General features: G+C 40.5%; 3 protein-coding genes across 4 annotated transcripts; 1 reads left to right on the top strand and 2 right to left on the bottom strand.

The window, feature by feature from the left end:
• Positions 1-41,754: 41,754 nt before the first annotated feature.
• HIVEP3 (HIVEP zinc finger 3) lies at positions 41,755-102,071 on the bottom strand. Of its 2 annotated transcripts, XM_053454440.1 has the most exons (8): positions 101,845-102,071; positions 86,241-86,303; positions 53,041-58,246; positions 50,161-50,294; positions 44,606-44,781; positions 44,316-44,414; positions 43,350-44,140; positions 41,755-42,581 (listed from the first exon to the last, which is right to left on the bottom strand). In XM_053454440.1, exons 3-8 carry the CDS (start codon positions 57,808-57,810, stop codon positions 42,120-42,122), a joined length of 6,432 nt encoding a protein of 2,143 aa, XP_053310415.1. In that variant the 5' UTR covers positions 57,811-58,246; positions 86,241-86,303; positions 101,845-102,071; the 3' UTR covers positions 41,755-42,119. The 2 variants fall into 2 exon arrangements, 1 of the variants encoding a protein (XP_053310415.1); XR_008346180.1 differs by lacking the exons at positions 41,755-42,581; positions 43,350-44,140; positions 44,316-44,414; ... (2 more) ...; positions 53,041-58,246; positions 86,241-86,303 and adding an exon at positions 100,788-100,846.
• Positions 102,072-103,092: 1,021 nt separating this feature from the next.
• SERINC2 (serine incorporator 2) lies at positions 103,093-121,445 on the bottom strand. Its single transcript, XM_053454439.1, has 10 exons — positions 121,329-121,445; positions 109,330-109,491; positions 108,896-109,074; positions 108,108-108,187; positions 107,583-107,720; positions 107,282-107,451; positions 107,048-107,138; positions 106,603-106,750; positions 104,709-104,915; positions 103,093-103,834 (listed from the first exon to the last, which is right to left on the bottom strand). The coding sequence occupies exons 1-10, from the start codon at positions 121,365-121,367 to the stop codon at positions 103,696-103,698; spliced, it is 1,353 nt and encodes a 450-aa protein (XP_053310414.1). The 5' UTR covers positions 121,368-121,445; the 3' UTR covers positions 103,093-103,695.
• A 7,656-nt stretch (positions 121,446-129,101) lies between these two features.
• LOC128474724 (cAMP-dependent protein kinase inhibitor beta-like) lies at positions 129,102-134,532 on the top strand. The gene is made up of 3 exons (XM_053457111.1): positions 129,102-129,207; positions 133,285-133,435; positions 134,102-134,532. Exons 2-3 carry the CDS (start codon positions 133,291-133,293, stop codon positions 134,182-134,184), a joined length of 228 nt encoding a protein of 75 aa, XP_053313086.1. The 5' UTR covers positions 129,102-129,207; positions 133,285-133,290; the 3' UTR covers positions 134,185-134,532.
• Positions 134,533-144,179: the final 9,647 nt, after the last annotated feature.

The raw sequence follows: 144,179 nt of genomic DNA, 5'->3' as shown, positions 1-144,179 counted from the left end.
TTAACTTGTGTTAATATTATCATCAAATTGTATCTTGTCAGTTGTAATGTTATTGTTAGCTTTCGCTGCATTTAAAATTATTAATTAATAATTGATTCATAATTATTAATTAATAATTATTTTACAATAAGGAGATTATTGTCATAACTCTAGAGAATCTGCTGGTGTTCTGTAAATCTAAATGTTTATCCTAAAATGTTTATAGAGTAAATGCTTACCCTGTCTATTTATGTTTTGTGTACCATAGAAAGTAGACGGAGAGATGATATGTGTGACTTAACTATACCGTATAATACTGTATACATAAGCTGCATCAGTCAGAATTAAAGTGCTGTGATGAATCACGTAAATAAGACTACTGAGAAAACAAAAAGAGCTATATTTGGAGTTGATATAATAGTACTGAGTGAGTAATAAAACAAGCAACCTGATCCCAATTTGCCAATACTAGAAGACATGCCTAGGATTAGCTCAGCTAGGCAAGGAATTGGAACGGCCCCTGCACTTTGCTGCACAAAAGGGATTACAGATCTGTTCTGCTGTAGCGTAGATCGATGTGATATGCTGCCTCCCACTACTGCACGTTGCAGAGTGCCAGATATTTTGTTATCTGAGTGTTCCACACTGTACAAACGCTAACATTTAATTATAATGTTTTAGCCACTTTTTTTTGCATTGTGTATGATTTTAAAAAGAGACTCTTAAAGAAAGGGTAAGCTGCCAAGTTTTAGTCTGTAGCAAAAAGAAATCTCCAAGGGCATCTTGTGTTGATGGAGTTTTAAAACAATTCAAAACTTCCTCTGGGTGGCGCTAAACAAACACATTTTCATTGATTTTATTTTTAACAAACTTTACATGTTTCGTAGGATTGTTTGCACAGATTACATGAAACTGCAGAAAACACATCAAAATGTCTTTAACTGCATCTATCGATTACAGAAATAACCCACATGCATATGTTTTTTTTTATGGGTTTTGGAAGTTACGGGGCATAAAAAAATGGAAGATCCTCATACCACTTTCCAAACTTGACTTTTTCAAATTTTCATAAGCTTTCTGAAGCTGAAACAAAACAGCTCCCACCTTGCTATGGATTCCAAAATGCAACCCCCTTCTTATACTTTAGGTTAAAGACAAAGGTATATATTTTTTGATAGAAGACAACCCAGGGTTTTTTACAAAGACCATTTGGACACTTATCATCTGTTGCTTTTTTCCATCAACCTTTCTATGTTTCTTAAGATTGTTTGCACAGATAACATGCAACTGCAGAGAAATACACCAAATGTATTCAACTGAATGTTTAGATTACAGAAATACCACACACATAGTTTTTTAATGGATATTATGTCTCATCAGCAGCAGTCACAATATAGGAATGGAAGTCTCGCCCTGTGTGATGGGACTGACCCATACCCCAACTTGGTACCCCCCGCCAGACGCTGCTTCCTTCTCCCCATAGTCACCAGGAATACAAGACTTCAATCAACAGGTGGAACTAGCGTGGAAGACAGCAGGAGCCTCGGTGGGACTGTAACATATTAATACAGTGCTTTACTGTCCTGACAAGGAGAGTACCGAGACTCACCACAATAACGAGACAAAACTCGTATTGAGGTAAAACAGGAAATTACTTTATTGGGAAAAGCACAGATACTTATGCACACAACATACAGTATTTGCTTGATTATAAGACGAGGTTTTTTTCAGAGCAAATGCTCTGAAAAATACCCCTCATCTTATAATTGAGGTCATCTTCTAATTAGACCTCAAATAGAGGTCTGACTATGAGACTAAGATCCAGATCACCCACAGCGCTGCAGGTGACCTGGATCCTCTTGTCTGGTAACCTCAGTTGCTGCCGGCAGTGCCGGCATACCTTCCCCGGCTGCCAGAGAGGAGAATTCCCTGCAGCGCTGCAGGGAATTCTCTTCTCTAGCAGCCGGAGAATGTCTGCTCAATGGATGCAGACAACCCCCGCTACTGCTGGCACTTCCGCCGGGGCTTCTATGATCGAGCACCAGCATCACATGACCTTCCGGTGCTCAGTCATGCCACTCTGCCTCCAGAAATGCCTTTTAACCCCCTATATGCCACTCTGCTTCAAGAAATGCCTTATACCCCCCTATATGCCACTCTGTCCGATGATATGCCTTTAACCCCCTTTATGCCACTCTGGCATTTCAGTGCATAACTGGGGGGCAGGTTGGCAAATAAAAGGAAATAAAAACAAAACAAATATTTTTCTCAATCATAGCTTTTATTAAATATGAAAAAATAGTTTACATGAATTCATATTTACTAGTAAAACCTTTTTCCTATAGGGTAGTCTTATATTCAGGCTTTCATTCCCAAATTAATATTCAGATTTTGGGGGGTCGTCTTATAATCAGGGTCATTTTATAATCAAGCAAATACGGTAATTAGATCAGGAGTATAATCCCATCAACTACCAGATAGCCCGGCACCTCCATACAGTTCTATGGCCAGCAATGCCCACCCGACAAAAAGTCACTATTTCAGGGTGATCCCGAGGGAGAGGCGTCGATCTCGAGTATCAGTGGAGAACTCAGCGACTTGATACGACACACGGCAGGGCACTGGACGCATGGCAAGGAGCCCTCTGGCAGGGCACGCGACTTGGAAGCCTTTTTGGCAGGGCACGCGACTTGGAAGCCCTTCTGGCAGGGCACGCGACTTGGAAGCCCTTCTGGCAGGGCACGCGACTTGCAAGCAGATGCGGGGCAGAGGCCAGCGACACTCTGCCCTGTTGTCAGCCAGCTCCACCTCCTGTTGGACCAGTGTGTCCAATTCACATACCCATTGCTTCTGGGGTTGCTGTCCCAGGAATGACATCCGTAGTTCCCGCTGGTCTCTAATCCTTTGGTCGTAGCTTGGAAGACACTGACCCCGGCGTATAACAGCCTCCTGGAGGGCCCTCTGCCATAGTGACCTTCCAACCAGTTGCCTCAGATTCTGGTATTGTTCTGTAGGCAGAGAAGTAGTGTAGCAGGAGAGGATGACCCGCAGCAGCCCCTGGAACTCTGATGTCACATCCATGTCCTCGTCAAGGCAACCAAAGTCTGCCGTCCTGCCGGTTAATCCTGGTAGAAAGGAAGTGTCCCTCAGACTAAGAAGCAATCCCACCGCTGCCACCAATGTCACGGAGCTGGATGGCCTGAACGACTACCTCTGCTGACTTGTGCTCCCTTAGCCTGGGACACACACACTTTTCCCGGTTCCCCAGTCGCTAGCCGAGACTCAGTGTAGAGTATAACCAAACGAAAACTGATTTATTTATCACACACAGGGCTGGATATATCCAACCAAACACACATTAACATAAAACAAGATATTGGGATACAAACCGCCCCCTTAATCTGCCTCCCAGAGACAACAGGGGCAGTAACGGGATTAACAATACAATAGGGATTAACAATACAATTCCAGGGATGGCCGGAGTAAATGTCTGTAGTACTGGAACTGGGGGGAAGGGAGGGGGGACAACATAATAATGCACCATGAGGTGGAGGGGTTTGATATAAAACTAAAACAATGGCAGTCACTCCCTGCTGGCAGATCCTGGCTGTCTGCTGGAGATAATCCCCTCAACCAGTGATGGGATGATATACTGCTGGGGGTAGCCACAGAAGTCTTTACAAACCCTGGGTTCATAGTCAATAGGGAGGAGGCTGGCAGTCAGGCCTCTCCAGTGGCCCCAGTGATGGAGGGGAATCCATAACAGCAGCCCTTTTGGCAGGGGACGCGACTTGGAAGCCCTTCTGGCAGGGCACGCAACTTGAAAGCCATTCTGGCAGGGCACGCGACTTGAAAGCCATTCTGGCAGGGCACGCGACTTGAAAGCCATTCTGGAAGGGCACGCGACTTGAAAGCCATTCTGGCAGGGCACGCGACTTGAAAGCCATTCTGGCAGGGCACGCGACTTGAAAGCCCTTCTGGCATGGCACACTACTTGGAAGCCACTCTATGTAGCTGAACTGGCAGGGGCCCGCTCTGTGTAGCTGGGCTCAGAAAAGCCAGATACAGTATGCAGGAGAGTGGTCAAAATCAAGCCGGGTCAGAAGCAGAATTCTGCTAAACAGCAATGCAAAGGCACCCAATGGAGGAGGAAGCAGCTATTTAAGAGGTAGGGTTACACCCAGGTAAGCAGAGGCAGCTGGTCAGCTCCTTAGTCTACATGGTGCTGTGTACAGACAAGTGGACTCTAGAGGCTGCCGTGGAAATGACACCTAGAAAATGAATACAGATTCCTGGCTGACAGGGTGGAATCTTGATACTGGGAATAGCCGCGTGTTAGCCAGACCAGAGTTCCATAGCCGCGGCTGGGTAAAGCCCAGTCCTTAAGATGGGTAATAAAACCAGGGTTCTCAAATGAGAGTTGGCCACCCTGGCACATACTGTATATGCAGGCACACTGACACAAATTACACACTTACTCATACTCACTAACACATACATTCACAATCACAAAATATACATGGATGGTATCATTGTACTTGGAGATGTTGCTGAACAGATATTGAGTTGTTTGACAGTGACATATACCAGGAGTGTTCATACCTGAAGTACAAACTTTGGCAACGGCTGGTGGTAAAATTTGTGCATGGAAATACCAGCATTTGAAATACCTTGGGGTGTCCAGTTTTCAAAAATATATGGTTTGATGGGGTAAATATAATTGGCTGGCTTCAAAGATGTCTCAAATAGCACATGGGGCAGAATGACCCGATTTGGAACAAATGGTTTTGAAATAGCAAAACGCTACTTGTACTTATTGCCCTATAACTTGCGGAATCTATTTAGCATGTTTGCAGCTAAACACAAGCACCACAAAAGTGTTAAAGCAGCCTTTGTCACAAAGGATACAAAAAGTGAACTGGGGGGGTAATAACTTTTACATGTAGTGCTAGGGCAATAGGATTTATTTTAAAAAAAATTGCAGTGTTATTAGTGCAATATAGATAAAGATCCTTTTAGGCATCTCGTACATATTATGTACGCAAGTGATATACAATTACATCACTGATTTCACTGTATTGTTTATTTACTTTTTATTTTACCGCCGACAAATGGGTATTGAAGATTTTCTGCAGAGGTCTACAATTGCCTCTCATAAGGTTTCCCTTCCTGAGAGCACATTACATAAATGACCCAGAGACTAACAACCCCTGGTTCAACAAATACTTTGGGGTTTCTTTGTGTCTAGAACTGTGGACATGGGCCTTAGACAATAACATAACCACAGTGAATGCTTATGTTCCAGACTAGTCAAACTATTTTTTTTAAAAAAGGAAAAAATATTAGCCCCTGCTGCCAATACATATACAATAATAAAGTATGGAAAACATAGCATTGTGGTGTAGATCAACAGAACACACAAGCCCAGCATTGCAGGTATAGAAATCACATGTAACCTCAGCACTGAGGGTATAGATCAAATAAACAAATGGAAACAGCACTGCAGGCATTGATCCACTGAATACGACAATACAAACCCTGTATTTGCAGTCTGATGGGAGTCTGGGTTTAGCAGATACCAGGGGAGCATTACGTTGAGAGCATTGTGCCAACTGTAAAGTTCGGAGGAGAAGGGATAATGGTATGTGGCAGTTTGTGAGGGATTATGCTTACAACTTTGTAGGAACAGCTTGGGAAAGGTCTTTTTGCATTCCAGCATTACTGTGACCAAGTGCACAAAGTAAGATCCATACAGACAGTGGCGTCTCTAGAAACAATATATAGGGGGGGCACACAAGATACCACAGTCAAACTGGGGGGGGCATTAATAATTTCCACCATGAAATCATACCACTGAAAAAACACACACACACACATATATATATATATATATATATATATATATTGCCAAAAGTAATGTGCTATGGAATGATACTTTTGTTATTGGACAATACAATACTTGATCATTCAACATGGGAAGCCTGAAGCCACAATTTAGTACGACTAATCCTTGAAATCCTTTAAACAACACAATACCTTAACTTTTGCACTAAATGATTTAAGGGACTAATATTAGATCCTGCTGCTGATATATAAATATATTAGCCCCTGCTGCCCAAATATATTAATATTAGCCCCAGTTGCCGATATATATATTAATATTAGTCCCTGCTGCCGATATATATATATAAATATTAGACCCTGCTGCCAATAGCAGGTATAGATCAACACATTAACACACAAACCCAGCTTTGCATGTATAGATCAATTGAAATTCACTTGTGATCTCAGCACTGAAGGTATATATCAAATAAACAGAATCAGACATACAAATCCTGTATTTGCAGGTATACAATAATAATATATGAAACGTAGCATCGCAGGTATAGATCAAATAAATACATGGAAACAGCATTGCAGGTATTAATCAACTGAACAAGACATACAAACCCTCTATTTGCAGGTATACATAAATAATGTATGGAAACATAGCATAGCAGATATGGATCTACAGAAGAACACACAAACCCAGCTTTGCAGGTATAGATCAATTGGAATTCACATAAAAACACGGCATTAATGGTATATTTAAAACCCCCTAAATTACAGGGATAGATCACAGGTTGCACACCCAGATAACACACATACGATTTGCCATCTTTGTCCCATATACACCCGGCTTGTGCCATCTTGGTCCCCAAGGCTCAAACATCCTGCTAGTGCCATCTTTGCCCTTCCACAATTATACATCTATGATACGCACAATCACATTAACTCATGCTCTCCCTCATTCAGACAATTCATCCACATATTAACTCATGCTCTCCCTCATTCAGACAATTCATCCATTTTAAGAAACTACACCCCTTGGAGCTTCAAATGAGGGGCTACATGTATTTCTAGGACAAAAGTTGAGTGCACAAATAATGATGGAATATGTCGCTTTGGCTATAAAATATGTTTTTTCTATCCATAGCGACATGTTCATTTGTGTCTTGCGCACTCCAGGTTTGTACTAGAAACACATGCAGCCCCTCATTTGATGCGCCAAGGGATGTCGTTTTTGCACATGTGTACTTTTTGTGCCATAATTTAACTTCCTACGTGAGCAGTAATGCCACGTCAAGGCTTCAACCCTAATTACTGACCATTCACACGCCTTTCATATCTCCATTCACTCGCAGAAGCACACACACCATACTTTAAATACATTCACTCACAGAAGCACACAACATTCTTTCCCCTTACAATCCCAAAGAAATGATGGTAAAGGGAGAAAAAAAAAATCACTTTTACAGCAAAAATAAGTTTTGCAGTAAAAATGCAAGGCGCTCCAGGGATGATATGGTTACTCACGTACCGCGCGGGCTAAATGGCTGATTTTAATAATATTTGCAGTTCATCAGGATTTCAAAAATTGCCTCCCTCTACCGTTGGCTAAATTTAACCCCATGATCACAGGGATCATAGGATTAAAAATTAGTATCGGCCATTTTTAAAAAGGGAATGTGACTTTTTATAGCTATATGATCGCTGTGGTAACATTGGCTACCACAGTGATCATTTAGCTAGAATACTTAAACTTTTTTTTTTTTTTAAAGTTAAACTACTTTGTTTAAATAATTTAATTTGGGGGTCTCTAGGCAATTTTGATCTTTTTTATCTGCCTTTAGAGACCCCCAAATTATTTTTTTTACATTTTTATTTTTTTAACTTAATATTTTTTATTATTTTTTTACAAGGTATATACCTGTAAGGCACCTACCTTAATCAGCTCCCGGCCGTCCTCTTCTCTCCCCCGGCAGAAACGCCGGCACCGCAGACTGGAACATGAAGCAGCCGCTCGCGCACGCGGCCGCTTCATGAATATTTATGAAGCTGACCGCCGGCTGGATTCCGCTGCGTCGCTATGGCGACGCAGGACGCGATCACGTCCCGGACGTCGGGGAACGCCCCCCCGGGCTATTTAAACCTCGAGCACAGTACACACAGTGCTCAGTTATACTGGTTCTGTCCGTATTACGTGAGCTCCCCCGTATCCTATATATATACATATATATTTACCTTGTTCCTGATCTCCCGGTATCCGACCCTGATCTACTAAACGGCTTCCTGTGTTTCTCTGGTTTCCTGACCCCGGCTCTCCCTGCTACTACGTTTACCTCTGGCATCCTGACCTTGGCTATCCTACCCGACTACGTGTACCTCTGGCATCCCGACCTTGGCTATCCAACCCGACTACGTGTACCTCTGACCACTCGTGCTTACAGCCACACCACCAAGTGCCCTGTTACCCTCACCAGGCCCCTTGCGTGTGTTCTGTTCTGAGCAAGTGTGTTCCAGTCCTGCATATCGGATTCCTTCTGGTAAGACCAATCTTACAGAATAACTGAGCCCCGACATGGAATCCGCAGGAATTTCGGATGCTCTTGCAGCAATCGCTGGACAGATTACTGCACTTACTCGCTCCTTCCAGGACCTCCAAGCCAGCCATGCGCATATGCAGCATCAGCTTCATGAACTTCAAACTAACCCTCCTGGCCCTGGGGAACCATCTCCTGCTCCCGCTCCACTTCCACCAATGGAGGGGGCCTTTGCTGCTGCTGCTACTCCGGAACCCAAGGCTATTCTTCCCGAGCGCTTCTCAGGAGACAGAGCTAGTTATCGTACCTTCATGACGTCCTGCCAAATCCTGTTCTCTCTCCAACCCAGAACCTACGCCTCCGATCATGTGAAGGTACGAACTGTGATTTCTCTACTATCAGGGGAACCACAGATCTGGGCTCACCATCTACTACGCACCAATAATCCAGTCCTGAACTCATGGGCCGAGTTCAGCCACGCTATGGACACTTTATTTGACGATCCTTTTCGCACTACCTCTGCTCATGCTGCCATACGTGCTTTACGTCAAGGGAAGAGGCCAGTAGAGGAATACGTGACGGAATTCCGAAGCTTGGCCATGGAAAGCAAGTGGAACGAACCAGCACTGTTAGATCAGTTCCGTCTGGGTTTGGCTGAGGGATTGAAGGATGAACTGGCTCGCGTGGGCATTCCTGATTCCTTAGAAGACCTCATACACCTGGTCATACAGCTTGACCGCAGATTTCGGGAACGACGCCTGGAACGCGCAGCTTCAGCCATTCCTACCCCGAGACGCCACTTCCCTCCTACGGTTCATACTGCTCCTACGGTTCCTACCGGTCCTCCTCTCCAGTTTCCAGCGATCATGCCCCCTCCAGAAGAACCTATGCAGATCGGAGTGGCACGTGGCCCACTATCAGAAGCCGAGAAGGCCCGTCGTCGGAGGAACAATCTGTGTCTATACTGTGGTGAACCAGGACATCTACCTGTCCACGACGCCCTCCCAGGGGTAAGCCTGCACATGATAAAGTTTGCCTTAGTTCCTTCCCTAAGGGCGGTTCTCCTCACCTGTACATCTCCTTGTTTTTACAGTGGATCAATAATTCTACCACCGTTTCTGCTATCATTGATTCTGGAGCCAGCAGTTGCTTCATGGACCAGGACTTTGCCAAGCAACTGCATATACCAACTTTAATTAAACCGGCTCCTATACATATACAAGTGGTCGACGGGTCTCCCCTGTCTACTGGACCCGTTACACACGAAACATCACCACTTCATGCTCTATTGGGGAATAATCATACGGAATACTTGAACTTTGACCTTATTCCGTCACCCATGTTTCCAGTAATTCTTGGCCTACCCTGGCTAAGACTCCATAATCCTACAATTGATTGGTCCAAGGGGACCCTCTCCTTCCAATCCCTGTTTTGCCGCAATCAATGCCGGACAGACCACCCTACACTCCTATTGCTTCCTGATTGTTCGCCTCCTCCTCCTGATCCACGTATTCCTAAACAATATGCAGAGTTCCGTGATGTTTTTGACAAGAAGGGAGCCGATACACTTCCTCCCCAAAGGACTTATGACTGTCCCATTGATCTCCTCCCTGGCGCTCCCATCCCATTCGGCAGGATATTCCCATTATCAGAACCTGAATTACAGCACCTTAAGGACTATATCCAAGAAAATATAGCTAAAGGGTTCATCCGACCGTCCACTTCTCCAGCAGGCGCAGGAATCTTTTTTGTAGAAAAAAAAGATGGGAGTCTGCGACCATGTGTAGACTATCGGGAACTAAATAAGATCACCATTAAAAACAGATATCCGTTACCTCTCATTCCTGAACTCCTGGATCGACTCAAAACTGCGCGGATCTTTTCCAAGATTGATCTCCGAGGGGCTTATAATTTGGTCCGCATACGTAAAGGAGACGAGTGGAAGACCGCCTTCCGAAGTCGATATGGACATTTCGAATATCTCGTCATGCCCTTTGGGCTCTGCAATGCCCCTGCTACCTTCCAACATTTTTTAAATGACGTCTTTCGGGATTATCTGGATGTTTTTATGGTGGTCTATCTGGACGATATCCTCATATTCTCGTCAAACCTGTCCGATCACCGCGACCAGGTCAAAATGGTTCTCGACCGTCTACGCACACATCACCTTTATGCGAAGCTGGAGAAATGCCAATTTGAAGCTGATCAGGTAGAATTCCTGGGATTCATCATTACACCTGGAAACCTACAGATGGATCCTAAAAAGGTGTCAGCTATTTTGGAGTGGCCAGTACCTTCTGATAAAAAAGGAGTTCAACGTTTTATTGGCTTTGCGAACTACTATCGCAAATTTATTAGAAACTTCTCTCATGTTATCGCACCCATCACCAAGTTGACTCGTCAATACTCCCGTTTTGCCTGGACACCGGAAGCGCAGAATGCGTTCGACGCTCTCAAACAACACTTCACCACTGCTCCCATCCTTATTCAACCCATGGTGGCGGAACCGTTCCATTTGGAGGTGGATGCTTCGGATCTTGCGGTAGGAGCAGTTCTGTCCCAACGACATGGGGAGAAACAAAATTTGCATCCTGTGGCCTACTACTCGCGTAAACTCACCCCGGCCGAGATGAACTATAGTGTGGGGGACAGAGAACTACTGGCCATCAAACAAGCTCTGGACACCTGGCGTCATCTGCTGGAAGGGACTCAACATCCAGTAACGGTATATACCGACCACCGGAACCTGGAGTATCTTCGCTCCGCACGGCGACTATGCCCCAGGCAGGCTCGGTGGGCTCTCTTCTTCACAAGATTCAACCTACATATTACGTATCGCCCTGGATCCCGCAATACCAAAGCAGACGCCTTGTCTCGGTTACCTACTGTATCGAGTTGTCCCGAGACTCAACCGGATACTATTCTTCCTTCCAGTCTCTTCCTCACACATCAACCATCTCTCATGGACTTTATTCGCTCCTTATCCCGCAGAACCGTAGTTCCGAGAACTAATCCTCCTGTTCGTCGTACCCGAAACGTATTATACTACCGTGATAAGATATTTGTACCGACCCCGGCCCGTTTAAAGGTTCTACAAGCATGCCACGATTCTCTCCTCTCCGGACATGGGGGCATTAAAAAGACTACAGACCTCGTTCGACGTCAATTCTGGTGGCCTTCGCTAGACCAAGATGTGACCTCGTTTGTCCGTTCATGTACCACCTGCGCTCGTACCAAGACCCTACGTAGAAAACCAACGGGCCTTCTCCGCCCATTACCTATTCCTTCGGTTCCCTGGTCTAAAATCTCTATGGACTTTATTGTCGATCTACCACCTTCCAAGAAACACGACACAATTATGGTGGTGATCGATAGATTCACCAAAATGGCACATTTTATTCCCACAATTGGCATTCCTTCCGCTTCCACCACAGCCACCTTGTTCCTGGATACAGTGTTCCGGCTTCATGGATTACCACGAACTATCACTTCAGACCGTGGAGTACAATTCACATCTCGTTTCTGGAAGGTGTTCTGCCGCAAGCTGCACATTCGTCCCACTCTGTCCACGGCCTTTCATCCACAAACCAACGGTCAGACCGAGCGTCTCAATCAAATATTAGAGCATTACTTAAGATGTTACACCACGCACCTTCAGAATGATTGGCTCCAATTTCTCCCTTCCGCAGAATTCACCTACAACAATCAAACACAGCGATCTATAAAGATGTCTCCATTCTTCGCAAACTATGGTTACCACCCTATTATGATTCCAGGTCTGCCAACCGAACCTACGATTTCCGGGACCTCGGATCGAGTCACCGTGCTAACAAGACAATTTCAAGTCCTGAAGCAAAACTTAATCAAGGCCAGAAAGGCCTACAAATTATATGCAGATCGCCATCGTTCCAGTCCCCCTACTTACCATTGTGGCGACAAAGTTTGGCTGTCCACCAGTCATTTGCGTTTACAGATCCCTTCCAAGAAACTGGGACCTAAGTTCATTGGCCCATACAGTATCACGAAAATCATCAACCCAGTGACAGTGCAATTGAAACTTCCCTCTACCTGTCGGATTCATCCGGTTTTCCACGTGTCGCTAGTCAAACCTTGGGTGGCCAATCCTTTTCCCGACCGGGTACCTCCTCCTCCTGCACCAGTGGTCATCGACGGGGTTGAAGAATACGTGGTACAAAAAGTGGTAGATTCCAGGATCCGTCGGGGGCACCTAGAATACCTTATACAATGGAAGGGATATAGCCCAGAAGAAAGGACCTGGGAACCGGCAAGTCAAGTTCATGCTCCATTATGTGTTCAGAAGTTTCATAAACTGCATCCTCTCAAGCCAGGCCATCCTCGCCCCCGGAGGTCGCGTCTTGCGGGGGGATCCTGTAAGGCACCTACCTTAATCAGCTCCCGGCCGTCCTCTTCTCTCCCCCGGCAGAAACGCCGGCACCGCAGACTGGAACATGAAGCAGCCGCTCGCGCACGCGGCCGCTTCATGAATATTTATGAAGCTGACCGCCGGCTGGATTCCGCTGCGTCGCTATGGCGACGCAGGACGCGATCACGTCCCGGACGTCGGGGAACGCCCCCCCGGGCTATTTAAACCTCGAGCACAGTACACACAGTGCTCAGTTATACTGGTTCTGTCCGTATTACGTGAGCTCCCCCGTATCCTATATATATACATATATATTTACCTTGTTCCTGATCTCCCGGTATCCGACCCTGATCTACTAAACGGCTTCCTGTGTTTCTCTGGTTTCCTGACCCCGGCTCTCCCTGCTACTACGTTTACCTCTGGCATCCTGACCTTGGCTATCCTACCCGACTACGTGTACCTCTGGCATCCCGACCTTGGCTATCCAACCCGACTACGTGTACCTCTGACCACTCGTGCTTACAGCCACACCACCAAGTGCCCTGTTACCCTCACCAGGCCCCTTGCGTGTGTTCTGTTCTGAGCAAGTGTGTTCCAGTCCTGCATATCGGATTCCTTCTGGTAAGACCAATCTTACAGAATAACTGAGCCCCGACATGGAATCCGCAGGAATTTCGGATGCTCTTGCAGCAATCGCTGGACAGATTACTGCACTTACTCGCTCCTTCCAGGACCTCCAAGCCAGCCATGCGCATATGCAGCATCAGCTTCATGAACTTCAAACTAACCCTCCTGGCCCTGGGGAACCATCTCCTGCTCCCGCTCCACTTCCACCAATGGAGGGGGCCTTTGCTGCTGCTGCTACTCCGGAACCCAAGGCTATTCTTCCCGAGCGCTTCTCAGGAGACAGAGCTAGTTATCGTACCTTCATGACGTCCTGCCAAATCCTGTTCTCTCTCCAACCCAGAACCTACGCCTCCGATCATGTGAAGGTACGAACTGTGATTTCTCTACTATCAGGGGAACCACAGATCTGGGCTCACCATCTACTACGCACCAATAATCCAGTCCTGAACTCATGGGCCGAGTTCAGCCACGCTATGGACACTTTATTTGACGATCCTTTTCGCACTACCTCTGCTCATGCTGCCATACGTGCTTTACGTCAAGGGAAGAGGCCAGTAGAGGAATACGTGACGGAATTCCGAAGCTTGGCCATGGAAAGCAAGTGGAACGAACCAGCACTGTTAGATCAGTTCCGTCTGGGTTTGGCTGAGGGATTGAAGGATGAACTGGCTCGCGTGGGCATTCCTGATTCCTTAGAAGACCTCATACACCTGGTCATACAGCTTGACCGCAGATTTCGGGAACGACGCCTGGAACGCGCAGCTTCAGCCATTCCTACCCCGAGACGCCACTTCCCTCCTACGGTTCATACTGCTCCTACGGTTCCTACCGGTCCTCCTCTCCAGTTTCCAGCGATCATGCCCCCTCCAGAAGAACCTATGCAGATCGGAGTGGCACGTGGCCCACTATCAGAAGCCGAGAAGGCCCGTCGTCGGAGGAACAATCTGTGTCTATACTGTGGTGAACCAGGACATCTGATATCTACCTGTCCACGACGCCCTCCCAGGGGTAAGCCTGCACATGATAAAGTTTGCCTTAGTTCCTTCCCTAAGGGCGGTTCTCCTCACCTGTACATCTCCTTGTTTTTACAGTGGATCAATAATTCTACCACCGTTTCTGCTATCATTGATTCTGGAGCCAGCAGTTGCTTCATGGACCAGGACTTTGCCAAGCAACTGCATATACCAACTTTAATTAAACCGGCTCCTATACATATACAAGTGGTCGACGGGTCTCCCCTGTCTACTGGACCCGTTACACACGAAACATCACCACTTCATGCTCTATTGGGGAATAATCATACGGAATACTTGAACTTTGACCTTATTCCGTCACCCATGTTTCCAGTAATTCTTGGCCTACCCTGGCTAAGACTCCATAATCCTACAATTGATTGGTCCAAGGGGACCCTCTCCTTCCAATCCCTGTTTTGCCGCAATCAATGCCGGACAGACCACCCTACACTCCTATTGCTTCCTGATTGTTCGCCTCCTCCTCCTGATCCACGTATTCCTAAACAATATGCAGAGTTCCGTGATGTTTTTGACAAGAAGGGAGCCGATACACTTCCTCCCCAAAGGACTTATGACTGTCCCATTGATCTCCTCCCTGGCGCTCCCATCCCATTCGGCAGGATATTCCCATTATCAGAACCTGAATTACAGCACCTTAAGGACTATATCCAAGAAAATATAGCTAAAGGGTTCATCCGACCGTCCACTTCTCCAGCAGGCGCAGGAATCTTTTTTGTAGAAAAAAAAGATGGGAGTCTGCGACCATGTGTAGACTATCGGGAACTAAATAAGATCACCATTAAAAACAGATATCCGTTACCTCTCATTCCTGAACTCCTGGATCGACTCAAAACTGCGCGGATCTTTTCCAAGATTGATCTCCGAGGGGCTTATAATTTGGTCCGCATACGTAAAGGAGACGAGTGGAAGACCGCCTTCCGAAGTCGATATGGACATTTCGAATATCTCGTCATGCCCTTTGGGCTCTGCAATGCCCCTGCTACCTTCCAACATTTTTTAAATGACGTCTTTCGGGATTATCTGGATGTTTTTATGGTGGTCTATCTGGACGATATCCTCATATTCTCGTCAAACCTGTCCGATCACCGCGACCAGGTCAAAATGGTTCTCGACCGTCTACGCACACATCACCTTTATGCGAAGCTGGAGAAATGCCAATTTGAAGCTGATCAGGTAGAATTCCTGGGATTCATCATTACACCTGGAAACCTACAGATGGATCCTAAAAAGGTGTCAGCTATTTTGGAGTGGCCAGTACCTTCTGATAAAAAAGGAGTTCAACGTTTTATTGGCTTTGCGAACTACTATCGCAAATTTATTAGAAACTTCTCTCATGTTATCGCACCCATCACCAAGTTGACTCGTCAATACTCCCGTTTTGCCTGGACACCGGAAGCGCAGAATGCGTTCGACGCTCTCAAACAACACTTCACCACTGCTCCCATCCTTATTCAACCCATGGTGGCGGAACCGTTCCATTTGGAGGTGGATGCTTCGGATCTTGCGGTAGGAGCAGTTCTGTCCCAACGACATGGGGAGAAACAAAATTTGCATCCTGTGGCCTACTACTCGCGTAAACTCACCCCGGCCGAGATGAACTATAGTGTGGGGGACAGAGAACTACTGGCCATCAAACAAGCTCTGGACACCTGGCGTCATCTGCTGGAAGGGACTCAACATCCAGTAACGGTATATACCGACCACCGGAACCTGGAGTATCTTCGCTCCGCACGGCGACTATGCCCCAGGCAGGCTCGGTGGGCTCTCTTCTTCACAAGATTCAACCTACATATTACGTATCGCCCTGGATCCCGCAATACCAAAGCAGACGCCTTGTCTCGGTTACCTACTGTATCGAGTTGTCCCGAGACTCAACCGGATACTATTCTTCCTTCCAGTCTCTTCCTCACACATCAACCATCTCTCATGGACTTTATTCGCTCCTTATCCCGCAGAACCGTAGTTCCGAGAACTAATCCTCCTGTTCGTCGTACCCGAAACGTATTATACTACCGTGATAAGATATTTGTACCGACCCCGGCCCGTTTAAAGGTTCTACAAGCATGCCACGATTCTCTCCTCTCCGGACATGGGGGCATTAAAAAGACTACAGACCTCGTTCGACGTCAATTCTGGTGGCCTTCGCTAGACCAAGATGTGACCTCGTTTGTCCGTTCATGTACCACCTGCGCTCGTACCAAGACCCTACGTAGAAAACCAACGGGCCTTCTCCGCCCATTACCTATTCCTTCGGTTCCCTGGTCTAAAATCTCTATGGACTTTATTGTCGATCTACCACCTTCCAAGAAACACGACACAATTATGGTGGTGATCGATAGATTCACCAAAATGGCACATTTTATTCCCACAATTGGCATTCCTTCCGCTTCCACCACAGCCACCTTGTTCCTGGATACAGTGTTCCGGCTTCATGGATTACCACGAACTATCACTTCAGACCGTGGAGTACAATTCACATCTCGTTTCTGGAAGGTGTTCTGCCGCAAGCTGCACATTCGTCCCACTCTGTCCACGGCCTTTCATCCACAAACCAACGGTCAGACCGAGCGTCTCAATCAAATATTAGAGCATTACTTAAGATGTTACACCACGCACCTTCAGAATGATTGGCTCCAATTTCTCCCTTCCGCAGAATTCACCTACAACAATCAAACACAGCGATCTATAAAGATGTCTCCATTCTTCGCAAACTATGGTTACCACCCTATTATGATTCCAGGTCTGCCAACCGAACCTACGATTTCCGGGACCTCGGATCGAGTCACCGTGCTAACAAGACAATTTCAAGTCCTGAAGCAAAACTTAATCAAGGCCAGAAAGGCCTACAAATTATATGCAGATCGCCATCGTTCCAGTCCCCCTACTTACCATTGTGGCGACAAAGTTTGGCTGTCCACCAGTCATTTGCGTTTACAGATCCCTTCCAAGAAACTGGGACCTAAGTTCATTGGCCCATACAGTATCACGAAAATCATCAACCCAGTGACAGTGCAATTGAAACTTCCCTCTACCTGTCGGATTCATCCGGTTTTCCACGTGTCGCTAGTCAAACCTTGGGTGGCCAATCCTTTTCCCGACCGGGTACCTCCTCCTCCTGCACCAGTGGTCATCGACGGGGTTGAAGAATACGTGGTACAAAAAGTGGTAGATTCCAGGATCCGTCGGGGGCACCTAGAATACCTTATACAATGGAAGGGATATAGCCCAGAAGAAAGGACCTGGGAACCGGCAAGTCAAGTTCATGCTCCATTATGTGTTCAGAAGTTTCATAAACTGCATCCTCTCAAGCCAGGCCATCCTCGCCCCCGGAGGTCGCGTCTTGCGGGGGGATCCTGTAAGGCACCTACCTTAATCAGCTCCCGGCCGTCCTCTTCTCTCCCCCGGCAGAAACGCCGGCACCGCAGACTGGAACATGAAGCAGCCGCTCGCGCACGCGGCCGCTTCATGAATATTTATGAAGCTGACCGCCGGCTGGATTCCGCTGCGTCGCTATGGCGACGCAGGACGCGATCACGTCCCGGACGTCGGGGAACGCCCCCCCGGGCTATTTAAACCTCGAGCACAGTACACACAGTGCTCAGTTATACTGGTTCTGTCCGTATTACGTGAGCTCCCCCGTATCCTATATATATACATATATATTTACCTTGTTCCTGATCTCCCGGTATCCGACCCTGATCTACTAAACGGCTTCCTGTGTTTCTCTGGTTTCCTGACCCCGGCTCTCCCTGCTACTACGTTTACCTCTGGCATCCTGACCTTGGCTATCCTACCCGACTACGTGTACCTCTGGCATCCCGACCTTGGCTATCCAACCCGACTACGTGTACCTCTGACCACTCGTGCTTACAGCCACACCACCAAGTGCCCTGTTACCCTCACCAGGCCCCTTGCGTGTGTTCTGTTCTGAGCAAGTGTGTTCCAGTCCTGCATATCGGATTCCTTCTGGTAAGACCAATCTTACAATACCCTTGGAAAGGCGAGGCGATTACCTTTCCAATGGTATATGTTGGGGGTATGTAGCTGCTTAGATGCCTGAGATACAGGCATCTAAGCAGCATGCCCCCATACCTCTTTAACTGACAATTGTCAGTTGTTAATAAAGTTGCGCGGTGACGTCATCGCGTCATTGCGCGAGACGTCACCGGGCAGATCGGGTGGCTCCGGTGATGCCCTTCAGTTTGAGGGGCAGATCGCCGGGGAAGTGGTGATGGAGGTCCACAGACCTCCATCAAGGTAAGGTAGTGCTAGTGACGGCATGGTGCCGTCGTTAGCACCTGACTGGGACTGCTAGCGACGGCACCATGCAGTCGTTAGCAGTCAAGGGGTTACAAATTCGGCGGGGGGGCAACAGGGGAGGCAAGGAATAACCAAGGGGGGGCAATTGCCCCCCCTTGCCCCCCTGTAGCGACGCCACTGCATACAGACATGGTTGGATGAGTTTAGTATGGAAGAACTTGACTGTCCCGCGCCTCAAACCCTTTGATATGAACTGGAACAGAGTTTTTGACCCAGGCCTTCCCGTCCAACATCAGTGACTGACCACACAAATGCTCTGCTGGATGAATGCACAGAAATCACCACAGAAACACTCCAAAATCTTGTGTAAGGCCATCCCAGAAGAGAAGAAGCTGGTGTAGCTGCAAAGGGGGGGCCAACTACAAATCAATGTCTATGTATTAAGAAAGTGATACCATAAACCTGTTGGTTTAATGGTCAAGTGTCCCAATACTCTTGTCCATATAGCAGGGCTCTCTCCACCTAATGTATCTGTTTGTCTTAGTCTGTCAATTCTCATCTTGTCATACACTGCGTAGGCCAGTAGGGGGAGCACAATATACAAAGATTCTGTTAAGGCATTGTTTTATAAATCAAGATAAAGAGTTGTGTCTTTCAAGACTCATCTCCCGGTGTTACATGTATGTCACATATTAAAAAAAATTAGTTGGAGAACTCAATAGTATATGTTACTGTACATCATGTTTCATGAATATGTTGGCCCTCAGAAAAAGGAGCACAATTGTTTGTGGTGCCAGTAAAGCGAAACCTATTTTTCTGTATAGTTGTGGGAATGAGAAAGAAAAAGTTTATTAAATACAATGTATTTGGATATGATTTTTGTTTTTAAAAATTGTAGCGTTTTTTAGATGTATTTTTAATGTCCCATTCTCTTATCAAAGCCATACAACTATTATTTGAAATAATAAATGACATCATATTTTTATCCCAAATATATGCTGTAGCGGTAGCCATAGACTTAATGGGGTGCTTAGTGTAGCTTTCTTACATTTTGAGATAAGATTCTATTTGTCTCATGATGTAACATACTCTGGTTTAGAACCAGATGTTTACTTAATTTTGGGAAATTTAAAGAAGCAAGCTAAAGACATGGGTGTTTGGTAACTCTCATTGGTGGAACAAACCTTCAGCAAGGCAAATAGCTGAATGTTAGGGAAGCAGAACAAAGATATATGTTTCAAGAATCAATCTATGCATTTGTATGCAAAAATGTAAAATATAAGATGACACTCGGGTTGTATGATGGTGGTATATTTAGCAATGTAACACTTTGATTTTGAGCTGTTGTTTTCCCTCTACACTGCAATGAATCCCCATCACCATCAATACACTATTTACTTCACCAAACTCTGTCTGTAACAAAGATCCTTCAGCTAGTCCTTCTGATGTGTTTATATAAAAAATCCCTTTTTATTCTTTATTGGCCCTGCAGATGGCGATATGTAACAACTTCTGTGTCACCTTTCTGAGGTCAAATGAGTACAGTGTCTCAAAGTAAGGTGAATAATATTCTAGAATTTCAGAATTGTAAACATGTGGTCCTAAATGTATATCCGCAGCATATAATCTCAGGTATTCACATATAAATATTTTAAACTTTCACAGTGGTGAAGATATGGACCACAGCTGATTTAATGGCACATCCATGTGATGGCCTATATACTGTACGTGTTTATTTGTGTGTATTAACTCCTTCTTTGTCTGAAGACTGTCGATGGCGTTTTTCTTTTAATTCCCAGACATCAAAGTTTCTTTTAAACCTGACTTCAAAATGAATGTTGCTAGCTCTAGGTTTGTGAATAAAACACCTACCCAACAGAAACTCTCACATGGAATAGACAAGGGCACATTCATATTCATACGAATTGCAAACTTAACGAAATTTACCAATTTAGTCAAATCATATGAATTTCTGAAAAGGATCCCATGAAATGGAAGAATTTTTTTTTTTAAAAAAAAAGCACCAAAGCTTTTTCACTCTTAGTCTCTCACACACTCTGAATGGAAGATAAAGTGGTTGGCAGAGAAGGTAGGTAGACATTCAAAGAGCATAAGACATGGGTGTCCAAGTTTTTTCTGCAGTGGGCCACTTCATCAGAATTGTATACGTGCGAGGGCCGCACACATTTTTCACTGTGAGAAAATATGGCCTTTAATAAGATATGCAGATTAAAATAAAGTAAATGACACAAAAACTTTACTTTTCCTCTCACTGATTTCTGGGCCTAGAATGTTTTGTGACTACAAATTCAGGATTCAGGATAATTAAAAATGAAATAGTTCTATTTATTCTAGGGATGCACCAAATTGAAAATTCTGCGCCAAAACCGAAAATTCAGGGTTCACTTAGCCGAAACCGAAAATGACCCCCCATCTTTAAAAATAATTTAAAAAACCCACACTTTTAATAAAAGTAAGTAACACACCACAATTGGACAAAAAAATCAGCAATATGACTTGGCATGATAGGAGTGTGATTGCTAACAGCAATCACACTCCTATCATACCCAGGCAACCAGTAAATGCTGAAACCTAGGCATGATGGGACTGTGATTGCTGTTAGCAATCACACTCCTATCATGCCAGGTCAGCCTGTACATGCTGGTACAGGGTGGCTGTAAGTGATGTGCAGACCCCATACTGCTGGCAGCATCAATACACAAGGGGGGCAGCTAGCCAGGTTTCAGTAAGTGAGAGTAAATGTGGGCATCAGGCCACAAAGTTTATTCCCAAAATTAAAACAGGCCAGATTTTTCTGAAAGGAATGAGCAAGAAACAGAATGCATTGTCCAAAAACGAACCAAAAAATTCCTGCCAGTGGTTAGCTGCTTCAAGCAGCCAAAACCGGTGTAAAATTCAGACAGAGGTGGGGGAATTCTGTTTGGAGCCAGAGTGTTTTCATGGGGTTGTTTGTTTTTTACAGGTAAGGAATGCATATAAAAGTAATAAATGTATGTATGTATGTATGGGGCATATCAATTGTTCGTGCACTAAAGATTATTGCACCAACACTAGTTCTTCAATATGTTTTGTGCCTACGCTTTTCTTTTCCAGGAAGCAGAGTAGCCAATGTCTCATGGGGTCCAAGCTATGCTGACTAAGCTAAGTCTAGCTACAACTGTGAAATAGTTTTTGAACCCATGTGTTTGTCTGGTGATGTCACCCTTGCAGCACATATGTTGTAGAGTGCTGAACCATTAGGCTAGCCTTTCTATCTGCAGAAGCCAACACCACAAATGCTTTGGAGGGAGCTGGAACATTATGGGGCAGCAGGAAGCTCATTAATGCCAGCCACCACCCTGACAGACAGTAGGATGAGAATTTCTGCATGAAGCACAGAGTTGCTGATGTGGAAAAAAGGAAACTGAAACCTGCTTTTAAAGATAATTAGCAAAAGCAGACTTCTTACTTAAAATATTTTGTTTAAACAATAAATCCAGATTTATCTTGACCATTTCCTCAGTAGAGGATCTCTTTTTGTGAAAATATCCCTTTAAAAGAAAAATCATCTGTATATGTTTTATTGAGAACAAGAAATCCTGTTTCCATGGAGATCTCTCACTGAATTTCACATGCACCAGGCCGTTTCCTTGCACGTGTCAGCAGCATGACAACAGCTCAGTTTCCCATACTTTTATTTCCTTCTCCATCTGTTATCTCCTCACCTACCATCTCAGCATCTGCTTTCTGTGTTCACCTTCTTACTTTGCCATGATTTTGTAACCCAGTGCTTTTAGTAATCTGTATGCATTGATACCTGGGAATAGATAGGTGGCGAGGGAGATATAGATATTGTGGAAAGAGGAAGAGAGGGCTAGCACTGGATGTGGGAACTGCAATGGATCTCCCTAACTGGCCCACAGTAGCAGGATTGTCCATCAAAAATAAGTCTGTTGGGAGGTAACGGTATGCAAAGCAAACAGCCACAGCTCTTAATTTTGGTTCTGGTTCTGCAGTCATGCACAGACGTCCCTATGTTTTTTACATATTGATAATTTGAAAAAGATATAATAGTAACGATTCTAAGTCTATACCTGCGTAGTCCCATATTTGTATGAGTGTAGATTTATAGCACAACTAAATATTTCCAACATAACCTGTGGGCTTGCAAATTGTTACAAAATGAGCTCACGTTATAATTTTAGAACTGCTGTCATTGGTTCACTTTGTACCCATGTGCAAAATGTCTTTACTATTATCTTACTTTACAAAGAGCAAAATCTTTATCTGCATCCACAGATGAAGACAAGTGGATATTTGACCCCCACCTCATGGAATTTGGCTCAATGAACGTGAAGTGAAATTAGAGGTTAACAGTCTGGATTCAACGGCAGTAACAAGATAACTGATGCTTTTCCCTCAGTTTATGAATATTGGCAAACACCTGTTTTTTTAAAAAATAGATTGAAATCTATGCAAGGATTGTAATTTTACCCAGCTCAATCATGGCAAATTACTATTAGGTGTATTATATAAAACATTTTAGGTGTAAAGGTGGCCCAGATGTACGGGGCCATGCCCGGTACTTAGGAGTGGGTTGGGCAGGGGGCTATTACCCACTGTGCTGGGCCTAATTCTCCTAAAGTCCACTTTGGGTTGGCCCAATTTGGAGGTGGGGCTCAATGGGTCAAATGGCAAGAATGTATATGACCCCATAGTAGTAGCAGTGCAGCAGCTTACACCGTGTGTTACAGGGACTTAGCTTTACATCTAACGTTTGTGCATAACGCCGTTATAGGAACTGTGAAAGCCTTTAGCATTTTAAGAGATATGAGCATGTGTGAAAGAGAGGGGGAAGTAAAATTTTGATGGGGAGGTGAGGAATCTACATCAGAAGATGAGAAGCAGCGTATTGGGGGGTGCAAGTGGATACTGCAGAAAAGGTGGTGTGATTTATTGGGGGTTGTGACAGTGAGGGGGCAAGTTTGTAATTTGCGATGTTGTTATCACTACTATCACTGTTGCGGCCTTTGTGGTTGCCTATGAAGTGGAGCGATACTTAGTATGTGATTGCCATATATTGCATGTTAGAGCTCTCTGCCATTTATGGGGTTAATATGATTGTAGGCCAGAACTGAGCAAATTGTAACATCGCTCGACTGATACCATTTTACCTTTCGCACCTGACCATTACACCAACAGTGACTTTTATCATATTCTAAACACATAGACGTTAATATGTACTTTGTTATTAGAATCTATAACACCTTTCACTCTTCTGGAATGGCTTTCTGCAAGATTTTGGATGTTTTCAGTGGGAATTTTTGTCCATTCATCCAGTAGAGCATTTGTCAGGCACTGATGTTGGACGAGAAGGCCTGGCTCGCAATCTCCGTTTCAGTTCATCCCAAACATGTTCGATTGAGTTGAGATCAAGGCTCTGTGCGGGTCAGTCAAGTTCTACCACACCAAACTCATTCAACCATGTCTTTATGTACCTAGCTTTGTGCACTGGGTCTCAGTAATGCTGGAATAAAAAAGCGCCTTCCTCAAACTGTTCACACAAAGTTGTAAGCATAGCATTGTCCAAAATGGCTTGGTATGCCCCCTTCAGCATGGGGACATAAAAGTCCCTGTTGGTGTACTGGTCAGGTGACCCAATACTTTTGTCCATATAGTGTATGGTAGATGTATCCACAAACCTCACATTGTGTAGCTGTTGCAGGACGGGCCCTTTTCCAGAACATGATTATTCTAAATGCTTGCATCTCATTTCCAGAACTGTACCAAGCGTAAAATAGACTAGTTCTGAAACTTGCATTAAAATCGTAAAATGTATGCATCTATGACACAAACAGTGGCCACACAAATGTCAACCTACCTGTTGAAAAAAACAGTTTTCTTTGCCCACGGTGACTATTCATCTTCATCTACTATTTTTTTCTTTTTTCATGATTTTGCTATGTCTTTCTTTCTTATTTAGTGTACGCAAACAAATTATATTTTCCGGGACAAGTAGGGCTTTTAAAAAAATTGTAAAAACATTGTTACGTACCTGCAAGTATCTTCTCTGTCCTCTTCTCACAGCTGCCGCAGCAGCAACCACCACAGAAAAGAGTGAGACCCCCCTCCACTCTGCGACCACCACAACAGCAACAGCCGTTCAGGAGAGGGAGACTTTGTTCCTCCTCCCTGCGGCAACTGGATTCTAGGGCGGCAGGGAAGGTTTCTGCTAGAGGTCTCTCTAGTGGCTGACTCCAGAACTGCAAGCCTTTATAATGGGAGATTACCCCAAAAACAAGTTGGCCACGGGTCCTGACAACCGGAAGTGACATTTCAGACTGGGTTTTGGCACCAAATCCGGTATCCTGACTTTGGCTTGTTATCTGCTGATCCCGATTCTTGATACCCTGACCTCGGCTTGTTTGACCACGATCTCATACCCTTGGGGTTCTACCCGACTTCAGTGTCTCCAACTTCGCTGTGTGTGAGACAGTATCAGGGGACCAGCATGAGACCTGCTTTGGTGGGGCAACAATGGTCATTCGAGGCTCGTCTTGATGAAATGGACCATCGCCTAGACCAATTTGCTCAAGCTCTCCAGCGTACAAATCCAGGTCAGCATACTTCTCCAAGGTTGCCACTTCCTGCTCCCATGGCTCGCGCTCCAACAAACCTACTGCCACCACCCTTTGCTCCACAGTTTATTCCTCCACCCACGGTTCCATCCATCCCTGTGGTACCCATGCAGTTGGGAGCCACCAGACTCACTAAGCATGAGAGGCCTAGAAGAAGAATGGAGAGACTATGCATGTACTGTGGAGAGGCTGGCCATTTAGTAAGATCCTGTCCCAAGAGACCGGGAAACGCTGTGACAACCGATAACTTACCTTCCACCCACCAGAACCATCCGCCATTACGAGGTCCCTTAACACCAGCAGCCCCCGTCAGGCTCCTCTGACACCGACCGCATGGTTTCTGGCTCTAACAGGCACGCGCACCCCGTATGGCCAATTTCGGCTGTATGGAATTGCGTTTTCTCCAGGACCTGTACAGACTCTTAAAGGAACATGAACCTATGCGTTCCAAGCCTCCATTTCGATCCAGGGCTGAAGATTCAATTGCATGGACTATTTAAACCTGGTTCTTATGCAGTATCAGTATCTGTGCATTTGGTTGCATATAATAAATTCTTATAGATTTTTCGGTTCTGACCCTGGCTTGTTTGATGTTCCTGTCTGTCTCCTGTATTTGATTATTCCGTCCTCGCTAATCCTTGATTAGTGTACCAACTACTCCTACTGAACATTTATGTGATCCAGTTTCGCCCAGCTTGTATTCCCACCTGTCGTATTCACCTGGTGTCCTATTCACCTATTCACTAGTTCCTGCACTGCTGGTCTTCAAGCCATGATAAACACCCGCACCTAGGCAGGCTCTGGGGACCTGCTATGGGTGTACTAGAATTGTCCCCTGATACCCTTGCCATTCACATGATTGTTCCAGTTCTTCTGACCTGGTCCACGGGGTCTGTTTATCACTGAAGCCTTCTTGGACCTATGGGTAATTTTATCGACCCCGCTTTCCGCAACCAGCATCTTATACCTAAAGAAAATCTCTCCATCCTGCTCAAGTTACCCTTAGTACAGCTCCACTAACGATGGCAGTGCCCTTTCAAAACCTCAACAAGTTCTCAAGAGGGTGTGGTACAGCATTCAACCATTCATGTCAATGGAGTTCAGATTACTAATCACAATGTTAAGAAAAAGCATTAGAAAAAAAAATAAAAAGAGTTAAGAAAAAATAAATAATAACGTGGAAACATGTAACAATTATTCCCCACTGATGTCACCATGAGGGGAACCTTTTTCCATCAAAAATGTAAAAAGAAGTCCACAAATATATATATATATATATATATATATATATATATATATATAATATAATTATATAATTATTTTCATGAGCAAGTCCTAAAAATAGCGCTATATCTTCACTGAAAATCCTTGCATGAAAAAGGTTTAGATACTGATATTGGAAATCCATTGGGTGTCAAGTTTTCAAAAATGTATCATTTGAGGGGGAAAATCTAAATGGCCGAGTTCAAATATGCCCCAAATAGGACATAGGTTCAGATTGACCCTATGTAAAAAAAAAAATGCACATCTCCCAAATAGGGCCTATTACCCCCCAAACAACCCAACAAATCCATGCATGGGTGGTATCACTGTTCTCAGCAGATGTTACTAAACACATATTGAGGTGTTTTTTTTGTCAGTGACATATATCTCTGCATATATGGAGCTGTAAATGCATACCTAAAGTATGTGTGTGTGAAAGATAAACACAAAAAACAATTATATAATTGTTATAATTATTATAATTAAGTATAACATACATACACTGGCCACTTTATTAGGTACACCTGTTCAATTGCTTGTTAACACAAATAGCTAATCAGCCAGTCACATAGCAGCAACTCAATGCATCTAGCCATGTAGACGCAGTCAAGACAACTTTGCTAAAGTTCAAACCGAGCATCAAAATGGGGAAGAAAATGGATTTAAGTGACTTTGAACAGGCTGGTCTGGTTATTTCAGAAACTGGTGAACTACTGGGATTTTCACACACAACCATCTCTAGAGTTTACAGAGAATGGTCCGAAAAAGAGAAAACGTCGGACTGGGCAGACTCGTTATAACCAAGATATGCAGAATACCATCTCTGAATGCACAACATGTTGAACCTTGCAGCAGAAGATCACACCGGGTGCCACTCCTGTTAGCTAAGAACAGGAAACTGAGGATACAATTCCCAAATGCTCACCAAAATTGGACAATCGAAGACTGGAAGAACGTTGCCTGGTCTGATGAGTCTCGATTCCAGCTGCAACATTCAGATGGCAGGGTCAGATTTTGGAGTAAACAACATGAAAGCATGGATCCATCCTGCCTTGTATCAACGGTTCAGGCGGTGGTGGTGGTGTAATGGTGTGGGGGACATTTTCTTGACACACTTTGGGCCCCTTAGTACAGCCTACTTGAGTATTGTTGCTGACCATATCCATCACTTTATGACCACAGTGTACCCATCTCCTGATGGCTACTTCCAGCAGGATAACGCACCATGTCACAAAGCTCACATCAAACAGGTTTCTTGAACAAGCAATGAGTTCACTGTACTCCAATGGCCTCTGCAGTCACCAGATCTCAATCCAATAGAGCACCTTTGGGATGTGGTGGAACAGGAGATCCGCATCATGGCTGTGCAGCCGACAAATCTCCAGCAACTACACGATGCCATCATGTCCATATGGACCAAAATCTCTCAGGAATGTTTCCAGCACCTTTTAGAAAGTATGCCATGATGAATGAAAGCAGTTCAGAAGGCAAAATGGGGTCCAACCCAGTACTAGCAAGGTGTACCTAATAAATTGGCCAGTAAGTGTATGTTTCTGCCAAAAAAGATCAACATTTTTAGATATTCAACGTTAAATGTCACATCATGTGATCTTGAAGTTTAAAAAAAATTCAAGAACTATTTTTAATGTTTTTCCGTAAAATCAAGGCTTGTATGATTTTTACTTTCGTTTTTTGAGCTTGTGAACAAAAATACCGTATTGGCTCGAATATAGGCCGCACTTTTTCCCCCCACTTTAAGTCTTTAAAGTGGGGGTGCGGCCTATATTCGGGGTCTAGCGTCAGACGCCCGGGACATGCAGTCCCGGGCGCCGGGCAGGCAGCGGGGTTAGGATACAGATCCCCCGCAGCGGTGCAGAGGACCTGTATCCTACTCTCGGATGTGCTCAGACAGCCTCCCCTGCCAGCACTTTCCATGGAGGGAGTGCCGGCACGAGAGATTGTCTAAGCGCATCGTCCGGACGGTCACCGGCTACGGCGATGGGGGTAAACAGCCTCCGGGTTGTTTACCTGCATCGCCGCAGCCGGTGACCGTCCGCACGATGCGTTTTACCTCTGCCCCAAGACTTACCGGAGCAGACTCCCGGGTGTCTTGCGGGGCCGGCGGGGGACATCTACGCAAATACTGGAAGTTGTATACACGTATTGCGTAGATGCCCCCGCCGGCCCCGCAAGGCACCCGGGAGTCTGCTCCGGTAAGTCGGGGGGGGCAGAGTGGCAGCATATCTCGGGGGGGGGACAGTGGCAGCATATCTCGGGGGGGGACAGTGGCAGCATATCTCGGGGGGAGGAGGACAGTGGCAGCATATCTCGGGGGGGGGGGCAGAGTGGCAGCATGTTTTTTTGGTGCTTTTTTAAAGAAAAAAACTTTTTCTTTAAAAAAGCACCAAACTTTTAGGGTGCGGCCTATATACGGGGGTGGCCTATATCCGAGCCAATACGGTATGTTTTTTTATTATACTGGCAACCCTGCTGTATGATATTGCGCATTACCGAGGTCCAAAATTTGGCATGTACACGCTACTTCACATACTCTAACCTCCTACCAAATTTCATGTATATCTGAAATGGTCAGGTTGGGAGCTGTGATGATTTGGCATTGACCCTCGTAACTAAAACATACACATGTAATAACCAGCAAACTCATTCCCTCTAACATACACTTAGGCATTCATAGACACAATGTCTACTCTCACTCACAGCAATAACCATAGGCTCACCTGACGCATAAGCCAACATCCTCCCACACATTAACACCAAACAGTAACAGACACATACATCTGTATTTTAATATTTTTAGGAAGGCTGCACTTAAGGCATCCTCTTCTATTCAATTGACAATATATCTCAGAATAATCACAGGTATACTTTGGTTATTGATTTCCAATACTTCCAATACCATTTCTTTTAGTTGTATTTGTTCCTTTTTTTTTTTTTTTTTTGTACAATTCTTTGCATAGGCTACCTTCCAATCAATTGGTATAGTTCAGTAATTTGGGTATATGCTCTGGTGTAGCCAATTATAGGTCATCAACTTGTTTTTATTGAAAACTAAAGCTTAATTACAGAATCAAGTTTGAACAGATTCCTACATGGTGACATCAGATCCACTACAGATTATGGGTTATCCTAATTCTTACAGCTCTTTACACACTAGCCCCTTCTCTTAAATGGGAATTGTCACCATCACAACCTTTTAGCAAATAAACAAATTAATTTACACCATCTATGCATGTTGTTTGGCAGTCACTTTGGAAGCTTTGATTTTTTTAAATATAGTTATATTACTTATTTTAATCTGTAAACAATATTGCATACGTATAAAAGTATGAAATGTAATAATGTAAGAATCTACATGCGGTGTGACATGTTTTAAATTGCTGGCTTGTCCTTAGATATTAAAATATAATGGCTTCTAACAGGAGCTGCACAGCTGTAAACAACCTCTAATGCTAGATGTTCATGTAAATCACGTCACATCAGTAGTATTCCAACGTGGTTGTTATTAAAAGGACATGGGAAATGAAGGAACCATTGCATGTAATGCCTTTGGTAGAGACACGAACAATGGCAGCAGGTAAAGTATGGCACCCTCTCTTTTAAGCAAATCCGTGTGGTCCTACATCCTCGTATGTGCATTTGTATGTAATTTTTGGAAACTAGTAATTGAACTTTGAACAATAAGTGTGTGTATGTGCAAACCTGTACAAACAAACAGATGTTTTTACACAACAAAGGGAAATAAATTACCACTGGACCTGTCATGCACGCTTGCATGAACGTCAGGGTTTATATCCTGCCTTGTAGTAAACACTGTCATTCATGCAATGGATGACAGGTCCAGTGACATGACAGGTCCAGTGTTAATTTATTGCAAAAACATCTGTTTATGTGTACATGTTTGCATATACCGTATTTGCTCGATTATAAGACGACCCTGATTATAAGATGACCCCCCCAAATCTTAATATTAATTTAGGAAAAAAAAGAAAAAGCCTGAATATAAGACGACCCTATAGGAAAAAAGTGTTACCAGTAAATGTTAATTCATTTAAACTATTTTTTTAATAAAAGCTATGATTGGGAAAAATATTTTGGTTTTATTTCCTTCTATTTTCCAATATGCCACTGTGGCCCATGATATGCCTTTTAACCCTCTAAATGCCCCTGTGCCCCATGATATGCCTTTTAACCCTATATGCCACTGTGCCCCATGATATGCCTTTTAACCCTATATGCCACTCTGGCACTTACAGGGTTAAAAGGCATATTATGGGGCAGAGTGGCATATAGGGAGGTTTAAGGCATTTCAGTTGGCAGAGTGGCGTATAGAGGGTTAAAAAGGCATTTCTGGAGACAGAGTGGCATTAAGGGGTTAAAAGGCATTTCACAGAGCACCCTGCCTCCAGAAATGCCTTATGCCCCCCATTTAACACTCCCCCCTCCCCACTTACCGGTACTTCTGAGTCTCCTGTCATGTAGCTGGGGCAGCGTGTAGACTCTGCGTGTCTGCGTGCATCAAGCAGACATTCCCCGGCTGTCAGAGATCGGAGTTCCCCGCGCCGGCACCGGTGCGGGGAACTCTGATCTTTGATAGCTGGGGAAGGTCTGCGCGATGCACGCAGACAACCCGCGCTGCTAGCCACACCTCCTTCCGGCTGCAGCGGAAGTTGTCTATGCGAATTGCGTAGACATCTACACGCTGCCCCAGCTGCACACCGGGGACTCTGAAGTCCCGGTAAGTGGGGCGGGGGGGTTGAGACAGGAGGATCCAGATCTCCTACAGCTGCGGGGGATCTGGATCTTAGCCGTCTCATAGTCAGACTTTGAGGTCTGATTATAAGACGGCCCCGATTATAAGATGAGGGGTATTTTTCAGAGCATTTGCTCTGAAAAAAACCTCGTCTTATAATCGAGCAAGTACGGTAATATGTACATGTCGTGTTTTGATGTGCATGTCTTTGTACAAGTTACTGTGCATCTTTTTTATATGGTATGCAAATGATGTGAGAAGCAGTGCTTTGATTTAATTAGCAATATAGATTCTTCAATACATTTTTTTTTATCACGCCTCTGCAATAGAACAGACCCCAATAAAAGGGTGACTTTGTCACATGCCAGTCCATCTGCTGTCAGGGGGATATATACACATTGGTGGTGACAGTCTCTTAGGAAACTAGCAGATATAGGCATTTCCTTCCTCTTTAGCTTCCTTTTGAGAAGCCCGGCACTTGTAAAAATTAAACTCCTCACTATTACCATGTCAGAAATGACTAAATGCCCTTCCTACAGTATGTGGTAGCTTCTAAAAACAGGATGTCAGATGATCTCACCCACTCTCCCTGACTTCCACCAGATTGTTTCAACCTCCTGCCTCACCCTTGTACTCTCTTAAACTATCGACAATGTTTGTTGACTTTTGGGGGTGAATGTACAAAATGACAAGCATCTCAGTGCAGCATAAGTGAAACTCTGTGAGTTCATATGTCTAGGAAAAAGGGCACAGTAGGCTCTTGTAACACCAAGCTAATTGGGATAGATGACTGCAGAACTCTCTGCTTAATATATTAAGCCCTTTATCTTCACTGTAGAACAAAGTTGCTTCTCATCTTTGAATTAAGTACTTTGGGTTAAAAAAAGTGATGCTACTGATTACTGTCCTAAAGCATATACAAGAAACTCAACACAATTACAGAAAATTGACCTTGGAAGTAAATGGAGCACTCTTCTCTCCATCAGAAATCCATATAATTACCTACATTTTTTCATCAAATAAATTGCCCATGTAAACTTAAAAAGCAAGGTTTAAAATAAGAATTAAGCATTACGTCAAATGCCAAACTGTCCATTAAGGACACTTTTTCCAGTACGTTTCCAAAAGATGGGCGCTCAGAGTATTGCTGGTGCAGTAGCTCCTGCCTCTTGCAAGGCGCAGTGGAGCCAGGTGTAAAACAGGTAGGCGGATTTGTAATTTGGCACCCCTGCCTAGGAGCTTCACATGGTCCTAATCCGGCATTGCTTGAATGATAAAACCACATAAAGTAAGCCTCCACAAGGCCTGAACTTCCTGTGTGCTTTTCACAGCACCAATGCCTCTGACCTCCACCTGCCCTTCAGCCCCCATGACCTTCATCATTCTTTTGAACGCGAGTCATGGGAGGCGTAATCCATACAAGTTAATCAGACATTTCTTTAAGTAAAAAATATATATTTATTTAAAATATATATATTTAAAAGCTGTTTGCCTTTTTTTTTTTTTTTTTTTTATTTGAGGGAGGATTTCACGCTTGTGATTTTTTAAACTGCCATTTTAGAATACCTGATCCATGCACGAATCAGATTTATTTCATTTTTTTAAATTAACATTTAGTGAAGCTGCCAATCAATCCTCGTGAAAGTGTAAATAAGACTCACTTGTACATTAAACATTTTGAGTGCCTGGGGTTGAGAGTTTCATAGATTAGCTTTAGTCCGGTTCATTGACTGATCCAGTAAGGCTACTTGAAAAGTCATGATGTAATATGTGAGGCTAGCCCGAGTACAAGCCGTTGCCAAACGTTTCCATTGCACTTCAAAAAATTACCTCTTTCTGTTTCAGATGCACATCATGGTCGGTAGGAGAAGCATTGCAGCCATTACTCTAATCACACCCCCTTAAACAAAATTGCCCCTTTTTGGCCATTGGAAATTTTGGGAAGTGTGTGTAAATGTCTGACTGGTTTGCGGGAAAAGTATTGGGGTCTTCCATCTAAAGCTACCATGATGTCCATAAAAGAAAAAAAAAATATGGGCCAAACCACACCTATTTAAACAAATATGATATTCCTATTGTCTACCCTTATATCATAACATCTCAAACATGTTTCTTCAATTATAAAAAGGCCTAGGCAATAAATTAAAAGCCATCTTTGTCTAATGTCATGTCATGCAGTGCTTCATGAAAACTCTATGAAAGATTTATAGGGATGTTAGCAGGGAGTTATCACTTTACTGGCAGGCATTTAGTTCTCTTACCAAAGCTCTCATTTTAGAGAATTATATATTTCCTTAAATTTCCCGTGGCCTACCTCCATGATAACCACTTTCTCAGGTGTGCCTTTGCTGTGCCACAAAAGGATGCATCATGACAGAAAGTAATTACACTGCCTAGGTAAAGACCTTCATAGAAAATAAGCCAAAATGTTTTGAAAGCTCCCAATTGACATAGTTTAAAAATGAGGACACAATGACTTTATCATTGGCATAGAAATAGGGTAATCTGTGAAGAAACTGTCCCTAATCTACATTATAAAACCAAAAGGATGTAGACACCTGACCATCACATCTATATGAGTTTGCTGGACATCACATTTCAAAACCATGGTCGTGAATAGAGTTGGCACCCCCTTTGCAGCTGTAACAGTCTCCACTTTTCTGGCATGGCTTTCTACTTTTGCAGTATGTCTGTGGGAATTTGTGCTCATTTAGCCAGAAAAGCATTTGTGAGGTTAGGAGCGGATCTTTGATGAGAAGGCCTGGTTCGCAATCAGCGTTCAATTTCATCCCAAAGGTGTTCAGTAGGTTTAAGGTCACATTCCTCCACACCAAACTAGTCAAACCATGTCTTTATGGACCTTGCTTTGCAAGAAAACATTTTCACTGTTCCAGAGTCCTCTCCAGTAGATGCATGGCATTGCACATAATCTTTGGTTTGTGAGGAGCTGCTCAGTAACAGAAATGCATGATGTATTTCGAGACACTTTGGAACTCTGTAGTGAGTGATGCTACAGAGGACAGGTGTTTTTTACATGCTATGCGTTTCAGCACTCGGCAGCCCCGCTCTGCGAGCATGGTCTGCCACTTCGTGGCTGAGCTGTTTTTACTCCTCGACACTTCCACTTCACAATAATAGCACTTGCAGTGGACCAGGGGAGATCTAGCAGGTCAGTAATTTCACAAACTGACTTGTGGCAAAGATGGCATTATATAACAGTGCCACGTTTAAAGTCACTGAGCTCTTCAATACGACTCATCCTACTGCCAAAGATTGTCTGTGGAGATGGCATGTCTATCTGGAGGAAAGAGAATAGCAAAAAGTATTGTACTTTATCAGCAAGTGAAAGCTGCATCATACCACGCATGCATCATACCAGCGCATTTTTAAATAAATACTTTCCCTCAAAAGCTACATGATCCCACATAGCCCCCCAATCGACGCTCCCTGCTGTCTCACCCCTGTCCATACTGCACGTCACCTGACCTGGTGTCACATTGTAAACTTGTGCGTGTCTACTTATTATGCCCTGACATTGGAAAATAAGGTTAAAACAAACATACCTTTTGGTTCACCCATTACCACCAAATTCTCCTTCTGGAACTGTCCATTTTTTTCATTTGTATATGTATTCCGGATTTATTGAAACGCATGTATCAGCCAATGTAAATGTGACATTCTGAAACTATGCAAAGGAGCAGTTATTAAAAAATAAAGGAAAATGGATGTGGGCAAAATTCAGGGAAATACTGCAAGAGAACCGGCTTAAGTTCTTCAATTTTTTTTTATAAATAATAAAATAGCGATTGTCCTTGAGTCAGAGTTCTGAACTCAATCTGTGGCATTATTATTAAAACTATAACAGAAACAAAACAGTTCCCCACTTGCTTAGCGTTCCAAAATGCAAACCCCTTTAGGTTCAAGGCTGTAGTCACCGGTGCACCCAACTGCCAATAGCAGATATAAAAGCAGGATATGACTCTACACCAACAATAAATGAAATGCTGGGCAACTAGAGGCTTATGCAAAAAAGTTCATTCATTTTCGGTGCTTACCAGTGCCCTTGTCCTGGTGGAAAGAAACAATTCCTTACATGTTTCGGGTCCTCAAGCGCTTCATCATAGGCTGGGTTCAATACTATTGCAAGCAACATATTTAAGTTTCCTCAGGACTGGACTGGCCATCTGGCTCAGTGGTCAAATGACCAGTGGCCACTGGCCAGCATCGCTCCATGCACACTTTATATGCCTTTCTGGCAGCAGATAGGGTGCTGCAGTGTGTGGCCACTAGATGGATATGCCCAATCACACACCTCGTCAGCATAAAAACATAATGTGGCGTCTCTCATATCCAACCATTTCCAGCGCTTACATAATTTGATAGCGGCTGGGAGCTACCTCTTCATACCGTCTCTTTATCAAAAGTAAAAGCTTTTAAAGTTTATATCTGATTTATTGAAACAAGCAATAAACACAATACACCTTTTTGGGAATGTAAAAATTTATTCCACATGCTCTTTTTCATAGTATTTTTTTTCCATAAAAATTTGTCCCATACCAGTCTCCTAGCCGAGACATATATATAAAGAGGCATATTGTACAGGGATAGATTGGTAATCATGGAGCAGGTGTTATACAGAAAAAAGGGGTTGTTTACATACTCAAATACTGACACAGAAAACATCCTATCTTTTTACACCACCCATTTTAGCTCCCTTTTATAGTTATATGACATTCTGTGCTTCTTTTCCCATCCGCTACTTTTAAAATCTGCTAATAACCCCCACCCAAGCACAACAAATGAACCCACCCAACTATCCACAGATTTGTATTTACAAGGATACAGCACCGGAGCTCGTGCACATAGGAATGTATTGCCATTTCAGTTTGGGAAAATAAGTAAAAATCCCCCCTTACCCCAAAAAGGGTAAATGAGAGAACTCAGCCGAGTTAACCCTTCTGTGCCAAAGAGGTGGGCAAAATGTGGCCAAGTAAGTGCACATATAGGAAGGAGCAAAATAGTAAAGTAAGCAAAGTGCAGGCTGAGCATTTTATACAGAAAGAGGGTGTCTTATGTGAGGTTATATGGAGATATCGGTGATGGAGAGTTTATACAGAGTTTTGTATAAAAACAGGTCACAGGCTAAATGAAAGTGTAAAATAAACTTGAACATATCTAACAGCTCTTTGTTTTACAGAATGCGTAAAGGCTTTTATTTCAGACATTACATCAATGTAAGGATGCAATAACAGTCCATTGAAGAGAGAGGGCCTGCAATACATCTTGTAGTTCCTCAAGCAGAAGGAAAGCGCTAAAGGAATGTAGCATGCAGAGACTGGCAAGGGATGGAATGGTGGGACTGATCCTGCCAGGGGCAGCAGGCGGATCCTATTGGCTTCAAGAAAGCCTACTATTGTACCATGGGTCTACATAGTTGGACTGACCCGACTAAACACAAGATGTCCAGTCACATTAATTCATACAGACTAACAGAAGAAAAAAGTATTTCTTTACCGTTTATAAAACCAGACATCATTTAATGTATTGTGGATTCCTCTAAAATGGAGACTCAGGCTATATACACACAAAACAATTTGTTATATCAAACAGTATGCCTATTATCCAACCATCAAGATCATTGATGTATTTCTAAATGGATTACTAAAGCATATTTATTATAGAATTAGAAACATAAGTGCTATTTATCCTTTACAATTAAATCTGTTTCTCTGTACCACCAAATAATACTGTGCTTATATACTAATCCCCAGGTTCTCCACATGGTGCTTCTTTATCTAAGGCTTGTGCAGACATCATGGCCTCCTCCTTAGCTATGGTCCCATGCAACACAGGTAATAATCCATGTAGGCGTGAAGCCTCCTGAATTGCAAACTCTCATCACCATAAATGTCCAATAACACAAGCTCTATCTGGACTTCAAAGACCCCATGTTTCGTGTAACATACAGGATTAACATAATGTAATGTAAATTATGTCTTATTGCATTAAAGCATCAAAGTTGCAAAGTATAGTCATGGTAAGGAGGGACCTTGTCTCTAACCCTCTCACCTGACATGTGTCAGGGGTTGTAGAATGTTACTGCCAGACAACCAACTTGAGAAATAATTATATACATACATTTTTGAGTATCCTTTGAAGACAAGTACATTCATTGAGTTATATCTTAAATTCAAAAAAGGTGCCAGCAAAAACCTCTCCAGGAGCAATGGCTCCTTGTCTCCTGGGATTTGTCCAGACCTGTGATATTGCATGGTAAAATCTAAAAGGCCGTTCTAGTAGCTTGTGATTATAGATACTTCATATAGCTAACAAATAAGTCAATAACGAGCATGTTAGGTGCCTTGGATAATCAGCATTTTATAATATACAAAAATTAAACATGTCATCTTTAAAGGGAAATAAAAAAGTAAACAAAATTATGATTAATTATTTTAAAATCAAATTAGTTAATTTAAAAAACAATCTTCTCCCCTGTCACTGTGCAACTTCAGTCATAAGAATAAGTAGCTGCTTACTCTTTGAGCAGTGCTGGGTTGTGATGAGAATTTCTTCTAGGAGATCTTTGGCTGATACTAACAAGATAGTGATCTACTGCTTACCCCACCTTATTACATATGGGCATTTTGTCAAGAAACATATAGGTACTGCTTTATGCTATCCGTGGATGTCTATGAATAGGCCAATGTATTCAATAATTAGGGCTGTGTAGTTCTATACCCAAGGTCATTTAATGTATAGTCCGTTCAACCAGACATATTTAATTCCCATACTGAATGTATTGTGAATTTAAATGGAGAGAAACCTCAAATTGCACTAGTTTATTTCTTTAATATTTCCTTTTAACTTTTCATTATAAACAGCTAAGCTTTGATGCTCCTTAAAGGATGAGTTGCTCTGCAACTAGGAGTTTCTCTAACAATCAGATCCTTACAAACGGCTAGATAGGCTCACATTTTGCTGAAGCCGTCCTTAGCTAAACCGGTCATCTAAGCAACCTTTTTTTCCTCTTTTTTTCAGGGCCAGTCATTTCTTCTTATTATTTTACTTCCGAGTCAGTGAAGTAACATTAGTTCAAATCTGAGCAGTATCTTTGCTCTTATTGTGGTTTATTCACTAAAGGGATGCCTGTCAGGAGAGTTGGGTCTCAGCGTCTTGACGTCACTATTTAACTATAAGTTATGAGCCGGCAACCCCAATAAACTTCTGCTGCACTTTGGGTAGCCCTATATAATGTACGGTTATAGCAATGAGATTTACTCATCTATTGCTAGTGTTGATGAAGTGAGAGCACTAAACACTACAACTCTCCTCAATGCACTCACATTCACCGGCGCTTTCTCCTTGAATCGAGGTTCAGCAGTAAACTCAGCAGTAACATGTCATACCAACAGCACACTAAGCTTGTTAGACATAGCAACAGTGTGGGATTCAGATTTCGGAAATCATGAGCCACATGGCTGTAAAAATGTCTTGTAATCAGTGATTCACACACATTAAATTGCTATCTAAAACAATAAAGGGCACACATCACAGCTGCCTCCTGGAACATGTGAACTTGACCCTTCAAGAAGATAGTTGTGGATGCTGGGATGCATTCAGTTGCCAGGGTATAAGAACACAGGTGCTCTAGTTTAAATCACTTTTAAGGCACTGGTGGGCCATATACCAAACTAGTGGGTCCTATTCTCTTTAATCCTCATCCATATTTAAAAGCTATGAATACATTTTTACTACTTAAAATAAAAATAGAGGGGTTGCTGCCTCTGAGCACCTTCGCTTAGCCCATCTTTTCAATACTGATAGGATAACCTTGTAGCGCGCTGGAGCATGTTTCTATCAAGCCTCTCTTATCTGAGCCTGGTTTCTGCCATTTTTTCTTTAAAGTGCATCACTTAAGTGCTGTGTGAAGAGTCAGACATGTGGGAATTCTTCTGGCATGGTGAAATCTTAATATTAAGGCTTTCTCAGGAATATCATTGGCAAATATTGGTGCTACATACTGTTGTTTATGCAATTAATTAAAATGATGCAGGTGTTTATTGACAAGGACTGCTTGCAGAATTGAGAATAATCATAAGAGGTTCTGAAAAGTCACTAAGGATTAACAGACAAGAACCAACTGGACCACTTTAGGACCAGGATATATGGCCCTAGGACTCTAGGAAAATGTTAGCAATGATTTAGGAAAATGTTCACCAACTCCTGAAAAAAAGTTTGAGTGCATGACTTGCACAGATCTTAGATCATATTAGGAGGAAGTTTTTGACAAGATCTGCATTATCCAATGCAGAAAGGTTTAAGTGAAAACAATAAAATATTCCATATTTAATTGACCTACTTAAAGGAGATAAATCACACAAAAGGGGTCTATCTAAAAACCCAACAGAAATGCTGTTAGGACTGAAAAGTAAAACCTGTTAAGCTAAAATATTTCCAAAAGCAGCAGTCTAGGATTTTTTCACTTTTTCCCCCCTGCAAAACACTGCCAGAGTTTCAGTATTTTTCCCTTTGTTGTCATTGACCAGAAATGTCCTAATAGCAGCAAGCTAGAAGAAAGACAGCAACGACCAGATAGAGGAAAACAACATAAAGCAAAACTATGGCAGTACAATATGGAGTATTATAATTTTGCTATTACAGCGGCAGCAAAAAGTCTTGTGCATGTCTTTTTTCCCTAATAGCCAAGCACAAACTAGATGGCGAACTGCAGAAGCTGCAGTCAGGGGACATGAATTGGTAGTATTGTGGGAAGTTTAATAGGATGGGGAGAAGAAAATTGTGTGCAGATGTATGAGAAGAGTAAATGAATTGGAGAGAAGGAATGACAGAAGTCAATAAGTGTGGGATGCCAAGCAGATCAAAAGACATGAAAATGGATAATAAGGTGCATGATGCAACAATTTTCTATATAGTAAGTGCTAAAACATGAGCTTTTAGTTCAACTAAGACTATGAAAATCAGGATGGTGTACAGTACTACAGCTGTGGCTTTCTAGGCAGATAACAAAAATGTGATTCCACTGAAGAGATTAATCAGACTGTTAAACCAAGGCTGCTTGGGAACATCTCAGGTGCTAGCCATTAATCACAGAATAAAAGGTATCTTCAATAACAAGTCAAAGCACTGCGTTTGTACTGTACTTTACATAGATGGTGAGCAGGTGCTCAATGCAAGACAATGGAATGGTATATGACTACTTTGTATTGCTGTGCAAGGCCATGTATCCTCTAGCGCGGCGTACATAATCTGCATCACTTCACCGCACAGAAGGCTCATTAACAGCAGACAGACAACTAGCATCAATATACATCATTACCAGTTTATAGCTACCCAACACCATTGCACAATGCAGCGCTATCACTGAGGTTTATGCACTAAAGTGGCAACTACTAGGTGAGTTTTGTAGGAGAATTGTGGTTTCAACTTCTTGAATTCACTATGCGTGAAAAAGGATTTCCGTGGCCAATCTCTCTGCGTGAAAGGCTGAGGTGGTTCTGTATAATGCAGAGTTCAATCAGTACGATAACTTGCAAAAGATCTCACAGATTTATCATGTTGAATTCATCTGTCCAAGTGGCTCTTCATAATGTAAAGTGAAATCAGTGTTATGAAACTGCAATGCTCCTGTCAACTCCGTCTTTGGTGAATAAACCCCATTATCTCTGTACAGATACTCAAAATCATTATACAGTGCAGCACATTTACCGCACAAGTAGACACTCATAACTATAAACAGCACTGTGTTTGTTATGAGTAGATACCCAATATCACCATAAAGTACAGCAGTGCCACTTTCAACTACAGCTGAAGTAAAATAAAGCTTTTTTTTAACCCACATCTTTAAAGCAGAACAGAAAAACAGCGCAAATTAAATAAATCCATAATATAAATATATCTCTGTACACCACTGCAGATGCCTCTCCCCATTCAATATATATAGATATATGTTCTGAGATATATACATACGTTAGGTTAGAAATTATACATATTTAAAAAAAAACCAAAAACAAACATACATTTTCAGTGCATGTCCTACCCAGAACTTAGGACCTCATTAGGGTAACAAGGGTGAAGTTTCGGACAGAGGTTGATATAAAATCATCCCGGCCCCAAGTAATATTCATCAAGAACAGGTGTTTGTTTAAAAAAAAAAAAATAATAATAATCACATTATTTCACAGCATCAAAAGTTCTGTTTTCATTTTTGGAGCGGTGATTTTTTTGTTTTTTTGCATTTCAAAAGCAAATCATGTATAAAAAGGCACAGATAAACAGCATGGGAGGGAGATGGAATGAAATGAAGGAAGTAGCTCTTTCCCAGTTCAAAATGGAACACAAAAGTTTTATATTACATATGCTAAAAAGGTTCCTTCCTTTTTTATTATTAAGGTGCCAGGTCAGCACCCTGAAATCCTTATTCTGTATCTTACATGTATCTTTTATCTGTACCATAACGAATGCCTTTTCCTAAGGATATTTGTACCCAGGACACACCCAATATAGATAAAAGGGTGTCAAGTCATCTTCCCTAGGCTGATTCATCCATTTTCCATACAGGATGCTTACTTCCCCGTATTCTAGGAGTCTTACCCTGTATCCATAGAGGACCATAACTCATGTCTAGGGATTTTTATCCTACTGTAACCTAGGACTGTTATCCTGTGCCCTAGAGGGACTCCTTCCCTGTATCATTAAAGGATCCTCATCCCGTATCATGTATGGGGCACATGTTGTAGAGAACTCTGTAAGAGGCAATATTCCCTAGAAGAAAGTGTCCAGTCACCCATCCCCTTCGGTCTCCCCTTGGTGGTGGCCACTGCTGTCATGAGACATCTCAAGATGAGGAGTGCAAGCGGTTTGGCAGTAAGTGCTTGTTGGGGAACGCTGTGGGGCTGTACTGAGAGGAGATATTTCCCTTTCTCCCTTCTCCTCCCCTTTTCTGTTAGTCCTGAGCTGCTCCTCTCTTCCTTCTTGTTGTCGGGTGTGGGATTGTACCACTTCTGGACCCTCCTGTTTCACTTCAGACAAGAGTGGCCCAAGTAAGGAGGGTTGGGGGCTAGGCCTAGCCTGTACCATCTGAATGCCCCCAATAGGGATCATTGGATAAGGGGTCCTCTGAAGATCCTGTGAGTGAAGAGGCAAGTGGGTGAACAAGTTCTCTCCGCTTCTGGTAGTGGTATGGGGCACATGAGGAGAACGCAATGGCCTCAGCATGGCCAAGAAAGAAGATGATCCCGGCTTCTAGAATAATACAGCAAAATGAACATTAAAAATCTGCAATTAGTTAAATATTGGTATGGCATGTTAATTGTGGGCATCCATGTATTCTATACCAGTTTTGTTTATATTTAAAGTGTGATCTCCCCAGTCAGCCCATTTACACTACGGAGCACCGAAATCATATCCCGGTGCTCCACAGAGAAGGCTCCACAGAGAAGGCAGTGGTTGTGAACAGGGTGGCTGGGGGCTTTGCCCTGTGTCCAGCCTAGAGCAAAACCAAGAGTAAATATGTCACTGCGTATTATACTCATTATAAAGCACAATCATTACCATTCATTACCATTCAGTAGTAACTTCAGGGTATAGAAAAGACACAGCTTAAAGTGTCACGATCGAAAATCTCTCATCCTCATCAGTGCAGTTCGTATGTACGAACAATTAGTACCATATCCCTTTTGATTCCGTTTTATGCATGTCATTTCATATGATAATAAACTAGAAAGTAATCGCACATAAATTTGGGTTAACAATGTCACAGATCATTACATTTTTAAATCAACACGTTTCTTAATATGTACAATTTTAATATGTACAATGTACAAAAAATATTTGCACATTATACAAATATATAATGTTATATAAGTGTTATTTTTTTCTTTTAGATAAGGTTAGATTTAAGATCTCAGGGATACTCATTTTATTAATATAAGCATCACAGAATTTTACTGGTACATGCAATAGTATCTATTCATGGAACTGGGCATATGTTTACACGCTCACAACTCTTACCAGTTGCTCTGCAATCTCTGGAGTCCTGTGAGGTAGCACAACTGATTGGAACAGTCCATGTTGAACTTTTAACTGGGTTTGGGAATCCAACCTACTCAAATGCTGCTCCTCCCTGCCAGGGGAATGGTATCGCGGTGGAGTGGCCAGCCCACTTCTGAGGGCAGCATATCGGGCGCTCATCATTTCTCTGCTGGGAGACATGTGTCTAACTGGTGAAGAGGCCCCACGATCTGGTGACACGTATGAATGAGGTGAAAGGTCACGATGGGGAGACAGGTGCTGTGGAGATACACACCGCAGAGGGGACAGTTCCCTGGCTGACTGCAAACGTTGGCATGGTGACATACCCCTGCGTGGAGAAGAAACACCTTTCGGAGAAAAACATCTCAATGGCGTCTCTTTCTTTTGGAGGAGGTGTCTCCTTGATGGTCCTGCTCTACTACTTATGTCTTTGCCAGGTGACCACTGCCTGTGGGATAATGTCTCTCTGGGTACTGTATGCTCAGAAGCTAACAGTGTTTGGAAGTCTTTTTCTGGAGGATCTGTAGCAAACAGTAGGTTGGGAGAAAACTGGTAGGCTGGTGATGTTGCAGCACTCTCAGGATCTTGATTTGGTGAACGAGTGGTACCCACTGTTGGTGACGGATCTCTTTGTTTCTCCTCCTGGCTCTCATCTTCATCCTCTTCCTCATCCTCCTCTTCATCAGAGTCTTCCTCATCTGTGTCTTCCAAGTCTGAAAACTGATGCTCTTCCACTACATCACTGTCTTGCCACCGATCATCGCTGGTCCCTGGCAAATTAAAACACGAGGAACATTATCAAATGACTATGAACCATACCAGAACCCAAGCTACGCAAAAGTGGACTTAAGAAACACGAAGATCATATCCTCTTAAAATTGGGAACACATTTTTCTATTTAGTGTTACAGGCATCACTTAAAATGTACTCATGCCAAAGTATTACCTTCTTCTGTCTCCAGCTCTGCCAGTGATGGTGGCACCAATCCCAGCTCTTGGCACTTCTTACTGTGGGCTTTGGATTTCATGTGTTTAGTCAGATTCCCTTAAATAAATAAGAAAGAAAAAAGAAAATGTTTCAGAATCATCACACAAATCATTAGGAAAGTGCTAATGGAGTGGTATTTTCATAAACAATCTTGCAAGTATGTCAAAAGGCTATGGATGGTTAAAAAAAAATACCCACATTCAAGACTTCTGTCCTAAACACTTTCTAATAGGAGAAAAATTGGTCACCTTTGGTTTTGAAGGCAAAGTTACAATGTTTGCAGACATAAGGTCGGAGGTCAGTGTGTGTTCGAATATGTTTCTTTAGCATGCTTGGCTTCTTACACCGGATCCCACATTCTTCACACACGTACTTTCCACGGCCACGGCCTCGTACATAAACATATTCCTCATTAGATTTGTACCTGCAGCAGGAAAGAATTTGCTAAGAATTTGGAGACTAGAACTAAACAAAAATACAGATGTTATAGATTATACATTATTGTATATGGGGGCTTAGAAATATGGAAGGGTTGCCCCTATCATAAAGAAAAAAGAATGTTCAGGATATCTTACTAGAGTGCTAAACAGAAGATGTTTTCAGCTGACACTTGAGTAAAAGATAGATCACAAACCATGAATAGCAACAGATATAGAGTTGATGAAAGGTGATGGGCTACTTACTGATCACCCAATGAGCATGCCTGTGCAGATGTGGAGAGGTGGGTATATATTGGTGAGTAGGCATGGTTATGTTTAGGAAAAAAGAAAACTCAACTGGTCAAATTTCAGGTCCCCCTTCCAGCTGGGTTTTGAGGTGGTTACAATTACTAACTGCTGTTTAATCTTTGTTAGTCTTAAAGTCAGGTTCTGAAATGCATATCTAGTTTTCAGATCCAGGGCTGGACTGGAGTGACAGATCTTGCACATATAGAGCAATTTCAGGCAGCAGCCCACTGGACATTTGCCCAGGGTGTGCCAGATGGCCAGTCTGGGCCAGTTCGGACCATTCCACATATCCCTTTTCAACACAACTAATTAATGAACTGCAGAGGCAGTAGCACACTGGTAAAAAAAATGTAGTTGCCTGACAGGTATGCGCAATACCTGCATCTAACATGCCAATCGTAGAATGAGAGCTCACAGAGAGACTTCGATTACAGCTGTGTATAAGGTCAAACAAGTGTTGCACTTAGACAAAGAGGGCAGATGTGAACGTTATTTCTAAATATTATTCTTATCTGAATCTATTCATAGTTTTTTGAATATCACATGTGCAATTTTTTTGAAAACCATGTATTTACCGTATTTGCCTGAATTTTGGCCGCACTTCCCCCCCACAAAGTCTTTAAAGTTGGGGTGCGGCATTTAATCTGAGTTGAGTGCAGGAATGCACAATTCGTATCGCCCGATGGCGGGACATGCAGTTAGGAGCCAGATCCCCCGCAGCGCTGCAGGAGACCTGCATCCTACTCTCTGGCGATACGCGTAGACAACTTCCGTCGTGGGAAGTGCTGGCAGGGGAGGTTGTCGAAGCGCATTGAGCAGACGTTTACCGGCTGCGGCGAGGCGCGTAAACAACCTCTGCAGCCGGCACTTCCACCGGTGCTTCTCATAGACACCACGAGTCTGCATTGGTAAGTCTGGGGGGGCAGAGTGGCAGCATATCTGGGGGGCAGAGTGGCGGCATATCTGGGGAGCAGAGGGGCATATCTATAAGTAAGGTGCATTATAATGGCTATTGGTTTTCTGTTTGTATGTAATACCATATTGGCTCGGATATAGGCCGCACCCGAATATAGGCCGCACCCTAAAAGTTAGGTGCTTTTTTAATAAAAAAAAAATTCTGCCCCCCCCCAGGATATGCTGCCATGAAGATGTACCCGCCCGAGATATGCTGCCACTCTACCCCCCCCCGAGATATGCTGCCACTCTGTTCCCAAGATACACATAACACGTGGGAAGTGCTGGCAGGTGAGGCTGTCTGAGTGTATCGGAGAGTAGGATACGGGTCCCCTGCACCGCTGCGGGGGATCTGTATCCTAACCCCGCTGCCTGCCCGGCGCCCGGGACTGCATGTCCCGGGCGTCGGGCGCTAGACCCCGAATATAGGCCGCACCCCCACTTTAAAGACTTAAAGTGGGGGAAAAAAGTGTGGCCTATATTCTAGCCAATACGGTATATGTTGGCTAACTGCATAATAGATACCAAAAATGTTAATACAGTATGTTTGGTAGAATACTGTTTTACTATTCCACTGAAATTTTTCTTTAAAAAAGCACCTAACTTTTAGAGTGCGGCCTATAATCGAGTGCGACCTATAATCGAGCCAATACGGTACATGCTTTTTCTTTCTCATCCTCATGTGACATTGTCTGTCCTGTCCTCCCCCCTTCTCTGGTATTCCCCAGCCTGACTGTTACAGTTACTATGTCAATGCTCTGACACCAGCTGGCAGCCGGTATGCTCCAGAGGAAGTCGGGGGCGGGTCAGTAAGACTTCAGTCCTCGGCTACAAGCCAGCTGCAGAGGTGTGTGTTGCAGTGAGGTAAGGGGTGTCAGATCTATTTAGCAGTTTGTAGGAAGGAGGATTTATTCTGCTTACATGACTTAAATATTTGCATCGGTCAGGGGAAGGAGGCATTTTAGAAAACTACTTGAACCCTAACAAACAAAGTAAACTGTTGCTCTCAAAAATATTAACACATCCCATCGATAGGGAAGTTAAGTGAACAAAGTGAGGAGGAAATAAACTACTATGCATTCCACAAAGCTCGGTAGGTACTTTCAGTGGAAGTAGTACAGGCAAACATAGTAAAGGATGTCAAGTAGGCTTGCATACAAAAAGCTATCCTAAAGAATTCACATGAAATTGGAATTAAAGAAGAGGAGGCTAGATGGACAAATTGGCCCTCTTCCTCCATTGCTACCGTGTCCTGAGACGACAGGAATTGGACATCAATTAAGGACATTTTATTTGGGTTAAAGAGACATGTTCTCATCTGGAGAGAGATTGGTAATGCCCAGAGATGCAACTAAAAGAAAAAAATATTGTACGTAAGAAGAATACAAGTAACGGAAGAAAAGTCCCTCAAGGTGTGATCAGATATGGGGATGAAATCCGGGAATTGCATGTTTGCCAAAGTTATGTATAGGGAAAAAAAATCTATAATACAATACAGGAAAAAGACACACGGGACAATACCAGACACTCTCTAATTACCTGTTCATTAATAGGAATATGCAAAGAACAAGCAGTCATCCATTCAGACTTGAAGAAAGGAATTTCCACTTAAAGCGGCAAAGGGGTTCTTTAAAGTAAGAACAATAAAGATGTGGAATTCAGCACCCACAGATGTTGTACTATCAAATTTGATAGATGCCTCTAAATATAGGCTAGACGAGTTTTTCGCAAATATGAATATACAAGGATAGAATTGGTTATAAGGACAGGATTCCTTCAGCTTGCTGATCCAGTGACAAATCATTTTTCAAATCCAGAAGGAATTTTACTCTGAGGCACAATTGGATACAGTTTTGGTTTTATTTCCCAAACTAGTCATATTTAGTATAACAAGGAACTGTATAAAAAATGATGTCCCAAAGGAACATAAGTTTTTATTAAGCGGTCCAGTAGTTTTATCAACAGGCATTTAAACTATGCGAGGGGGCAATAGTATCCCCAAACTTACTACACTGGTAACAAGCGAGAATGCGGGTTAAGTGACAATTTTTGAGGCCCGGTACAACAAGCAAAATACAAAAAAGGATAGAGAAGGCAGAGAATGAGGCCTTTTACATAAGAAATAGCTTAATGTTAATCTGATAGAAGGAAAGATATAAACAAAGTGGCTGTTTGCATTATATATATATATGATATATAGGGACCCCAGACAAGTACAGGAGTTTGATTATGAGCTAGTTGAGGAAATAAGTAAGATGTCAATGAAAGGTGACTTTATCATTAGGAAGGACTTTAATATCTAATCTAGACTGGAGAAACCAAGTAGTCAGGAGTAGAGAAATCCTAAATTCTTTACATGGATTGTGTTTTAGCCAGTGGAAATGCCAACATGGAAGGAGGCTATGCTAGATTTAGTATTTACAGATGAAGACTTAATTTGGGATGTCACTATAGGAGAATGTTCAGGCTCCAGTGATAATCAATCAGTGTGGTTTAATATGAGGATGGAGGTTTCATTGCCCACACTAAAACAACTATGCCTACAATGTAAAGGTATGTAGGTAAGTATCTTTAAATGGAGTCCAAGAGAAATGGTATTATTTAAGAGATATTCTGCTAAAGGCAGCAGAATTATTATTTTTATATTTGTATTATAGATATTACATTACCATTAAGATCTTTTTTTTTTTTTTTTGCAGATGATACAAAGGTCTGGTAGACGTTTCTAGTGGAATATGCAAAATGGCAAATTATTTAAATAAATTCGAAAGAAGGTCCAAAGTGTGGCAGACATTATTAAATGTTGATAAATGTAAAATAATGCACTTGGGATGTAAAAATCCAAAGACAGAATATAATGTAGCTTTGAGAGCATTATTCTAACAGTAACAACAGAAGAGTGAGACTCAGGAGTATTTATTTCTGAGGACTTAAAGGTAAGAAGGCAGCACAATAATTTAAGCCGGGTGCTGGGTTGTATAGCTAAAGGTATTATTAACACGAAGAGAGAGGTGGTTAGGCCACTTCACAGATCTCTGGTCAGACCTCACCTGGAGTACTGTCTATAGTTCCCAATCTCCAGTAGGATATTGACATTGTTGAAAGGAAGGCTACTTAAATGGTAAGTGGTTTGCAGGATAAAGATTATCACGAAGGACCAAAGTGATCTTAATATGTATATCTTGGAGGAAAGAAGAGAGAGGGGTGACGAGAAACAATAAAATACATAAAGGGATTTAACAACATACAGGAGGGAGGTTTATTTCAAAGGAGGGCCAATATTACAACAAGAGCTCATAATCTAAAACTGGGCTTCGATGTCATGTAAGGATGTTTGACTTTACTGAGATGGTGGTACATAAGTCACCTGGCAGAAGTGGTAGGGGCTAATACAGTGAGGACATTTCAACATGCACAGGATAGGCATAAAGCTATGTAAACTTAATGCAAAGTACTGATTAAGGTTTGAATCTTTACATCAGGAAAAATGGGCAGACTAGATGGGCCGCATTATCTGCCATCAAATTCTGTTTCAACTAATGTATGTAAGTGGAATAGACTTGATCTTGCTAAAAACAACTTATCTAGCAGACTGGTTCTTCCTCTGACAATGAAAATTAGGTGGGAGGGATCTGGGGTAAATGTGGTAGTACCAGCCTTGTTAATATGATACAATTACCTTGAGGACAGAGAGCAGACGGCTCTCTGGTGTGTGAATGTGTGTACACATTTAGATGGGGGAAGGGACGGTGAGATCATTGCAGAGAGATCCAGCCAGAGTTAACGTTTGTCTGCGGTTGCATGATGTAAGATTAGAAAATGCAGCTACCTCTGCTCACAAGGACAGAGGATGAAGAAGGGGAGGAAAGAAAAGGGAGCTAGGTAAAGAAGGGAACAGGGAAGTAAATAATAAGGGAACAGAGGGGAAAAGATTTTGTAGAGGAAGGAGTGAGGATACTAATAAGAATAAAAAAAGAAACAATACATAAATTATTTTACTGGGGTCTTTTTAATGCATGGAGCTGGCTAAACAATATTTTCTAACAATGATACAGCTAAAGCATCGCCTAATAGGATAAAATGTAAAAATAAACATTTTTCCAGCAGAAACACACACTCACCCTCCCTCGAAGATCCGTATACGGGATGGCTCACTCCGCCTTGTGGCTGTGCCCGCCTCCTCTGACCTCCCTCGTTTTTCGTCCTCTTTTTCTCTCCTTGGGGTCTCCTTATGAACTTGAGGAGGCAAGTGAGCCTGTGTTTCCACAACGGGGCAGGAAAGGGGATGGTACCGTTATTATTGACATAACATAATCATGTAATCATACATATAAAGCAACCATATGGTTCCATTGTGTTATAAATCAATGGCTGGCTTCATCTAGGAACATATAGAAACACACATGATATACATACACACACACGCACACAAACCTACACCTAGAATACGCTAGAAACCACAGCCGAGCCTAGTATTGGCTCCTTCCCTGACTCCTCCACAGCTTGTCTCTGTGGTGGCAATCTCCAAGTGTAAAGCAGAATGATCTTTACTCATCAAAATAAGTTTGTTTAACCAACACTTAACACTTTTACTATTATCTAAAATACAAGCGTCCCTGCTTTGTAAGCTGTTTTATTTAATCACTCTTGTACTATATAGCTGTCACAATTTCTCTTCTGTATGCTTTCCTATATCAGCTACATGATTTTCTCCCCACCCTCACAACTCCCTGATTTCTACTCTCTCAAATCCATTTAATTTACAAAAACATAGAATCTACCTTACTCTCATTTTTTAATGAGGACCAATTCAATTCAGCGTAGGGTCCGATTAAACTGGCATAAGACCTCTTCCTCAGTGAATATTAACTATATACCTGTTCTGTCTCATGATACTGACATAAGGCTATTTAGTATGTTTACCAGAATAAAGGAAGTGCCTGTTTCCATAGTGAGCACATATTCCCGCAAATAGTTACCACTCAGGAACATCTGGAACCTAGAATAGGTATCCCAAGGGTCACATGAATGCAGTGAGTACTTTGGAAAAATCCCACTCTCCAGTTTTTGCCACTTCCAACGAAGGGACTGTGAGGACCACAGAGCTGCGGTTGGAAGAAGATATAATCATGTGGTACCGCCCAGCCTTACCTCAACATAAGGCCTCACTGAGTATGACAGTACAATACTTTGCAACTAAACTTTCCCCGTTTAATGCCGCAGACCCAAAATAAGCCTGCTAACCACATTAATTTATAATATTCCAAATATGGACCGTAATCTTCTCTGTGGCTTAGGAGTCACATTGAGCCAATAACGAACTTTATAGGCAATATAACTAAATGTTAACCAACACTATAAAATCTAAATTTAAATGGACAGCTAGCTGTACAATAACCATGTAAACCCACATCACCTTCCTGTGGATCAGTTTACTAGTTATCACTTCATAGGTATCATTCTCTATTTCATAGAGGTCCCTAATCACTAAGGAAGACAATCTGCACTTTTGTACCACACAGTCGATTTTGAGTCATGTTAAGCGCGCAGATACTCAACATACATTGCCTTTTTTGGTAGTACTGTACATACATACACACACACATATACACACACACATAATATTAGCTGTATTTTTTGTCAATGGGGTTTATTCACTAGAGGGAGCTTTGACAGAACAGTTGTATTATGGCTCCCTTACTTCACTACACATTGGAAGAGCCAAACAATCAGTTAAGTCTTCTTACAATGAAGTTCGCATCATACAGGGCCAGCTTAAAGTATCACACTAGTGCTTCAAGGGTAAGTCCCAAGGCAAAAACATTTTCTCCTTAAGCATAGTGCTGCATAGGTGAGCATTGACAAAAACGTGCTTGTTCCAACTAACATGAATTTATCTGTAGACCTGGAGGTTACTATTATTGTCAGTCATGTGATAATTTGGGGTGACTCTCGCAGCACAAAAACCACACTGAGATTACTCTTTTTGCAATGCTATTAAGTCTGGGTATTTGTCTAGAACAGTGGTTCTCAACCTGTGGGTCTCAACTCCTTTGGGGGTCGAATGACCCTTTCACAGGGGTCGCCTAAGACCATCGGAAAACACATATTTCACAATATATAATGACATATTGTTTTTGTGATTAATCACTATGATTTAATTATGTTCAATTTGTAACAATGAAAATACATCCTGCATATCACATATTTACAGTTATGAAGTAGCAACGAAAATAATTTAATGGTTGGGGGGTCACCACAACATGAGGAACTGTATTAAAGGGTCGCGGCATTAGGAAGGTTGAGAACCAGTGGTCTAGAAGATTGGGCTAAGACAACATTGTTAGAATAAATATCAGTCTGCCTGAAAAAACATAACCAGGTCGCCATGGTGACTAGAAAACTTTTTATGGTCCCTCCTGCTTGAGTACAGAGGGGTGCTAAGGTGGGTGTTGTGGAAACATGGCACCCAGACGCCTGTGTTACATGACACGCAAAGTACACAGATCTGATGAAGTAAGCGGGAGTTGGATGTGTGCTGCAGTCTGTGGGTATGAGTGCGTGTGTGAGTATAACCACCGGTAACAAGACCTTGCACCGAATATACTCCATTGCCTACAACCCTCTGTTGTCTGTCACTCACTGCCTAATCCAGTTAAAAATAATTTCCATTAATTTCTGCATTTCTGATGACTCGCAGGCCTGTAGTTGCCCAACTGCTTTATACTGCCTTGTGAATGGGCACAGCATTTGCTGTATAATATATATATATATTTATTAAGGGGACATATAATGAAAGAACATTAAAACAATTGAAACCAGCACAATATTTTTGGCACTTCTCCAACCAATCTTTTTTACTACTACTAGAGTAGCTACTACTAGAGTATGCAGCTTTTTTAGAACACTACAAAGAGTTATTGCAACATTATGTTTTAAAGAAGAATATGGAAACAGGGTCATGCCTTAAATATTATATTTAAAAAATGAGCAATTCTCACCTCTGTCATTTTGGGTTTCCGGGCTCTGGAGGGCACTAGACGTCCTGTATCCAAGTGTGGAGCATCAGCTGTGGTGTAAATCTCCGTGCCTGCCGTCTGCTTGGAGCGGAGTAGAGACAGTGCTGTTCTGGTAGAGACACCAGGCAAGTTTGGGTTGTATAAACTGATACACCAGCTAGCGTAAACAGAAGCCCTTCGATTGCTTTGCTGGGTGTGATTTGGCTTGACATACTTTAAGTAGCACCAGCTGACATTAGTGGTTGTGTGGAGGGTTGGGAAAAGTACCTTTTTAGTTTCTGTACCTTCACTGTGGCCTGAGACAGAGAGATTAACAGGTATCCTAGAGACTGGAGGTGTACTTGAAGAGGAGGACTCAAAGATATCACTAGAATCCTCTGTTTTGACAGTCATGCTACTTGTGCATTTCTTCAATTCTCCAGGTAGTTTTAAAGTTGATACACCAGCAACACTTGGAGCCAATGCACCTTTGGTTATTTCCTTCACTTGTGGCTGATCAGAAGTTGCTGTTGGTGATGTAGTCAAAAGGTCTATTGTGCAGGGCTTCATGGTAACTTGAGAAGCTACAGTTGAAGTCCTTTCATCTTCCTGAACTTTCGTTGCCTTTGACGTCTCTTCATGAAAAAAATCATCCTTTACCTCTTCCTCTTTTACCCTCTTCTGCTGTTGGGTTTCCATAGTAAGTTCTAAACTGCCAGCAGGCGATAGCATTCGTTTGCTGCCTCCAACAGATGAGCTTCCATCGTATCCAAGTTCACTCTCTGCTGACAATGGTATGTAGCTGCTAAGTTCAACATTTGGAAATGGAACCTGCAGGAATGGCAGATGGCAGAGGCTGCTCCGATCTTCTGGTAAAATATGTTGAAAGTCAAAGATTGGATATCCCTTAGATTTATGGACAACAGAGGATGTGATGCACTCAGGGTGGGTGACTATGATTTGGGAGAGGGTGGTGTACATTGCACTACCATATAAAGGCATGTATGTCTGGATCCTCACTGGGACAACAAGGGAAACCACAGGATCTGAACATACAGGAACTGCATGGGAAGACTCTGAAGCTGATGAACTTTGGGAAAGGGGTTGAAGACTTTCTGAAAAACCGTCTTTTGTGGAGAGGCAAGATGTGCCCACTGGAGGTGCTAGCATTTGAGGATAGTGCCCAACAACTTGTGCTGGCTCTGAATAAGGAAATTGAGATTGTACAGGCAAGCAGAAAGTAGGGGGAAACAGAGGGGCTCCAGAGCATGGCAATTGTATGAATGGAGATCGATGTCTCAAAGGAACATCTACTGTGTCTGGAGATAAATCCTGGGGAAGTTCCGGATGAATGTGAGTGTGCTGCAAAGGTAGTGGTGAAGTACGAAATACAGATGAAGTGATGTGTGAAAGAGACAATGGACCAGACAGAACATCAGTCATTGCTTGGGATTCCAATGTTTCTGAAGAACGTTCTGGCAAGTGAAGTAGAGGCTGAACTGGAAAGGGAGAAAGCTGGTGTGGTAAACTGGTCTTTTCCAGTTTTTCAGTTACAGGATTTTGCTTTGACTGGGGAGAACTGCTAAGCCTTTCTCCATGACAAGAAACTGGAAACTGTGCAGGGAAGCCTTTGACAGAAATTTGGCTTGCAGTCTGTTCTGTTTCCTTCCAATCCCTTGGTGTCAAGTCTGGTTCAAGTTCCAAACGCCTACTAAGAGAAGCCTGTCTGACTGAGAAGCACTTCCTCCTCTCCTGTGCTGTTGGATTGGATGTTGAAGCTGGTGAAGATAAGCTGCCATAGTCAAAGGACTTGCTTCGGTTCTCAGATATCTGAGATAAATGTGATACATTTGGTGCCTGTTCAGAGGCTGATCTTCTCATTTCTCTTCCATGGTGAAGGTGGGAGGGTACAGTCAACATGTGATGCCCAGGGGACTTGGCAGAAGACTCTGAAATCTGTCCGGGCACATCTGCCTTGAACCCCTCTTCCCTGTCTAAAGACACAGAATGGCTGGAAGTGTGTGAAATACTGCTCTCCTGGCTTGGACTGCGTGTGAGAGACACAGACTCAAAACTTGACTCTCCAGACGACTGGGCCATTTCTGCTAGACGCAGCCTTTTCTTTTTTGGAGGTAGCTTCTCAGCAGGAAGCTGAGCGAGAGTTTGACTCCTCTGTGGCCACTGAAATTCCTCTATTTTTTCTTGCTCTTTAGGAGGAGGCTCAAATTCTGCTTCTGGTTTGTCTGGTTCCTCAGTTACTAGGATTTCTGGTACCTGAATATTGTGTTGACGAACCAGTTTTGGCTGCAAGGAATGAGATGAATGTTGCTGTGTTTTCACAGTGTGAGAGGCTGCTTTTGCTGCAGTCTTTACTTCCTCTTCATAACTCCCCAGCTGTTCCATGGATTCTGACTTCTCAAATGAGCTTGTGTGCTGTATCACAGAAATCTCTTTTGAAATTGTAGTCCTCTCCTTAACTTCTAAAACTTGTGTCCGAGAATAGATATCTGGCAATGGATTAAGATCACTATCAGCAGAATGCTTTAATGCATCTATAGCCAAGTTTAAAGGTGCATCATGTGTAGAAAAATGGGAACCTGATGCTGTGACAGATAGTGGATACTCGGGTTGATCAAAAGACTGAGATTCTTCCTCATCTCCAAGACTCTTCTCTTTACGTCTTTTACGCAAAGTAGAGAGTTCCTGGCTAGGCCCTTGTGTGTAATGTGGCATTTGAGGCCACGTTTCATGCTCTAAATGTCCCTTTCCAGTATCAGCAGAGCTGTAAGGCACTGCTGCTTGAGGTTTTAAGATCTGTAAGTCTGAGCAGTAATATTTTTTATGAGTTTCATAATTGCCCTTTTTTTTGTAACAAGCACCACATATATTACATTCATAGATCAAACCCTTCCTTCCAAATTTCCGGGACTTTTTGGAGACATCACTTTCTTTGGCTTCCAAGTGATCAGATGTTTTGCAAGAAGTCTCTTTCACTGTTAAACCTCCTTCTTCTGAGGCATATTCCATTCCCAAAGGCAGCTCTATTGCTGGTTGTCTCTTTAACAGCCGTGGGTGTGAAGAAAGCACATGGCTGTGACTTAAGACTTCAGAGTCCACAATCCTTTCGTCAAATGAGTAGCTAGCTCTGAATGGTTGCGGAGAGCTTATAGTGCAGGCTGAGGAAGGCATTGAGTGGCTTCGGAGAAGAGGCACCGTCTCTGTGGCACTGTGGGATTGCTGATGTGACAAGAATAAATGTTCACCTTTCGTTTTGTCAACTGTGGTCTTGGCATCTAGTGGTGGGATAGAGCCAGTAGACTTGACATCAAATTGAAAAGGTTCTCGGGTCAGGGATGCCTTTGGAGACTCAATGCTGCTACGTCTTGACAGTGAGCTTCTTCTTGGTTTCACGCTGTCAATTTCACTGGTATCTACTACTGCCTCATTAATAGTAATTAGTTTTGTTATGTGTTCAATTACCTGTGTTCTGGGCACAGATAGAGGCACTATACTTGTTTTTTCCTCCTGAAGAGGGGCAGGAGTAGCTAAGAAAGAAGTCCTTTGCCCAATTCTCCCACATTTACCCAAAATAATTTCAGCATAGGACTTGGCATTGGTATTGGGAGAACTTATTTGTTGCTCTGCACTTTCTGAACGAGAAAAATAACCTGACTCTGTGCTTCCTTTGCTCCCTGGACTGAGGAACGTCTGCTCTTCACTGGCCTTCTTCCGCTCGCTAAGACGCAGAGCAAGCTTCTGTTTTATAGTATGTGTGTCTTCTGATTTCTGGATAAGATCCAGCAGTGGATCTGCAAATGACAATCCTTCCTCAGATTTGACTGACACATTTGGTTGGGAGAGAGAGAAAATATCATGGCTTGTAACTTGTCTACTTCCTGCTACTTGATCACTGCAAGACAATAACCCATGCTTCTGCTGGGGTGAAACCTCCACTAAGTGTGACATTGTGCTTGTCTCATCCTCAGAGTCTGTGCTTTCTCCTTCAGTCGGATCTTCAAGTTCCTCTCCTCCAATATGCTCCATCTCTAGACCGGATGGATACGTTTCTGCTCCTATCTCTGTTGCCAGCCCAGCTTTAATCCTGTGAGCATGAGACTTCCTATGTTTGTATAGATTGCTTTTAGTTTTGAAAGAAAACCCACAAGGGATACATGGGTAAGGACGCTCCCCAGTATGTGACCTGATATGCTTTTGAAGGACGCTTGGCTTGGCGCATGGCCGACTGCAATACTGGCAGATATATTTTCCTGGCTTTTGGGGTTTCTTCTCCTTTTTATGGGGTTCCTCTGTTTGTTTTACAGAAACCTGAGTTGGCCGATACACATAAGCTTTCTGAGTTGAGTCTTCGGCCGGACGAGAAAGTCTGGCATGTAGTGCAGAAGAAGAGAAAGACCTGGACGGACCTGGTTGTATTGGATCTACAACTTGCCATGCTGGCCCATCAAGGCCACTTTCTGAAGTTACCCGAGGAGCCATGAATGCTGGTGATGTGGGCTGTGGCTTGGAAATGTGGAGCTGTTCTTGAAGTGGACCTTTTGGTTTGCAAGGCCTCCCAACCCTCCTGGGAGGACCCTCCCTTGTTAACTTCAAAGAGCTAGGGAAGTGCTGTTGTGGTAGTGGGTCTCCCTGACAGCTGGGGGTATAGTCTCCAGCTGGAGATGTCCTGCTTTGCAGCGCCTCCCCTTTGGTCAGCCTTTTCCTCACACCTTCCTCCGACTTCCTTGTGCTCTTCTGCCCTTGCTCTGACTCCATCACCTGTACGAAAGGCTCCCCGTGCTATGTTTGTAAAGTCCAGCGGGGCAGAAATTACTAACAACCATGGTAAAATCTGCGGAGAACCTGCATCACAACTATTACGGTCAAGCTTCCAATTGACAAAAATGTTTTGGGGTTAAGTCTCAATATGTAACATGAAATAATAAAAAAAAGAAAGTAAAAAATCCCAGTATCAGCATTTGTAATCCATAACTGGTCACTGCAATGAGAAGAAAGGTTGCAAGTACAGCTCAAATTAACTTCCAGGAAACCCAGTGTAATGTTTGATTTTTGTCATTGTTAATGCATTCACATTTCAGGCTTTTAAAGTCTTCCTACTTAAATGAAGCTTTGGAAACTCAAAATTTTAGGAATCATAATGGAAAACTTTTCTTCATCCGAGGAGTGTTCAAGTGAAGTCAACAGGGTATATCTAGGAAATCAACAGAAAAACAAACAAAAGGAAATATATTAATTATAGTGAAAATATGACTATAGGGAGTCATAGTAGTAGTTAAGTAGTCAAATGTCAAAAATGAAACATGACACAATTATGGGGATATATTTCATTAAAATTAGAAGTTATAACAGGTTATGTTGAATGAGTAGGCCATTCATGACTGCACAGTCATAAAGCTGATGAGTTGACCAGCATACTCACAGTTTAGTGGGTACACCTGAAAGAGAAACAGTGAGCAGAGAATACAGGGATCATACAAAAAGGATAATGGATAATAAATACACACAATAGGTTGTAAAGGTGACATGGGAAACAATGTTAAAAGAATTTGTATGATAAAAGATATAATGATGTTATTTATCTTTACATAAAGTATTAAATAGTAATAGCCAATGGGATCAAGGGAAAATAATGCAGCTAACTACTAAAACTCTTATCTCTTATTTACTGTCCAGTTTCATATACAGCTTTCATGACTTATATTACATAGTCCCAGTCCATAAATAACAAGAACAAGGTATTTATTTAATCTTTCAGCTACTGTCTATCTTTATTTTCCATCACAAATAAAGTTGATCTATGACGGAATCTGACATCTGATGTGTTTCACACTGTACTCGGTAAGAAGTAGTGTGGAATTTAGTTTGTGGTTTTGTTACTAAATGTGATGTAACCACCCCCCCTCAAAAAAATGTACATTGTAGAAAATGTTTAATTGTATCCGTTGAGTCATTATGATAAGTAAAAGGGTCACAGCTGTCACACCTGTCCTGTCAAAAGCTTCTAATCACAAATATCTTTAGAGGAGGTTAAGTATGTAAGTATCAATCTGTTGGGGTGTCCTCCTTCCTGTCTCTGCTGGGTGGCACCTTTTCACGCGCTGCTTTCTTTCGTTTTCTGTCTGTACTTTCCGCCACTCACACTCCCTTGTCACCAAAGATTAGGATTTCCCAGTTAAGATAAGAGTTTTCAGCTAGGACCCAATTTAGGACCTTAAATTGATTAACTACTCAGGGAGATTCTGGATTTAAGTGCCTACTGAAATCAAGTTCTGTTATAGATTACTTTAGCTGCAGATTTCATAAACTTACATTTTAGACAAAAAAAGTGGCCTGAAACAGCGGTTATGGAGTGAAATCAAATGTGACAAGCCTGCTCCAAAGTGTCTGCAAAATGCACATGTTCACAAGGTACTTCAGTATACATTATGACCCAAGTGTTTGATTCAAAGTGGATGATGCCAAGTGACTTTCCTGGACATGGGTCTTTTACAAGATCATCATCTTTTTCACATTAAAATTAAATGGTCCTCAACTTTGAGCAAAGGACTATGCACTTGCTCATTTCAACTCATTGCTCATTGTGAGTTTAACCAATGACGTGTAATATTAAAAGTGTAATATACACACACACACACACACACACACACACACACACACACACACACACACACATATATATACACATACACACACCTATTTGACCCCCCTGCTGATTTTGTACGTTTGCCCCCTGACAAAGACATGATCAGTCTATAATTTTAATGGTAGGGTTATTTGAACAATGAGATACAGAACAACAACAAAAAATTCATATATATATATACACACACACACACACACACATATACACCCGCGCACACACACACATATATACATTTACACATTTTGCAAACATGATTTATTATCAATATAATTTATCGATGTAGTCTCAAACATTTAAGAAGAGTTCAACATAGTTGATAAGGTATGATACATTTAAACTAGCGTACAAACACAGGATATAAGGGCCCTGACTTATAACATGGTATTGGATATGATATATCTTGTATTCGCCATACCGGCCATATTTTCCAGGACACAACTAAGTGTTATTGAACACCATCTAAAAAGTGTTTCCTGCATTAGGTAGGGGGTTATAAACCCACAACAGGAAATCAATAACTTTACATTTTCCCTCCAGTGAATGGAAGTGCTTTATTGGTGTTGGTTAGTGACATGTGAAAAAATAAGATGATACCCTAGGTATCTATGCAGCAACCTATTCTGTCTTAGTAAATGACCCTCATGGAGACTGCTATTCACTTAAAGTGTTAATTTCTGCATGTGTGTCTGATCGCTAGCAGATGCTAATTAGTACATTGCTGGGTAATGATATCTGAAATATTCAGTGTAAATTAGAGCAGATAGATGTCAGGAGGAGGTCAGATTATAAGAAGAGCTGTTTTTTTATGTTACCTGACTACATAATAATGCCAAGGAAACAGGATGAGATATTTTAGTCACTAGTGAGAGTGAGAAATACATTATCTATGTCTATATGTATGTGACATATTTGTGCTCCACACTCCTACATTAGTATGTAGAGAGGAATGTACGGGCTGGAAAAATTCCCAGGAGCAACACTGCACTGGCTCCTAAAATCTACACGGATCTGTCAAGCACTGTGTATGGGTCCTAGTGTCTGCGCTTTAGTAGGTTACAGATGAATTGTCGGACATCTCTGTATTAAGAGAGGATGCCTATATCTGTCCTAATATGCTTTGTAATATAATAAAGGTAAACTACATGCTGTTTGTGTGTATATATGCATAAGCTTGCGAGCAGGGCCCTCTCCACCTAATGTATCTGTTTGTCTTGGTCTGTCAATTCCCGTCTTGTCATACCCCTTGAATATATGTATTGTAAGAAGCGCTGCGTAAATTGTTGGTGCTCTATAAATAAAAGATAATAATACTAGTATATTTATATACATATATATATACACACATATGTATATAGGTATATATGTATATACCTATATACATATGTGTGTGTATATTAAATATATGTGTATTTGTTGTTTCTGTAAGAATTTTTTTTGTTATATATTGCTTGTTATGTCCTGTTTATCCATGTACAGTGCTGTGTAATATGATGGTGCTACATAAAAACAGTAATAATAATAATTAGTTCCTGATGACTACATGTTAGCACATTTTTCTCTCACATAGAGAGAAGATACCAGAAAAGTGAATAACATTATTGCTGGAAAATCTCCGCAGACTACATTCCATACAAATGACTGGCTAAAGCAGGGGGTAAATGCTTGTGTCGCTCACAATACAATTCACATGAATGTATGTGTACTGATGGTCTGCTGCATGTACTAACCACTCTCACACATAGTTCTAAGTGGTAGTGGTTAGTGGATAGCTGTTTTCCTAGAAAAGGTGGGGGAAACACAAAACATGCGAATTGTGACATAGCTACCTATTGGCAACTGCCGCAAACACATATAAAAAGTATTAAAAGTATATATATAGATTTGGAATGGGTAATGCTTAAACTTGTCTGTGAGTCGCTAACGTCACTTTATTCAGGTAGAGATATAAGAAGGCTGCCAAGAGAACATAGGGATAAATATTGTGCCTATTCAAAGGCCATATTGCTACTGGTAATGTAGCTAACCATTGGTCACTTGGCATATTTGCTACTAGACTTTTCTTGTGCCACAAAACCTTACAGATATCTTTGTGCCAATAGTGAGTTCTTTACACACTGTACGGCCATCGGGCACAAAAGCAGCTATCCATAACATAACATGTACTCAGCAAACACATAGCAAAATTCCTTTAGCACGACCAGAACATAAAAGTTACATCTGCCCATCGAGAATGTGTCTCACGTTTATGAGTGATTGCGATTGTCCCGGAAAAAAGTGATAATGGTCCAGAAGGATCCTCATGGGGGACTTTCCGTCCCTCTCGGTGACACAAACACCATATGGTAAGCACATACATGCATTAGTGTAATATTGTCTGTTCAAGGACAGGCCAGGGTGACGTGTATAACACAAAAGGTCATCTAGCACAGTGTCTACCCAATCCCATACACACATAAATCTACTATGATTTTAAGAGCAAAGTAATCTAATGACAGTTACATGGTAAATGAACCAGAGGGCCACGAGGTCTGCCTAATGAATGCCCCCTCTGACTCCTCCAGTCTGTGTGTGTATGTGGAAAGCACTGGTGAGGGAGGCAGGAGGTTCCCCTACAGCTTGACTGAAGCTGCAGCTCCCAGCAGGGCTGTAAAGTAGCCAAATAACAAGCGAGCTTCTCATCCCAGGACAGAGCCCCACAGAGGAGTCCCTCCCAAATACACCCTCCTCTGCATATCTCACACAGGACTACTCTGTTCTCAAGAGCTCACAATCACATGTTCCTACAGCAAAGGTATATGCAAGACTCTCGAGATTACAGAGCTCACATACAGATTAGAGACATGGGACTCCTGTGTTGCCAAACACTATGAGATAATTCAGACACGGAATGCAGCCTCAATATGTACATACAGGAGATATATCATCGTAAACATACACGCAGTATATATATGTTGCATATTTGTCTTTGGACTAAACTATTTTAATATGAACCTTTATTTCTGCCCCTACTGCATGCATGAATTATACAAACACCCAAGACAAAGACGGCAAGCTTGTCCTACACAGCTTGTATTGTATTACACGATAGATATAATACAGAGAAAGACTGTCATATCTTGACGAACAAGTCTGCACGGCGATTAACAGAGAGATGCATTACAACAGGGGGATTCGTATCCTTATATCATTATATACCCCATGCTTAATTACGGAAGAAATTCCCATAAATGGAATAAAAAGAAATCAAAATACAAATATTCTCCCGTTTGTGGAACCTCAGACCCTCTTGCAAAACATACTAGGGAGAAAGCTTTACAAATTAACGCAAGAACCGCAAAGGGTGAGATATAGCGAGGGATACGGAAAAAAAAATAAAGGAGCGCAGGGAGGGTGGCAGAGGGGGGATTTTTGTGTAAATATAGAAAGGGAGAAGAGAGACGGTGGAAGCAACACGAAGCTTCTGAGAGAAAAGGAGACTAAATGGAGAGATGTATATGACAGAATACGAGTATGAAGATGTGACAACCAGATGGTCCATCACACAACTTATTAAGAAGGGTGCATGGGTAAGTGACAACTCTATAATGTCTATACAATGAACAGCGGGAGAACAGTACTGCAATAACCCTGTACAATCCATGTTGCCAATACCCCCCCCCCTTGCAGTAGACAGGGGGAACCTCAGCTGCTACCCCCTCCCTTGCACAGTCTGAACTCACACAGCACCTTCATTTAAAGATGTTGTCTACTGGGAACCTTGCTGGGTTAACCCTTCACCATCCAATAGGTGAGGTTCAAAACAGAAACGAAAAGGCTGCAATATATCTCACCTGCTTTCTGCCTGCGTCTGATCTGCCTGCAGTGTATCTTCGTTGTCAAGAGGAAAGCATGAAAGAAAATAACACACGTTTATTTCAAAGCTCCTTATTTGGGCCGTGATGTCAGGGGGAAATTGCTAATCTGAGAGCCGCCCACAGCTCCCCCCCCCTCCTCCTCACTTTCCCCCTCTTCCTCTATCTCCCTCGCTCGCTCTCTCTCATTTCTTTTTTGTCCATTCAATTCACACAAGCCCTTGCTATGAGATGCCCCCACAACAGAGCCCACAGACAAGAAAATCCTTGAATGAGAGAAAAACAACAGTTTCAGGGAGGTGTCAGACAGAAGACAAGGAAAGGAGACAGACAGGGTGAGAGGTACGGGTGACAAAAGAAGACGGCAGGAGAGAAACTGTCACTCCTGGGTCATTATGGACCCCAGGTGGAAATTCAGCCTTGGGGCAGCACCATCTATACACCAGTAAAGCTAGATTTCTGTGCAGAGAAAGGTTACAGTAACTGGTCAGTAAAAAAAAAAAGTGACTCGGGGTAATGGCACAAAACCTGTACGCATGTCTATAATAGTTCACATACCATTTGACAAACTAAGCAAAGTGGCTAACAACTGCTTCCTTAAACTACAGAAAATGAATGTGCTCTAGAAACCTCAAGAAAGTGTCTAGGAATGACAAATAATGGCAATTTGTTTGAGAATTTAGGATCCATTAATAAATAGACAAACATAGAGCTGGATGAAAGCTAGTTAACACATGCATACGATGTTAGGTTAGCCTAATCACAAACTCATTTTATATACATATATATATATATATGATATGTGTGTGTGATATATATATACACACATATATACACACACACACATAAACACAGTTCTAATGTGTTACAGTAATCTAAAACTGTATTACACTTACATGTATCAGACCAAAGGTGGAGCACAAAAGCAGCTTCTATGGTGCTACTGTGTGCACACACAACACTGTTTAAAGATGTGGCAAAGCCTGGTAACTTTGTATGGATGCCCAATAAATGGCTTTCCAAGAACACGATGAGTCACAGCAGTGCTTACGAAGCAGGGACACTGGCACGACCAACTAGCGTTCTGTGTACAACTGGCACGACGCATGCATGCATGTATTAGTCACAAATCTAAACTCAAAAACACACTAGTCACGCAATACGGGGTAATGGCTTCCAATGCTTCAAAGACTAATCAGCTTTCAACAGTGGTGAAAATATTTATATCTGAACTCTAGCAACCCCATATTAATCCAAGAAATGTTGTATTTTGTATCAATTTCCTGCATACATCGTGGCAAGAACCTTCAAAAAAAAATCCACATTTTATTTTGGTGAACATGTCAATGCATTCCAGTGTGATAATTCAATGCATTAGTGCTACCAACTTCCACTGCGGTTGGTTCACAACATTTCTACGGAGCCTGTCAGGCATGCATTTCCAATTCAAATCTAGTTAATTTACATTTAAAAAGCATTACCACTATTGTAATCTGTTGTATTTTTGGTTACTTTATATCACTAGTGACACAAGGACACCTGGACAAAAAATACTAGATTTGTGGAGCTGTGCACCGCAAAAAAACAAAGTAAACGAAAGAAAAAATTAATGGACTGGAGGAGTAGGGTAACAACTGGCATTAAGAAGTGAGTAGGAGTTGCAAGTACAGGTTATAGGATATTACGACATGAGCCGCAGAACGTGTTAAAATGAGACAGCCACCTACTGATAATTTTTCTCAGACATGGGCAAGGTCATTGTCAAAAATCAAAGGCAAGTTGTCAGACTTGCAGTATCTCCAAGGCTCCTGTGGTCAAATAGTACAATAGAAATTCACCATGGGTGGCACAGGCTAGTTTAGATAGCGAACATAACAAAATGTATAAAGGTTCAGTTTTAATGTCAACTTAAATTATGGGGTTTAATTAACATGACATCTCTGAGATCAAAGTGCCGGCCATGGCCATTGTGGATCTGGTTGCCGCCTAACGTTTGTTGTGCAAGGAGATGGCACTTTACGGCTGCGAAAAGTTGTTCACTGCAGGAAAAAGTCTCCTATACTGCACTGTGTGCCTTGGTCCTTGAAGCAAGACAGAAAAGCACAAACAAAAGGGAAAACACATAGAAGATAATGAAGCTGTGACATTTAATACTTACACCAAGACCATAACATGTCTATTAATACCACAATAGTAGGTAAAGTATTACCCTTCACTGTATCATCATAATTTCCGTTTGTTACACACTATATGTGTTGGGTGACCATTACCTTCACACGCTAGGAAGCAGACACTCATAACCGTGCTTTCTAGATGGGATGACACAGACTCTTGAAAGATTAACTCTTTAATTGCCCATCGTGACATTTATATGTAGTGACTTGCCAAATGTGTTAACCAAAAGGCTCTAATACCGGGAAGCTTGACTTGTAATAATTTAATAAGTCATCTGTGTTCAAGCAGGGATATCAACCATAACATATTGGCCGCAAAATAGGAGACATGATCACAGCAGTGTAGAATAGGAAGGAGTCAAGTTCCAGATCGCGCGACCCTAAGAATCTGCCCCTTCACCCTGCGACCCTGAAAGTGGGACAAAAACCTTGAAACTTGGGATCATATCCTGAGAGCATGCCCACAACTTTGGAGACCATATATATATTTTTATTGGTTTTTTTTTTATAGCACTATAAATGCTGTACAATGGGTAAACACGACATAACACATAGTACACAACCTAACCATTCGACTTACAGAAACAAGAGGTAAGGAGGGCCCAGCTCAAAGAGCTTACAACACAGGCTCGCTTTTTGCCAGTGCATTCACAGTGGCTGGCAGGTTCTGTCATGGGTAATTTAAGGACATGTAGAAACCGCCACAGAAATATCTAGAAACCTGTTATTATTTACCATGCTGGTTTAAACAGAGTCCTTAGAGTGAAAGGGGCCACTTTTCTGCATAGTGAACATGTCATAGGATGCGTAAATATTTTTGGAACCTTCAGCTATAAAAAGAAGATACAATACAAAAACTCTCAACGCAAAATAGAAACACATGCTCATTTTGGAAGTGATTTTTTTTTTTCCTGAAGATGAAAAACAAAATTTCCTTTCCACCGGTACAGGTTAAAACAAATAAAGGACACAGAACATGCAACGGTTTAGAAATTGACAAGGGGGTTTTGAAATACTAAAATATCGTGCCAATTTTAGAAAGTATTTTTACCTGTGTTATACTGGTTGAGTGGATTTTCAGTGCACAAACATGCTGGGCCTAAACCACTGAAATTTGACCCTACCAAAAGAATCTTTTTTTATTCCAAGAATAAAACTTCCCAGTCTTTTCAGAGCAACAACTACGTGTTTTCTAGGGATCCTAAGGATAAGCAACAACTAAGACTGATTACTAACAAAACAGCAAGAGCATCTTAGTTTTTTTTCCACTGCAATAGTTTATAGCTGTATCAGTCCGAGAGAAGATGTGCGTCTTTTGTAGAAGGTGATGTTTAATTGGGCAAACATAGAAAAAGAGGTAGAGTCGCATAACATTATGGGACATCTCCCTTAAATGAAGAGTTTAAGCACTTTTAACCAAAGACCATTGAGGTACTAAAGGCTTATGTAATTCTACATCTTTTTTTTTTTTGATGGCCCAATAAAAACGTATAAAAAAAGGGAATACTCTGGAAATATTTTGCGCAGTTGTATGATTCTATGTTAGCACAGAATCCCAGAGGGGATATATTATATTATCACAAAAGTGGCAGCTGATTTATTTAATTAAGGGCCTTACCAGTGTCCCTTGAGAGAATTTCCCTTAACTAGAGCTTATTTCATGCCATAAACTGCTACACACACATACACACATACACACATTAAGCACACACTTGTAGTTCCCCAACATATAAACTGGGTATCTTCAACAGGCTGATGACGACAAAATATGGCTTTAAAAATTTCCTTTTAACCACTTTACCTAAACAGATTTTTGGAACATGCCCTACCACCAGTTGTTGACCACTGTCATGTTAACGTTTGCTACATCTGCCAAGCAAGTAAATAAAAAGGTCTTTAATATCTGTAGTCAAGTGAAAAATCAAATTAGAAATAATTAGTTAATTACTCCTTGTTACCATTTATTGTATGTGTTTGAGGAAACGAAGCTCTCAATGAAGACCTGTTAAAAAGTAATTATCAAAGTCTAGGCTGTGAAAAACAGTGTTTCTATGCAATATATCTGCAGATTTGAATTTTATTATGCAAGCTGACTAATATATAAACTATTTCAAAATGATCACAATATTAATGTAAATATGCAAACAAAGCTGAGCAAACAAAAAGAGACATGGTTATCCACCCGTCACTTGTGTCACAGATATAAGCAAAAAATGGACAGCCAATGTAGGTTCCGATCCAACTTTGTCGAAATGAATAGCTGTATCTGGTTTGTAAACAGCCCAACACATCTCCTGCTTACCAGGAGATAAGCATATGCAGTATACTCATTGCCTGCTTGCTGCAGTAATGGCTCGCATGAGAATACCAAAAGTTATTGTAGTGTCCCATTAAGATGAATCAATCTCTGTGTGTATTAGACAGCATTAATAAGGACAACAATGTTAGTTCTACTATAATTATATGTACATGGCACCAAATAGTTCTTTGACATTTACCAAGGCCAATTTCCCACAAAGCTCCTTTGGTCAAATCCAATAGATGAGCTACTGTAGCTCAAATTGCTGAAACAGTTAATGCTGGTTCTGATAGAAAGGTGTCAGAATACACAGTGCATCGCGGTTTGTTGCTGTGACGGAACCCTCGATCACTGGGGCCACTGGAGAAGCCAGAGAGCCAGCCTCCTCCCTATTGACTATGGGCCCTGGCTTTGTAAAGACTTCTGTGGCTACCCCCAGCAGTATATCATCGCATCACTTGCTGAGGGGATTATCTCAGGCAGACAGCCAGGATCTGGGAGTGACCGCCACTGTTTTACTTTAATATCAGACCCCACCCCATGGTGCACTACTATGTTGTTTAAGTCAGTTCTGCTTAGGAGCCTTGGGTCCTGCCCTTCATGTGGATGTTACTTTTACACGTACCACCTACCTATCCGTTGCAGACCATGTACACCCTTTCATGGACACGGCATTCCCCGACGGCATTAGCCTCTTTCGGCAGGACAATGCGGCCTGCCACAAAGCAAAAATGGTTCAGGTATGGTTTGAGGAACACAACGAGTTCAAGGTGTTGACTTGGCCTCCAAATTCCCCAGATCGTAATTTGATCGAGCATCTGTGGGATGTGCTGGAAAGAACTTAAAGGGTCTGCTGTTAATGCCTTAGTGCCAGATACCACAGGACACCTTCAGAGGTCTAGTGGAGTCCATATCTCCACAGGTCAGGGCTGTTTTGGCTACAAAAGGCTGCCCTACACAATATTAGGCAGGTGGTCATAATGATATGGCTGATCAGTGCCAGCACACAGTCCTGTGAAAAAGTATTTGCCCCTTCCCAATTTCTTCTATTTTGCTTATAAGTCACATTTAAAAGTTTCCAATCATCCAACTAATTTTAAGTTAAGACAAAGACAATGTGAGTAAACTATTTATTAAAGGTAAAGAGTTTATCACCTATGTGAAAAAGTAATTGACCCCTAAACCTAATAACTGGTTTTGCCACCCTTGGCAGCAGCAACTGCAATCATCTGTTTCCAATAACTCTTTTATATTGCGTCTCTTTGGCAGAATTGTTTTAATTAAGGCACATTGGAGGGTCTTTTATGGTCATGCCATGGCATCTCAGTTGGATTAAAGTCAGGAATTTGACAAGGCCACTCCAAAACCTTCATTTTATTTCTTTTGAGCCATTCAGAGGTGGACTTATGGGTTTCAGATCACTGTCCTGCTGCATAACTCAACTGTGAGCTTTAGGTCATGAACTGATGGCCGGACAGTCTCTTGAGGATTTCCTGGCAGGGAGCAGAATTCATGGTTCCATCAGTTATGGAAAGTCACTCAGGTCCTGAAGCAGCAAAGCAGCCCCAGACCATCACACTACAACCATCGTGTTTGACTGTTAATAATATGTTCTTATTATGGAATGCCGTGTTAGCTTTACGCCAGATGTAATAGAACCCATGTCTTCCAAAAAGTTAAATTTTTTTACTCATCGGTACACAGAATATTATCCCAAAAGCCTTGTGGGGCCTTCAAGATGTGTTTAGGCAAACAGACAAGCCTAGGTGTGTTTTTCACCAAGCAAATATTCTATAGATGCCATTTTTGAGCAGTCTCTTTCTTATTTTGGAATTTTGTACAATTTTCTAAACTGAGGCAAGTCAGGGCTGAAGGGTTTTTTTACGTGTTAGTCTGGGTTCTTTTATGAGCTCCTGGATGATTGCTCAATGTGCTCTTGAAGGAATTTCGGTATCCCGACCACTAATGAGAAGGGCTAACACTGTTCAAAAATTTCCCCATTTGTAGGTAATGGCCCTCACTGTGGTTGGCTAGCCTTAGAAATGGCTTTGTAACCCTTTCTAAACTGATAGATGGCAATTAATTTTCCCTAACTCTTTGTAAATTAGATTAGATCGTGACATCAGGTGCTGCTTTTTGACACCTTTTAGCCTACTTCGCTTTGCAAGACAGGTTCTATTTAATTAATGTTTAGATTCAACAGAGCTGGCAGTGATCATGCCTAGGTGTGTCTAGTGAAATTGAACCTAATTATGAATTCAATTTGGTTAATTGTTTGATTTAGTAACTAAATGGACAATTACTTTCTCACATAGGGCTAGGTAGCTCAGCCAGTAACACTGGAGTTGGACCAGCTCAAAACCTGGGATAATTGGGGAGGGAGATTAAAACATATTATCCTGCCACTTACAGCTTCAGGTCAGGGAGAAAGAATAAAAAACGAGACTGTCTTTGCAGGCTTTGGATTAGGCTGACATGTGTGTTCAATTGAGATATCATATGTAATAACCATGCCACAATGTATACAGGTACTGTATCTTTTTATAAAATGAAAAGTCATAACAAAATGTTGTACAGTGCAATATAATTAAATATTTTGCACATCACCCTTTTCACTGACTTACTGTAATCTATTTATTTCTTTATAACAAGACATACACATCGCTCTACATATTTATATATAAAATAAATACAATTTCTATAGATTGGAATCATTTCAACCAATTGTCTATTCAGAGGTTGAATGAGGACACACTTAGGTTTGAACAGTTGCTGTCCCTTTAATGAGATGCAGCTTTCCCAGAGAGGTGATAGAGATGCTAAATTAGAGAATCATTGTCCTGTTACCATAGCAATCATGTCACAGAACGGATATTGCATCCTGTTGTTATGGTAACAGGAGCTCACTTAACCCGCTGCGCACCAGAATATGTCACTACAAACTGATAACAATGAATACTCACAATGTAGGTTTTGCGGGAATAATTGAATGGGTCTGATGTACTGCAGTGCATTAATACCGAATATGATTTGCTATGGTATAACTGCTGTGTAAGTTTGTGAATTCATCAGTTTAAAATATAAACACAATTTCAGTGTATTGCTCCAAACCAAAAACCATTGGCAACGTGGCAATATTACACAGCACTCATTTACAATCTACCATTTCACAATTCATTTCATTCGAAAATTTGTGTAACTGGCACTGGAAAACTTAATGTGCCAAAAATATATTCTCAAGTGTCTGCACTAGATACAAATGTGGTGGCTGGGCGGTTGCGAACATAAATCTCCCTGGGCTTTTTTTAATGCTGAAAACACATTTTTGGGTAATGTAGGGCAGGTGTGTTGATACACTTTAAGGATGTTATGCGGAAGGAAATACAGACAAAGCTATATATAGAAAAAGAAACCTAGAACAGTTTAAAAATAGTCCTGATTCATGTTTTCAGCCTCATTTCCCCTTTAACTATTGTTCAGGGTTTAAACTGTAATAAACTAAGCGATGAAGCATGAGTATACCTGGTTCATAAAGTTAACACATTCCACATTCACATCTACAGACCTCACACATCAGATGTGTGTCTATACTGGCTTGTACTCACCCATGAAATAAAACTCTGCTGACCTCACAAAATTAACATTACATGTGGAGACCTGCACTGGCCTTGTAGACTGTCTGTTCAATTCTAAATATCTGTAACACACCGTGAAAAAATGTGTAATTGAGTTTACAAACCTTGCAGGCCTTTTTTTCTATACCTAGTTTTTCAATATCATCTTACCGAATCTCCTCTTCATGCTTTTGCTGTTAACCAAAGTGACCTACCTCCTATTTATGAGTCCCGAAATAAAGCCAAACAACTGTCTCTTTGCTGTTCAGTTGACTAGTTCTGTCTTCCTCCTGTATTCCCTTGTATTCCCAGTGGTTCTTCCTCTAGTGAGATTTGAAAATGATACTTCTCCAAGCAATGTTCCCCAGGGCCACTACAACATGGCCTTCATAACAAAGCAACACCTTCCTTCATAGGTACAGCCTGGATACAGGTCACAAACACCTGCATTACAACACATCTTCTGATGATGCCTGCTAACTAGTGTGGCATGCCCATAAATAAGAAAAAAAGAAAATAGTACTAATACGGTACATTCAAAGAATCCTCTGGGTGACTGACATCTACAGCCAACTTTCTAATTGAGGAGTGCCAAATGAGAAATGTTTAATTTCAAGTAATTGTATCGATATTTAAGATAATTAAAAAATACATACTTCCCTCTTAGCTGATGACAATTTGCATGCTTTGGTTATAATAATAATTTAGGAACACAATTATTATTTGGTTAAGTGCTTCAGTTTGTCAGAGAATGCCTGTGCAGCTGCTGCAGGCCTAGGGAGCCTGCATGTCTGTGCGCAAATCGTTGTCACCAGATGAATGGGGGACATGGGGTGACAGTCACAGAACAGGCCCAGCACAGCAGTGACAAAGGGAGGTGACAGCAAACTAGAGAACTCTTGAATGAGGGACAATACACACCCTTTGTGTCCTTTCTTTGCCCCAACCCTACCATAAACTCTTTCTGCTAGAATGCAAATAACAAATCAAGCCATTTCTTTACATTTTATAATTATGGATGTTTCCATCCATAATCGAATGAAACGGTAGCAACCTTACAGTCATCTTTTATTTATATACCCATTATTGCTTGAGTTTTTTTGCCCAATATTTTTTATTGAAGTTTTGATTTCATAGACTATAGTAACTTACAATAAACTTTTGAGTTGAAAAAACATTAGAAATGTGTTACAACTGATATTCAATTCAGAATTGGTCTCCAATTATTGAATTGGCTCCAGTATATGAAAATAATAAATTAATGATTAAAATAAGAATATATTAACTGGATACAATATGAAGAGAAAATACTCCTGACCAAAAACGACTGGCCTTGTTTCTACCGATTATTAATATTACTTGTTAAGTACACACTATGTTTCAGACTGTTACAGGCTGTATATCCAAAATACCGTATTTGCTCGATTATAAGACGACCCTGATTATAAGACGACCCCCCAAAATCTGAATATTAACTTAAGAAAAAAAGAAAAAGCCTGAATATAAGACGACCCCAAAGGAAAAAAGTTTTACCAGTAAATGTTAATTCATGTAAACTATTTTTTTTAATAAAAGCTATGATTGAGAAAAAGATTTTTTTTGTTTTTATTTCTTGTATTTTCCAACCTGCCCCCCTGTTACGCACATCTGCCCCCAGGCTTGCCACTCCAATATGGCACTGTGGCCCATGATATGCCTTTTAACCCTCTATATGCCACGGTGCCCCATGGTATGCCTTTTGACCCCCTATGTGCCACTCTGCCTCCAGAAATGCCTTATACCCCTATATCCCATTCTGGCATTTAGGGGGTTAAAATGCATATTATGGGGCAGAGTGGCATATAGGGAGGTATAAGGCATTCCAGGAGGCAGAGTGGCATTAAGGGAGTTAAAAGGCATTGTATAGAGCACTCTGCCTCCAGAAATGCCTTATACCCCTATATGCCACTCTGCCATTTAGGGGGTTAAAAGTCATATTATGGGGCAGAGTGGCATATAGGGAGGTATAAGGCATTTCAGGAGGCAGAGTGCTCTATTAAATGCCCCCTTAACGCCACTCCAGAAATGCCCTATGCCCCCATTTAACACACACACACCCTATACCCCCATTTAACTAACTAACACACACACACACACACACTCTCTCATCCCCCTTCCCCCGCTCTCCCCCCTCTCTTACCGGTGCTTCCAGCCGGGGCAGCGGGTTGACGTCGCCTTCTGCTGCAGCCGGAAGGAGGTGTGGCTAGCAGCGGGGGTTTGTATGCGTCCGTCGCGTATACTTTCCCCGGCTGTCAGAGATCAGCTCTCTGATCTCTGACAGTCGGGGAAGGTCTATGCGACGGACGCAGACAACCCCCGCTGCTAGCCACACCTCCTTCCGGCTGCAGCGGACGTTGTCTACGCGGATTGTGTAGACGTCAACCCGCTGCCCCGGCAACACAGAGGAAGCAAGGAAGCACCGGTAAGTGTGTGTATGATGGGGGGGGGGTCGGGTGAGACAGGAGGATCCAGGTCCCCTGCAGCGGTGCGGGGGATCTGGATCTCAGTCTCCTAATCAGACCTCTATTTGAGGTCTGATTAGAAGACGACCCCGATTAGAAGACGAGGGGTATTTTTCAGAGCATTTGCTCTGAAAAAAACCTCGTCTTATAATCGAGCAAATACGGTACCTATCCTGCTGAGACCACCCTGTAGTAAGGTATAAAAGTGAATTTTTAAGCAAGATTTTAGTAGATGCCTTTTTTTTAATAATACTTGAAGAAAAAGAGTCATACCTTAGGTGTTCAATGATACAATACTGGCTATACTGTATGATCAAAAGTATGCAGATGCCTGATGATCAGACCTATGTGAGCTTGTTGGACATCCCTTCTACACACAAACATACATAATACACATATATCCATATACACATACTCCCACACACAAATACAACACAATTTTTAAATGATGTTTTCATATATAGAGGGGGGGCAATCCAATCCTACCTGGCCCTACGTGAAAAAGTTATTTACCCTTTAGTTACTAAATCAACCAATTAAACAAATTGAATTGATAATTTCACTTGACACACCCAGGGATGATTACTGCCAGCATTGTTGAATCTAAACATTAATTAAATAGAACCTGTCTTGCAAAGTGATGTAGGCTAAAGGGTCTCAAAAAGCAGCACAGGATGTCAAGATCTAAAGGAATTCAAGAATATATGAGAAACAAAGTCACTGACATCTATCAGTCAGGAAACGGCTACAAAGCCATTTCCATGACTCTAAGAACAGAGGGGAATGCTTGAGCACTGATTCTGCACGACTTCCAGAAGAGCACTTTATCTTACGGTGCTGGTCCTCAGTGCATGTTTGTTTGTGAGTTTATTCATAATTAATTGTATACAGTTATACTTTTTAAAGAAACAGTATTACACTATTTTTGTCCTCTCTCGTATATGTCCACCCGTGTCCCCGAGGGGATCATCTAGTCCGGTCTTACCAAGAAAGCTATTTTTGTTGAGATATTCTGTTGACTCTAGGAATCCAGCCAACCACTGTGAGAGCCATTATCTACAAATAATTATCATGAATGCCCCCAAGACTTTGGGGATAATTTTCTGGGGGATGATGAACCATGAATTCTGCCACAAAATCCTTTAAGAAGAAGTCTGGCCATCAGTTTGCAACCTAAAGCTCAAGCACAGTTGGGTTATTTAGCAGGATAATGAACCAAAGCACACAAGTCCTCCTCTGAATGGCTCAAAAGTGGAGTAGTCTATTCAAAGTCCTGACTTGACTATTAACAAGTATGAGTGATTGAGGGAATTAATGAGTATCTGTGAATGAATGAGTATCTGTGAATGAATGTATATGTGATAGCATGGATTTGTAAGTGGGGGGGAGCATGATATAGGGAGGCTGTAAGTGATGTGCCAACCCCATACTGCTGGCAGCATCAATACACAAGGGGGGCAGCTAGTCAGGATTCAGCATGTATTGGCTGCTTGTGCATGATAGGAGTGTAATTGCTATATTCAATATATATGATTGCCAACAGCAATCACACTCCTATCGTGCCCAGGATGATTGCAAACTGTGTTTTTTTCGGTTTCGGGCAAGTAAATGCTGAATTTTCGGTTTTCGGTTAATCTGGCCATGCCCCCACCCATGCTCAGTAGAATTTCCATTTTACTAAATGGAAGCTGAGCTTCCATTGAACTCAATGAGAGTTGCAGCAGCCAATGACACGTACTCAGAGCACAAAGTTTTGTAAGCATACATCCATTTGGCTATTGCTTTAGTGATTTAAATGTAAATACTAATGAACTCCAATAACTAATCAAATTACAATTTGCACAAATTAAATGCACTAGAGTCCATGCAAAATGCACTCCAGGGAGACACCAAAAAATAAATATCCAGCTATGAGTGCTAGACTTTTTCTTCACATTTCCTACAATTTTTTATTGTCACTTGATTTAGTAACAATGTATTCTTGACTGTTTTCTTTCTATATGTGCCTGAATACATTTCATAGTATTAAATTCAAAACTACGAGAGATATCAATATATACATGCAACGGATACTATTACAATTTCCATTACATAATCATTTCATCATAGATTTTCTTTCGTAATTCATGATAGTAATTTCCCTCAATGTATTTTTCACAACCTTGTAAGTATTCTCAGCCTACGTTGCCCATGACATCCTGGGCGGGAATACTGAATCTAGTTTCCACAGACCTGAATCAGATGGGTTCACGGGCTGAGACTAGCTCCCCTTTTTATTTTCTCTTTCATGTCGAATATAGAGCAACATACGCACCTATAATACCCAGCAATGATATCGGACAGCTAAAAAGTTTTAAAACAAACATTGTAATCAATTGTAATTTGATTAGTTATTGGAGTTCATACGCTATAACAAACTGGACGTACAATAATGCTGACATTTTAAAAACCATTAGTGATCTTACAACTATATATATATATATATATATATATATATATATATATATATATATATATATATATATAAAAAACACAGAGCACATAAGGAATCATGAAAATAAGGCATTATATAAGAAAGCAAAGTATATCTACATTGATAACGTTCCACTCTATAATGGTGATGATTTTATGATGATAAAAATACATTTTGAGGGAAAGTGCTATAGTTTCCATGGTGACTGCTGCACATTTTGCATGATGATCCTGGAAATCCTTCTTATTAGCATGGCCTATTGTATCTATATGGCTTCCAGGCAACAGGTAAGTTCTGAGATGTTGCACAGACATGGATAGTAATGTTTAGTTACTGCATGACAGGACAGAGTTTTTATGCACACTGCCCTGTCTCCTTTATAAATTATGCGGATAAATCACCGTACACATACTTAACAGCTCAGTCTAGCGAGTGTAAACCGATTTTAAGCTAAGAACGCGCTTCATAACAAGACTACACCATTTTATTAAATAATATGCTAAAGTTTAGCATCTATATGCTGATAAAGCCCATTCTTTTCTTTGTAGTGATGATATCTCTGTAGCATTTCCTGTCTTGGTATTTTTTTTATGAGTGCAGGGGAAGTAACTAAATATAGCTAGGTTTCCACCCCCGCATCTCTCTCTTGTGCCCACGCACGCCCTTATCCCCAGACTATATTTAGCTGCCTGAGAAATAGCTTCACCGTACACTAGAGACAGGTGGATGTGGTCAGAAAGGAGGGGATCTTTATGAAGCTGCAATGTGACTCAGAGACGTGGGACTGATGGCAATCATTGCACACCCAATTAGAGAGACATTGTTTTTTTTTTTTTCTTTCTTTCTATAGACTATTCTATAGGCATTAAAACCTCATCCCTATACGATACTATTTCAGATGATATATTATATACACACACACACACACATATACTTGTGCTTCTACAAATGAAAACATCTGTAAATCCCTTTTTGGCTTACAATTTGTATCTAGGAGACACCGTGCAGATGAAATAACTACCTTGTGTCTTTTTGGTATGCTCAATCTTGCCATTGAGTGTATGTATAATATATATATATATATATATATATATATATATATATATATATATATATATATACCGTATTTGCTCGATTATAAGACGACCCTGATTATAAGACGACCCCCCAAAATCAAAATATTAATTTAGGAAAAAAACAAAAAGCCTGAATATAAGACTACCCTATAGGAAAAAAAGTTTTACTAGTAAATATTAATTCATGTAAACTAATTTTCATATTTAATAAAAGCTATGATTGAGAAAAATATATTTTTTATTTCCTTTTATTTGCCAACCTGCCCCCCTCAGTTATGCACATCTGCCCCCAGGCTTGCCACTCTTCCCCCAGAAATGCCTTATACCCCCCTATTTGCCACTCTGCCCCATGATGTGCCTTTTAACCCCCTATATGCCCCTCTGACCCATGATATGCCTTATACCCCTATATGCCACTCTGGCATATAAGGGGTTAAAAGGCATATCATGGGGCTGAGTGGCATATAGGGGGTTAAAATGCATTTCTGGAGATATATATATATATACTGCTAACAGCAATCACACTCCTATCAAGCCAAGGCAGCCAGTACATGCTGGAACCTGGGTATGTTAGAAGTGTGATTACAGCCTCCCTATGCCATGCTACCACCCCCACCCCCCTTACACATCCATGCTATCACACACACACTCATTCACAAACATTTAAATACTCATTCATTCCATTAATCACACATACACACACACTCAAACCCCCCACCCCCTTACCTGAACTGCAGATCTCCCACTCGAAGACTTCTGCAGGGGCCCGGCTGTGCGAGCAACTTCTCTGGCCCCGCCCCCAGAGGAAGGAGGGGGGAGGTAGAGTTATGTGAGGACTGTGCTAGCTTCCTGTTTCCTGCTGCTAATAGCAGAGACGCTGCTCGCGATCAAAGACCGGTAAGCAGCACGGCCGAAGCAGAATGAGGTCTGATTAGAAGACGACCTCGATTATAAGACGAGGGATATTTTTCAGAGCATTTGATCTGGAAAAAACCTCGTCTTATAATCGAGCAAATACGGTATATATACACACACACACACTATATATATATATATATATATATATATATATATATATATATACACACACACACACACACACACACACACACACACACACACACACATACATACACACAGCGTGTGCAAAAGTTTTAGGCGGGTGGAAAAAAAATGTAAAGTAAGAATGCTTTCAAATTATAAATGATTGTATTTATCATTTAACAAAATGCAAACTTAATGAACAGAAGAAAAAACTTAATCAGATCAATATTTTGTGTGATCACCCTTTGTCTTCAAAACAGCATCAATTCTTCCAGGTACACACAGTTTAAGGAGCTTGGCAGGTAGGTTGTTCGAAACATCTTGGAGAATTAACCACAGTTCTGTGGATTTCATAAATCCAGAGCACCTGCTGCCGTTTTTCTGTGTCCCAGTTCGGTTTCCGTGAGTGGTTGAGTCTCTTGGCCTTGTTCCCAAGTCGGAGGTATGGCTTTTTGGCCATAACTCTTCCATGAAGATCACTTCTGACCAGACTTCTCTGGACAGTAGATTTGTACCAGGGTCCCAATGTTTTCTGTCAACGCCAAACTGATGGTTTCTGCTGGAAATTCTGATTGCATAGGGAAGCATGACGTGTCTTTCATGTGTCTATTTTCCTCAAAATTGCCAGTTTCTATGTGCTGCTTCAAAAGAGAACACCTGCAAACCGCTGTCTGAGTGCTCATTGTATGGTTTATTACTTTTGACATTAACCCCTTGATGACAACTGCTGGCCCGGGCACATCATGCACTTACTGTAACATACAGTTAGTGACAATTGACTTGCTAGGGCCGTCATGGCTTTAAAGTGGTGCAGAAAGCACCTGTCTGGCCTCTGATCACCTCTTAAACTTCTATGGTGTCACTGAAATGCCTTGATAGCGAGGCATTCAGCGACACCGAACGCCCAAACCCCAAGACGCGCTGTGACCGCTCTGGAGAGCGGTCACCATCGCCACTGTGAGTGATTTTGCCACCCACAAGATTGCGGCACGTCCTTTAAAAAAATAAGAGTTGGCAAAGTTTCCGAAAGGGTCTCTTTAGACCCTCCTGAGAACTCTGCCTCCACTTGCAGGTTGAATACAGGTACTGCATTCAACCATGCAAGTCAATGGAGCCCAACAATCTAATCACAAAGTAAAATAAAATACTAATTTAAAAAAAATAAAAGGTAAAAAAAAAAAAATGGTAACATTAAAATTATTTCCCACCGATGTCACCATCAGGGGAACGTTCCAATTTCAAAAAATGTTATAAGGGCAAAAAATGTAATTATCTTAAAAAAAATTTATGAGCAAGCCCTAAAATTAGCGCTTTATTTTAAAACAATTCTCGCATGGAAAGAGTTAAAATACTGGCATTTTAAATGTCCATGGGGTGTCTACTTACAAAATGTATGATTTGGGGTAAATTGAATTGGCCGGTTCAACAATGTCCCAATTAACATAGGGGGAAGGATGACCACGTTTAATTTGCAATTTGAAAAATTCTCACGTCCCAAATGTGGCCTTTTAGCCCCCAAACAACTCGACAAACCCATGCATGTGGGGTATCACTGTATTCAGGAGATGTTGCTGAACACATATTGGGATGTTGTTGACAGTGACACATACCAGGAGCTGTAAATTTCATACCTAAAGTACAACATGTGTGGGGAAAAAAAATACTACTGAAAACTTTGACAAAGGCTGGTGGTAGAATTAGTGCATGGAAAGAGTTAAAATACCAGCATTTAAAATACCCTGGAGTGTCTAGTTTTCAAAAACATATTGTTTTATAGGGAACACTGAATTGGCCAGGCTCAAAGATGTACCAAATAGGGCATTGGCAGCGGATCACCAAATGTCAAAATTCAACATTGAAAAATGCGGCCCTTTTGCGCCCAAACAGCCAGGCAATCCAATATATCGCTGTACTCGGGAGATGTTGCTAAACACATAATTTTCTAAATTTTTCACCATATTTTATACTTTTTTATATATAGTAAATGATATGATACAATCAAAATCATCTAAAGAAAGTCCTCCTTGTCCTGAACAAAACAATATATAACTTGTGTGGGTTCAGTAAGCAGGAAAGAAGAAAATTACAACACGAGCACTGCAGAAATGTTAAAACAGCCATTGTCACAAAGGGTACAAAAAATAAAATCAGCCATTGTCACAAAGGGGTTAAAAACAGACTTCAGCAACATCAGAGATTGGCTGTTCCTCTAAATTAATAACAGAAGCACCTCAAGTGATTAAATATAAAACAAATATACCCTCCAACACAACTCCCTCATAAGTATTCCTCAATATAAAAGCAACATAGAGAAAAACATACTCCTTTATTGAGAACTGATAATGCTACACTATTATTATTTACTTGTTTTTCCACATGTTTGCGCCCTTATTGTTAAAGATTTTCGGTGGTCCTTTAGCCAGTTTTATTCCTCCTACCAGAGGCGTTACTAGAAACCATAAAGCCCCGTTGTGAAAAATGCCCCCAGGGCCCCCAACTTTACCAAGAAACATGTCCCACAATGCAATGTCCTCAAACAGCTTGGGTAACATCTTTGCCCCCAACAGTGCCTGGTTGTGCCATCTTTGCCTCAAATTATCAGTGTCCCAAACAGCTTATCTGTGCCATCATTGCCCTCAAAGACCTTGGCTGTGCCATTATTGCCCCCAATCAGCTTGTCTTTGCCCCTTGCCCTGCTCCAACATACACTCTGGCACACATACTATGTCACACAAATTTACACATGCACTTACTCATAACACATTAATTCTAACACATCCTGTATACACATTCATGATCACACACAAACAACACGTATGCATGCATGGTCACACACACACACACACATGTAAACGTATACATCTATGCTAACACTCAGACATACGCATCTATTCTCCTACATACAAACACTTAGACATTCATCCTCACATACATACAAACATACTCCCTCCTGGATCCCTTTACCTCTCCTTCAGCTTTCAGTCAGCCTCAGTTTCACCTAGGGGACATGCAACTTAGCCACTGTATTCCTGTCTCCCCGTGCTGGTTCAAATTTGTTTAGACCACCGCGGTGGTCCTGGTTGAAGGACCCTTCCAATACAACTTTGAAGAGGCACAAGGAGACAGGAACAAGTGGTCTCAGTGGTCGCCTGAGCCCCACCACAGTTGTGACCCCTGTAGTTATGCCACAGCCTCCAACACAGCTGTTTCTGTTTCAGTTAATTGTGTTTTAACCTACACATAATTTGCAGAATTGTTTATTCATACACCTAACCTATGACTTTGTGTATCTAGCAGAATTGATGCTGTTTTGAAGGCAAAAAAGTGGTTACACCAATTATTGATTTACTGTAATTTAAATTTCTCATTTGTTCACTCACTTTTGTTAACCAAAAATAAACTATTAGCATGTTTATTTTTTAAAGCATTCTTACTTTAAATTTTTTCCCCACACCTGCCCAAAACTTTTGCAAAGTAATGTGTGTGTGTATATATTTATACACATACATACATACACACACACACACACACACACACACACCTTCCTTTATGATGGTTCATCTTTACAATGGTGCAATATCAGTGGCGTTGGGACCGACTGCTTAATCATATTGCAGGTGATGTGTTTGGCCAAACACATCTCACACATGCAAAATACCTTGCTGATAGCAGTCAAGACTATGCATTTATGCTTCTGTTCAGAAGCCTCAATACATAGCCTTACCGAATCATTTATTTTTGTTGTGATGTTGTGTCAGTAAGGTATCCATGCAAAAATCCTGCTCCTTATGTTTTCTCATTGAGCATACAAAGCTTACGTTGCACTACAAATTTTACCCTGTTTCTCTCTACTTACGATTTATATTTTGGTTAGCTCTACACACAACTTGACTTTGCCCATGATTCATTGTTTATATCTCGGGGGGGGAGGACAGTGGCAGCATATCTCGGGGGGGAGAAGGACAGTGGCAGCATATCTCGGGGGGGAGAAGGACAGTGGCAGCATATCTCGGGGGGGCAGAGTGGCAGCATATCTCGGGGGGGCAGAGTGGCAGCATATCTCGGGGGGGGCAGAGTGGCAGCATGTCTATTAAAAAAACTTTTTCTTTAAAAAAGCACCAAACTTTTAGGGTGCGGCCTATATCCGAGACAATACGGTACATAAGACCATCAAAGTCTTATAGTGTACCTGTGCTCATTGTAGGTTATGGGGCAAAATATGAGCATTGGCACTACTTACTGAGACAGAGAGGGACAGATACCTAGCTGGTATATATATACACATTTTAACATCTAAGACGGACCCAAGGATGTCAAATACACGAAATGTGTACTTTACAGTCCCCATTTTAAATGTGTATATCGTACACTTCCATACACAACACACACAACACACACAATTTTACCAGGAAGCATCACAAGCATACAGAATACGTTTGTGGAGAGCCGGGGAAAGGCTGTCATAGTATTGTTTGCTTATTTTGTGAGCAAATACCCTTTGCTTGGTTAAAGTGTTAATTGTGATTTGTCACCTGAATTATGTTTGTACAAAGATGGTGCCTAATAGAATAGACTCACTGTTAGGGAAAGGTGCTTAATATTGGGGGGGGGGGCTTCAACAAGTCTACCACATGCCAAGGACATGTTTGTGAGGCCAAGGACATGTTTGTGAGGCCAAGGACATGTTTGTGAGACCAGGTGAGATTCCACCATCATCGGTATGCACAGCTTTGTCAGTTTACATAAAAATGTAATGTTTTACCTTCATACACTAATCTTAAACCAAGTCAGAGTAATCTTATTTTTGCATATGAGGAAATTACCCAAACCTCAAGTTTAACACACCTTAGTGTCATTACATCACACTCATTTTACAAACAGTTCAATTACCTAGGTGGAACAGGGTTGTGCTGATTACCCACATGAGAAATGTTGTCTCCTTAAGGTTACCTAACCTTATAAAACTCTGTTACACTCAAGGTTATTGTTGTCCTCACACGAAACACATTTATATGTGTAAATCAATGTAAACTAACCTGCTGTTGCCCAACCAGACCTACAAGTCTAACAATTTTGCACTACTTACTATGTACAATCAGTGAAACCTATTAAGTCAACACGAACATACTTCTATTCTGGTTGTATTACTTAATATTAAACAGAGAGTAGATGTATGCACGTACGTATTACTTTAACCCCTTTGTGACAATGGACATGATATTATGAGCTTTCGTATTATGGTATTTAAATGCCCCAACTTCTGTTCTGGCATTCCTTTTCTGGTGATGTCATCCATATAGGATCTCTAGTTACAGTGCACCACTCTATTCTACAAAGCAGTGCAAAAAATTCTATATATAATGTAAAAAGCTTTAAAAAAAAGTAAAAGGAAAATATTATTCCAATTTTGGCCCGCAGCTTCCCCAAAACATACCAAACCTATGCATCATTGTACATAGGGGATGTTGCTTGTGTTTGTTTCTGCAGCTGGACATACCATGGGCAGGAAACCCAAAGTGGGATTACTAAGTAATTTTTTTTACTGCTAATTTTGGATGAGGTTGGTGGGGAAATGGATGTACAAGATATGTCAAAATTATCCTAGTGGGTTGTCTACTTTAAAAAAAAAACAAAAAAAAAAACTAAAACAAATTCCTATTTTCCTAAACGAGAAAGAGAAATATTACATTTGAACAAAGACAAAGCAGAAATGTATAAAAATGCCTTTGTTCAAAAGGAGTTCACAATAATCTCCTCTTTATTCAAAGTTCTATCTTCAGTGAGATTTGCAAATGAATGTTTGGGCTGCTTAGAAATTCTTCAAAAAACAGTTTTTGTATTTTTATTTTTGTTGCAAAGGAAATGATGGAAGTTATTTGTCGTCTTTTGCCATCAACACAAAGTGTTGAATGTCAAGTATGTTTTCTATTGGAATGGACCATTTTTAAACTTCTCTAGGTGAGTGGCATACCACAAACATGATCAACTTCAGAAGCTTGAAAGGTGACCTTCCCCGGGTTAGCCCCCCCATTTTAAGAATTTTTACAAAAGATCATTGCATTTGTTAGATCTTTGTTAGATCAGGTTTGATCAACTGTTTTTTTCGTTAGATCTACTCTAAAATAGGCAATATTAACAATCTTTTTCAGGGGGGGGATAACCCGTAGCCAGCCCCCCCTCAACAAAAATTTCAACAAAATGTAACCGATTATGATAGCTCTGCGTTAGATCAGGTTTGATCAGACAAAATTTTTGTTAGATCTAGTCTAATTACTGAGATATTGCATATTTAATGAGGGGGGGCTGGCCCCCCTCTCAACTGAAATTTGGAAAAAAATGTATGGATTTTGGTAGATATTCGTTAGATCCGGTTAGATCAACAGTTTTTTTTCGTTAGATCTATCACGCAGGAGGCGGTATTCACAATCCTATTTTGTGTGCGGGGGATGAGTATACATACAGGTTGGCCCCCCCCTCAACTGAAATTTTGAATTTTTTTAATGGATTTTGGTAGATATTGGTTAGATCCAGTAAGATCAATAGTTTTTTTTGTTAGATATATCACGCAGGAGGCGGTATTCACAATCCTATTTTGTGTGCGGGGGATGAGAATACATACGAGTTGGCCCCCCTCCTGAAATTTGGAACTTTTTTAATGGATTTTGGTAGATACTCGTTAGATCCAGTAAGATCAATAGTTTTTTTTTGTTAGATCTATCACGCAGGATTCACAATCCTAATTTGTGTGCAAGGGATGGGAATACATACGGGTTGCCTCCCCTCAACTGAATTTTTTTTTTTATTATTGATTTTGGTAGATAATCTTTAGATCCGGTTGGATCAACTGTGTTTTTCGTTAGATCAGTTGAGGGGGGCCAGCCCATATGTATACCCACCCGCGGCACACAAAATAGGATTGTGAATACCGCCTCCTGCGTGATAGATCTAACGAAAAAAACTGTTGATCTAACCGGATCTAACGAATATCTACCAAAATCCATAATTTTTTTTCCAAATTTCAGTTGAGAAATGCAATATCTCAGTAATTAGACTAGATCTAACAAAAATTTTGTCTGATCAAACCTGATCTAACGCAGAGCTATCATAATCAGTAACATTTTGTTGAAATTTTTGTTGAGGGGAGGCTGGCTACGGGTTAGCCCCCCCCTGAAAAAGATTGTTAATATTGCCTATTTTAGAGTAGATCTAACGAAAAAAACAGTTGATCAAACCTGATCTAACAAAGATCTAACAAACGCAATGATCTTTTGTAAAAATTCTTAATATGGGGGGGCTAACCCGGGGGAGGTTGAAAGGTGAACTGATTGCACACATTGGCAAAGACTGTTGCGGACTCTATCGATAACGACGCTGACCTATCAAGGCAAAACAGTACCTCTGCCTTGTCCCTCTCACAGCAATATGTATAAAAATGCTAAAAAGCTATACTGGCAAATCAAGAAGGCCCAATTTAACCAGAGAAGATAAGAAAAGGAAAATATTGACTTACCAATTGTATATTGCTGGACACAAACGCAGACCTCTCTTTGGCAGCTTTAAGAAGAGGCAGTACCTGGAATTAAAAATGTGCATTAATAAAAACAGTACTGAAAAACAAATACCTGTGTATCTGTAAAGCCACCTAAGGAACACTGTCTCTCAAACTGAATACTTAATGATCAAATGTGATATATGCTTGCTCAGGTAATGCTGCTTAAAGCAAAATTCTAAAACGTACACAATCATCACCACCTATACTTTGAAACAGTTCTAAGGGTACAAAGACATGGTTCCCTAGTCTGGAACTTCCCATTGCATGCTTGGGGTTTTAGGACACTGCGCTGCTCCACTTCCAAAGGAACAAACAACCAAATGGATGATGTGTCTCTGGGAGCTACTAAACCGTGTGTGTTAAACACACCCAGATCATATATTTAATAGGGCTAACTGTGCTACCTTTGCAACACTGACATAACGGAGGCCCCAGCAGTCCCCTATCCCGTGTGTGTGTGTAGGAGAATCTAGGGGCTCCCACCATAAGTCTTGGAAGGGGCCACTGCTATGCAATAAAACCAAATGTAATTCTGCAATATGTCCACATTATTAAAATAGCAATGTATTAGAATTTATAATATATTAACACTGTAAAATGTTGATCATTGTATACCATCTCTCTTTAAACTATCTTTAACCCCTTCGTGACAAAGGCTGATTTAACTTTTTGTACCCTTCGTGACAATGGCCGTTTTAACATTTCTGCGCTGCTCGTGTTTAGCTGTAATTTTCTCTTTTCCCGTTTACTGAACCCACACACATTAGATATTGTTTTTTTTCAGGACAAGAAGGGCTTTCTTTAGATGACATTGTTTTGATTGTATCATATTATTTACTATTAAAAAAAGTATAAAATATGGTGAAAAATGTAGAAAAAATGACTGTTAAAACCTGCTAAATAGATTCTACCATTTGTCCTGAGTTTAGAAATACCCAATGTTTTTATGTTTTTTTGCTTTTTTCTACACATTATGGGGCAATAAGTACAGGTAGCGTTTTGCTATTTCAAAGCCATTTTTTCCAAATCTGGTAATTCTTCCCCCCATGTGCCATTTCGGGCATATTTGAAGCCGGCCCACGCAATTTACCCCATCAAGTCATATATTTTTGAAAACTAGACAGCCCAGGGTATTCCAAATGCTAGTATTTTAACCCTTTCCAAGCCTTTGTCAAACTTTATGGTAGTAATTTTTTTTACATTTGTTTTTTTCACACACATTTTACTTCAGGTATGAATAAACAGGTTCTGGTATATGTCACAATCATAAAACACCTCAATATGTGTTTAGCAACATCTCCTGAGTACAGCGATACCTCACATGAATGATTTTGCCTGGCTGTTTGGGGGCAAAAGAGCCACATTTGGGGCATGCGCATTTTTCAATGTTGCACTTTGGCATTTGGGGCTCCACTGCCCATGCCCTATTTGGTACATCTTTGAGCCGGGCCATTTCAGTGTGCCCAACAAAACCATATATTTTTGAAAACTAGACACCCCAGGGTATTTTAAATGCTGGTATTTTAACTCTTTGCATGCACACATTTTACCACCAGAATTTTTTCAAAGTTTGCAGTAGTATTTTTTGTGTGTATTTTTCCCCCACACACCTACTTTATGTATGAATTTACAGCTCCTGGTTTATGCCGCTGTCACACGACACGATATTTGTTCAGCAACATCTCCCGAGTACAGTGATACCCCACATGCATGGGTTTGTCATTTTTTGGGGGAACTAAAAGGCCACATTTGGTACGTGTGCATTTTTCTAATTGGAAATTAGATGTGTGGCCATCCTTCCCCCCGTGTTATTTGGGACATTGTTGAACCCGACTAATTCATTTTACCCCATCAAATCATACATTTTTTTTTTAAGTAGACACCCCATGGGCATTTACTATGCCAGTATTTTAACTCTTTCCATGCGAGAATTGTTTTAAGCTAACGTGCTAATTTTAGGACTTGCTCACAAAAATATATTTTTTATATATATATTTTATTTTTTTGCCTTTTTTTAAAAAAAAATTAACTTTTTTTTTAACTTGAAGGTTCCCTTGATAGTGACATCAGTGGGAAATTATTTGTACATTTTACTGTTTTTTTTTACTATTTTTTTTCTAATTATTATTAATTTTATTTTATTTTTTTATTTATATTTACTAATCACACTCTGATTAGAAAGCTGGGCTCCATTGACTTGCATGGTTGAATGCAGTACCTGTATTCAACCTGCAAGTGGAGCCAGAGTTCTCTAGAGGGTCTGGAGACCATCTAGCAAACTTTTTCATCTTTATTGTTTTTTTTCCCGGAGCAGTCACAGTCCATCCAGAGGTAAGTGTTCGGTGTCGCTGGATGCCTCCTGATCGAGGCATTCCAGCGACACCATTTAAGTTTAGGAGGTGATCGTTGATCGCCTCCTAAACGCTTTTAAAACGGGCGTCCGCCGCCATACAATGTATGGCGGATGTTGACGCCCCGGGGAGGGGCCAGAGATGGCCCCTAGTGCCGATCGTGGCGTTGCTGAATGCCTCGAGGTCAAGGCATTACAGCAACGCCGTTTGGGTGCAGAAAGCGAAAGTAGATCGCTTTCTGCACCCGTTTAAAGACGTGCCGGTCCTGGCACGTCAATTGTCATCAAGGGGTTAAACCTTACAACACAGATTGCAGAAGTCCATCAGCAGCACCTGCACAGGAAATCTCAAAAAAGCAATATATAGACCGAAGGCAGCTATGGGACACAGTGTCTGCAGGGTGATCAACTAGCACACACTTGAAAAATATTATAAACTGGAAGATGCAAACAGTGCAGTCTCCAATTAAAAACCCCAATCAGTGGTTCATAAAATGAAAGATCAGCAGTATCTCTGCAAAAAAAAAATGGATATATTGCAGAAACAAAAACTATAAGACTACTCAGGTTCTCCCATACCAAACCTGTCAAATCATGTCTTTATGGCCCTTGCTTTGTGCACAGGGGCACAGTTGTGCTGAAACAGGAACCGACTTTCCCAAAACTAGTTCCACAAAGTGGGAAGCAGTCAATTATCTAAAATGCCTTTGTATTTTATAGCATTAACATTGGCCTAAGGGACCTAACCTAAACCCTGAAAACAGCCCCAGACTATCACTTCAGAGAAAACATTTCCACTGCACCAGAGACCAGTGATGGTGTGCTTTTACACCAGTCCAAAAGACACTTGGCAACACCACTATTTGAGTGTCTGTGGTCTAGACCTTCATGGACGAGCTGTTATTGTTCCTAAATGTTTCCACTTCATAATATTATTTCATTTATGCAGATAGGTGCATTTAAATAGTATTTATGGGTGTGCACTGATGTTGTGTGTCCATTTTTTCACTTCCTAATTATCCATTACAATGCATCTTAAACCCTTATGGGGCAAATGACCATTTATGAACTGCAACCAAGGTCATAAAGTTACTGTTTCCAGCATTCAACATGCTTCCTATTTGTCCAGACTGTGTACAACTGCTTCTCATAAATAAGTGGGATAGTGCGTACCAGTGTCTTTAGGTCGAAACTCATCAAAAGAGGTCTACGATGAAACACATGATATGGTTGTTTAAAATCTAATAATTCAAAACCTGACATTTAGGAAGCTACAATTACTCATGTTCTGTGTATCCTTGCGTCCTTAGTTTTTAGACCCCCTTATAGGCGCAGTCATCTACATATCATTTGTTTGCTGCTCAGTGGTTAAGAGCTGCAGTGCAGCGGTACTTTATAAATATATTATATTAAAATAAACTCTCTGTATAACTGCTGCATGTTACTTCAGATGATATATATATATATATATATATATATATATATATATATATATATATATTAGTGCGACACTTACATTATCTGCTATGTTTAAATATATGTCAGTTAAAGATGCTGCTCCCACCCTTGCTGTCCTCTTCCTCTTCTCATCACACTTAGGGAGCAGCTTCTTAATGAGATGGCCCCTGGCTGCCATCCTTCTGATCAGACACACATTCAGCTTGCCTGGAAGCTGCTTGGAGCAGCTGCTATTCCCAGAGACCTGACTCAGCACATTTCAACTTCTTGAAAAACAAAATAAATAAACGTACAAGAACGAACAGAGAGAAAACAGTTAAAGGAAGGGGAAACTGTGTCCAATACAAAACCAATGGGAGCTATTTTTAAAGCACCATTCCAAAGTTTGAAAATAGGTGTTAGCAGCCAACAAAACTGGTCCAATCAGCAGCAACATTGTAGTGGTTGCTATGGTGATGAGACCACATTTCAAAGTTTATAGAATTTGTTTAAACATAAGCCCAGTTCGGGGATTTCACCGAGACTGAATGTAGTAATTGGAGCGTTGAGGATAGAGGAATGTAGTCTTGTAGCATTATCTAGCCAGCATGAAGTACTATTTCATTCCTTCTCAGAGTAGAAACAGGCTGGTGCCACTTATGCACTCAGACCCAGTGACAAATATTAAAGTTCATCCTGCAGCATATCTTTTAATAAAGTCAATCTATTCCTAACAAATGGAAGGCATAATGTCATTTCTGAAATATTGAGGATTTTAGCGACAGAATGTCAAGCACAACAGACATACTAAAAAGTAGTAATCAATGCATGGTACTCATGCATTTTAGTACTTGACTATTGAATGGAATAATTCTAAAAAAATAATGTAATACTGAAGTGATTGGAGAAAAAGAAATGTACAACTAAATTGAGTCATATACCAAATACAAAATAAATTGTTATATGCCCACTATGGTAAATAAAGGCGTTAATTTTATGTACGTTGATGTCGGCAGGAAAAACATGCTTGGAAAGACCAGAGATATCCACCTCCTTGGTGCAATGATTCTTACCACTGATTGGCTGCTTGAAGCAGAAAAATCAGTGGCAGGAAAGTGTTCCCACTGAAATCAAAAGCAGGAAGCTCACAGGGGAGCCTCGTTAAACCCTCCTGCAATGTTTGTCAAGTGCTGGAGAAGACTGTCACATACATGGAAATTGACATTATAAGCAAAACACACAAATACATTTTAATTTTTTTGCAATTTTATACTGACTAATGTGAACGTGTTAGGTCTGTTGCTCAAAACACAAATAAATTATAAATGTATTAACACCAAACACTAGTTACAGCAAATATCTATATATATGAATTGGGAATTTGCAAAAGTACTCATATGACCACCTCATTGGCATGCTTTCTGAAATGTCTCTTGTTGAGAAGCCAAGTGACAGAAGGTAACTATTTGGGCCCCAGATATGTATAGTTATCCGCAGATGGATATGTAGTGAAGAAAGATCATCATATAAGGAAGATTTCTAATTCAATTATTTTGTGTTTAAACTAACCAAGTTTTTTTTCTGTTAAGCCCACGTGTGTGCATTCAATTCTGTTTCCATTGTTTTGGACACCAGTACTATTTATCATCATCTGTTTAAGGCAATCTGTCGTTTTTTCCAAATCTTACATTTTACAGTTCTATACCCTAAATAAACTCATATAATGGTTTATGCATATAAAAGACTCAATGTATACAATAAAAACTCACCGAATGTGTATACCACAGGGAACGTTATCCTACCTGTCATGCAAAATGCCTTAAATGTTCAAGGCATCTTGCATGAATAAGAGAAAACAAACCCTTTTCTTAAATTTCTTACCAAACCTGGAAACCTAGGAAGACCTCACCATAAAACTAGTGAAACATGAAGAGAACCCATGCAGGGGTCTCCCCAAAGGATGTCAGACATTCCGTCCAGGGTGCCACAAAATCTTACAGGCGAACAGGTACTGGGGTCACACTGAAAGCAGCACCTAGCATCTCTAGTAATATGATCTAAAAATGATTATGTAAACAGTTACATATTCATAGTAGAATCATGACGTGCTGCTGACAGTGTGACCTCCAGAATGATATGAAAGGAGGGGCAACACAAAACTGAAACAGGTGTTAAATATATATTTCCATACAACATTCAGTCACTTCTTAAGTATGGCTTCTTATACACTTATTTAACCAAAATATTTATTCGAAAATTTAACAAACAGTGCAAAAATGAACTTCAAAACAAACGTTATCATATGTAAATTAGAGTGAGTATTACCGAATTGCGTAGAGCTCTACACGCTGCTCGGACTAAGCACAGGGGACTCAGAAGTACCGGTAAGTTGGGCGGGGGGGGGGGGCAGGAGGATCCAGGTCCCCTGCATCGCTGCGGGGGATCTGGATCTTAGTCTCATAGTCAGACCTAGATGAGGTCTGATTATAAGACAACCTTGATTATAAGACGAGGGTTTTTTTCAGAGCATTTGCACTGGAAAAAACCTTGTCTTATAATCGAGCAAATCCGGTACTTACAGAAAATACTCACAAACCTAATAAAACCAAATCAAAAGCAAAATCCAAACAAAATAAACTAATATTCAGATCCATTTTCCACAGCACACCAATCATAAAAACAGAATACAAACAGTAATGCCATTTAGTACAAATAAATATTTACTACCAAGAACAATACCACTCACATTAAAAACAAAAACAAACAGAAAACAAAACTACTTATGAAAAGAACACTTCTAACACTCAACAGTCCCCAGGACACATCCTTCAGACATATTCAAAACACAATATTTCACATTTTGTGAGAATGGCTGTTTTAACATTTCTGTGGTGCTCGTGTTTAGCTGTAATTGTCTTCTTTCTCATTTACTGAACCCACACAACTTATATATTGCTTTCTTTAGATGTCATTATTTTGATTGTCTCATACAATGTACTATAAAAACAAAATATAAAATATGCTAAAAAAAAATTGAGGGGGAAAAAAAAGTTTCTGACTCCTCTACAAAACCTATTAAATAGATTCTACTATTTGTCATACCATTTATACTATGGTCATATTTGGGACATCTTTTTCTCACACACATCTTACTTCAGGTATGAATTTATAGCTCCTGGTATACAGTGGATATAAAAAAGTCTACACATCCCTGTTAAAAAGTCAGGTTCTTGTGATTTTAAAGAATGAGACAGAGTTAAATCATGTCAGAACTTTTTCCACCTTTAACCCCTTCAGTCCCCTATGGACATACCGGTACGTCCTGTCCTTCTTGCAGTCGCTAAGAGGACCTCTTACCATTTTTAAATACAAAACAAAATACAAAAACTAAAATAAAAAAAATATATATATAAAAAAATCAGGGCACCTGAATTGATAAACTTGGAGGGGATTCAGAGGGAAAATGTACAAAAAAATTAGGTGTTTTTTTCTAATTTTCGCTAGTTTTTACTAAATTTCTCATTCTAAATTTTCAGCTAATCATCTAACTATGGTATCAAAAGAAAGCTATCTCTCCTTGAAAAAAAACATATATATACACACTATCCACAGGAAAAGAGAATAATCACTGAACCGACATAGCGCAAAAATGGGATTGACCTATAACAGGAACAATTCAATTGCAAAACAAACTTAAAATCTTACAGGGGGGGGAACCTCAGCATTAACCAATCACATTAAAACTCATGTTAAATAAAAGTCATTATACACCTCCCATCATTTAAAATGACTGATTAATCACAAATAAAGTTCACCTGCTCTAGTAGGATTTACCTGACATTTGTTTAGTTGCATCGCAGAGCAAAAGCCATGCTTCCAAAGCATCAGAGGGATCTCATTGTTGAAAGATATCAGTCAGGAGAAGGGTACAAAAGAATTTCCAAAGCATTAGATATATCATGGAACACAGTGAAGACATCATCATCAAGTGGAGACAATATGGCACAACAGAAACATTACCAAGAACTGGACGCCCCTGCAAAATTGCCGAAAAGAGGAAAAGAAAACTGGTCAGGGAGGCTTACAAGAGGCCTACTGCAACATTAAAGGAATTGCAGGAGTTCTGGCAATTTCTAGCTGTGTGCTACATGTGACAACTATCTCCCATATTCTTCATATGAATGGGCTATGGGGTAGGGTGGCAAGAAGGAAGCCTTTTCTTACAACGAAAAATATCCAAGCCAATTTGTCTAACTGTGCATTCATATATAAACTCATTGAGATGACTTTGTAACCCTTTATGGCTTCATGTAACTCAACTAATCATGATGGAAGCTCTTCTGAGATTTTCTGTGAGGTATGTTTACATCAACAGATGCTTCTTGAGAATAGCAATACTTTATACACAAATCTATGCACAAACATTGGAACCCTTGGTAAATTTGAGCAAATAAGGCTGTAAAAATGCCTGTTTAACCTTTTCATCTTTTCTTCAAGCAATACACAAAAATACTCTACTCTTGTGGATATCAAACAAGTGCAAACATAACAGGTTTATCTAATAAAATGTGTTAAATATATGTGCGCCACAATTATTGGAACATATATAGTCAATAGTCCCTTTGGCAAGATAACAGAGTCTTCTCCTACAATGCTGGATGAGGTTGGGGAATGTATGGCAGAGGATCTGAGTCGATTACTCCGTACAGAATCTCTCCGGATCCTTCAAATTTCAAGGATGGTGACATATGTGGACTCTCCTTTTCAGTTCACCCCACAGGTTTTCTATAGAAGCAACTAACTTCTGCAATTTGCTTTTGCTATTTCTTATAGACACATCTTAGACAATTTTTTAGAGCATTCTTTGCTCATATTTACCAAAAGTGACAATATTTGTAGAGAGCACGGTAAGCGTGCTCATGCATATGCAGATCAGTCAACAGCTCAAGAAAACGATTTGGGCAAATTTTTAGTGAAGGATTTGGTCCATTCATTCTCGGACAACAAATTCCGATTCCTTCCTTTTTGATTCTAACAATTATCAGAGGGCATTTTATATTCAGAAACGTTTGTTGTTAGTCACTCTCCCATGCTCTTTCAATCAAACAAATATGGTTTGATGGGATAAATTTAATTGGCCGTCTTCAAAGACATCTCAAATAGGACATGGGGCAGAATTAGTAAATTGTCACAATTCCAAATTGAAAAACAGTATTGGGCATGCCCCAAATGTGCCCTATTAGCCCCCAAACAACCCAACACATCCATGCTTGGGTGGTATCACTGAACTCAGGAGATGTTCACATATTCAGGTATGAATTTACAGCTTCATACCGGAAGTAAAGTGTGTGTGTGTGTGTGTGTGTGTGTGTGTGTGTGTGTGTGTGTGTGTGTGTGTGTGTGTGCGCGGAGGGGGGGGGGGGAATACTACCACAAAGTTTGGCAAAGACTGGTGGTAGTGCATGGAAAAAGTTAAAATACTAGCATTTGAAATACCCTACTATATATAGTTTGATGGGGTAAACTGCATTGGCCAGTATCAAACCTGTCCCAAATAGCACATGGGGCAGAATTACCAGATTTTGAAAAAGTGGGTTTAAAATAGGAAAACGCTACTTGTAATTACTGCCCTATAACGTGCAGAAAAAAAAGCAAAAACATAAAAACATTGGGTATTTAAAAACTCAGGACAAATAGTAGAATCTACGTAGCAGGATTTCCATTAGCTTTTATAGATGACTAGAGGATTTAGCCCGTAAAAGTAAAAGTCAGAAAAAGTCCTTTTTTCTCAATATTTCACCATATTTTATACTTTTTTTATAGTAAGTTATATGATACTTTTTTTAATTGTATCAAAAAAAAGCCTTTCTTGTCCCGAAAAAAAAGAATATATAACTTGTGTGGGTTCAGTAAATGAGAAACAAGACAATTACAGCTAAACAAGAGCACCACAGAAATGCTAAAACAGCCATTGCCATGAAGGGTACAAACATTTTAATCAGCCATAGTCAGGAAGGACTTAAAATGCCTTGTGTCATCTGTGTGATTACAACCTCACTTTATGACCACTGTATCAGGCTTGAACAAAATGGGATTTCTTGCAGGTACATCGACTAATTGTGAGTAACCAGATTGCTGTTGAACACACCTAACTATACTGCATTTTTAAAATACCTGAATAAGAAACATAGATATTGCTGTTTTAGCCAAACAAATATACACACATATACATACATAAATAGACACACATAAAAAATGAACTTCTTCAAAAGACAAGCAACATTAAATGCATAGATTTTAAATGCAGTAAGTATATAAAACCAGATTGTACACTAGATATGATATTTGGCAATATCTTAGCCCACCTTTTCTTACCTCGATCACTGTGTGCTAATCTTCTTTAGTGCTAATGCTCCAACAAATCCTATGAGCATACTAGCACCAGACACGGTGCTAAAATAAATGTGTCTGTAAATAGAGTTGTAATTCTGTGTGGATCTATTTGACACAATTTAACCTATACTATGTGTAACATTTATTCACATATAGTAATGTGAAAAAGAATGTACACCCTCTTTGAATTCTATGGTTTTACATATCAGGACATAACAATCCTTTGTTTCTTAACAGGTATAACAATTAGGTAAATACAACCTCAGATGAAGAACAACACATGACATATTACACAGTGTCATGATTTAGTCAACACATGTAAAGCTAGAATAGAGAAGCCACGTGTCAAAAACTAAGTACACCCTTACTGCTTCCATAAGAATTAAGATGCTAAGTAGCAGACAGGTGCTGCTAATCAAAGGTCTTTGATTAATTGATCATCAGCAAGTGTGACACCTCTGTAAAAGCCAAAGTTTTAGCAGTTTGCTTGTTTGGAGCATTCAGGTGTGTGTTAATACAATGTCAAGGAGGAAGGATGTCAGCAATGATCTTAGGAGTAGCGAATTTTACTGCCCATCAATTCTGGAAGGGTTATAAGGCTATTTCCAGACAATTTAAAGTTCATAATTCTACAGTAAGAAATGTTATTCAAAAGTGTAAAAATATTGAAGACAGTTGCCAATCTTCCCAGGAGTGGCCATCCCAGCAAATTCACCCAAAGGTCAGAGTTACATCTTAGACCCTACAGACCACAGTTACCATGTTAATGTTTATGACAGTATGGTTTGTTTTGGAAGGCTTGCCAGGAGAAAGCCTCTTCTCTCTGAAAAGAACATGGCAATACAGATTTGGTTTGCAAATATCTGAACAAACCCCAAGACTTCTGGAACAATCTGGTTTGGACAGACTTGACAAAAGTGGAGATGTTTGGCCATAATGCACAGTGCCATGTTTGGCGGAAACCAAACACAGCATATGAGAACAAACACCACATACCAACTGTCAAGCACGTTGGTGGAGGGGTGATGATTTGGGCTTGTTATGCAGCCACAGGACCTGGTAACCTTGCATTCATTGAGTCAACAATGAACTCCTCTCTATACCAAAGTATTCTAGGTAATGCAACTTGACAATGATCTGAAGCGAATCTACAACAGAGATTGCAATTGACCTCAAGCCGATTGAAATGCTGCGGCGGGACCTTAAGAGAGCTGTGCATAAACAAATGCCCACAAACCTCGATGACCTGAAGCAATGCTGTGAAGAAGAGTAGGCCAAAATTCCTTCACAACAATGTTAGAGACTGATAAAGTCATACAGAAAACTATTAGTTCAAGTTATTGTTGCTAAAGGTCATTCTACAGCTATTGAATCATAAAGTGTACTTAGTTTTTCCACACATGGCTTCTCCATTTTCGCTTTATTTTTGTTGAATAAATCATGACATGGTATAATATGCCATGTTTTGTTGTTAATCTGTGGTTATAATTACCCAATTTTTAGACTTGCTAAGGAACAGATGATTGTTTTTGTATCTTGCTTGGTAAAACCATATTATTAAAGAGGATGTACTTTGTTTTCCCATGACTATTTTCATATATTCACATATCAAAAGGATGCATCCATATATAAAAGCAATTCTGTGTACATAAAAAAAAACAATATATAACAGAAAGCTCATGTGTTGTGAGCTCAATACACCTTAAGTTCATTTGAGACGTGTGCAAATGTGCTAAAATTTAGAAGGGATTTTTATTCTTTGCCCGCTGCCCACATTCACTCTTACTCACTCTGATTCACTCTCTCACGCTCTCTAAATGTGTCCCTACAAGCTTCTACATCCATCTTCTCCCTTCTCTTCTAACTTAAATCCTCTTTTTTTCTTCTTCTGTATCTCTGCAGACATAACCTGAGGCAACTTTCACCAAAATAACAGGACTGCTGTGACGTCCTCCACGATCATCCAATTGGGGAAAGAGAACATCACCGAAAACGCCATCTGAGGGCAATACGATGGCACGGATGGGGACATCCTCTCCCCTGATTGGAGGATCGGGGAGGGTGTCACCGCAGCTCACCCATTGTGGCGTAAGTTTCCGACGAGTTATGTCCGTGGAGATACAGACAAAGAAAGAAGATAGCAGATTAAGGATTGGAGATAGAATAGAGAAGAGAAGATAGAAAATGAAGAAGAAGCAAAAGTGGTCAGCAGAAGTGGAAGTGGTCGGCACAGAAGGTAGGGAGATATTTTGAGAGCGTGAAAGAGAGAGTTAATAAGCATGTTAGCGAATGTGGTCTCAAGTTTTTTGCTTCATTTCTGTCCAATTTGTTGGGGATTCTGGCCTTGTTTTCGGGGCTTTGTATGAATCGTCAAATTAACCAATATTCTGTAAATTAGCAATTTGTACAAATACAAATGCAGAAATCTAGTGCATGTAATAAATCAGAGTCATAAAGATGTTCAAAGTAAAACATGAAAATACAAAAGATTATATATATTAGCGCAATAAGTCTATTAAAAAGTTTTATTCCATATAAAAATACAGCCTCTATCTTACGTGAAAATCAGATAATGGACTTGCATGGGGAGTTCTACCTATTCTTCTTGGGGATATCATCGAATTTTAATGTAAGAGTTTCTCAAAACGTATGGTTCATAAAATGAAAAATCTCAAGAAGTAGCTATTTTCCTATATGGCACGAAATAAGTTTTGTAATATATTAATGATAGCGGGAAAATCTCCAGATATAGAGCTTATGCTGAGCAATCTGTTCACAGCAAGATAGGGATATATCCACAATGACCAATACAGTGACACTGGCTATTGTGATTTGTCCAGCACAACAAACAGCTCAACTCACCCAAAAAATACCATTTACCAAATTAACTTCTTTAAAGGGGGACTCTCACAGATTTTTGTTGCATAACTGGGTTGTCAGTAGGGTACTTAGTGTTGGGTTAAACAGTGTGCTAGGAAACTTACCTGATGTTTTTCCCTGGCTTATCTTGCTTCTTGGTTCCCTTCATATGCATAGGCTGCTGTTTCTTCTATTTTCCTCTCCCAATTTGATTTCAGATCCAACAGGGCGGCAACATCCTCCTCTGACATCAGACGCCAATTGCGTGAAACTGCTTATTGCAGAAAATCTGCATTTTGTAGCCTTTTCCATATGGTTTCCATAGACTGTGGCTTTGCTATAGTCTTCTGCACTGCACAAAGCTTCTTGATCGTGAAGAGAACATAGAGTTGCAAAAGTTCATGGGTAGGTGAGCATTAATGTTAAACTGTGTAAAAGAAACCATTCAAAAAGGACTTACCATAAAGCGCTAAGTATACTTAATGCATTATTTATTTATTTATGTAAGAGTGGAGGGAGTTCCAATTTAGATATTTTAAACCATTTTATACAATTGGTGCAGAAACCAAAGCTTTAATATGTTTTACAGCAACCAATGGAATGGTCCAATCAGCAGGAACATGTTGTGAAATTTGTTGAAATGTCGCACCAGAATTGCCTTTTATAAAAAAAAAAAAGCATATTCCTGCATAGACGATAAGTTATGAGCGGGGCGCTCATAAGCCAGGAACTTTGTTTGAAAATAACATAAGGCTAGATGGCAAGCTCACAGGCAGGGTTCTCTGGTTTTGATGTGTCTGTACGTATTAATGTCTATTTGTTATGTATGAGTTAACTGCCCCAATTAAATTATACAGTGCTGCGTAATTTGTTGCCGCTTAATAAATAAAAGGTAGTAGTAATAATAATAATAATTGTGTAAACGCAACAAATCTAAACAACTACTGAAAAGAAGAGTTGCTGTTCCAAGTATAGTTAGTAGACGTTGTAAACTCAACTAACTACTCAAACATTAGTAAACAGATCTTCCCATTGTTTACACTGACAAAAGGGCATTGTGTTCTCTAAATGAACAGTAAAAAAAATGTAATACAGAAATACATTTCAAGTTTGTATATTACATTTCCTTTGGAACGCTAGTTAGGTAGCAGTACTGTTATGTCACCAGATACAAGCACCCAGATCTGTTTTAAAGGCTTACGTGTAATCTGCACACTGAGTGTCTCTGGTGTAACTCCTTAAGAAACCACCAAGGGAAATGCATCGGGAATGTGCATGAATGTGGTTTTCCTGACTGACAATGTACGACCAGTGATGATGGGGTGGAGAGAACAATAGTAGCATAAAACTAGGCATAAAAATAAGGGGACGAATTAAAAGCAACACAACTACCCATTTGAGGTTACTTACCCACAATTTATATTTTTTCATGATAATAATTGTAAATATGTTGTGATTTTCCCTTTTTTTTTAAGACAATTCATACTCCTTTTTGTCCTGGTAAATTTGCCACAATAATATGACACTATGAATGAAAACGAAGAAGCATTCAACTTCACACTTTTCTCCCATGTTACTATAGTAACTACAGCAAGGTATTGAAAAAGAAGGTAAAAACCAAGCACTGGCTGTAATGAACGGTCTGGGAATACGGATGTTACTAAAAATATGTAAGTTAAGTGTGGCTACCCATCTTACTTCAATACTGTGACCTTTTGAACTATAACAGTTATTCCCTATATCATTATTATAGCAAGAACGCATTATTAAACATCCACGTCTATCACAGATTAATATATATCTATACCCATTCCTAAAGTACTAACCCACAGATATTTAAGTGGTGGTTTTACAAGGGGAAACAATTTTAACAATATTTAACACATAATTAACACATTAGGGTGCAACCACATAATGCTGTAAATCTACAACCTCTGGCAGAAGCGCAAAAAACATAAAATGAATGAATGAATATTTTGGTTATACATTTAATTGTATCAAACAGATATTGCCCTTTATCCCACCAACATTAAACTTCTAAGTACACTGCCTTTTAATAATGAGAGGAAGCTAAACCCTAACTCCCTTCAGTATTTGCATAGTTAAATATGTTTTTGTTTTTTTTAATTTTCCCTCCAGTGCAGAGACTATTTATAAAACGTTCGCGCTTTATTACCAAGTTTTATATCTGCATGCGTATATCACACAAATGTCCCACACGAATGCCAGGGCACCAGTGACTCTGTGACCAACCATGAATAGGAGCAGGTTGACGTGCTACTTTGTAATGTATGGTACATACCTAACGCAGACCACAAATACATAAACACATAGGTATGATACTGAAACACGAGATATGTGTATACACACACACACACACACACACACACACACACACACAACTACAGAAGCCTGCGGGTAGATAATCTGCACCTCCATTTTGCATTTCCATACAGTAAGTGATTATAAACAAGCACATGCACACATACAGCCTTTGAGGCCCTGCTGACAGGCTCCACTCACCTCAAATGATGTCATATATGGCCAATCCTGCGCTAGGATGACGTCACGATCTTGCTGCACCCGCCGCTTCCCAGACAGCCCCGGGTGGAGGACCAGTGTTAACCGGGGCTGTCATACTGCCTCCCCACATTACCACTTCACACGTCGGTCCCGGCCGCACAAACGACGCGGAACACCCCTGTAAGGGGAAGTGGTATTGCCCGAAGTCTACTGCTGTCAGCCAAAGACAGGCCGCGCCTACCGGAGAGGCGGGGGAGAGGAGGAGCACGTCAAGTCCCCTATTTCCGAGCTTGGTATGGCTCGTTCTCCACACCGACTGTCATGATTTGGGCGTACCCATTGCATTTAAGGGGTGCCATGAAATACGTCCCGACATATACAGTGGTATTTCCCAGCTGGTGTCTAATGCAGGAAGGTTGGACGGCGCTCATTATTTCTGGAGGGAATGCAGTCAAGTATTGAGCAATACATCGTTATGAAGCGTTTGAACAAACAGAGAGAAAGCGTGTGTGCGATGCATTGTATTGTAGTGACGTACACGCCCCTCTGAGCTTCAAGTGACATGAGTAACCATCTCTTACTGACATGGATTGCTCAAGCCTATTAACATAAGACCTGGCGGTGAACTTACTTGTGGGATTTAAACGTGTAACCTACACATCCTAGCGGGGCTCAACCAGTAACTCATAACGCACTTTATTTTGCGACAGAAGGCCTCGTCTTTAGCATGCGGCTTTGTAAAAATCAAACGGGTCAAATCCAAGTGCTTCATGAGATGTAGCGATCCAAAGCGTTACGGACAGGTCGGTCTTCCTAATGAGTTGATTCAGGGTCACGTGTTTAATTATTGGCGTAAATCTGTGGTATACTACCGATAACGAGCACCATTTACCTCATATGAAATCAGGGTGCCTATTTGGACTAAAGAAACAGTCAGCGTGTAAAAATGTCCCACTGGGATTTAGGGCGAGGGTCACAGATCACCCCAACGTGTATGCCTTCTGTCCCTCCGCTGATGTGACCTGGAATGACCGTTCTCACCGGGTTTATCAATTATTACTATGTACGCAGCGTTGGTGCTGCCGCCTGCTGGTCATACATCATGCAGCACCTCTGTATTTCACAGCATGGCTGTATACTAAGAGGTTTGAGTTGGGGTGCAGCGCCCCGCTGTGTTATTAGCAGGTGAAAATAACTCCAATCTCAAAGAGTATGTGGACATATAGCAAATGAGTGCGACAAGGGTTAAACAAATACTTTATTTATTATGTAACAGGCATTACCAATATGTAACACAGCAATATAAAAATATTTTACAAAATATCTAAATCATCTCAAATTAATTAAGGCACAGATATAGTTATAAACTAAGGCAACAATAGGAATGATGAGCCAACAATGTAAGGCAATATTGAAAGTGTATTTTCACTGTATCGTACCGCAATGTCATTGTATACATTTATTGTAAATACAATAACCCTGTATTTAGGGGGAAAACATATTATACTCCTTTCCAGCAAGTCAAAATGACCATTTTATTAACTTCTGTATGAAAGGATGCTTTTGATGAGAGCTACGAAGATATTTGAATGCCAGTTATAATAAGATCCAAGTCTGATTTTGCCATGGATAGGACCTCACAAAAAAGTAAGGGTAGTGGTGGAGGAAGAGGTTCAAAGAACAAAGAACAAACTCTTTCTTAGATGATACACTAATATTTAATCATGAAGGATGAATGAACAATTAATTGGCATTGGTATGGCATGGCCTTTTAACATAAGACCATTTTCATTCAGAACAGCTACCTTTTTATAATAGAAGCTTATATTTTTACATAGACAGAAATGAAGTTCACTGAAAGTCCCGGTCAGAGAGTATTACAGGAGCTATCAGAGTCCAGAGGTAAAGGAGAAGTCCCACCCAGCTGGAAGCAATTTTCACCCAAACGGCTGACCAAGGGCTTGATAAGGTCTGATTAGTAGAGCCAGGTCTGGAAATAAAAGCACAAATTAATGAAAGTGCAACAGCTTAATCCTTTATATTCGACTCATAGGTCAACTTTACTCACTTTGAGTTGCAAGTTAATGACATGTTGTGTTCATTAGACTCAAAGTGATCTAAACACGAAGCATTCAAGGCAGCCAGTGTTCAGCTATTTTGCTTTTTTGCAGAAGGCTATGGCAAAAAAAAGCATCTGCCATTCACATAATTGTACGATATGGTTCAGTTCTCTGTGACTGTAAAGTCTGCAGTGAAATTAGAGTGACCACATCGGTCATGTTTTCGAGGACAACTATAATTTGTATGTATTGCTGACCAGCCCAGATAAAACGCTGCCCTGCAGTATAGGGGATGTATAGACTCATGGCAGAGAACCAATTAGTCAGTTATACATCCCCCATACTGCAGGGCAGCATTTTATCTGGACTGGAAAACATGGCTGACGTGGTCCTCGTAAGTGAAATGCATTCCTATTCCAAAGTGGACAATGTAGTAGTGAAACACTTCCACTCAATGAGAACTGGGTGTGTGAGGGGTAGACCTAAGGAAGAACCTGGTTGGGGTATATTTTATTATAGATAGAATTCATATGGAATTAAGCTGTAAACAACTTATTTGCTTTAACTAATACTTGGATAATTCACACTATACCTTCCTAATAAGTACTTTTTAAACCCACAGCATATAGATCTCAGATGTTGGACTTGGCTAGTTTATTAACAAAGGTTGTTGAGGATTGTAGAGCCAGTTAATGCAATGACAATCACAATAATAGACTAATAAACTAGTGGTTTGCTGTAAGTGTCCTCTTAGCCTTGGAGAGACATAAATAGTATAAAAGCAGTTACACTGGCTATACTCACAGATACCAGTTGGTGAGAGTCATCATTATGTACAGAGAGGCAAGAAACAGGCAAAAGTGAAAGAAACTGTAATTGTAGGCCACTGAATCTTCCTCATTATCATATGCTCTGTGCTCTCCATCATCACTCATTGGGATCCCAGCTTCTCCAGAGCTTTCTTCCGTCTGCATTAGCTTGTTCACTTGGGTGTTGTTGGAGGAGCGAAGGCTGTGGATGTAACACACAGTTATATTCATATGAGCCAGATGTACTGCGACTATATTGTGTACTTACAGAAATATAAAGAATGGCCTTGTAACCTGAAGGAAACACATCCTGGCCATTGTATAGCAACACAGACATCCGTTATTCCGTAGGTTGGAAATTGGCTGGTTTTGTGAGAGATAACTATTAAACTAGCCTCAAGAACCTTCATCACATTTGTACACACACTTGAAGTCATACTGGTACAGAAGGAGATCATGATATGATTTTAACAAGGGTGATGTGGACCGGTCAGTGATGTGGAAATGTCAAAGGTGGAGAAGATGTATGGTTTTATTTAGGATAAAGGTTAATGGTTTTTGGAAGGGTGTGCTTCTCTGAATTTTTACTCAGTGTTTAACACTTTGAGTGCCAAAAGTCTGTTTATACAATCCACAAAGGTAAGGCAGGACCTCAGATATAGAAAGTATTATTTGAACTTAATTGAAGTAACATAAATCTTTTTTATTCCATGTCAAATTTTAAGAGATGAGCCAAAGAGGCTTAAAGCTGTCCGGACTAGGTGCTTAATCATAAGCTTTTGTGGGAGTGAGAGTCTTGATTGGAGCCCAGACAGCTAGCCATCATAAGTGCCAGAAGTCTGGCCGGAGTTTTTCCCCTAAGGCTAGGTTTCCACTTGGGTTTTTGTCCGGCGTTTTTTTCTTGATGAAAAACGCCAGGAAAACTGCCAAGAAAACTGCCGCTGCATTTACCTGCGTTTTGGCGTTTTTTCTGCAGTTTTTTCTGGCGTTTTAGCCTTTCTGTGGAAATTGCTTTTTTTGACCTTAGGCAGTTTTTCCAGCCTTTACAAGTTAGAAGTTTCACCCAGCTAAAAGGGATTAGGATAAATGGCAAGTATCTGCCCTCTCCTGATGTCATTTACTTGGTAGACCCTTTTGTCTCTTTTCTGTGGTTTGTAAGGCATGCTTTATTCCGAATGTCTGCTCCTCTGGGAAGATTGGCCCCAAATGATGGTGCAAATTGTTTGCTGTTGCTAGAGTGTTGCTAAAATGAAAAAAAGTGTATTTTTGGAGATTAAGGCTCCCTAACAACCTGTATTAGTTTATTATTCAAATGTGTTAATGTGTTTGTTTAAATTGTATTCCTTCCTGGGGGTCGTTCTAGATACCTCCCTCTGCAGGACATAGAGAGAGCGCTACTCATCAACATCAAGCTATGCTCTAAAACAATTTAAAAAAATTGAATCGTGGATGTCACTGGAAGCTCCGCTAAATTTGCGAAAGTTCACCAGTAGGTCATGGAGACAAAGAAGGACGAAAGATAGAAGATAGAAGAGAGAAGAACAAAAAGATCAAGGAGATGCTAGAGAAGAAGCCGAGCTGCTAAACACAGAAGCATAGAGTGTGAGAGAGAGTGAATGAGACAGAGAGTGCCAAGAGAATGTGAGAGAGTGAGAGTGAATGAGCCCACAAACTTCAAACAAAAATTCTGGGCCGTTTCATTTTCAGAGATAAGAAATATGCAAATTTTGTTCAATTTGCAATTCAAATGAATCTGAATGCACAAGTGTATTTGTTAAATCCCTTTATGTATCTGTTTATCTGAAAGATAATTTAATAAGGCAAACCTTTGTGCCACCCTGCCATGATGATTGAAACTAAAAGGCAATGAATCAACTCCATCAGCTTACCTAATGAACAGGGTGCATAGGATAAAGATACCCAGGCCCACAATACTGGGAGCATCCCACCATTGAACCGGAGTAGAGGTTGATGAGATGGAGGCTGTGGTGTTAGCATTGGTGATAATAGCCAACAAGGTAGGATTACAATTCTTGTCTGCAACAGCAAAAAAGAAAACATTATGTCCTGAAAGCAGAAGAATTCTTATTAAAATTACAGTTCCACACACACAAAAATGCACTGTTCTGATGAACTTGCCAGATATGTTAGATGACTAATGAAAGCAGTAGCAGGTATAGGCTATAACCTAAATATTATAATGGATCACTTAATATGCTTCTGTGTTACCACCATTTTGCATCATCCATTCCTTAATATTATTCAGATAGCATGGAAATTATTATGTCATCTCCATATTTCTAAATATTATTTGGCTTCCTTGTAAGTACTCACCTGGGACATTTGCCATTGCAGACCAAGTGACAAACATTGTGTACAAGGTAATAACAGAAGCCTGCAACAATCCTGAGTGTGGCTGGGCATCCTGGGGAAAAAGGGGCAAGCTGTTTTGTAAATTGTATTTTATTTCACAGTTTTTTTTAATTATTGTACTATATATAATGTGCATTGAATTTATATTGTAAATGGTATGGGTTCATATTTCTATCATACATGTGTTCTCCTTACCTGAACCTTGGGTAGAATTGACACTATGGAAATTATGACACAAAAGATGAGATTGAGGCTGATGAAGACCTTGTTGAGAGTACAGGCATCCGGCTTGGTATAATATATATACAGGAACACTATGGCAGTAATAGAGGCAGCATATAGCAAAGCTGTGCAGATCAGAAGAGCTGGAATAATATGAGAGTCAGTCACTACTTTGCAAATTTGCAGATTTAAAGAAAACAGAAATAGTTTCTCTAGTTTCTCCAAATTAACCAGACATGCTAATGTTGCGCTTAATACAGTTTTCCAGCCATACCTGCATACCAGCATTTGGTGTTCCCATCTTCTGCCAGCTGAAGCCACGACTGGCTCCATGAGTGGGCAAGGTCAATGATGAGAATAAGCTGGACCAGAATAAATAGAAAAGCACCAACCATGCCAAAATAATACCACACTGTTAAAAAAAAAAAAAAAAAAAAAGTGATTCAACAAGTCAAAGTCAGAGTACAACGAAGGAGTCAAAACAGAAACAAATAGCAGACAGGAGACAAACAAAGTAATGAAACTAAAGGTCCATTATACACCAAAGTATACATCAGATGTAAAAGTGGAAAACTGCCAGGAAGGAAGGAATATTAAATATTGGATAGGGAGTTAGATGTAGAAAAAGTGAAGAACGGTCATGGGAAAAAAACCAATACAGCCTTTCGTACATCTATGTTTGCTGGGGGGACATCAATGCCAGTTTTATGTTGATGTTATGTTAACAAAAAAGCACCAGAGAACAGAATTGTTATTGGTAGTATTTAAAATAAAAGGGAAACTAATTCTGCTATATTACCTTGTGCGAACGCCCCATTTGGAATAAAAAATGCTCCAACTGTGATTCCAACCAATATCAGGAACTTAAAAAACCAAAACCTAAAGTTGACATAAACAAAAATAAATATTCTATAAACATGTATTGGGCATTATGTATTACTAAATCTTATAACAAGAAATGCAGTCAGCAAGGGTTTAAATAGATTAACATAAATATATGTTCCATAAAGCATTATAATTTGAATGTGTTCTGTTCAGCAAGTGAAGGTGAGACTGAACACTTCTGAACTCAAATAAATACAGAGGGGTTTATTTACTAAATGGAGGATTGCCATGTGAGTTTGAGTAGGAGTTGTTTCAGATTCATGACTTTTCTGTACATTATGAAGAGCCAACCATAGTGAGCTTCTGCTGGATTAAAGGCTTGGCTGGCCCTGTATAATGCAACATTCATTGTCTCAAGCTGGGACTATATAATGCACAATTCAATGAGTTTTGCTGGCTTGTTAAGCTGATCCTTCATTCTGAATAGAGAAGTGATAGAGTTAAAACCCCAACTCTTTTGCATGGCTCTCATCTGCCCTCAAATTCTATGGTTTTTCTGTTTATTATCAGTATATATATTGTACAATCAGCGCTTCTTACAGTATGTACATTCAAAGGTTATGATGAAACTAGAATTGACATACTAAGACAAACCAATAATCAGATTGTAAGCTTGCAAGGAGAGGATCATCTTTTACTTCTGTGTCAGTATATCTTAATGTGTCTCACTGTTATTGTCGTGGTTACTCTTAACACACTCACCCATTCTGCACTGCTGCTCGTGGGTCACTGCTGCTGCGCACACAGATCATTAATATGACAAAAAGGAAGAAAAATGCAGCCAGAGCAAAGCACATGCGGTACACAGCATGATGACCCACAATTACATCACAGTTCACAGAGCCAGCAATTGTTGTGGATGAGGAACAGACCCACGGGAGCTGAAAGAAAGAGAGTAAATTATTTGGACATTTTGAGACATACTTTATCAGGCCTGGATTTGCCATCTGGCACACTGGGCAAATACATGCTGTGCTGCTGGCCAACATCAAGCGGCCACTGGCCATAAAGTGTGCACTTTACGACATGGGTTTTTCACCTCTGACACTGCTATTTTAGTAGCGTGTGCACAAATTGTAGATTCTTATTTGCCGTTGTATTAAAATCCACATTTTTAATCAGCCTGGGTGTATTACCTTTTGAAGACCGGCTTCCACACCTGGGATGATCATTATGCAGGCCACTAGGGTCCCGAGGAGGAGGAAGATGGAGAATGCCAGTCGGGTTATAGTGGAGTTCTTTGTAGATGGGCAGCAACCACAGAGGAGGCATGGTGCTGTACCACAGAGACATGAAGCCTGTTAAAGAGAGAGGAGAATAAAATGTATGGGAGCTGAAGCATTCAGCGTCTGTTATTTTAAGGCCGCTGTTCACTCTACTTAATGCTTATACTATTCACCTGCGAGGTCATTCAGACAAAATCACTACCGTAAATATCATGAGCAGCAGTTCACTGGCATTAAATAGTACATGCTCTTGCATTGTTTAAAAACAAAAAGCCGAATTCATTCCTTTAGAAAAACCTTTTTTATTGAACCATATGAGGGCAAACCATCTGCACAGACAGTGTGCCTTTCTACAGCTGCCACTTCCAAAGGATGATGATCGTGAGTGGAATTGAGGAACGTGGGGCATGACTGGCATACCTACTGGATGCCAAGTCATTATCAATGGATAAATAAAACAATGCCTGCGGAAAATGGCCTGAATTGCAGAAAAGCTAGTAAGCGGTGTGAATTGGCTCCATTTATGAAAGACTGGAGGCCAAAGGGTGGGTAATAAAGCTATGACTAGTCCTGGGAACTCTCTGGGTCTTTGCTCTAATCTCATGGTAAAGGAGCAAAATCTCTTTAAACATGGAAAAGGTGCATGGGTCATTTTTTTTAAATGTTTCTACTGTCACATCATTGCAAAGAGTTATTTTTAAATCCCTTTCTCTACACCAGCAACTTGCAACAAAAGTATCTAACAAACCACATGAAAAGTGTTTCATTGCACAACTTGCTATAATAACACTAAAGGGACATAGTAGCCATCATATACACTGTATGACAGCTGTGTGGCCTCTTAAGTTTTCATGGTGTTCCATTTGCATGGGGGGGATTTTTGCAGCATGGGAAACTTTTTTGCCCAGCTTGTATGTTTCTGATATCAAATGTGTTTCTTTTGAACGGTACTGTACTCTACAGGACAGATGTCACACTTTAAAAAAAAATCCCCTATGGGAAACTAGGCTACATAAAACGGTTGTGTATGTTTGGAAAAGGCTAGTTGTGCATTACTTTTATGTTTCAGGGAACTGACTGTGTCATACAGGCACTCCCTGTGTCACTTTATGTGTCATTTTCCAAAGGGTGACACATTCAGATACAATTAACCTTTTGAGTCTTGTCAAAATATGGAAATAACTAAAGGTCTCACTGATCAGGTATTTTGTCCTTTGAGCCAATCAGGGAGGAGAGAGGAAGGGGAGAGAGAGGAAGAAAGAATGAAAGAAAGAAAACATAGGAAAAGTAAAGAAGAGGGAGACCACTACCATCCTTTTCAACATGATCCAGGATACAATAAACCCATCATCCACATATAATCATCTTATACATATACCTTCATTAACAACCAAATGTGTAAAATTCTGTGTAACAGTATCTTTTACACCAAGATATATTTAAATTTGTACTTAGTAATAGTTTAGAATGGGTTTGTTCTTTTCCACCCTTTATGTTTATCACATACGAGCTAAGATAACATCACACTAAAGGAACCAGTCAAAATACGGCATCAATTTCCAGCTCTTTTAAGATCACCCTTAATGCTGCAGTGAAAAATGATTTGCAAATCAAACTAGGTGAAATTCTAACACAACATACAACCAATGGATTGCACAGGCTTACAAACTGAAACTGCTCTTTGGTAAATTTCTAACTTTGGCGCAATCTTTATAGTTACCAGTGAATTAATTTTTGCTGATTGTTCCAAATGTAACACTTTATCCAAATCCAATCTAGCTTTTTATATAGAAATGTGACTCATGCTACTTCATTTAATACACAATGCACTAAAATCATGATAAGGCTGGCAATAGACCAACACCAAGTTACAATTCTCAGAAAGGCTCAGACATAATTGTGAATGTCGCAGAGTTGACTGATGCATTACTCAGCCTATGTTAAGTGCGTTGCAACTATACAAGTAGATTAAATAGCTGCTTAGTGGCCTCATTGGTCTAAGGGGGATGTAGTAGGGGTGAGGCAATCTTCAATCGATATCACTATAATTGTTTATTAGCAAAATTGTGATCACTAGTATTGTATTTTTGTTTACGTATAATTATCAGTAATACTTAAGATGAGTTACTGTAAAATATTTTGCTTACCACTCTAAAAACCTAGAGCCACCCCTACCTAAAGCTATGAAAAGGGTTAACACAATCTTCATCTATCTTTCTTGTCAAACAATAAAGCCATTCACACATTGTTATTCATTAGCCAAACAGGGCAGTAAAGACTAGTATTATCTATTAAAGTGGTATTAGTTAGAAAGAAAGAAAAATACTGCCACCTAAGGTCTATTTAACATAATATTTTAACTTTTGTTACATGATGGTGGAAAACACATTATACGTTGCTTAAAATGATCTGTTTACTCTCAGATTTTAAATAATGCGTTATTAAATGCAACAAGCACTTATTTAACCAAACTAACATCTCATAAACCTAATTGTATAAAATAATAATATATAATATATATATATATATATATATATATATATTCTGTCCACATTGTCGTCTAATGAGTGCAAGCATTAACATAACTTAATACAAGTGCCCCTCCTCTGTAAATTAACATTACCAACCTCCATTTCTGCAGCTTTTAACAATAAAAAAGTTGTTATACAAATCCATCCGCTTTGGTTTTCTGATATGAGAAGTATAAGCATATAAAAGCAAATAGGAAATTTACGTTTACAGAAGTACTTCTTCCCTTTTCACTAAACCAAAAACATATAATATTTTATATATAATTTATTTTTTAATCCTTTTAGTTAGATCATTTTGTAGCAAATTGCTGGCACACTCAGAAATCAAGGAGGAAAATTAATATTTTAAATATTTATTTTTTGATGATCAGCAACATAACAGCACAGGTGTATTATAAACAAAGGTTGTCAAACTGAGTCTAGAAGCTGATCTTTCTACAGGTTATTATTAATTAAATAAATGTGGTTAATATTTATGTAAGACATGTAAATATGATAGAAAGACACAGTTTTATACTGGACCTTCAGTAACAGTACCAAGGCACAAATAATATTTGACAGTAATACAGCGATGGTCACATTACACACAACTTTAAATCTACAATACAGTTTACTATAGCTGGTGATTAGCATACAAATACCCAAGTTTGGTTGAAAAAAGGCATCAGTTACCTTGGAAACCCAAAAGCGAAATGTATTAAGATGAGGTCAGATTAGAATCTAGGCAACTTTTTGATGCCAAGGCTTTGTGGAAAGTAGTAGTGGTTAGGAAGAAAGCCATAACAAGCCTCACAAAGTGTCGGGCCAGAAACCTGCAGGGACATCTGGAACCCTGCCCAGCGTTGGCATTATAGAGAATCCCCTTGTGTGTATATTATCGCAATACCAAATTCTGAAGGCCCAAGCCTTGGAGGTTTCACTACGTGGCTTCATGAAATGCAATATTATGAAAACAACAACAATATTGTTTATCATTGCTTTTTATAAATCAAAACTGGGCCTCTCTTCCCCACCTAATTCATGATGTCCAAACGTGAGATTACTCAATAACGACATATTAAAAAGAGGAAGAGTCAACTTAATGTTTACCATAGCTAACTTTATTTCTTAAAGCTTCATATAATTCGGGATTTTTATTCTGCAATAAGTGTAAATAAAAGGCTAATCTAATCTAAGGGAAAAATTATCACAAAAAGTAGCAGAACTAGCATATTACTTTGTTTCCCTTTGTTCTGCCGTCACCACATGTTTTGCACTGCGTACATACATAGACAGTGACCGTGTCTACTCCTGAGCGAAGGGGATAACTCTTTATACTTCAGTGTGTGACAAACTAAAAACTTATATATAATACACACACACACACACACACTACACCGTTTTACACTTGGCAGTAGCAGTTATTAAAGGGAATGATCATGCCCTCCACAAGCAGTGTCATCTGAATAGGGTCCGCATGCCACATGTAGAAAGGTCATCAGAGTACCGGTATTTAAATTTTTTTTAAAAAAAAAGCCAAAACAGGGAAGAGGGATGATGGCGGGACACCGATATTTTAAAAATAAAAAACGACACCTGTTCCTGTAATTCAAAAATGACATGATTGACAGGGTATAGTTTCAAGTGAGATTATAACGAACATTACCATGACTGCCATTGGTAGCCAATGTATAGATTAAATATGTATACTTAAGTATGCAGTAATATGTTAAATAACTACATGTCTTGGAAAAATATGTACATGTGGTCACCATAAAAAGTCTCTGTTTAGCACCTATATCTCTCTCTTGCTCTTTTATCCCTCTGAGAGCCTCCTTGGTGGGTATGAAACAATGTTCTACAGCCATAATGATCACCTAACATACAAAGAGCAGTGAACCTGTCATCTACAAACATGTCACTGCTGGTAAGTATGACGCTATATACAGTATCATATATATATATATATATATATATATATATATATATATAATTTTGTGTGTGTGCGACCTGCTCTGTGTACTAACATGGTACTAATTCTGGGTGCTATTCAAGCATATCCACTTACCCAGAGTGCATTCTGTTTTATCACCAAACAATGTTCTGCATGTATTCTGTGAAGAGCATTGTGCGTGCGCATACAGTGTACCTGGCTACCACATTTATAGTTTTTATCTCTATACCTTTTAATAGGAGTGATTTAATGTTTAAGTAACTTTTTTTCTTTTAGATTTGCTACCACAATGTATAGGTGAAAACATTTCGCTTAAATAGTGATTTTTTTGAAAATCACATGTATACTTTAGAACTGCTTAAATAAGACATATTATTCTAATTGCCTTACTTAATAGGTCACAAAGTAGCACACGTATCAGTAAGGCTTCTCCACCTAGCCAAATACAAACATGTTAATCTCGGGCCATTTGAAATGTCAGGAAGGCGGGTCTACTGTGGGGTCACAAAATTCAATGCACATGTAGCCCACACAGCAGTTATCATTGTTGTGTTTCCTGGTATCAGTCAGATAGCACACAGTAAGCCGAAATAATTAAAAACCATTATGCTCTTTTTTTTTTTTTTTTTTTTTAAATAGCATAAATTTTCTATTTAACTAAAATAGAGCTATTTTCACCCCAACACAGGTTTTATTTTACTTGGGTGGAATTTCCCATTGCCTAACTTTGTGTCTGAACTAAAAGGTAATATTTCGGCCATCTCAACTCCTGTTTACGTATATGAATCAGCCAGAATCATTCCATGTTAATTACAGTGGTTTCTGGGTGTGGAAGATGTGTGTCATGCTATAAACACATGACTGATGACAGATTTGGTAGAAAAGCCCTGCTGTGCATTTCCGCACACTTGAAGAAGAAACATTAATATGATCTCCAATAAGCCAGGAAATCAGATACTGTATCTGCTTTAAGGAAACACATAGAGATTACCACTCCTCCAAGTACAGAATTTTATGGTGTAATTATTTGTAAAGGGGATGTAAAAAAAAAAAAAAAAAAAAACATTTTGTAATGTACCTAAACAATGAGTCCAGTTTAGATCTGTGTCTTTTGAAGACATCACTGACTTTTTTGTTATATTTTTACTATTATTACTATTTTTATATTTACTTTCTTTTTGTCAGATGATTCGGAGAAGGTTTATGAAAAAAATGTGCAAAATATTAACTCCTAGATTCAGCTGTGATCAGACAAACAGTGTGCCCCATTTGTATCTTAAGGTATGTAAATAGTCAGTATTTTTCTTTAAACTATTGGTATGTTTACTAAAATACTATGTGTACAGGACTGTGTACTACTATTTTTCATATATATCAATATTTTAACTTCACTGACAGGCTTACAGGTCTGAGGTGGGTGCAGGGGAGTAACTAGAGACCACAGGGTCCTGGTACAAGAATTGCCCGGGCCTCCCCCAACTTAATAACTGTGCCATCATTGCTGCTAAACAATTTGTCTGTGCATTATTTGCCCCTTGCCAAAAAACACTCTACACGTATGTAAACACACTTACACAAATTACATACCGTATTTATCGGCGTATAACACGCACTGGTGTATAACACGCACCCCCATTTTTGAACAAAAAAACTGAACAAAAAAAACTTCATCAGAATCACTGCTATCTGGGAAACCACACACACACAGTAAGACACACACACAGTAAGACACACACCCCCTAACCCCCCTTCTCAGGATCTCCCCTCTCTCTCCCTAACCCCATCCCGGTCACTTACCTTCAACTCCTGTGTTGGAAGCGTGAGGCGTTTGTCTCGGGTGCCGGCGCTTCACTGCTGAGCGCCGGCACCCGAGACAAACGCCTCACGCTTCCAACACAAGAGTTGAAGCGCTGAGGCAGGCGGCGGCGGCAGGCGGCGGAGGCTGAGGCAGGCGGCAGGCGGCGGCGGCCGTCAGCAGAGGAGTCCTGGATTTCTGTCAGTCAGGGGGAACCGAGAGTTGCCGAGCGGTCGTCTTCAGCAACCGCTCGGCACCCCTTGGGCCCCCCCTGACTGGCAGAACTCCAGGGCCCGGTCGCAGTTGCGACCCCGGTAGTTCCGCCACTGGCTCTAGGATTTAATCGGCGTATAACACGCAGGTAGGATTTCAGCTTCAAATTTTAGTTAAAAAAGTGCGTGTTATACGCCGATAAATACGGTACTTACTCATACTCACTAACACAAATGTACACATCCATGCTCTTTCACACACGCGTACACAGCCATACTCACACACATACATAAAACATATATCCCGCCCCCGCTTACCTCTAACCACTCCTGCAGCCTTAACTCAGCACAGTGTGCGAGCAGCCGATATCCTCCCGTCTCCCCTTGTGCCCATTCAAATTAGTTTATAAAGGACCCTTCTGACCCGGAATAGTATGGTCCAGGTCGGAAGGGCCCTTTCTAAACTATTTTGAACCGGTACGAGGAGACAGGAAGAAGGAGCTGCAGTTATGCCAGTTGCTGGGTGTAGATTTAATTATGCATTATACAAGGCCAGCCTATAAATAAGTACCTCCGTGTTAGGTACAAAACGCGTTAGGCAGACTGGATACCTAGCATCACTTTTCTATTATTTTGTTACTGCGGAATAAAATTTAGATATTTCTATCACATATCCCGCCTTGTTTTTTGGGGTACATTGCAGCTGATTTCCTTACCCTTCTGGTCATCTCTTCTAATATGCTGCTACCTTAAGGGTTTTCCCTTATTATCCCATTTACGCAAACTACTTGGTTTGTATCTTATTATACAGGGCCAGCCAAGCTCTTTCCGCAGCAGATGTTCATTGGGGTTGATCATTCATAATGAATCGTTAGTCAAAGAGATGAAACCACACTCTCTTCCAAACTCCCCCTTTGGTGAATAAAACAATTTGTGTCTGTGGGTAGCCAAGACTAGATATTTTAGTTGAATAGGCCATTGTAAGAGCATCAGACATATTGAGCTCACTGTGTGGGGGAAACCGTAACTAGTGATGGGCGTTGCTAGGGACGGGACAAAACAAAAAGAACGAAAGACACCAGAGATTTCTTAGGTTAGAGAGATGGAATTTGAGAACCAGCAACCTCACCTCCAAAAGTGAATAAGGAGATAACAATATGCCATTATACTACTTCGACTTTGCCCAGTGACCAACAGACTGTAAAATAAGACCGGTTTTTACGATTGTGAAACATCACATTATGAAAAATAACCCATGACATAGCCAGATGGATTAAACATAAAAACTTTCTTTAAAATGCATCCGTCATATAAAAGCAAAATACACAGGTGTATATATACACACACACATATATATATATATAAAATGTAAATTAAGTGTAATTTAAACCTTATTTTACTGGCAGTGTCCCTTTAAATAGGCAGTAAAGTGTATATGGGGGTGTTACATATAAAGTACACCTGAAAAGTGTTCATCTAAACATTTAGCTTTGACAGCAAATAGATAAAAACTAAAGATGTGGTGCATCTATTCATACAGAAACACTCTGTAGCTCAAAGGAGCCGTTAAGAAAGAAAAAAAATAGTGACACAAACCTGGGGTTTATGGCTAGATTGGGATTGACTAAGTGGCTCTAGCACTTTAAGGCCAGTGGCTGCCAAATGATGTACCTGCTTCATGATTACATCGTACCACCAACATTTCAAGTGTTCACATCAAGACACGTTTGTTGGGGGTGGCGACATGCAGGGCCAGCCTTAGGGGTGTGCGACCGCACAGGGCGCCATAGCAACAGGGGCGCCGCCCGGGACTTAAATTAAAACATTGTTTTTTTTTTTTTTTTTGTAACTTTATTTAACATCCTCCATGTTGCGGTTGCTCGTGATGTTTTCAGCAACCGCTCGGCGCCCCTCACTCTCCGTGGCGCTCAGCTGTGAGGAGTGCATCGCGGCAGAGTGGGAAGACGGACGCCTCCCACTCCCACGGCAGGACTCCGGCAACAAGGTAAGTAAGGATAGGGGGTAGATAAATGATAAGGGGCAGAGGTGGTAGATAGTGAGAAGGGGCAGAGGGGGGAGATTTTTTTTCCCTTTCTTTTTTTGGGATGGGGGGGCGCCAGAGGAGTAGTTCGCACAGGGCGCCAGAACACTTAAGGCCGGCTCTGGAGACATGGCCAGGGCAGGGACCACAGGAACCTACTGTTTACCTGTCCCGAACACCTCATAGCGGTCAGCTTTAATGAGTCAAAAGGCAGCCGAAATTCCACAACCCTCTGGCCAGACTGGGGAGATCAGAGGATCTCCTTAGGCAGTCCGTGAGCCCTAATGTTTGCAAAAGCTCATAAAAAGGTATGTCACAGTTTACATCATAAATCCAATCACATTTTCCAACTGTTTTGTATCAAAATCTAATCAACCTCAAGAAGGAAGCACATGATGGCCATATAGAAATTATACTACAGGATTTAAGTATTATTTTCCACAGGTTGGGTAATTATGGGCAGGATGTTGGCCATACGGTGATTTAAAACAGATGCATGGACTTTTCTGCCAGGAAAGGATGTGAAATAAAACACCAGTTAACACTGCACACACATATATGTGTATGATGAAAACATATAACCCACAGAGGCATACTGCAGGGAAAAGTAAAACAATGGCAGACACCAACAATAGGGAAAATACACTTGAGGAAATACTGTATATGCATAATTTTGTGCCAACAATTATAACAAAACCTTCAATGTGTCTATAAAATAACATATTTCAGAGATACTTTTTCATGTAGACTAGCTTTGTCTTACAGCGGGAAAGGTGCAGAAAATTTCAATTTTCAATAATACGTTGAATCATGGGCAATAATATCTGTATAATATGATTTTATAATACAATAAACTTCTTGTACTTTGATTTCCTATATTATACTAGATAAGGATATTGCTATAATTACATTTTACGTTATAAAGCACCACCAGATGCTATCACAGATCAGATACTGTGGTTGCATGCCACCTTTCAGTCTACCATTAGTCTTGCTGTAAAACTCAAACCGTAATCAGTCCTTCGTCATTTATTTTATTCAGGACATGATGTTGCCACACAGCATAATGTGATACACAGACATCTTGAACATAAATCAACGGGTAGGTATTCCGGCTGATGTGGACCTACAATGCCGACAATGATTAACAAGCCACATGCTTATCAAACATTAAGGTGAAATGTTAATCCGCAAGAGTCACACAGCTAGCCTTAAACTAAAATGTTGTTAACCTGGAGCACTAATGTCACTTACATATTACTCAAACCCTAGTTTTAGAAAGACATAGGTTACTTTTAGATTGATATGAATGACATATCGCCAGGTTCTAGGGAATGCCCATCAGCACTTTAGGTTTTCAATATTTCCAAAAGTAGAAAGAAGTCATTAAATGCCCACAGCACTAGCCAACATTATGGAGGCAACACAGACGACCAGTAAACACATTTCAATTGTATTCTGTGTTATGGATAAAGCAGACAAGACTGTTTTCACCTTAGTCCCTTATATTTGACATATATATATATATATACGTTCACAAACATAACTGCTGAAAGAGGGTACCTTGTCTCCTGCCATACAATTCTAAGCCTGCCTAAAAGGAGAATTTTTTTTATAGAATAACTGCATAATATATCAACCCTAGAAATTCAAGTTTTTCTAGAAAAAGATGTCTTCGGCAGGACATGATAATATTAAACAAATACATACTGGACCAATAAAAGCTGCTCTTTGATAATGCTAATTAACAGGATGGAGCAAAGAGGTCATCAGGTATGAATTGAGAAAAGGAATTTTCACCTAAAGCTTCAAAAATTATTCTTTACCATAAGAAAAATGAATATATGGAATTCACTACCTCTAGAGACTTTGCTATCAAATTCAATTGATGCCTTTAAAACGGGCTGGGTGATTTGTTTTCTGTAAAGAAGAATGTTCATGGACGTAATTTTTATAAGGACATGATTAATCATAGCGTGTTGATCCAGTGACAAATGGGATCAGGAAGGAACAATTGGAAATTGCTTCAACGTGGGGTTTTGCATTCTTCTTGAATAGCAGGGAATGGAATCTTCAATGGAAGAATGAATTTGATGGACCTGGACTCTTTCCAAGTTAAGTTATTATGTTACTATATAGCAATATCTAATGACACTTCTGGAACCTGTTTTGGATAGTTTGGGTAATATACACACCAATCAAAAATCCTCTCATTTTTGTGAATCCTTTATAAATTCAATATGTTTTGCTTGGTAGGAAAAAATATTGGTCATTATAGGAAAAGCAACATCCAACGCCATGTTGTGTATACTGTAACTTTTATCACACACACACATATATATATATATATATATTCATTTAAAGGTGACACTGAGCTATCATGTGCATTAAGTGCTGAATGCCATGTTACATGTGTTTTAAAACTTTTACACATAAAATGACTGTGCTAAAACTTTTGAGCCAACATAGAAAAAGATGTGAAGTTACTCAAGCTTTAGGAATAAGAGACCTCCGAGATCCCAAAAGCCTATGTATGTTTACACATTTTAGCTGTACCGCTGAAGGTTTCAAATTCAACCATCAATGTTATTTTCTCTTGGTCTAATACAATCACATCTGGTTTTTCCCTTATTTTATAGACAAGAACATGTCTAAATAATAGGAATACTTTAATACATTTTACTAAAATATAAATTATCACAAAACGGATGTGGACAAGCACTACATAATTTACACCCATCCTTTCAAGCTAAGCACACTAGCTGTAAGGTTTTCATCATACACACAACAACATTATACTATAAAAGTGTTATTTTATACAACATAGTCTGTTTTCTATATTGTTATTACCCTATAATTCATTTTGCTTTTTTAACAAACCAGTTACACATTTTAAACATATTATTTTACTTCCTATACTCACAGAAAATAAAAATAAAACTATAAATGACTCAATTTAGTTTTTCACGAAAAGACCCACACACCTTATATAGGATAATAATCATTTAATTAACTATTAACTATGTGTGTTGCCTTTACAATAATAAACTCAAGACACTTGTTTACTAAACTATAATCACACTCTCTTTGTCAACGCACAGGCACACAGACGCGCACACACACGGTATACACAAAAGATCACTTGCTTTCTCGTAAAAAACATAAGAAAAAAAGCACATTTTCATAGATCTGACAGTATTCTTTGTACAAACACATAAAGATTTATAAATAATAGACGTTAATTATTAAGCACACAAATACAGCAACTTGGCGGTATATTGAAATATGATCTCCTCTCCGATGACAAAGCTATAAAGCAGAGTAGTAAAGTAATCGATGGTCCCGAGCTAGTGAAAATCAATGAAGGCATAAAAATAAGAGCTACTGTAATACTCACGCAACTGAGAAGAGAGCACACCCCCAAACAGGCACCCATCGCGGGGAGCTAAGAGCACTGACCCACGACCTACTCCGCACTCTCCACTCTGCGTCAGTACCACTCTGTTAGCCACGCCCACTCTGCTAACCACGCCCGCCCCTTACCTTTTCAGGCTCGGAGGCTTCTCTCGGCTCGCGTCTGCTTTATTCGGCAATTTCCGATATAGTGTTTCATATTACTATTTTCTCTCTCTCCAATTACACGATGAACTCGCTAGCAGCTTAGCTCCCTCAAGCTTACATCATGAATAACCATTTTCCTGATTTATTGTACATTTAGAATTCTTAATTTAAAAAGTTCAATTATGTGTATTCATTTATGGACCAAATGGCCCACTTTAAATTCTGTGGGTATTTATAAAGATGCTGCCGATGCAAAAACTGGGTAAAAAAAAAGTGAGATTGGTACAATGTATAAACTGTATGGTGACCTCAATTTCCGGAATGGCAATATTCATGCCAAAAAGTCTATGTTGGAAGTAAAATGCATACAAACATAAAATGTACAGTGCCAAATCTCATATATAAATGTGTATACATATATCAGTTAATTGATACATCATATAGTGGTATCGCATCCACAACATAATTATCTATAAAGCCTGGTAATATACAGTTTAAACATATGATTATGCTGCAAACACAGGAGGGATGGCACCTTCTGGCTGGGGGGTCAAGTAAAGCTAAGTGGTACCATCAACCCATTGTCCCCCCCAACATACACACTGTCACACATATGTACATACACTTATACTAATACACAGTTACACACTCCCTCTCACACCACTTACACATAAACGTTCATGCTCCCACACTTAGACACTCATGCAAACACACACTCTCATAACACATATGCTTCCATGTTAATACACAAACACTTACACATACAAATCCGTGCTAGCACACATACACATCCATGCTGACACACAAACACACATCCATGTATGTTTGTATCTTTATATGTGATTAAGGAAGCACATAGATATTGGTGCGGCTGGTATATATTAGAGGCACTGGTATAACATCTTTGTTATACATACACATCAATGCTCACACACACACAAAACGCTAACACAATAATGTGAACACACACTTATATATGCATTCATGTCATGTAACCTTGTGTTGTGCATTCATGCCTCGCCGTGCCGGTTCAAAATTGTTCACAAAGGGCTTGTCATTTTGCCCCCCCTGCCACCCGGGCCAGCCTGCACCGGGCTGCAAGCATGATTTGAGGCATTTGGGAAATGTTTCTGAATTCCGATTAAAGATACATTCTGTAATTGTCAGTATGAATTCCACAAAATACCCATCATTCGACCGCCATCAGTTTTGGTTTGCTTATAACCCCAAGTTTAAATATATTTTTACACAGTAATACAGACCTCTGTATTGTTTCCCACAGCACTAACAATACACACAGTGTATGTGCATATAAACTCCAGAAAATATAAATAGGACACACTGAAGAAAGGTTGGTGCATTGTACCCAATACTATAATTCTTCTCAATTTTCTACCATTTCAGCAAAAGAACATGATGTGATTTCACTGAGATATCCCAATTATGTGACCCCAATATATTTACTTCTAACTAGAACCTACAATATATATATATATATATTTATGCAAAAAATACCAAAAATGTTTATTCATCTATTTTATATTGTACCAAGAGGACATACAGCAAAATTAGCTTCTGATGGAAGGCAGGGACAACCAAGATAAAATAAAAGCAACATATCCAATACTGCACAGTCCATAGAACAGTGGTATCTTAGAAAATATGGTTATAAAATAAATTAAATTTGTTATTCCCAAACTTACGCGCCAATGAGCTCTGGTGACCTGAAATCCACTGTTTTTTGTTAGACCTTAGTTTTGAAACTTTGCATAATTGGGCTGGGTAGAGTAGAGTGCACCGATGGGCCTAAAGTGATTTTTATCTCCTTTGTACCATGAATGAAGTACAGCAAGCCAAAAGGCACTCAAAGAGGACCATGACCGGGAGCAACGCTAGCTGAAATGCCAGATTAGCCATGTCTAGAATAAGCCTATTAGTGTGGATGGGATACAGCCTTCCAAATGTAGTAGCAATGGGTACTACACTGCTGTCTCTTGAGAAATACATTCTTTAAATGTAGTTTCATGAATCCATAAAAGCAGCTGGGCTTGTTTTGTTGCAAGGATAAATCATTACTTCATGGCTTTTGCATTTTCCTGCTTGCTGAGAAAATATTTAGTTTTCCAAACATGGAACAGTTCTGGTATGCATTCATACATTTCCTGAGCATTCCTTCACATCTAATAAGTATGAAAAACTTGCAATGAAGTTTGTAATGCTAAATAAAGTCTTTATTTTTTGTCTTCCACCCTTGATTGGTATCCCAGAACACATTGGTAAAAAGCAGACTCCTAGGAGTATCCCCAAGGATGTACAGCATATACAGCACTTTATGTTTCATTTTATGTTTGTGGACCTACCACTCACAAACAGGACGGTGTACAAAATTATATCGTAAGGAATATTAGTCAAAGGCTTTTTAAATTACTTCTCCAAAAGCAAGCAATCCCTCGATGGATATTTAATAATACAAAATACATAAGGAAAAATGTGTAGGCCATGTATAATAAGATACTTACATTATTCATAAAACTCACAAAATTTATAGAAAATGCATTGCATGATATTCTCCTACTAATTACATTTTTATCTAGACTTGTCTGATGCCATTAAGATCCAGATACAAGCTTACTACATTTGTTATAGTGTAAGACAAAATAAACCCAAAGGTAAAAGTTATATTTTACTTGTATAATTGTGTGCCATTTAGATAGCACAAGGTACATGAACAATGTAATGTTTGTTTGTTTTTTGCTAGATGGTGCAACTTTAGTGCTTCTCCCAGCTGGTTTATGTCAGAAAGTATGTTAGCCTAATGATTCTATTCTTTCAGTATTGTGCGTAAAAATGCAGTGAACTGAGAGACTTGCTACACACCTTCTACCCAGAGTGACTACCGGCAGTTTAGGAACCAGTTAGGCCGGTTGGAGCAGAATTATAGGCTACATACACATGGTTAATTTTCATTCTCGAGCTTGCCTACTTGTACCTACAAATATATTCTGATACTGGATGACGTGGCTGCCATGTGATTGGCTCTTGCTAGTTTCACAAGTTCATTACAAATAGAACAAGATTGTTGTAAGCAGTGTACATAAACCTCTTGACTTCAAGTTAAAAGAATGGGCTTGGCCAATTCCTAGTTAGTATGTGACCTTTTGTTTGCACAGCTTAAAAAAATGATTTCTTAATGGTAAGATATAGTGGCAGCCTGAAAGGATAACCTACATGTGAACAGTTTTTTTGAAAGAGCTTCTTTGTCGGCAGCACAGAGGAGTTCTGTATTTATACTATAGTAAAATTTACAAAGGTGCCAGCAGTAGAAGAGTTTTTTTTTTAACCCTTTTTACTGTGCTAATATTGTGATACAGAAAAACGTATCAATACAAATAATCTTTTGAACCTTTATGTTAAAAATAAAGTAAATCCAAGCACTATAAACTACTTAATATAAAACCGATGTTGCTGCCTTACTACCTCCTCCCTTTTTTACTTATTCAGGTCCTTTTTGCAGATGTTCCTTTATATCCATAGTATTATTTACTATTTTTCACATTGAATTTTAAAAATGCTATATTAAATTATTTGTATATCACATATACATGTATTTCAATTACTACTCACATATAAATGCAAATCAGTTATAACATAAATATGGTGATAATATATTAAGCATTTTAAATATACATGTAAAGGTTTTGTTTTTATTTCAGTTTCAATTTGTATCATGGGGATCTGGACACATGTTTGCAGTTTTTTCTTTATTATTGCTGCATGTAAATACCCTGTTCCAGGCTATCCTCTTGCCCTAGCAACAACTAAAATATATTTAAACAATTGGTTGTGGACAGCATTGGAGGAAGGATCACTGAATTCAAACTAGTAACTTTTGATGTGCTGGTCCTGGAGATTGCAGACTCACCACAGAAGGATTTCTGTTGTCCATGGATGCTGTGGTAGTGCTTACTGCTGGACTCTAGCCACAGGGAGTACTCACCTATAAATAAAATGCCATTGTCTCAGCTGACTCACATTCCCAGGGCTATATTAGGCTGCTCATCCTTATCCTCATCGCCCTTCTGTGGTCTAACTGCTAGTAGCTGTGTCTTTCATGATGGATGGGGGCAAGAGAGGGCACTTGCAGCAGCATGGAAGAAGAAACATCAGGCTGTTTAGAGTAGGTTAACTAGACAAAGATAGCAGAAAACAACATCTGGTAGTCAGGGGGCTGCAGCAAAAAAAGCTTTTATTTAAGTCTGTACACCACCTGCTGTCAGAGTGGATTGGTCTGCTCTCTACCTCTCTCTCTCTGGCTGGTCTACTCCCCTTCACTCTAGCAGCTGCACCTTCACAGGCACAGAGTCCCGGCATATGCAGAGACTCAGTTTACATGGTACAGACACAAGGTAGTTTATCTCAAACATGTATTGCTGCTAGGGCTAGTTAATACTCCAGCTGACTACATTTCCCATGACTCCCAGCCTGGTATGTTAAGCATCATGGGAAAGTGAGTACTCAACAGCTGGAGTGCCAAAGATTAGCTTTTATATCATTATGGATTGGCATTGCAGCTGCTGTGGAATGCATATTTCATGATTCTAAGCCATCCATTTGATGGGCTGTCAGGATTCCACCCTGTCAGCCTGGACTCTGTATTCCTTTAATATGTGTCATATCAGTTGCAGCCTCTAGAGGTCATCTGTCAGATCACAGCAGCTGGTCTGTCAGAACAACCTGACCAGCTACATCTGCTTACCTGGGTGCATCCTTCCCTTTTATACCTGCTCTGCCCTTCAGGCTGGGCCTTTGCATTGTTTGGCTTGGGTTACTGTTAGCCTGCTTGCAGCTAAAGCTCCGTGTACTTTATTCTGATCTCCTGTGTATGACCTTGGCTACGTTTACGATCCAGATTAGAAGACTTTAGGTCTCTTTTTTTACTACTCTCTAACTACCCTCTGTTTTGCAGCATCTCATAATGTTTGCTATGCGTTATGGAACTAGACTACACTGCATAACTTTTTGACTCCCTTGATGTTGAGCAAGCAACATCCCTAGTTTATTATTATTTGCATGTGTATGCTGGTCAGTGAGCTACTACCATGGTCCTATAGTTTTAATTAATGGGTAACTAACATTTGCCTCCCACCAAGAAGACCCCTCTCTTAAGCAACAAATGTAGGCAATGGGTAGGAGGTAAGGAGGTATTGGGGTTGGAGAGGGGAAAGGTGTTTTGCTGCATTGCCATTCATTCTCTCCAATCCTGATTGTGGCTAGTTCATGTTTTTTTTTGTTTTTTGTTTTCTAGATTGCTGCCTGTACCAACTTTTGGCTTGATTCCTGATGATGAACTATTCCTAAACTTGCATAGTCTAACTTGACTGTAGTGTATCTTGAGGGCCAGGAGGATCATTAGAAAGAACAATGGCTGCTTAAACCCAGGTGCACAACTAAATGAGGGTTTAGATTACACATTCATTTGCATGACAGTCCAGCCATCTCGCATTGATAGCCCTGTGTCCCTTGAAAACATGATATCGAGGTGGTAACTCTAACACCATTAAAACATTTAACAAGATGAAGAAAGGAATTGCATGATATGTCATCGGTAACAATATAACTACAATATGTTCCACTAAATTTCAACATGCTGTCATGGATAATCAGAACACGGTAGTGACTGCGACACTAAGAGCGATTGGGGTAGTGTGACACAAGAGGAGTAAGCCTTCTGGTCGACAAGTTGACAGCCATTGAGTTTTGCAAGTTATCTTAGTGCAGCACAATGACCAGTTCTATTGACTAGAAAATGTTGGTAATGTAGAAATGCAAAGTAATGGGGCAAACTCATCAAACTATTAGAAATGATTTCGGTTTATTAATTTAACTTAAACAAATATACTTCAGATCTGTTAAGATGTAGGTTCTATCCAGCATTAAACATATCCTATTTAACGGCATCTAAAAATAAAGTGAGTACAGATCAACGACCCCAAATAAACAAATACAGAATTTTCTTGAGAGTTGGGGTGGTATCAAGGTATCTTAATGCTAGCTTTAATTTTCAAACGTTCACATTGCATAACATAATATTACATACCCTCTTTTTTTATAGTAGAGACATGCAGATTACTGATTCATATGATGCAAGTTGAAACAGGAAGAAAACAATGAAAAAAATATTAACTAGTAGTTTACCAGGAAAACACGTTCATCATCTCCTGCGTCCTATAGAAACCTTGTACACATTTAGAAATTGAAATTGTTTATCAATAATATTTCCTAGAAATAATTAACCAAGAAAATTACAGACAGCAAAGTGGGCTGCATGACAGGGTTGGGGGGGGGGGACCAAATTAAGGAAATATCTAGCAAAAGGGAAAAAAAGACTCAAGGGGCATCTGGAGAATGGAGATGGGGTAGTAAGTATGTGCTAGGGGGGGAGCAGGCAGTCAGGTAGTCATTTCATCAGAGCTGTCAGTATAGGTCCCTGGGAGTAGGGTGTTTGGTTGGTTTTGGCAGGTTGCAAGAGAGCAATGGGTCGATTTGCCACAGGGTGATATGTTATATGGTAGGGATGTACAGCCTCTGAGCTGGTGTTTGGTGGCTGGGGGCTTTAAGCAGTACTGAGTGATTTAAGATTATTAATAAGATTTTGATGTGATACTTGTTTATTAAAAGTTATGCTTTCATAATGATCAATAAAAGTTAAGCACTTTACAATGTTAATAAAGCTCTGGCCATTCTAATCCAAAAAGAACTGGTGCTTGTCTTTCTTGGGGACTGGAAAAGAGCGCGGTCACAGGTCATGGGACATGGAAAGAGAAGAACCAGGGAGCTTGTCATGAGCTAGGCCATTCTTCCTCACGTAAAAACTTAATGAAAACATGTTCACAAGTTCCGGTGACAATTTGCTGCTGAATTGTCACATCCTTGAACAGAACTGTACTTGCATAGAAAGTCAAACATTATCATATTAATATCCTAATTGAAAAAGATGTAAAGAATATTTGAAGTGGGCACTGGGATGATGAAAATCCATTATTTTTAGACACTTTATTATAGGCACAGGTTTAAACCTTACCCTACTCAGTTATTATTTTTTATTGTTTTATAGGGTCATCAGATTAATAATTTAGCTATTGAGCCACATACTCTACATGTCCTTCAAAACTAGTCTGATTGACATGAACAATGAAGATCTGTATAAACTGTGTTATATTATCTGTATGTGGATTACCCATTTTAACCTTACTTTTTAAACCCATGTCCTGCATCTAATTACATTATCTGTTATGTGACTATTGTTTAAATCACAGAGCACACCTTCTAAATGCATCCTATGTTGTACCCATATCCTAACCAGACTGGAAGGCAGGTTTAATAAAGGACTCTACGGATGAAACCATTTTGTACGAAAATGTAGGGGGAGAGAAGGGGGGCTTTTCAGGCTTCAAAGACCCCCAAACGATGCATTTAAGATATAAATATTATTAGCAGACATCAATTTACACGCTGCCTTCAGACGCTGGTTAGGCTGGGGGAGATGTGTCTTTATCTCCCATCTTGCACACCAGTGGTATGAACCTTTTCTGCGACCCGGAGGAGAGAGAAAGGGTTGAAAGATGCTCTATTGTCAATGAGTGGCTGGGGAGGGTTTGTGTCCTGCTAGCTCCTGCATCTGACCAAAAATAAAAAGGGGGGACATTGTTACCGAGGTAAGAGGGGTTCTCGGGCTTGTGAGATGAGCTTAATTATGTCATTGGGCTATTGTTTGTGAGAAATACCTATAGAGTGTGTGTGTGAGTGTAACCACTGACAATGTGAATATAGCTCGAACACTCTCTTTATCATATTCAGATCCATACATAAATATGACACGGGTTATTCAATGGTAACAATAAACAGTATGCACATGTTGTTAAGTATTAGAACCCATATGTTTATCTATGCATTAGCTATCATCTACACATAGATATGAGTGTATATATATATATATGTATATATATATATATACATGTATATATATATATACATATGTGTCTGTGTGTACATATGTATGGCCACTATGGGCTAAATCTACTGTTGGGCTTCAGTAATAGTATTAGCTATTAGCTTCACATGTATGTGTATATGCACACACACACACACATATATATATATATATATATATATATATATATATATATATCTGCCTTGGGTCAGGTTTAGGCAGCCCTTAGTAGCATAGATCGATTTCGTGACAGCAGCATGAGGTCTACGCTCAGTTAAACTTGAAGGTAGGAATACTCTCTATTTTTAGTCATTAAAAATATGTTTAGTCAGTCCTTAGTATAACTCTGTGTGATCTGCTGAGAGCGGTTTATAAAGATGTGTTGACAGCCCTGGCATTTTTCATAGCAATATTGAGAAACATTAATTGGCCTTCCGACTTCAGCACATACTGCACAGGGGCAAGCTGAGACAATATTAGAGGCGTCAGACGATACTGACAAGCAGTGTAGTAACTGTACCATATTATTGTGCCCCTATAACACAATGTGGGGTGCAGACAGCTCCAAGTAACTCAGGGGCAATGTATACATTTAGGCTGAGATAGTCCTCGTTATATTCTTAATGGAAGGAGCCTCTACACGTTTCTTCTGCACGTGGGTTATACGGTTTCTCATATATCAGGTCTCTTAACATGTCATTAACTGGCTACAAGGGCACCAGGCTTTCCTGTGCTGAATGTCATGGGACAACCATACAACCACAGAGTCCTATCATCTCTAAACATATCAGATGTATATCCGCCTGTCCTGCTTTTGAAGTAACCCTTTATAAAAACAGAAGGTTAGTGGTTTCTAGATATAATTATGGAGATAACACCTACAAAAACACCAGGATTCCCCCTGTTCATTAACAAGATTCCTGCTGCTAGTATCAGAAGGAAAACTGCCTGATCTCATCGGGAAAGTGTGCGGCTGCAGCATGTATCTCAGGGCAGGGCCCTCTCTTAAAGTATGGGTTTGTGTTTGTCTGTCGGTTCTAGTTTTGTCATACCCTTTGAATATATATGTTGTAAATTGTTGAGAAAGGCATGAACATTTTGTAGGCAGCCAGACCTTTATAGTTTGAAACCCAAATCTTTTGCTCAGTGCAATGTCAAATCAGTTGGCTGCTGGGTTCAAGCTAGCTGAGGCTTGAGGTTTAGAGAGTGTCTTTAATTGGCCTTTAACAGTCCCTCTGCTAGGTGTCTGAACCCAGAAGAGCCAGAGGTTGTCAAGCTTGTTTTGAGAAGCATGTTAGATTGATTATGCCTCTCTGTGGATCTATGGCTTTAAAACGCTTCTCCAAATTCCCTTTAGGCTGCTCTAATTTTAAGATTTTGTACCACTGCAACAAGCTTTTTGTATGCTATACTATATGTTTTGCCTGGAGACTCCAGGAGAAGTGCCGATTCTCCAGGTCGACAATCTAATCCTCCCTGTCGGGGTCCTCACACACACCCCACTCCCCTCCATTTTTGCCCCCCTTAAATGGGGCTGTGCCCCATGATGTTGCGGGAAGTCCCACTGACATGAGTGGACACTCCCACTGACATTGGTGGGTGTTCCTGCTGCACATAAATTGCTGTGGTGTCTAGATTAACAAGGACTTTAAGCAGCATTTACATGATCACTGGATCCTTTCTGTATTGTTTCCAGGTCAAACTAAGTTTCTGATAAACCATAGGGCTGGTTTCTTTCCATGTGAATGAAGTTAGAAGTTAACTATTTAAAATGTTTAAAGCAGAGAAACGAAGACTTTGCCAAATACTTAAAAAGTAACATCTGATAATAGGTATTACTGCATCACTAAATTTAAGCCGGGTTCTAGTAATTTCATTGGGCCTGAAGAGATGGTTGCTGTTAGCTTTGACAAGGCTAAGGTAAGAGTCATACTATTTTTAACACAACTTCACCATTTTTCAGTATATTGAAGCCTCTTCATGCTCTTCAGCGTATTTCTGATAAACTCTGCCCCCTTTTGATTGTTCGGTAGTCAAAGCACTAATTCCTGGAAAAAGAAATGGTCTTGGCTTGTGTAGGTTTGACTCCTGTGCTGTTTGGGATTGCAAAGGGATCAAATTATACAAACATACAGACTCTAGGACGTTATCTAGCATATTAGGCAAACTATGTCCTCAGCACAGGTTACAGCATAGAAGAGAACCTTGTGTTGACACCTAAGGAACCTGGTTCACCTGTATAATGGTATCAATGCCTTGTGGCAAAGTCTCTATTACTAAAAGTTTTAGGTCACTGTCAGAATTTCCACACTTTATTTCCAATACAGGAAGCAGTTAGTGCCTCTGCTTCTTGCGTGTAAGATGCTGTTACATTGTCTGCTGCTTGTCAAAACATTGCTGGTGTTGCCAAGAAGTCCAGCCTTCAATTAGCTGTGGATCTAGGATTTGGACTGTTCCTAGCAGGCATCTCACCCCTTAAGACTATATATGTCCAATCACACAAATTAAATGTTTTTACATAAAAGACCCTTTTGGTTTTCAGTGGAACATGGCTCAGCGTGCACAAATAAGATTAATGCACAAGTAGGTGTATAAAAGAGGAAATGTAAAACATTTTAGAAAACTTTCCATGTAATATGAGTTTCTCCATCAAAAATGGCTGAACCGACCCCTCCAAAGCAAAATGAAATCAATGAGATTTCCTGAATCACCTGGGTGGATTCCTCATTATATATAGAGAAGTCAATAAGCTGAAATACACCTGTGTATCGTTCAGAACTATATTTTGAGTTTGTAACTTTGACTCTGGACAGTTAATCTGTATTTTAAACAAGCAAGGTAGGAAGGTATGATTGGCAAATCAAAGTAAAATAAATGTAGCTCACACTTCCATAACCATATGTTACTATATTGTTACAGAGCCCAGTTGGTAACAATTTAGTCCTCAGAAACTAAGGACCTAGTGGTTTGCGCATGTAGAAGTATACCAGGGAAGAAGGAACGGAAGGTTGTAGGATACAGCACCCCTCTGTCCCTTTTTTCCCCAGAGTTGCCTCTTTTCTAGGAGCTTAGAAGGTTTGCTGGGTTTGCGTTTACTAGTGTTCTACAGCCCCAAACATCACGGTAATATGACTATAAACAGTAAATATGTTTATAAATTAAATGTCTAATAAAAATACATTACCTTTACAATTACCTTACTCAATCCTAAACATAGCTGCAAAGAGCTCACAGAGTAACAAAACGAGCTCACAGATTAAATCTTGGTAAAACCCTGTCACATTTCTAACAACAAAAAAAAAATGACCTCTTCGGTCATTTAAAATGTTTAAAAACATTCGTTTTTACACTTTAAAAAAAAATAGGTTTCTACTTCCTTACAGATATTGCATGAGCAACATGTAAATGTAAAATCTAACCAGGTGATTACACATGGATTTCTAGGTAGATTGCAAGGAAATTATTGGCCTAGATCAAACTTAATTAGCTTATCACCTCCTTTTCAGAAAAAAATCACTCAGTGCTGCCCCATAGAAATCTACTTGGATCGTTCCAGCGCACTTATATTGCACTGGGTTATAATAATTGTAACTTGCATTTTATGTGTGTATTTGGAAAAGAAAGTGATCACTATGACTTCAACTCTATGTTACACAACAGTTGAAACATGTACGAACAGTTTTTCAAATTTTTCTTCTCTTCTTTTTTTCGGAATTTTTATTCAACGCCCAATGAACTACTTGTTCTAGACAAAGAATATCAACAGCATGTAGTCCTCAATAACTTAATGTTTGTTTCCCAGGTAATTATGACAGAAGTACAACCTGTACTAGATTTTGCTTCATCTGCTCGAACGGGACGTAGGAATGCGTTACCTGACATACTAGGGTCTCCAGCAGGGGTTGCTCCCTCCGACCTTCCTCTCAAACTAGCAGAAATGTCTCTTAATACAGGTATGGTAACATGTCCCATAATGCCCTTTCTCTCTGTGTCACCCTTCAGTATTATGCCAGATTCCATTCCCCTCTGCCTATTTGCCCTGCAGTGGGTACAAAATCATACCCATGTAGATGGGTAGTCAGTGGCAGAATGGTGCTGGGATCTCCTACATCTGCTACATCTCATCTGTTTTCATTTGGATTGAAGTTTCTTAATTGTGGTTTCTCAATCATTTCTGTTTCATCCCCTTAATAGCAACGATTGCATACTACCTTATAGAGATATGACATAAATGTGCCATAGGTTTTAAATAATACTGGTTTAGTAGGAGGTAAATCACTGCCCCATTCTGAGGCTTTGCAGACTGAGGAGGATTTGAAATGCCATCTAGGTACAGATATCCTTGTGCCCTCCAACCAGAATACCAGGGAGCAGATGGAGCAGACGTTGGGGCATTTTGTGCAATATTGCACCTGGTCAGGATCTTGTGTCTTAAATTCTTTTTCTGTTTTTATGTGTTACATGTAGAGTGAATGGCATAGCATCATATAGCTGCTTTCACTATAAGATGTTACTCTCATTCTTATGTGTGTGTGAAGATTAATGTGGTTTTTTAATATGACATTTCCAAACAAAACCAGCAATAAATTTCCAAAATAGCCATTTGACTTCCTTCCTAGATCGAGGTGCAGACCTTCAATCCCCCTCGTCAGAGTTTCCGCAAGAGCCCTCACACAGCCCAGAACTCAAGGATGCTTCCTAGGCACATGAACCTTTCAAATATAGAGAGCATTTTTTTTCCTGCATACAGGCTGGAGAGGAAGACAAAGGCACCAAGATGGATTAGGACAAAAGGAACTGTCCATTTAACAAACAGCAAACCAGCTAGAATGTGTTGGATTGGACTAAGTGAGGTGGGAGGTGGACAGGAGCTCAAATTCGAAGAAGAGTCCTCCATACCCACATAAATGTGTGTGTAGCTATTTGGCTTTAACACCCTTATATCAACAGCAAGATTGCAGACAACATTTTACAGAAGGATTACTTTGAACATATGCATATAGTAGGATTTTATGTGGACAGTATACCTGCTTGTGTGTATATATGTATGTACAGATATACACTACAGTTACTGTGATCTTTTTTGTTAATATCTGTTCACTCAGATGTTTCTATGTAGTGCGTTTGTTGAAAGGCGGTGCAGAAAAACGTCATAACAATGATTATAAAATGTTTATTCATTTTGCTGAAAAAGCTTATATTTGTAATAACTTGTAAGAAGAGGCAGAAATGGAGTACAGGGGGGATCAGAGGAGTTCAGAAAGCAAAATTTGAACAATGGGTTACTGGTGGGGTACAGTGATATCAGGTGCAGAAAAAAATGAAGGAGAAAAAAGAGTTAAATAGGTGTGTGCAGGCTCTACATGTGGCAGTCCAGTTAGAGTTTTAGTGTTACAGAGAAATGTTCAAATGGGATAAAATGAGACCATTCATAGGACACATAATGCAGGTTGTGCTATAGCTGTACATGTGGGGGAGGGTGGTTGAAGTCCTTAATTACATAGTTACCTGGGTAGAATTAAAACGACTCAAAATCCACCAAGTTCAACCCTTCCATTCCCATAAAAAATAAGACTTTTACCTAATATTGTCCCAAAATCCTTGGCTCAAAAGGTCAGTCATATAGTTCCCTGGATCAACATTTGCTAAAGCGAAATGTTTCGATATTATTGTTTCTAGAAGGGTAGTTTCCAAGACACACTAACAATGCAGGATTGAATAATTACCACATTCTATTCCAATAGGGTGATTAAAAAAAGAAAATTTGAGGACTGGATTGGAAACCAAGTGGTAACCTAAGTTAATGTTAAACATTTCAGATACACATTGATTGAAAGAAAGACTTTCTAAATTGAGAGAAGTGATACAAAAATTCCCAGCTCTAAGTAATGCTATTAACTACATGCAAGGTCTATCACTGAAAAGGGGCTTGATAAAATCACTGTACATCCAGATTTAAACCCGATTTAAAGCAGAATCATTGGGTATACAAGGTCCCATTCCCAATAATGGTTCATACTCTATTAGACCAACTACAAATACCTGTATTTCTGCTCATTACATTTTTTTTTGTCCTTACTACAAAATGCCCCTTGTTGAATATACGCATTAAACTTATCAATGCCCTGCTGAAACTTACCGTTAAATGCGATAGCGTATTTTTCATTAAAACATTGGTCCCCTTTATATAATTTTTAAAAATGTAACTAACCCATCAATGTTATTAGCTAAGTTCATTCTGTATCATACTGGATCATTACATCTTTTTAACCTGTGGTTTCACAGCCTGAACCAACCCAAGTGGCTTTTCTTGTAAGAAGAGCTGATGCATAATGCATACTTACAAGGGAATAGTAAGCATCTCAGATTTTAGCATGATTAAATGATTTTTTTTTAAACTGCTTATTTTATGTTTTGATTTACAATTACATGAATTGTTTTGGATATACTTGAATTACAAAATATGTAAGTATTTTAACATAGGAAAGCCAAGATCTTTGGACAACATTATTGACAACCTTGAATATCTTCTGAAATAATTGGAAATGTACCTACTTTGTATTATCAGAATATTAGAACAAGATGTCCAAAACTATTGAACAAAAAAGATGCCCTTTCAACTAACTTTCACAATAATTGGCAACAGTTGGCCTCCAAGAGTAGTTTATAAGCTGCTTGCATCTGTCCATTGGCATTCTCCCACTCTGCAATTGCAATTTGTTCCGGATTCCATTTCCCAATTGCAGTTGTCTGCTGTTCCCAAAGGTTTTCAATCCGATTGAGATCAGGACTCTTTTGGATCAGTGCTTTTGGATGTGTGCTTTAGATCATTGTTGTGCTGTAGGACCCATGATCATTGATCCATACCTAGTTTTCTGACACTGGGTAGTACATTTTACTGTAAAATGTCTTGGTGAACCTCTGATTTCATAATTCCCTATTTAGGTTAAAGGCCTCCATTATCAGAGGCAGTGAAACAACCCTATTACAAATCATCCACCATATTTAACTGTAGCTTACAAGCTTCATTTTGATGGCCTTTAAACATATCTTTGGTCTGCCTTGCCAAAGATCTCTACTTTGGTTTCATCCGTCCATATTACATTACATTTATTTATAAATCGCCGGCAGATTCCGCAGCGTTGAATGTTTCCAGTATTTTCTGGTTTCAGTAGGTAAATGTTGTCAAAGATCAGTTGTGCCTTTTTATGATTTGCTTTCAACAAAGGGTCCTCCTTGACCTTCGAACATAAAGGGAATAAAAGTGGTCCTTTTAAGCATTAAATGCATAAACGATTGGTTCTTTGAAGCTATGTGGGCACTGACAATTTATTAAAGGTGAGTCTGATTTCATAGCAATAACATCTTAGTTCTTCTCAAATTGATTTGTTTTTTTTCTAGAGGGTAATATTTCCATTTTTATACCTCCAATCTACTTTTTAACTGTCATTGTTTTATCCTGTGCTGTTCTGTATCAAACACATGAGTGTATGTGTTAGTAGATATTGTATACAATGCGCAAAATATTCAAGGGTGCCAATAATATTGATCATGTCTGTACAGTATATGATTTATTCCTGTACTAATTCATTTAAGATGGATTGGTTTGTCACCTACCCTATTATACTAATGTTAAATCATCCATACAGAGTCCCTAATGGAACTCTTAGTATTTACAAGACTAAACACATATAACATTTTATTAAGTTGAGTTGCGGATAGGAAACTACTTTCTACTTTCCAATGTATTATAATTTTGTAACAAAAAGTTGTTTGCTGCACAAGAAGACTGTATATTTTCTGATGCATTGTTAATATTTAATTATGTATCTCCCACATTTATACTTCAATAACATATCTGTGATTTTCAGATTTTCAGGATGATGTCCCTTGTGTACAAATGTGCATTTTAAAATAAATAACTTTTCTGCAATTTGTCTTCTCTCGATTGCACTATAAAGTCACATTGATAAATGTGTATTTTTCATTGAAACATTGATCCCCTATATATTTTTTATATATATTTAATTAAACCATCACTGTTATTAGCTGTATCACAATGGATCATTAAATCTATTTAACCTGTGGTTTTTATTAACTCAGTTCACAGCCTAGAAGGACTGAGCCTTGAACCAACCCAAGTGGCTTTTCTTGCAAGAAGAGCTGATGCATAATGAATATTTACAAGGAAATAGTCAACATCATAATTTCTGCCCTGTCTCGTTATCACTCCCCTTTCTCATTATCTCTCTTCTTTCCCTTAATCTCTCCCCTCCTCTTTGATCCTCCTCTTGCTCATTATCTCTCTCATTTCTCTTTATCTCTTCTTTCTCTTTATCTCTCTATTTTCTCCTTCTCTCTCCTCCTCTTTAATCCCCTTTCTCATTATCTATCCGCCATATCTTTATCTTTCCCATTTCTTTTTATCTCTTGCTCAGTCGTAGAAGCACCGGAAGGTCATGTCATGCCGATGCTCTGTCATTGAAGCCCCGGCAGAAGTGCTGGCAGCAGCAGAGGTTGTCTGTGTGCATCCGGCAAACGTTCAGCGGCTGCCAGAGAGGAGGATCCATGGCTCCTGCAGTGCTGCGGGGGATCCTCCTCTCTGGCAGCCACGAATTACGTGTTACTACATTATTATTTAACTATTATAACAATTTTTACCTTATTCTATGTTTTATTTAGTTTATATTTTAATCATATTGTGAATATTAAGCTGGGGTAATTTGACTAGCATGGTTGAATGCATGGTTGAATGCAGTACCTGTATTCAACCTGCAGGGAGAGCTCAGATTTCTCATGAACATGTTGCTGGGTGAAGTGGGGTGGCTCCACGGCAATCACAGAGCTCCACAGCAATACAAATCACAGTAGCTTTGCGTATATTTCAACTCACAATGTTTTTTTTTCTTTCAATGCAGTATCTCCTTTTTTTATATATAATAATATATAATTATCATTTTATTTTTAAGCGCTCCAACTTGTATTTTTGCCATATTTGTATATGCTGTATGATTGTTTTTTGACACAGTTAGGGGAATATTACTGCACATGTTTTATCTACTTCTTTATACACCTTCACCAAGACATATTCTGGGCGTGGCTGAAATGTGCTGTTCCACAGGGGGGTCTTAAAATATCCCCAGGTAAGTGCTACATCATGTAGAGATAAATAAAAGGAACCAACTTGTCATTTTGTTTTTCTCCCTAATTGTTCTTACCTCTTAAACTGTGTTTAAAAGTTTATTGAAATACTACAGTTGCCTAAAAAGAGTCCTGTCATTTCTCCAAGGCCCTTTATCACAGCGGTCCGGCCACCATACAGCCCCGCTCACCAACCATTTCATGCTCTTACTTGGGAAGCAGCAAAGCTTTACAGATCATAATACAGTTATGGCCACACTAGAGTGTTATAGAGCCAGCTGTAATGGGAGTGACGTGTGATGTGTTTTGTGTGATAGGATCCAGTGGGGGAGCAACGGAATCGACGGAGACATGCTCCGGGATTAGGGATAAAAAGGTATGTGTCTGCCTGGGTATGTTAGTGTCTGTCTGCCTGGGTATGCATGTTAGTGCCTGCCTGGATATGCATGTTCATGTGTGTCTGCCTGGATTTGCATATTAGCATCTGTCTGATTATGTTAATTGGGAAATCTTAGAAAAGCCCTGCGTTTCCAGGTCTCCTGATCAGTTCTAAATTCTACCAGGGGTAAATCGGTGTGGCTATGCCCATTACCCGTCTACTTTGCCCTCATCCCTGCCCACATGTTATGTTTATGCACTATGGGAGCTTACCACAGTGAACTACTTCTGGCACAGATGTCTCTGCCCACTCTGCTGTCCAGCAGTGTAAGGGGTAAATGAGTAATTCACCCTTCATTGCTTCATGCATGCAACATACTGCAGAGATGTTAACAATGAGTAACATGATGTAAAAAATGCTGACCTCCATTCACGGAGGAGAAGACGCTCTGTGCAGTGTGCATTAAGTCCGCAGACCGCAGAAAAGCTAATAATAGCTTGCTGCTGGCTGCAGCGTCCTAAAGCATTTCTTGGGGCGGCCTCTTCAAAAGTGCCACCTGGGGCAATTGCCCCACTCTGCTCCATAGTAGGGCCGGCACTGGAAACATACCATTGCAGGTAAGATCAACTGGAAATCACATGTAAACTCAGCACTGATGGTATAGATCAAATAAACACACATACCCAACTTTGCAGGTATAGATCAATTGGAATTTGCATAAAAACTCAGCAATAAAGGTAAAACCCCATAAATTACAGGCACAGATCACAGGTTGTATACCAAAAAGCCAGCCCTGGCATCCACACTGCCCAAATATAACCTGACCAGCACCCAGATAATACACATAGGACCTGCCATCTTTGTCACCAAACAGCCTGGCCTGTGCCATCTCTGTCACAGAAACACCCTGCCTGTGCCATCTTCCACAAATCCATCTATGATACACTTTTACAGTCACTCACTAATTCACACTTTCATTCACATAATCGTTTATTCTCTAACTCACACAAATCATTTACACATATTCATTAATTCATTCTCACAAATTCATTAATTATCTCCCTCATTCAGACAATTCATCCGCACATTAATTTATACTCTCCCTCATTCAGAAAATTCATCCACACACTAATTAATTTATTCTCTCACTCAATCTCACTCTTTATTCATTTCAATATATTTATTTCAATATAACCTACCACTCCCCCCCTTTCTCATAATCTATCCCTCTCTCCCTTCCTTCTCATAACCTACCCCCTCTCCCTCCCTTCTCATTACCTACCCTTCCTCTCCCTCCCTTCTCATTACCTACCCTTCCTCTCCCTACCTTCTCATTATCTACCCTTCCTCTCCCTACCTTCTCATTATCTATCCCCCTCCCTCCTTACCCCCCCTTTGTACTTCACTTACCTTCCAGCAGTCCTGCGGCGAGAGTCTTCAGTCTTGAGACTTCAGTCAGCCGTTGGTGCCTGGCTTTGTATCCTACGAGTCATCGTTTTCTACCATGCAATGTTTTGTTTGCTCTTGGTTATTGTTATTGTTTTTGGTTAATTTATTGTGTTTCTAGGCACAAAATTACATGTGCCGAGTTCTGGTTTATGCAAAAACAAAAAAATTGGGAGAAGCATAGCTCTTTTCAAATGGTGATGTACGATTCCATTTTATGTTCTGTCTGTAAGGTGTCTGGGAGGGCTGGCTGGGACCCCTCTGGACCGACCTGTTCCGGCTTCTTTTCTGTATGGTCTCTTCCTCCGCGGGGCATCGGGTGAATACCTGGCTCCGTTGCCATAATAGATATGATGCAAGCCGATACTAGGTGTGATGCGCCGTCCTCCTTGCGTATTGTGTCGTGGAATGTAGAAGGTTTAAACACCCCTGTTAAGCGTAAAAAAGTTCTCACCCATCTCAAGCGTATGCGTCCGGATGTTATTTACCTCCAAGAAACCCACTGGTGTGACCCTGTCAAAAACACGCTAAAGGCGCCATGGTTGCGCGCTTGTTATTCCGCTATGTACACCAAGAAGTCTAGGGGTGCCACTATCCTCCTCTCCAAAAAGTTGCCTTTCGTTGTCGAATCAGAGATTGCTGACCCGGAAGGGCGATACATTATTCTTTGGGTCAAATTGTTTAATGAATCCTTTACCTTTGTCAATTTATACGCCCCGAATTCTGACCAGTCCGCTTTTATGGCCAAAGTTTACTCGCTATTACTGGAGATTGCGGCCCCTAATGTGATTTTGGGGGGTGATTTTAACTTAGTGGCTAATGTCACTTTGGATGTCTCTGGCCCTTCCTCCCGCCCTCTCGGGCTCTCCTCCCTACCCTTGCTGGATCACCTCCGTTTGCGGGATGCCTGGAGGTTTCTTAATCCAACAGACAAACAATACACGTTCTACTCCCATCCCCATAATTCGTTTTCCCGGCTGGACTACCTGTTCCTGCCTGAATTATTGCTGCATAGGTTGGAGGCTGCTCACGTGGGCCAGATAGTGATCTCTGATCATGCTCCCATCTGGATGGAGATCTCTCTAACCTCCCCATATCGGGTGTCCCGTAATTGGCGGTTTCCTAGCTACCTTTATACTTCAGAAGCATTTAAGCAATTCCTGATTGCCAAATGGAATGACTATGCTGATGATAACCATGTCCATCTTGACGACCCGGATTTATTCTGGGGTGCCTCTAAACCAGTTCTCAGGGGCCATATTATTGCTTAAGCTAAACTTGTCCGCCTTACGGACGATCTCTCTGCGGCGTATGCTGCTCACAAAACCCATCCTAGTCTTGATACCCTGAAAACATATAAGGAAATCAAATCTCTCTACGATGCCTGGGTTACTGAGAAGGCGCAGCTTTCCCATAATTATACTCGCAACGCCTTTTTTCGCTGGGGTAACAGGCCCGGTAAGCTCTTGGGCAACCTTATCCGCCACTCTAAATTTAAATATCATAGTGTAAATCAGCTTCGTGATGGTTCTCAATCGGTCGTGACTGAACCCGATAAAATCACGCAACTTTTTGCTGACTATTTTGAGGATTTTTATTCCTCTGAATCCAATGATCCTGATATGATGCTTCAACTGTTTCGCCAGGCTGGTATTCCTAAATTGACGCCTGACGACCGAGAACGTTTGGTTACGCCTTTCACCCCCTCCGAAATTGCGGCTGCCATAAAGTCCCTCCCTAACGGTAAATCCCCGGGACCAGATGGCCTGGGTGCCGAATATTATAAATTATTTTCTACTTATTTACCAACACATCTTACTGATGTTTTTAATGGATTTCTGCAGGGAAAGATACCCCCGAAGGAGTTTACGGCTTCCCGCATTATAGTTATTCCGAAACCCAACAGGGACCCTGCTTTGCTGTCCTCTTATCGCCCCATCTCCCTGCTGAACCAGGACCTTAAAATTTATGCTAAAATCATGGCTTCTCGACTACAACCTGTTTTAATGAAGCTTACCTCCCCCTCTCAAACGGGTTTTGTTAAGGGCCGCCACTCTACGCGGAATATTAGAGGACTTATTTCCGCAATTTTTACTGCTAAACTTACAAATAGTACAGCCTCCATTGTGATTAGTTGTGATGCTGATAAGGCTTTTGACAGAATTTCCTGGCCTTATCTTGTTAGTTTTTTTAAATTCCATCATTTTGGCTTGCCCTTTATACAGATGTTTCGTGCACTGTATCATTTGCCTATGGCCCAAGTCACAGTGAATAATGTGAATTCCCGCTGGTTCTCTCTAGGCAGGGGTACTCGTCAGGGCTGTCCTCTGTCCCCTCTTCTGTTTAATCTAGCACTTGAGCCCCTCATACGAATTGTTGAGCGTTCCGTTGAGCTTGAGGGTATCCGAGTCGGTGAGGTTGAGCTTAGGATCGCTGCCTTTGCTGACGATCTTCTGTTATACCTTTCCAACCCCAAAGCGGCCATGCCGTTCCTTCTTAATCTGTTTGACTGTTTTCATAAAGCCTCTGGATTTCTCATAAATAAGCTCAAAACAGAGGCGCTGTCTATTTTTCCTCAGGCTAAACGTGGCTGGGGAGGGACATTCCCCTTCAATTGGACCCAACTTCCCTCTTTAAAATATCTGGGTCTCACTATTCCCACTAATTTGGCGCACCTCTATAAACTCAACTTTTCGCCTCTGTTGCGTCAAATGGAGGAGTCCTTCAAAACGTGGTCCAAATTTAACCTCTCCTTCTTGGGACGCTGCCACTTGTACAAAATGGCTTTTTTCCCCAAACTTTTATATCCGCTCCATATGTTACCTCTTACCTTAAGGAAGAAGGATATCCAACATCATAATGCACTGCTGCGTAAATTCCTGTGGTGTAATAAAAAAGCTAGAATTTCCCTGTTTAAACTCCAACAGCCTGCTCGCAATGGGGGGGTGAATTTGCCTAATCTGTTGGACTATAATTTGGCTTCTAATTATCGCTTTGCGGCTGATTGGTTGCGTGGCGGGTCTAAATTTACCAACGTGTCCCTGGAACAAGGCTTGTCTCCTACCATTTCTTTGGCCTCTCTCCTGCATCTATCTACAGTTGACCTGCCCGCGGAGGTCGTATCCAACCCGTTGCTGTATCATACTGTTAAGGCTTGGGGGCGTGTTAGGCGGCGCTTGGGCCTGGAGGTCCACTATTCTAAGTTTCTGCCTTTGGTCCGTAACCCGCAATTCCAGCATGGGAGGGAGGATATTGTCTTTCGACGCCTGGCCAGGGTGGGGGGTCGCACCATTGGCGATTTTCTGGATCCACGCGGGGGTAAACTGTTGTCCTTTTTGCAGCTCCAATCTAAATTCCCTACTGTTCGCGTTCACCCTATTCACTACTTTCAACTTCGTCATTATATTAATTTCCTGCTCCCTCATCTCTCTGGGGCTAATTCTAACAGTCCCTTGGACCAGGTAACGGTATTGTCCCCTGTCATACTGCTCAAGATATCTACTATCTATAGTCTGCTCCGGCCTGTCCTCGATTGGGAGTCTCACGGCGCAGGTCTTCCCTCCTGGAGGGCTGACTTTCCAAACCTACCTCCGAGCCAGATTCTCCGGGCTTATATGTTCAATTCTAAAGTCCTGGTTTCTAGGGATTATAGTGAAATGTTCCTCAAGATTGTGCATAGAGCGTATGTCACCCCTAAACTTCGGTTTTTAACGGGCTTAGCGGATCACTCC

This window comes from Spea bombifrons, chromosome 2 (genome assembly GCF_027358695.1).
Source record: "Spea bombifrons isolate aSpeBom1 chromosome 2, aSpeBom1.2.pri, whole genome shotgun sequence".
Lineage (NCBI taxonomy): Eukaryota > Metazoa > Chordata > Amphibia > Anura > Pelobatidae > Spea > Spea bombifrons.
This window is presented reverse-complemented; position numbering and strand designations above follow the sequence as displayed.

Excerpts from the sequence above, each read along its gene's own strand:
- LOC128474724 (XM_053457111.1), top strand. The coding sequence starts at position 133,291 with ATGACAGAAGTACAACCTGTACTAGATTTTGCTTCATCTGCTCGAACG. Across the intron at positions 133,436-134,101 it reads AGAAATGTCTCTTAATACAG|ATCGAGGTGCAGACCTTCAA; the intron begins GTATGGTAACAT and ends CTTCCTTCCTAG.
- SERINC2 (XM_053454439.1), bottom strand. The coding sequence starts at position 121,367 with ATGGGTGCCTGTTTGGGGGTGTGCTCTCTTCTCAGTTGC. Across the intron at positions 108,188-108,895 it reads CGAGCAGCAGTGCAGAATGG|GTTTTGGTTTTTTAAGTTCC; the intron begins GTGAGTGTGTTA and ends TGTCAACTTTAG. Across the intron at positions 106,751-107,047 it reads TGCAATGGCAAATGTCCCAG|ACAAGAATTGTAATCCTACC; the intron begins GTGAGTACTTAC and ends TTGCTGTTGCAG.
- HIVEP3 (XM_053454440.1), bottom strand. The coding sequence starts at position 57,810 with ATGGAGTCAGAGCAAGGGCAGAAGAGCACAAGGAAGTCGGAGGAAGGT. Across the intron at positions 44,782-50,160 it reads ATACGGATCTTCGAGGGAGG|GTACAAATCTAATGAGGAAT; the intron begins GTGAGTGTGTGT and ends TTCCTGCTGCAG. Across the intron at positions 44,415-44,605 it reads CTTTGCCTTCAAAACCAAAG|GGAATCTGACTAAACACATG; the intron begins GTGACCAATTTT and ends TATTTATTTAAG.